The sequence below is a fragment of the Anomaloglossus baeobatrachus genome, chromosome 4, assembly GCF_048569485.1.
Source record: "Anomaloglossus baeobatrachus isolate aAnoBae1 chromosome 4, aAnoBae1.hap1, whole genome shotgun sequence".
Classification (NCBI taxonomy): domain Eukaryota; kingdom Metazoa; phylum Chordata; class Amphibia; order Anura; family Aromobatidae; genus Anomaloglossus; species Anomaloglossus baeobatrachus.
Window position 1 is genome coordinate 341,137,797 of NC_134356.1, and position 144,179 is coordinate 341,281,975.

At 44.1% G+C, this 144,179-nt stretch overlaps 1 protein-coding gene across 1 annotated transcript; it reads right to left on the bottom strand.

Annotated features, from left to right (window-relative positions):
* Positions 1–27,982: 27,982 nt before the first annotated feature.
* Positions 27,983–106,304, bottom strand: GPR37 (G protein-coupled receptor 37). The gene is made up of 2 exons (XM_075342541.1): positions 104,363–106,304; positions 27,983–29,201 (listed from the first exon to the last, which is right to left on the bottom strand). Exons 1-2 carry the CDS (start codon positions 105,356–105,358, stop codon positions 28,383–28,385), a joined length of 1,815 nt encoding a protein of 604 aa, XP_075198656.1. The 5' UTR covers positions 105,359–106,304; the 3' UTR covers positions 27,983–28,382.
* Between the last annotated feature and the right edge of the window lie 37,875 nt (positions 106,305–144,179).

Below are 144,179 nucleotides of genomic sequence, written 5' to 3' on the forward strand. Positions count from 1 at the left end.
ATATCCTGTTGAATACGCTCTCTTTCCTCTCAAGTGTGGGCTACTCCTCCTATCTTAATATCATCTGCACATTTTATGAGTCTCCCAAAAATTCTGTTGTCCAGATCATTTAGAAAAATATTAAACAGCCCTGGGCCCAGGACAGAGCCTTGCGGCACGCCGCTTTTCACTCTCCTCCAGTTTGATGTGTAGCCATTTAGTATTACTCTTTGTGCACAATAATTAAACCACTTGTGAATCCATCTAACTGATTTTCTGTCGATTCCGTACTTGGCCATTTTTTCAATGAGGATGTCATGTGATACTTTATCAAATGCCTTACTGAAGTCGAGGTATACTATATCCATAGTGTTACGGGGGGCTGTCTGATAATAAAACCTAAAGGAATGTCAGACAGTCAGGGTCCACCGTGCAAAGACTCTGCTGCAGACTATGGCAGAGGATAAGGGGTATATAAGTGTGCCACTGTAAATAATAATAGCACAAGTGCAGAGTGCAATACCTCTGTTAAACTCACAGAGGAATATAATTAGAAAATAAAGCAATTCCTCCCTTACTTGGAGGGTGTGTGGAATGGTCTCTGTTAAAGATCACAGAGACAAAAGCAGTGAGTGTGAAATGGCACCTACCTAGGTCCGTTCCTCTAGTGGTGCCAGGAGACGGACAGCAGCGTAAGCCGTACAAAGCTCCTACCTGCGTTCGCTCCACTAGTGTGCGAGGACATGAACCACTAGATATGGCACCTGCCTAGGTCCGCTCTTCTAGTGGTGCAAAAGAGACGGACAGTAGCATAAGCCGCACAAAGCTCCTACCTCTGTTTGCTCCCCTAGTGTGCGAGGATACGAACAACTGCCAGACGCAGTATAAGGAACGTTACCCTAGCGGCAACGTCCACCTACGAGTAGAATCACAAGGCCCAGCTGGACCATGTGCCTCAGACACCTGCCTATGTCCGCTCCACTAAGAGGTAAGGATACGGACTGCAGCCGAAGCTGTAAGGTATAAGAATGCTACCCTGCCGGTAGCGCTCACCTAACATAGACAGAGAGATGCCTAGAGGGACGTGCACAGGGCGTCTACTTTCATGCATGAACCAAGAGGACTGAGCGCCGGGCGGCGTGCGTCAGGGTCTTATATAGACTCTCTGCCTCATCCAAGATGGAGGACACCAGAGCCAATCCACTGCCAGAATTGTAGTAATGACGTCACGCTGGCCTATCACCGAGCAAAGCGTCACAAGCACATGACCAGCGACCAATCGGCATAGAAGGTGTCAGAGACATGTGACCACGTGTCACAAGTACATGACCAGTGGCCAATCAGCTTAGAAGGTGTCAGAGACATGTGACCTCGTGTCAGCGATGATGTCACCCGCACATGTGCAATGGCTCCAAGATAGGACTTAGTCTCCAGCGCTTGCACATGTGCAGTAGCAAGAAATCCGGACATAGTCTCCAGAGCCACAACAACCGTAACACATAGCATTCCCCTGGTCTAACCATTCAGTGACTTAGTTATAGAAGGAAATCAGGTTGGTCTGACAGAATTTTTTGGTCATAAAGCCGTGCTTGTTCTGGTTAATTAATGCCCTCACTAGAAGGAACCTAAGTAAATGTTCTTTGACAATTTGCTTGAAGATTTTTCCTGCAATAAAGGTCAGGCTTACTGGACTGTAATTCCCTGAATCCTCCTTTTTCCGCTTTTTGTAGATAGGAACCAGATTTGCCCTTTTCCAATCTAATGGGACCACTCTGGTTTCCCATGACTTATTGAAGATTATGGCAAGAGGTACTATTATTTCCTCAACTATCTCTTTCAGGACCCTAGGGTGGAAAGCATGGGTTCCCAACTCCAGTCCTCGAGGGCCGCCAACAGTGCATGTTTTCAGGATTTCCTTAGTATTGCACATGTGATAATTTAATCACCTGCACAGTTGATGATTCCAACACTCATGCAATGCTAAGGAAATCCTGAAAACATGCACTGTTGGCGGCCCTCAAGGACTGGAGTTGGGGAACCCTGGTGTAAAGCATCTGGACCTGGGGATATGGTTTCCTTTAAATTGGCTAAGTGTTCTAGTTTCAATTCTTTGCTTATTGTCAGCTTGGACTCCTCCTGACCATCATTTCTATCATGATTATCATTGATGCTTCCATTAGTGTTTTAGAAGAAGACAAATGTGTGAATAACACATATAGAACATGTGCGTGAAAAACAGACATTTGAACGGAGACTTACAAATAATTTTCCCATAACTAGTTCTATTTCACGGATTTTAATAAATCCTTTTAACCTTTGGCTGTTGATTAGTCCAGCTAAGAGAATGAAGGGACAACTATACATTTCATCTTCCAATTTCTCCGTAATTTTTCTGCTTTATTTGGAACCGATTATATTCGTGTCATCTTAAATACATCAGGCACAAATGGGTAAATATATGGCTTGCAAAAAGATCAAGTAGTAAAGTAGATTCACAATTAAAATTAGATCTCTAAATACATCATGCATAGTGGTTTAATCCTGACCTGACCTGAAAATGTGCTCTCAGCTAGTTAAAGGCTGAAGTCTTTTCATTACCTAAATGAAAATGATGTGAATTGCTGAATGCAATTAATATCAAACCCCATAGAAATACATAAAACAACTTACAGACTGAGTTTTGCAAGTGAGTATAATCCAGAACATACTAAATTGCTTTGAAAAGTTGCAAAATGTTGGCGCAACTCAGAGTTTTGCAACTTGTCTTGATTTTGCTCCAGTTTCTCCCAGCTCTCTCAAACTGGGAGGACTGTGGTGTGGTGAGAGCAAATGGGGTTCTGACTCTATGCCTCATCTAATTTAGGATGAGCTGTGGCATTCCACCAGAAATTGTCCACCAGTCTTGCACCTCTTGATAAATCGGGAGCATCTGACTTCACCACGCCCCTACATTAAGTCTGTCAAGAAAACTGCTGGTCTTGATGAATCAGGGCTTATGGTCCCAATTCATCCAAGAATTTACATCAGTTTCTAGCATGAAACACTTTGAAAAGTTGCTAACTTTTTGCTTAATGCTGAGTTGCACACCAATTTCAGGCAGCTCCACCAAAATGGGCCGAGCTGAGGAGGAGCCGAGGTGGGATCCATCAAATACATCCATAGTAATGGCTTGCACCAGACTGAAGTAGCATATTTGATAAGGCACATGCCTCTAAGAAGATGGGCTAAATTCATGGGCCTCTTAATCTTTATGGAACATCTTATTCCCTTCATTAAGCCTGACACACAAAATGCTACTCTTAATGAATTGGGGCCAATAGGTCTTGTTCGCACAGTGCAAGTGACATGAAGATTTTAATGCATTTCTTAGGTACAGAGTTTTTATAATACAGTAGGTTTCTCTTCAGTAATATAAAATCCACACATGATTATATCACAGTGATAGAGTCTAGTTATGACATCAAATTATAAACGTTTCACTTATGCAGGTTGGAGACAAACATTAACTGGAAAAGTTTGGCCAGGTATGTGCGATTTGACCCACTAAAGACCACCCCCCAGAAATGAGCTGTGTTTTCAGTAGACGCAGTAATATCTGTCTGTAATGACTAGTGTACATTTGATTTGATTATGTGAAGCATCCACAATCTCCAGATCCATATGTTAAACACATTACAAATATAATGCTCAGTTCCTCTAGCGCTCTGATGCATGCTCATTTATTTACATACACACATTACTCACATTCTGATATTTTTTTTCCCATACTGATTCTGGAATTAGAATTATTTCACCCTGGAGGTCTTTTTCTCTTGTACTCATTGTCTTTACCTACAGAGCAATGTAGGCTGTGTGGGAAATGACAACTTCTCTGCACATCTGCTCTGAAGAGTTTATCTTATCTTACTTATAAAGCACCTTTAATTCAACAGCGCCTTACAGACATGATCATCACTGTCCCCATTGGGGCTCACAATCTAAATTCCCTATCAGTATGTCTTTGGAGTGTGGGAGGATACTAGAGCACCATAAAAACTCCTTGCAGATGTTGTCCTTGGGATTTGAGCCCAAGACCCCATAAGGGCATACTTAAGGCCAGTTTCACACATCCGGCTTTTCTCCACTTTGTCGGATCCAGGGCTCCCGTACAGTGTATACAGTACAATGGCCGCGCAACAAGCTCCGGTAACATGCTGTCATGTGACCGGAGCATGTGACCAGGAAGTTGCAGCGCGGCGATTGTAATGTAAACACTGTACGAGAACGCGCCAGATCCGATAAAGTGGAGAAAAGCCGGATGTGTGAAACCAGCTCTCCAGTTACTCAGTGCTCCTGAAGTCTCGCGCATGCCCAGCAGCAGTATCGCGGGACTGAGCACAGTTCAAATTCCGACCGCCAATGATCGTATTGCGCAGGCGTGAGATTATGGGCGGGTACTTGAATGACGCTGATGTCATTCAAGTACCCCCCATAATCTCGTGCCTGCGCAATACGATCACCGGCGCTCTGAATTTGAACTGTGCTCAGTCCCGCGATAGTGCCAATGGGCATGCACGAGATTATGGGCGGCTACTTGGATGACGCTAGTGATGACATTGTCATCACCAGCGTCATCCAAGTAGCCGTCCATAATCTCGCGCATGCGCAGTGGCACTATCGCTGGACAGCACTGTTTCAAATCGCGAGCGACGATGATGTTATTGCGCATGCGCAAGATTATGGGCGGCAATTCGGATGACGCTGGTGATGACATTGTCATCACCAGCGTCATTCAAGTACCCACCCATAATCTCGCGCCTGCGCAATACGATCACAGTCGCTCACAATTTGAACTGTGCTCAGTCTTGCGATACTGCCACTAGGCATGCGCAAGACTTCAGGAGCACTGAGTAACAGGAGAGCAGCGGCATCATCTGTCAATCAACACTGGGGGACAGCGAACAGCGGCAGGAGGGGGGAATAACGGACGCAATACAGCCCGTCCCTGTGGCCACAAAAAATCATTAGCATACCAAAAGGTAAGATTTTATAAAGTGTTTATTTAGGTCTGAAAGGAAGGCCAGTAGGAAGATGAACCTTTCTAGAATGCAGCCCAGGAGCTGAAGAAGGAGATTCTTTTAGTTTAATAGCGAAATTTCAGGTGACAGGTTCCCTTTAACATTCAATAAACTGCATAGACTTCATGAAATGGTCTTCCTTTGGACTACAGTAGATTGGTTCCCTTTAAGTAAATGTATTTGGTGAAATTAGAAGCAATCAAATAACATGGACATTAGACACACAGACAGAGATTTTAGCATGAAATGCAATCAGATTTCACCCTGAAATTCACATCTACATTTCAAAGTCTGAACATCTTTAAATCTCATAAAGACGTATGAGTTGCTACCCTCCCCCTTCATTGTGTAGTTATGCCCCCTTCCTAGGCCACTTCCTGGTAAACATTTCCCCCATCCTGATATATATTTCCTACATTCTAGTATATTTGTTCCCATCATGGCCCCATCCTGGTAAATGTACCCCTTCCCGGCATATTACCCATCTTGGTAAATGTTCCTCATCCTGGTAAATGTTCCCCCATCCCGGCATGTACCCCATTCCTGGTAACTGTAGCCCATTCCTGGTAAATGTACCCCATCCTGGTAAATGTACCCCATTCTGGCATGTTTCCCACATCCTGCCATGTTTCCCCCATCCTGACAAATCTCTGCTATCCTGCCAAGTCTCTTCCATCCTGCCAAGCCTTTTTCACCCTGCCAAGTCTCCCCTATCCTGCCATGTCTCCCCTATCCTGCAATGTCTCCCCATCCTGTCATATTTATGTACCCCAATCCTGCCATGTCTCCCCATCCTGGCATGCTTATGTACCCCCATCCTGGCATGTTTCCCCATCCTGGCATGTTTCCACATCCTGCCATGTTTATGTACCCCCATCCTGGCATGTTTACCCCATCTTGGCATGTTTTCCCATCCTGGCATGTTTCCCCCATCTTAGCATGTTTCCCCCATGCTGTCATGTGTCCACATCCTGCCATGTTTCACCCATGCTGTCATGTTTCTTCCATGCTGTCATGTTTCCCCATCCTGCCATGTTTCCCCATGCTGTCATGTTTTCCCCCATTCTAGCATGTTTCCCCCATCCTTGCATGTTTCCCCCATGCTGCCATGCTTTCCCCCATCCTTGCATGTTTTCCCAATCCTTGCATGTTTCCCTCATGCTGCCATGTTTTCCCCATCCTTGCATGTTTCCCCATCCTTGCATATTTCCCCATCCTTGCATGTTTCCCCGATCCTTGCATGTTTCCCCCATACTGCCATGTTTTCCCCCATGCTGCCACGTTTTCCCCCATGCTGCCATGTTTTCCCCCATGCTGCCATGTGTTCCCCATCCTGCCATGTTTCCCCCATCCTTGCACGTTTCCCCCATCTTTGCATGTTTTCCCCATGCTGCTATGTTTCACCCATCCTTGCAAGTTTCCCCCATACTTCCATGTTTTCCCCCATCCTTGCATGTTTCCCTCACCCTTGCATGTTTCCCCCATGCTGGCATGTTTCCCCCATGCTTGCATGTTTACCCCATCCTTGCATGTTTCCCCCATGCTGGGATCTTTCCCCCATGCTGCTATGTTTCCCCCATGCTGCTATGTTTCCCCTATCCTTGCATGTTTCCCCCCATCCTTGCATGTTTCCCCCATTCTGCTATGTTTCCCCCATCCTTGCATGTTTCCCCATCCTTGCATGTTTAATCCATCCTTGCATGTTTCCCCCCATGCTGGCATCTTTTCCCCATGCTGCTATGTTTCCCCCATCCTTGCATGTTTCCTCCATCTTTGCATGTTTGCCCTCATCCTTGCATTTTTCCCCCATCCTGGCATGTTTGGTGCACAATATCGCTAACACCCATCATACGTACTTACCTTCCTAGCGACGTCGCTGTGGGCAGCGAACAACCTCTTCGTTAAGGGGGTTGGTTCGTGTGCCATCACAGCGACGTCACTCACTGGCCGACCAATAGAAGTGGAGAGGCGGAGAGCAGCCGCATTAACGCCCAACTCGTTGCCAGAGGACGCAGGTAAGCTGTTGTTCGTCGTTCCCGGGGTGTCACACGTAGCGATGTGTGCTGCCTCAGGAACGACGTACAACCTACGTCCACAACGACCAACGAGATTTTGAAAATGAACGACGTGTCAATGATCAACGATTAGGTGAGTATTTTTGATCATTAATACTCGCTCGTAGCTGTTACACGCAACGACGTCACTAATGACGCCGGATGTGCGTCACGTAATTTGTGACCCCGACAACATATCGTTAGATATGTCGTTGCGTGTAAAGCCCCCTTAAGGATGATGTGGTTTCTATAAAAATCCAAGTCACTAGTTCTGGTATCCCTAAATGAGTAAGCTTTGTGGGTCAAGCAGGTGATAGCTTGGATAAGTGACTTCCAACTTGAGAATTTGTTGAATCTGTGGGATCCAAGTTAGATATTAGAGGTTGTTGTATGAAGTGTAGACACCTGAGGGCAGATTTCAGAATCTGTGTCCTTCTATACTATTTCAAAGGTTTCCAGTAATCGTTCTTCGCTATATGACAGTTTTGGTCCTGAGAGCCATGTAGTGCTTTCTAACTGAATTGCATCAACTGCCCTAGTAGCGTGATCTACGGGATTCTAATCTATAGATACGTTTTGCCACTGCTTTGGATGAATGGATCTTCTACTTTACAGCACCCTTTTATTAATTTAGACCTATAACCACCTAGTTTTGTTGTGGATATAACTTAAAACCAGTTTAAGGCAGAAGAAATGCTACCACAGGCCTCCTATATCCATTGTTTCAGGTGCCCCACATCCTGCATCCTAGATCTGCAGTATTGCAGTATTGCTCTTGGTGTGTCAAAAGTGGGAGAAGAGAATCGCGTTGACAATTCAACACAATGGGCAGCACTTTGAGCCCATTCTTTAGTGGGTTACTGTCGTTGTTCATTGACACAAACGTGTCAATAACTCGATAATGAATAAAGCTACATTAAAAATGATCACACCATAGCTTTTCTTGTGCAATTCTCTATTTGTTTGATGTCTCTTATGACCCCCTTCCCATTGAAAAAATTAAAGTCGCTTTAAAGATGGCGGCTTTAAAGATAGCCGCCATGGGCGTCACACGGCCTCAAATGTTTGGCCTCTCCAATGTACTAATATGCCACAAACGGTAAAGTCATATCAGCAACCACTTCCATTTTATCATTGTGTATCACTTATGGCCCACCCTGTAGAATGCACAGGGGCGTATAGTCTTGGCTTGTTTAGATTCGACAGGGGTGCTAGAAAGTCCCTCCATCTCTCCCTGTGGATTCTCTTATCGGGTGGCAGAGGTGTATTTCAGTCAGTTGTTTCCCCAGTTAAGTTCCTTAATAAGGACTTGCCTTGTATTGTAATGGGAGCTGCCAACCTAAGGGATTGTACAAGCTGTTGATGGTAGATAGAATGCTTCTACTTGTGAAAAGTTTTTTTTCTTGGCTGTCTTTAAAGGTGAAAGGGTCCGATTTTAAATTCCAGAGAAGTGAGAGGCTGTGCTGCAACGGCACAGGGTCTGACAATAATTTCAAGTCTCTGACACTGATGGCAGTCTCATTTGAAGTCACGGTTTTCAAACATAAAGGTCTTTCTCTATTAATTATTTGACATCTGATCCTTATTCTGCTTCTTCTTCTTGAGTAGAACTTTTTAGTCCATAAATGGAAACTTCTAGAAAAGGACTGTTGTGTAGCGCCCCTGCGGCTCCAGTCGTCACAGAGTATTGCACCTCAATTAAGGTGCGGTATTCACCTCGGGTAAGCAAGGGGTTAATCACCGGTATTCCCCATTCACACATTACATACAGCTTGGGAGCCTTCTCACTGGGATGCTGGACTAGGGTAGGCAGGGGGGTTGGCCATCATGAAGCGTGGGACTTCCCGGTCACCAGGAAAACCACCTGTGGGGTGGGTTCCACTTGGGGTAAAAGTAGGAACAACCTTACAGAATCTTTAGCCAGTCTTCCCGGGACATCAGTTCTGGTGACATGACACCACCACTACCTTCTTTGTTATGATCTGGTAACTGTGGACGATCACAAAAAATCCTATTAATTAGGAAAAAACAAAACTCCAAGAGTAGTTGGAAACTGAGCTGATTGCAATCCCCTATCTATCATACAACACTAGAAGTAGCAATAGGATGTTCCTAACACACCTAGACACCTCGTCACTGCTTGATAATTTTGCTACACCTAAAAGATAAAAATGAGGAATCATAACCTGCTTTGGAGCAGTTCCCAAAGAAATTGCAAGTCCCCAACATGTAACAATTGTGATGTAAGAAAACACAATACACAGATAGAAAAAATAGACTAGCAAAGGTGAGGCCCAACCTACTAGATAGAACAGGACAGGACAGATAACTGATTGCGGCCAGCAAAAAATACCAATCTCCTGATAGGAAAAAGATCTGAGACCACACGGTCTGTCCCCCACTATATCATGTACTCTTGTGCCAGACACTTCAGACAGAACTGCAGATATAATGGGAAGGAACGAAATCACAGAACATATAATATTCAAGTGCAAATAATCCAAACATGAACAGGGAGCATGCTCCCTTTCTTTCTGGAGGAACTGCCCTGCTTACAGAAGCAGAAAGACAGATTCTCACATACAAGAAACCAAACACAGAACCAAATGGAATAAGCAGAATCAACCTTAAGGGCAATTATAGCAATTAAGCATAGAAACTAGCAACTTACCTGGAGTAGAGTCAGGCATAGAAGAAATGGTATAAACTGAATGGAAAACTCCCATACATCTTCAGAAGCAGGCAGGAAGTATTATCACCAGCAGCCCCCAGGCCAAAAATCCTGTCCTAAATACAGTAGGCTGATTTGCAATAGGAATTCCTGGTTCCCAATTAACTCCAACACCTGAGTGGGTCACAAATAATAATAATAATATTTATTCATTTATATAGCGCTGTTAATTCCACAGCGCTTTACCTACATTGTCAACACTGTCCCCATTGGGGCTCACAATCTAGGTTCCCTGTGAGTGTTTTTGGAGTGTGGGAGGAAACCGGAGTACCTGGAGGAAACCATGCAAACACGAGAACATACAAACTTCTTGTAGATGGTGTTCTTAGTGGGATTTGAACCCAGGACCCCAGCGCTGCAAGACTGCAGTGCTAACCACTGAGCCACCGTGCTTCAGCCTCAGCTTCATTACCATTCCTGGTCACCAGAGGGAGCTCCACACTAGCACCCACTCGGATGACATTCACAACACTTCTTCCTTTTTCTTCTTCAAGGGGCCTAAGCTTGGAGCAGAATGACAGCAGTGGCGGCTATTACCTGGCCGCGTACCGCAGGTGGCGTCACGACAAACAGCATCATTCCCAACCTCCTACCCCCCCATTTATTGTGGACACCTTGGGGCATGAAGCCGGTAAGGCCACCCGTGACATCCCCGGACTCGACATCACCCGGCCCGGCGACGAGTAAGGTTAACCCCCCACACCCTGGGTGCCACAGTTGCCAAATATATGCAAGTGTAGAAGATAGTCCAGCACTCTGTTCTTCTATAAAAGGAACATTATTCAAGATTCATAGAAATGCATTAAAATCCATCTTAGGCTACCATAGCCCCGCCTTACGCGTTTCGGACTAGGTCCTTACTCATACATATGAGTAAGGACTTAGTCCAAAACACGTAAAGTAGGACTATGAGCCTAAGAACATGTTTTTAAATGTACTATTATGCATCTTGAATATAGTTTATTTTGAAGAACAGAGTGCTAGACTATCCTCTACACTCGCATTTACCTGTGTGCTCCGGCCACTTTGGTCCGAGCACTTATGGATCCATTTATCATATTGGTGAGCCAATTTTTCCCCTTCCCGTTTCCCTGTTTTCTGCCAAAGATATGTACTCTAGTGAGACACTATGTGACGTCTTTAGAAGGATCGTTGTCTCTGTACCAGAGGAACCTTAACAAATTCCTGTCCCTTTCTCTTATGAGGAAGCAATGGAACATTTGTGGGATGTCAGCCATGAAGGCAATGAAATTCTTATGAAAGCACATAAGTAGTCCCAGCAGTTTGTTGGTGAGTTATGGACCTGTTAAAAGAACGTCGTTCAGAGAGAGATTCTTAAATGTAGCATTAGAATCAAACACCACTCTACTGTAATCTGCTCTGGTTTCTTTGTGTGCTATACTCTAAACTTGGGTAGGAACCAGGATTCTTTGGCGTTTCTGAGAGTGGGAGCTATCTCTGGAAGAGTGTTGTTGAAAATTTTTGCCCTGTAGTAGAAAAAGTGATCTTTCATCCCTGGTTTCCTTTGCAAATTGTGCTTGAGAGACGAGAAACATTTTAACTCTTGACCTCTGTTTTTTGCAGACATGGTCTGTGGGTTCTGAAGGGAAGAGGTGTGACCCAGCTGGTCTCATCTTTAACAAGTTCCTTGTCCATAAGCTCTAAGAACAACTTGTCTTCTAAACACATTGCCACCTAATTGTCTTGTTTTGTTCTGGCAGGATGCACACCTTAATTGATCCTCATAGCTGTTGGATACTATACTGCTGTCATGAGTAAAGTCTATTAAAGGGTTGGGTAATTGGACGCTGTGTGGCAGTTCATTGACATGAAATTCATTATTACAGGGTTGGAACAGAGTTGGATGACCATTCTCCAGCGTATTTTAAAGCATTGTTGTCACAGAACGGGGTGTGTGCATGCACCCCAGGTATACGTCTCCAATTGTGACCATCCTAGGCCAAGTCTTTGGGCATAGGGAGCAGTGCGAGGTACATAGATGTGATGTCTCACTTTATGAACTTGAAGGATATCTCTTCCCAGAGCAAGATTATATAGGTCTGATGGTCAAGTTCCACTAAAATGTGCGTTATATGTTTTAAGTGAGCGAGGTGGATTGCTACATCTGGCTTAGGAATTTCAGATCTGTAGTCAGGAATTTGGTTACATTTGATGATCATAGGTAGTGGTAATAAGTAAGTAGGTAGCAAGGACTCAATTTGGATGTCAGTAGCTTTCCTGCCTACTGTCGTCACAGTACCTGCACATGTTTAAGTGAGTAGGGGGTGCTTGGCCCTTTAATATCGAATATGTAAAAGAATGTTGATCTAGCTAAGTATCTGTTACTTTGGTCATTCAAGATAGCATAAAGTTTTAAAGCTTTGTCCTTTTGACCCTCTGGGTAGACTCTGAAAAGGCAGATTTTGAGCAGGACGTATTGTCTATTGTCCCTTTGCAAACTTCTGTACAATGTGAAGTGATCTCTGGTGTAGGCGTTGCTGTGTTCCTTTCCTCCCCGCCATGTTCCCTGTCCGTTATAGTGTTCTGTGCACTCCATGGAGCTGGGTCAGGATATAGTGCTGTGTTGTCATGTGTGGTGCTACATTCTTGACATTTTACACTGACCTTGCAGTCCTTGGTGGATGAGTTGTAGATGGCTAGCACTTGTAGCAGAACTGTTTTCTTTCAAGAAGCTCTTACAATCTTGCATACATTTCCTCTTTGAAGGCTCTGCATTTCGGGAGAGGATAAGGCTTCTGATGGAGGGAGCACTGCTTGCTGGGATCCTGTGCATTTGCCTCTACTTGAGATTAGCCAACAGACCTGCAAGACCTGGAGAATAAACATTAATCTTAAGTACTGCCACAGACATCTTCCGTGTATTGGAAGCTGGTGCCGCCATAGCATATGACAGTGTAGAGTCAAAGCTAGGGTAATTCCTAATCCTTATTTGTTGGTTTACAAATTCTACAAAAACAGAGAAGGGAGGGAATAGGACATTTAATTTGTATTTGTACATGGAACCATGTGTAAGCCACCTCTCCTGCAGATTGAAGAACTATTTTTGAACTATAGGATTAACCTCTGTGGCTGTGTCAAGGATCCCTACAAGTCCTCTTCACACTTAGCAAGCTGAACGTCCATAAGCAAGTCACTTAGTTCTCTGAGTTTCTGAAGGTGTTTTTTGGATATTTTAGGAAAGTTGCCACAATTCCTCTACACAGTGCATCTAGGGTGCAATTAGGGATTGTATGATGACTATGCTATCTGGGCATGCTGAGCTGTCAATGAGTTAAATGACAGCCCAGTCATCTATTCTGGTTCTGGTAAGTGCTGCATTGTTCAAATGTTACATCTTCCCAATGATTGCCCAGCTACTTAGCTGAGCAGTCTCTCCCTGAACTCTGCCAGTTGTACATTCTGTTAGAGTGGTGCTGTTGGCCTGTGTTCATGTATTCTGCCTGTTCTGATCACTACTATCTGACCCCTGACCATTGCCTTACTATTTCTCTGCAAGCTCCCTGTACCTGGCATGCTCTCCTGGTATTCTCACCCTGAACCTGACTACATCTCAGTTTATACCCTGAATCCAAGACGTGATCTCCTGGTATTTGGACCCCAAATTATTAACTGACTATGCCTCAATTTACACTTGAAATCCACAATGCTCTCTCCTGGTACTTGACTATCCTGCCCTCAGACCAGCATCACATTACGAATGACCCTACCTTTTACTCATCTGTGGATCCAGTGTGTTCTCTCTGTGATCAGATATTAAATCTGACCCAAATCGTTCAGGATCTGGCCTTGAAACATCAGAAATTAGAATCTTCACACTCCGATTTAGAGGGTCAGGTTTCTAGTACTTTGGGTGCTTTCCAGAGCCCACCACTACTGACTCTATTCTTGACTTCTGGACCATCTGACGTACAATTGGGCTTTCCCAAACCTATGGTAGCATTTGATTTCAATATCATCACTGGAATCTTCTGCTCCAAGTTTGCAAAGAAGTAAGAAAAGGGGACAGTAGAAGATTGGAAACGGGTGATTTGGAGCAGTGAGATAAAAGTCAATAGACTAGGCTCTGATGGGTGCAAATAAATCTGGAAGAAACAAGGAAAATGGGCTATCGGATTGGAAAATTTAAATAAGTGTCGTGTTCGGTGCAGGAAGCTTGATGATATGAGGTTGTTTCATAGCCAAAGGCATTGGATACTTGACTAGGATCAATGGTGGTCTCAATGCTGAGCTATATGTGAGTATCTTACAAGATTAATGACTTCATACATTGGAGTACTATGAATAATTGCAATTCAAATTTAGTTATGAGATAGCCAATATGATTGTCTATAACATTAAGGTAGTCTCACATTAAAAGATGTAGTGGATGATAAAATATGGAGCCTGAAAGTCAAAAGTTCAAAAAAATGTTAGCCTTTTGTTTGTCAGCATATATTGAATCAGCCAAACTGTTGACCCCAAGACAGGCCAGATGGTCTTTACTTTTTTATAGATTTAATTTTTCACATTCAGGCTGGGGTCAAGGATCTGAGGTCTAACACTTTGTCATGCAGCCTTGATTGCATGTCTGGTCCAGAACCTCCATCCTCCATTTGTCCTCAGGGTATTGTAGTTTCAATCTATGAAGCCCAATTTCTGGTTCCTCCATTACCCCAGGGTCCAAGTTATTTGTTCCTGTGCACCTGTTGAATTTCATGATTCTGTGTTGAGTGGTCACAACTACCCAGAACGCTATTGCTACACTCTTTTGATGGGCATCCATTCATAATGATATGAAAGATATTGTAAATGCTTGTGAAACTTGCGCAAGTGCTAAAGTCTGTTACAACAGGCCGGCTAGGGAATCGGCTCCATTGTCAATTCCAGAAACATCTTGGACTGACTTGTCTAAGGGTTTCATTACTAATTTGCCTATGTCTGGTTGGAAACGGTAATTTGGGTGGTGGTTGACTGATTTGGTAAACTACCATGTGTCATTCCATTATCAGGGTTACCTAAGGCCGGTTTCATATTTGTGTTGTTTTGACGAAAACAGAATCCAGCAAACATGCAGTACAGTTCATTTGTTTACATTGGAAGCGCGACACCATGTCGACACACGCGGTTGTGTATGAAGGACACAACCGCACGGTGTTGCGCTTCCACTGTAAATAAATTAACTGCAATAATATATAATAATAATAAGTTTTATTTCTATAGCGCCAACATATTCCGCAGCGCTTTATAACTCAGAAGGGACATATACAGACAATCTGAGACAATACAAAATAACAAAATTAAGATACCAAGAGGAGTGAGGGCCCTGCTCGTAAGCTTACAGTCTATGAGGGAATAGGGAAGGCACAAAAGGTGAATGGGGGGAGAAAAGCTTGTCATATATGGTCTATCCATCGATTTAATAGGGGATTCAAAACCAGCTGCGTGGACTGGTCGCCAGCCAGAATTTATACAGGTACAGAGTGTAAAAAAGTACATGAAGATTAAGGAACCAGAAGATACAGGGGACAAGAATTGGAAGTACATTTTATTCAGGGCAGAAAGGGACTAGATTAGATCAGGGTAGTGAGGTGATAGGCTAATCTAAAGAAATGCGTTTGTAGTGCCCGCTTAAAGGTGTGGATGTTGGGAATTAATCGGATAGTTCTTGGTAGTGTGTTTCAGAGCATAGGTGCAGCTCATTAGAAATCTTGAAGACGGGAGTGGGAGGTTCGAATTGTTGAGGATGTCAGTCTTAGGACATTAGCAGAACGGAGGGCACGGGTGGGTGATAGACAGAGATGAGGGAGGTGATTTAGGGCAGTGCGGAACCGTGGAGAGCTTTGTGACTGAGAGTGATAAGTTTATGTTGTATTCTGTAGCGGATAGGCAACCAGTGTAATAACTGGCACAGAGCAGAGGCATCAGTGAAGTGGTTGGAGAGGAAAATGATCCTGGCTGCGGCATTCAGAATGGATTGGAGAGGGTAGAGTTTAGTAACAGGGAGACCAATTAGTAAAGAATTACAATAATCCAGGCGAGAATGAATGAGAGCGACAGTTTTTGTAGAGTCAATGGTAAGAAAAGGACAAATTCTAGAGATGTTTTTGAGGTGGAATTGACATGAATGAGCGAGTGAATGAATATGGAGAGTGAAGGAGAGATTGGAGTCAAATATAACCCCAAGACAGTGGGCGTGCTGATGGGGTGTGATGGTAGAGCCACAAACAGAAATATTAATATTGGGTTTCGGAAGATTAGGAGAGGTAGGAAACAGGAGAAGTTTGTTTTTTGACAGGTTCAGTTTTAGATAGAGGGATTACATGATGTTGGAGACAGCGGACAGACAATCGGTAGTATTTTGTAATAATGCAGGGGTGATGTCAGGAGATGTGTACAGTTGGGTGTCTTCAGCATAGAGATGGTACTGGAAACCAAATTTGCTGATTGTCCAATAGGGGCAATGTATAGAGTGAAAATGAGGGGGTCTAGGACTGAACCCTGAGGAACCCCGACCATAAGGGGAAGAGGAGAGGAAGAGGAGCCGGCAAAAGATACAGTGAATGAGCGGTCAGAGAGGTAAGAGGAGAACCAGGAGAGAACAGTGTCCTTCAGCCTGATAGAGCGGACCATAGTGAGGAGGAGCTGATGATCCACAGTATTGAATGCAGCAGAGAGATCCAGGAGGATGAACAAGGAGTAGTGACCATTAAATTTACTGTAGCTGTTACTAGATCATTAGAGACTTTAGTAAGAGCAGTTTCAGTAGAATGTAAGGAACAGAAACCGGATTGTAGAGGGTCAAGGAGAGAGTTATCTGACAGATAGCGGATTAAATGAGAGTGGACCAGGCGTTCCAGGAGTTTGGAGATGAAGGGGAGATTAGAGACTAGTCAGGTCAATATGTCTACTGGAACCTCACCTTTCTTTTGCAATTATGGTTTTCATCCCCATTTTGGATTTTTTGTGTTACTTGTTTTTATATTACTCATTTTGTATGCACCTCTGGTCAAAGAAGAGACAAACATAATAGTGTTTTATCCGAGCATCTCAGGGAGGATTTGCTCACATGGGAGCGTTGTGTGAGACACAACTACTAAGATGGCATATTACATACCAGCTGTTGGAACCCGAAGACTGTGAAAATGCAAAAGTCCATGCATTAAAAATGTAGATTCTGGATTTGAAAGGGTTAAACACTGCGCTGCCGTTGTGAAGAAACGAAGACCTGAATTCTAGGCAAGTGATTTTTCACTCAATGCGTTTTAGAATGGATACTCCTTCAGGAAAATCACCTTCCTGAAGAAGGAGTATAAATAATTTACCTAGAATTCAAGTCTTTGTTTCTTCACAATGGCAGCACAGTGTTTAACCCTTTCAATTCCAGAATCTACATTTTGTATGCATGGACTTTTGCATTTTTTACAGTAGTGTTAATAAAGATATACTTTTTATAGCACATATACGCCATGATTTTCCTCCTCTTTATCATAGTTCATCAGTAAAGATGTTGCATTTTTGCCATAGAGTGGGGCTGTTTCTCTGATCTATTGGCATTGACCCCTTATGTTTACTGATATGGACCAGATGGATTTTGATTATTTTATGTTTTGTATCATGAATATAGTATTTGTACATATTTACAGATATAATTGGTCCGCCCAGTGGATCGAATAGAGGTTTATGGATTTCTGGTATAAGATAAAAAGCAGCTATACTGTACACGGATATCGGATATTTAAATATTGTGTTTCTTATTTAGAAATAATACCTTGATCTTTGCCTGTTTTATAAAAAAAATCTAGCTCTCTTTTGAAACCGTCCATCAAATCTTTTTTCAGTTTAGGCAGGTTTTTTTCATGCTTCATCCTAAATTATAGCCAGAGGAACATTTAATTGCCTTTTCCTTTATAGGCTTATGTTTTCATAGCAACACATGAAGTTGTTGAATGACTAACACATCATATTATACTTTACTGTATCTTTAGTATGAAATTAAATATAATGGATTTGGCTTAAAACAATTTATGTTATAGCTATTCAGGTCATTCTCCCATGCACTACGCCACTAACTCCGTGCCCCTATGGGGCAACTTACTCACACTTATAGGCAGGGCCAGCTCCAGGTTTTCTTGGAACCTGGGCAAAAGAGTCTCATCGGGCCCCATGCACAAACACATACGCACACATACAAGTATACGTACATATATATATATTTGAAGACAAATTCACAAAAATACATATAAACAGACATAAATATATACACAGTCATATACACTTACAAACATAGATATACACATCATTTATGCACACACAGACACATTAGAGATCATTTTAAAATAGGGAAGCCGGCAGCAGCCTCATTCACCTTCCCCGCTTATCTCTGTCCAGTAGTGATGAGCGAGTATGCTTGTCACTACTCGGTACTCGCACGAGTATCACTGTACTCGGGCTACGCGGCGGGTACCGAGTAATTTCGTGATACTCGTGCTGTACTCGTGGTCTTCATCCCTGCATGTTGGCGCTCTTTTGAGAGCCAGTCCTCATGCAGGGATTGGCTGGCAGACCACTGCAATGCCACAGCCCTGTTAGTTGTGGAATTGCAGTGATTGGCCGGCCTGCACAGCGTGACCGAGCCTTTATACCGGTGGGCGCGCTGTGCTCTGCACACAGCCATCTCATATTCCCTGCTTTCCCCGCCCACAGGCGCCTATGATTGGTTGCAGTGAGACACGCCCCCACGCTGAGTGACAGGTGTCTCACTGCACCCAATCACAGCAGCCGGTGGGCGTGTCTATACTGTGCAGTAAAATAAATAAATAAATAATTAAAAAAACCAGCGTGCGGTCCCCCCAGATAAAGCCATACAGCTGAAGGCTGGTATTCTCAGGATGGGGAGCCCCACGTTATGGGGAGCCCCCCAGCCTAACAATATCAGTCAGCAGCCGTCCAGAATTGCCGCATACATTATATGCGACAGTTCTGGGACTGTACCCGGCTCTTCCCGATTTACCCTAGTGCGTTGGCAAATCGGGGTAATAAGGAGTTAATGGCAGCCCATAGCTGCCACTAAATCCTAGATTAATCATGTCAGGCGTCTCCCCGAGATTCCTTCCATGATTAATCTGTAAATTACAGTTAAAAAACACACACACCCGAAAAATCCTTTATTAGAAATAAAAAACACTAACAAAGTCCCTCATCACCAATTTATTAACCCCGACAAACCCTCCATGTCCGGCGTACTCCACAGTCCTCCAGCGTCGCATCCAGCTGTGCTGCATGCAGGTGACAGGAGCTGCAGAATACACCGCCGCTCCTGTCAGCTTCACACAGCAACTGAAGACAGCCGCGCGATCAGCTGAGCTGTCACTGAGGTAACCTGGATCCAGCGGTGGCCGCGGGTAACAGTAACAGCTCAGCTAATCGCGCTACTCACCGCCGCTCCGGTCAGCTCCACAGGAGCTGACAGGAGCGGCGGTGTATTCTGCAGCTCCTGTCACCTGCATGCAGCACAGCTGGATGCGACGCTGGAGGACTGTGGAGTACGCCGGACATGGAGGGTTTGTCGGGGTTAATAAATTGGTGATGAGGGACTTTGTTAGTGTTTTTTATTTCTAATAAAGGATTTTTCAGGTGTGTGTGTTTTTTAACTGTAATTTACAGATTAATCATGGAAGGAATCTCGGGGAGACGCCTGACATGATTAATCTAGGATTTAGTGGCAGCTATGGGCTGCCATTAACTCCTTATTACTCCGATTTGCCAACGCACTAGGGTAAATCGGGAAGAGCCGGGTACAGTCCCAGAACTGTCGCATATAATGTATGCGGCAATTCTGGGCGGCTGATGACTGATATTGTTAGGCTGGGGGACTCCCCATAACGTGGAGCTCCCCATCCTGAGAATACCAGCCTTCAGCCGTATGGCTTTATCTGGCTGGTATTAAAATTGGGGGGACCGCACGCCTTTTTTTTTAATTATTTAATTATTTATTTCACTGCACAGTATACACACACACACCGGCTGCTGTGTTTGGGTGCAGTGAGACACCTGTCACTCAGCGTGGGGGCGTGTCTCACTGCAACCAATCATAGGCGCCGAAAAGCAGGAAAGCAGGGAATACGAGATTGATTAATGAGCGGCCGGCTTTTTCAAAAGAGGAAAAGCCGCCGGAATTTAGTGAACAGCTGTGCAGCGCCGCGACAGTGATCGGGGAACGGTAAGTAAGAGAGAGGGGGGAGAATGACCGACAGACTGTGAGAGGGGGACAGACAAGACAGAGAGAGACAGACAGAGCGAGACCGACCGACGGGAGATAGAATGAAAAAAAAAATGACCGACATCGCTAGTAAAAAGCACAAAACGTGCGTTTTGGACATCGGAGTGCCACACAATGTTTTTACGTAAAATCTTTCATGTAATAATCTCAAAAAGTAACACACACCAGCTCTATCTCACTATTGGGTATGTGCCCTTAACATTTCCGCCATGAAAATTCATTTTGGTGTCATTTTGGAAGGTTTTCTGGTGAGTCTGTAAAAATGGCGTAAAACTCGGACAAAATTGTTCACAGCTGTGACTTTTGAGTGATAAATGCTTCAAGGGGTCTTTCCCATGCTGTTGCCATGTCATTTGAGCACTCTTCTGAGACTTTTGTGACATTTTTAGGGTTTCTACATGCTGCTGGGGGTCATTTCAGAAAAATACTCGGGTCTCCCATAGGATAACATTGGGCTCGGTGCTCGGGCCGAGTACACGAGTATCTTGGGATGCTCGGCCCGAGCCTCGAGCACCCGAGCTTTTTGGTACTCGCTCATCACTACTGTCCAGCTCCTCCTGGGCATGTGGCTGTGCAGTTCTTGCTGCGTGATGGTCGTCACTAATAGACATGGCAGCGCACATTGCACAGTAACACTGCTCTATATGCATTATAGGAGACATGGGGGCTACAGTATATTCATCAAAGGACAGGCTGCGGGCTACAGTATATACATCACAGTAGGGACTAAGGGCTACAGTATATACATCACAGTTGGTGCTGGGGCCTACAGTATATACATCACAGGAGGTGCTGGGGGCTAGAGTATATACATCACAGGAGGGGCTGGGGGCTACAGTATATACATCACAGTAGGGACTAAGGGCTACAGTATATACATCACAGTTGGTGCTGGGGCCTACAGTATATACATCACAGGAGGTGCTGGGGGCTACAGTATATACATCACAGGAGGGGCTGGGGCTACAGTATATACATCACATGAGGGCCTGATGGCAACAGTATACACATCACAGGAGGGCCTGGGAGCAACAGTATATACATCACTGGAGGGGCTGGGGGCTATAGGATGTACATTAAAGGAGGGTCTGGGGCTACAGTATATACATCACAAGCGGGGCCAGGGGCTACAGTATATAAATCACAGGAGGGGCTGGGGACCACAGTATATAAATCAAAGGAGGGGCTGTAGACTATAGTATATACATCACAGGAGGGGCTGGGGTCTACAGTATATACATCACAGGAGGGGCTGGGGCATAGACATTACTGGGGGGACATACACATTACTGGGCGGGCATACAAATTACTGGGGAACATACAGGTTACTGAAGGGCATACACATTACTGGGGGGCATACACATTACTGAGGGGCATACATGTTACTAAGTGGCATACATGTTACTGAGGGGCATACATATTACTAACGGTATACACATTACTGGGGGTATAAATGTTACTGGGGGTCGCATACAGCTCTGGGGGGAATGCAAATGACTGGTGTGGGCGGTAAACAGCTCTGGGGAGTTGCACATACAGCTCTGGGGGGCCGCACATACAGCTCTGGGTGGATACATATACAACACTGGGCAGCTGCACATACAGCACTGGGGGGCTGCCCATACAGCTCTGTGGAGTTGCACATACAGCTCTGGAGGGGCCACACATACAGCTCGGGGAGACCGCACATATAACTCTGAGGGCTGAACATACAGCTCTGTAGGGCCCATACAGCTTTAGGGTGCTTATGCAGCTCAGGAGGCACCTACAGCTCAGGGGGGCACCTACAGCTCAGGTGGGCACCTACAGCAGGGAGGCAGATACAGATCAGCGGGGCCCATATGGTTCTAGGGGGTCCATACAGCTCTGTGGGGGGCTTACACAGCTCAGGGGGGGCCCATATAGCTCAGGGGGGCACCTACAGCTCTGGGGGGCCCGTACAGCTCTGGGGTGGCACATACAGCCCAGGGGGGTCCCATACAGCTTGGGGGACCATACAGATCAGGGGGAGCACATACAGCTCAGGAGGTGAGGCCATGCAACTCAGGGGGGCCCATACAGCTCAGGGGTAGGGAACATACAGCTTAGGTGGGGGGCCCATAAACCTGGCAGAGCATTCTGTTAGGGGACGCTGGCTGGTGCTACGGCTCCTCTTCATCTATGGGATGGGAGCACACTGCTCTCTAGCTGCGCCCACGGATGAACTTCAATGCACCTGCATGCAGCGTTCAGCAGTGAACACTGTGTGCAAGTGAGGATTTAAAGAGCTGGCAGCCAGTAAAGTGCGCCTGCCGACCCAAGCACTGTGATCACTGGAAATTTGTCCAGGGCCGAAAAACTAATGATGGTGAGTGACCCCTCCTAGCTGTCCAGGGCCGCTGCCCTGTTAATAGGAGCTGACTTGCAGTAAATAAACTCTTATAGATTAGGGTACAAATGTACAGGGATAGGTAATCCCAGAGGGTAATTTGCCAACAAAAATAACAGGTAGGGACAAAAACTGACCCTATTGGGCCCTAAGTCTGTCCCTACCTATGGATGAATGGAGGGTATGATGCCCTAGGGTTGTAGCGCCCCCATTCACCGACGGGAAGCCCTGATAGTCCCTGGTATACCCTACACTATACAAAACGTGCACCACACAAAAGAAATGTATTAAAAACAGATATGCAAAATGGCACCATGATTAATAAGTGACTCATCTGATTAGAGGATCCATCAGTCAGGGTCCTCAGCGGAAAAAGTCGTTTCTGTGGTGTTGAATTGGAATAATACTAAAAAAATGTCAGTTATTTACAATATTCATGCATTTCGCTTGTCTCATTTGGTGCTGAGGTTATTTCTTGTGACATTGAAGGCCCATTCCTTTCCTCGAGCACAATACTGGCAGTGTGCCAACTTCTTTTTGTACACTGGTATCCTAGAGACTTTGCGTGTCATGGGGTGGCCAGGTACAGGCCGATCAGGACGTATAGTGGTACAGGAGACAATGTCTGGACGATGGAGAGTGCCGACTGCTCATGTGCAGCCAGATGCCACAGTAATGGGGACAGTGTTGCCATTGTATGTAAAGCGCTGTGGAATTAATAGCGCTATATAAATGTATAAATATTATTATATATTATTATAATCCTATTATATCAGCACCTTACCCTTGTGCATAAATATCTGCACTGACGTCTAATAGTCATGCCCCCTGAGGAAGCACATGCGAAAATGCATGTTTGGAGATGCATCGCTTACCTGGCTGTGGACATCACACTGATATCTCAAGTGGTCATATATAATTCTGATATGTACAACTGTGAGATACAATGCCTTTAACTGTGATCAGGATTATAATATAATGTGGGAAATGGTGCTATGAGAACAAGTGATATCTAATATATTAAGCTGGTATATGTGTATGTGTGTGTGTGTGTGTGTGTGTGTGTGTGTGTGTGTGTGTGTGTGTGTGTGTATGTACAGTGCAGACCAAAAGTTTGGACACACCTTCTCATCTCTAGAACAACTGTTAAGAGGAGACTTTGTGCAGCAGGCCTTCATGGTAAAATAGCTGCTAGGAAACCAATGCTAAGGACAGGCAACAAGCAGAAGAGACTTGTTTGGGCTAAACAACACAAGGAATGGACATTAGACCAGTGGAAATCTGTGCTTTGGTCTGATAAGTCCAAATTTGAGATCTTTGGATCCAGCCACCGTGTCTTTGTAGAAAACGTGAACAGATTGACTCTACATGGCTGGTTCCCACCGTGAAGCATGGAGGAGGAGGTGTGATGGTGTGGGGGTGCTTTGCTGGTGACACTGTTGGGGATTTATTCAATATTGAAGGCATACAGAACCAGCATGCCTACCACAGCATCTTGCAGCGGCGTGCTATTCCATCCAGTTTGCGTTTAGTTGGACCATCATTTATTTTTCAACAGGACAATGACTCCAAACACACCTCCAGGCTGTGTAAGGGCTATTTGACTAAGAAGGAGAGTTATGGGGTGCTACGTCAGATGACCTGGTCTCCACAGTCACCAGATCTGAACCCAATCGAGATGGTTTGGGGTGAGCTGGACCACAGAGTGAAGGCAAAAGGGCCAACAAGTGCTAAGCATCTCTGGGAACTCCTTCAAGACTGTTGGAAAACCATATCCAGTGACTACCTCTTGAAGCTCATCAAGAGAATGCCAACAGTGTGCAAAGTAGTAATGAAAGCAAAAGCTGGCTACTTTGAAGAACCTAGAATATAAGACATATTTTCAGTTGTTTCACACATTAAGTATTTCATTCCATATGTTTTAATTCATAGCTTTGATGTTTTCAATGTGAATCTACAATTTTCAGAGTCATGAAAATAAAGAAAACTCAATGAATGAGAAGGTGTGTCCAAACTTTGTCTGTACTGTATATATATATATATATATATGTATATATATATATATATATATATATTATATTAATCCATAAAGATAACAACAACACTTTATATACTATTAGATTCATGTAAGTTGGTCTTCATTCTCGCAATATTCAGCTAATACATCTTGGATTGCATTGTATGAATAGAATATAATATGTTAGATATCCCTTCAAGGACCACAAGGTGTGGATTATTAACCTTTACTCTTGATACCCTGAAAACTTTTGGGCCACCTGTGTGTTTCTTTTTTTTGTCTTTTCTGAATACATCACTTAATTTATGTTAGACCCGCAACACACATCTGGTTTTTTTGTACGTGTGCAGTACGTATTTGCACGTACCGGAGACACGTACACACGCCGCTCCTGTCAGCTCCACGCAGCTAATGAAGGGAATAGCGTGATCAGCTGTATTCAGCGTTGGCCGCGAGTAACCTCAGTGACAGTTCAGCTGATCGCGCTATTCCCTTTATTATCTGCGTGGAGCTGACAGGAGCGGCGGTGTCTTCTGCAGCTCCAGTCACCTTCATGCAGCACAGCTGGAAGCGACGCTGGACCATCCTGGATTACGCCGGACATGGAGGGCTTTTTCGGGCTAATAAAATTGGTGAACAAGGCAATTTGTTAGTGTTTTTTTTTCTAATAAAGGATTGTTTGGGTGTGTGTGTTTATTTACTGTAATTTACAGATTAATCATGGATGGTATCTCGGGGAGACGCCTGACATGATTAATCTAGGACTTATTGGCAGCTATGGGCTGCCAAAATCTCCTTATTACCCCGAATGCCAATGAACCAGAGCAAATCGAGCCGGGTACAGTCCTAGAACTGTCGCATATAATGTATGCGGCAATTCTGGGTGGCTGCTGACTGATATTGTTAGGCTGGGGGGCTCCCCATAACGTGGGGCTCCCCATCCTGAGAATACCAGCCTTCAGCCGTATGGCTTTATCTGGCTGGTATTAAAATTGGGGGGGACCGCACGCCGGTTTTTTTAATTATTTATTTATTTATTTTACTGCACAGTATAGATACGCCCACCGGCTGCTGTGATTGGGTGCAGTGAGACACCTGTCACTCAGCGGGGGGGCGTGACTGACTGCAACCAATCACAGGTGTCTGTGGGTGGGGAAAGCAGGGAATACGAGATTGATTAATGAGCGGCTGGCATATTCAAAGTAATTGTTGCCGCGTATTCTATGCACAGCTGTTCCTCGCCGCGCTGGTGATTGGGGAGCGGTAAGTATGAGAGAGGGCTGCTCACTTCAGTCACTCGGGGGATTAGCGGTCACTGGTGAATCCTTCACAGGTGACCGCTAATCAGTACGCGGCACACAGACAGAGCCACGGCATGACAATGAAGTCGGGTGAAGTTCACCCGAGTTCATTCTCATCGCGTAACTCTGTCTGCTGTCAGCCGACATGTATCAACGACATTGTGCAACACACAAACGGATATTCCACACGGACATTCCACGTACACATACACGGGCATTTTACACACAAACACGGACATTTTACACGTACACACGGCTCGCATACGCCATCACTCGGATGCCATACGTACTGGAGAAACGCCCCAAAAAGACGGAACACGGACCCGAAAAACGGACCGTGTCACACGGACGTTTTTTATGCGGAAGTGTGTTTTAGGCCTAATGTGTATGGTTTGTCACTTTTTATTAATTTTATGCATAGGTATATAACTAAAAAAAAGTGGTCAAGGAAGGACAAGCAGTGACAGGGCTGTCTTATTCAGTCCTGCAGAACCCATATATTTATGATATTGGATCATTTTTCAAAATAAAAATTTTTTAAAAATATTTAATATTTTTGAATTGTGCGCTATTAGTCAGTGCCAGCGAGTGGTAAAAGCCACTGTTTTCTGAGCTGTGGTGTGGTGTTTGTAGCGGGCACGACTGAAAGTCTGCGGCTCCTGGGAGAAATTAAGTTAATGTTTCGCACTTTCATTACAGCAGCCAGGAACCTTCATAACAATATTAACCTGCATAACAATGCATCTGCAGAATAATTGTGTTATCCATTGTGACAGGTTTCCATTAAGTGAAAATCTTATGTAGTTTTAGGTCAACTTTAACCTTTTCATGACCGGCTGATTTTTCGCTTTCCATTTTTATTTCGCCATTCTTCCTTCTTCTGAGAGACGTAACTTTTTTTATTTTTTAGTCAATATGATCATGTGAGAGCTCATTTTTTGCGGAACGAGTTGTACTTTAAAATGAAACTATATGTTTTACTATATAGTGTACTGGAAAACAGCAAAAAATTTCCAAATGTGGAAAAATTGCACAAATAGTGCGATAGCACTATTGTTTCTGAGATATCTTATTCACTGTGTTCACTATATGGTAAAACTGATGTGTGGATGTGATGCCTCAGGTCAGTGTGAGTTCGTAGACACCAAAGATGTCTAAGTTTACTTTTATATAGTTAAAAAAAAAACTGAATTTGTCCGAAAAAAGTGGAACACGTTTTACGCCATATTCCGTGACCCGTAGCATTCTCATTTTTCGTGATTTATGGCTCAGTGATGGCTTTTTTTTTTTGCGTCTCGAGCTGACGTCTTTATCGGTACCATTTTTGTGCAGATGCTACGTTTCGATCGCCTGTTATTGCATTTTTAGCAAAATTTGTGGCGACCAAAAAACGTAATTTTGGCGTTAGGAATTTTTTTGCCGCTACGCCGTTTACTTATCAGATTAATTTATTTTATATTTTGATAGATCGGGCGTTTCTGAACACAGCGATACCACATGTGTGTATATTTTTAATTTTTTTAACACTTTAATTTTCAATGGGGCGAAAGGGAGGTGATTTGAACTTTTGTTTTTTTTTTGTTTTTTTTTTAATTTTTTAAAACTTTTCTTTTAACTTTTTTTTATTTTACTAGTCCCCCTAGGGGGCTATATGGATCAACAATCCGATCGCTCTGCCATATCTGCTGATCACAGCTATACAGCTATAAACAGCAGATATGCTCATTGTCTGCCTCACTCAGCTCCGGGCCGAGTGAAACCGAAAGTAATTCATGTGAGCTACAGGAGTCATCACATGACCCTGTGCTACCATGACAACCACCGGAAGTCACGTGATCACGTCACGTGACTTCCGGTATCGGGTTGTAAGTAAATGTTTACCAACGATGCCATTATAATGGTGCTGTCACATATTGATAGCGCCATTTAAGGGGTTAAACAGCATGGGCAGATAACGATTGTGCTCGTGCCTAGCAGGCACACATCTCCGCTGTGAAAATCAGCAGAGATGTGTGCTGATCGCGGCAGTAACACTATGACCGCTAGGACGTAATATTACTGCCCGTGTCGTAAAGGGGTTAAGAAGAAATATAGAAAATTCTGAAGGATTCTCAAACTTTCTAGCACTATTAGTGTTTACCATATAGAGAGGCTTGTGTCTGTAAGTATATAGATACAAAAACCCTTACAAGTATATTTCATAAAAACAAAATAAAATTTATTTAACAGCTAATTTGGAAATGTTAAAGTAAACAAAACATTACAATATTTCATTTCAGTGCAAACCACCTTGGAGTATAATCATTTTACCTAGTTTTATATATATATATGGAACATTTTAAAAAGTTACCAATTGCGATTATCAAAAAGGCTGACAACAATCTAATTAAGGTGCAGAAACGTGACTGTTAATAGGTGTTTTTTTTTTTTTTTTTAAACATACCCTGTTAGGAGACCTATAACATAATAAATATACAGAAAATACCAAAATTGTTCATACACAAGTTGGATATTTCATTAAAAAATCATGAACTAAAAATCATTTAAAATGTATATCACAGATTATTTACATGTAAAGTGAAAACTGACTTTCTGTTCAGCAGTGAGTTCCGACTGAAGCAAATGTGGACATTTCACGACGTATAGTACTGAAAGGGGAAAGTTCTAGCTCTGTGGTATATTCATTGTCATTATCATCGCTGGTTGCAGTTGAGGACTTCTGAATGCATTCATCACAACAGCAACAACAGCATTCCATGAAAGCTCGGCTAAACGGCTTGCAAAGGCAAAACAGAAGGACAGGGGTAACACATGATTTAAAAAACAAAAGAAACTGACTGATCAGATGAAGAAGATCCAAGGTCTGCCTGGAGACGCCGGTGGACATATAGGCTGTTACAATGTTACAGATATTTTCAGGGATTATACAAAAACCATACAAAATTGTTAGGGCGACTACGGTACAATTCATTTGGCTTTCAAGTTGAATCTGACGTTTGTTGCCTCTCGTACAGGCTTTCTCAGCTCTTCTGATTTTTCTTGCGGTCACCAAAGAACACGTAATTGTGAAAAGAGTGGGCAAACAAAAATAACAGCCAAAGTACCACCAGAGTCTAGCGCCGTCATAAGTAAGGGCTAAAACATAGATGGTATCAGGAAGATCTGTAGAAATCTTGACGACACAACGCTCACTGAAAGTGTTGACATTCAGCGCTGACTCATCCTTCGTTAACTGCCGTAGGACAACTTCAGGCAATGCTAAGAGGAGCGCACCCACCCATATTACAGCCAGCTTTGCAGTTGTGGATGTGCAGTTTTCAATCATCTCATAGTACATCTGTACGTTAGTGGCGGCACGGAATCGGTCAATGCATAGGGCGCACAATGTAAATGTAGTAACTCCAAGCGAGGCCACCTGAAAAACAAGGAAAGATAAATGTCAACTTACGCCCACTGTAAATAAAGAACATCTTAGATTTAAATAAGAAAAACAAAATCATCATATGTTAGTATAAGGAAAAAAAAGGACACCCACAGTTCTATCAATATGTATGCTTGATTGTGTATATTTTGGACATTCATAGTAATACAATTAAAGTAGTTGCCCCTTTCAGAAACATTTTTCCTATAAGCTCAGTTACTAGTAAAAAAGTAAAAAAACAAACTTGTTCTTCGTTTGCCCTCCCCAGATCCATCATTGACTCTCCACCACAGTTCCTGGTAACTATTATAACAGACAATCTGTGAACTCAGCGGCTCCGAGCTGCTAGTGCAATTCTCAGTTGACTGCAGTGCTGTTTACGTAATGTCAGCACTACAAATAAAAAATGCCAGGAGCAGAGATGGAGATTCCGCACTAGGTCTGGGCAGGGTAAGTGTTACGGTTGCTGCGAGCACTGGAGACTATGTCCATATTTCTTGCTACTGCACATGTGCGAGCGCTGGAGACTAAGTCCAGATTTCTTGCTACTGCACATGTGCGAGCGCCGGAGACTAAGTCCTATCTTGGAGCCATTGCACATGTTCGGGTGACATCATCGCTGACACGAGGTCACATGTCTCTGACACCTTCTATGCCGATTGGTCGCTGGTCATGTGCTTGTGACGCCTTGCTCGGTGATAGGCCAGCATGACGTCACTCCTGTCGTTCTGGCATTGGATTGGCTCTGGTGTCCTCCATCTTGGATGAGGCACAGAGTCTATATAAGACCCTGACACACGCCGCATGGCGCTCAGTCCTCTTGGTTCATGCATAAGAGTAGACGCTCTGTGCGCGTTCCTCTAGGCATTCCTCTGTCTATGCTAGGTGAGCGCTACCGGCAGGGTAGCGTTCTTATACCTTACAGCTTCGGCTGCTGTCCGTATCCTTACCTCTTAGGGGAGTGGACATAGGCAGGTGCCTGAGGCACATGGTCTGGCTGGGCCTTGTGATTCGACTCGTAGGTGGACGTTGCCGCTAGGGTAACGTTCCTTATACTGCGTCTGGCAGTTGTTCGTATCCTCACACACTAGGGGAGCGAACAGAGGTAGGAGCTTTGTGCGGCTTACGCTGCTGTTCGTCTCTTTTGCACCACTAGAAGAGCGGACCTAGGCAGGTGCCATATCTAGTGGTTCGTGTCCTCGCACACTAGTGGAGCGAACGCAGGTAGGAGCTTTGTGCGGCTTACGCTGCTGTTCGTCTCTTTTGCACCACTAGAAGAGCGGACCTAGGTAGGTGCCATTTCGCACACATTGCCTTTGTCTCTGTGATTATTAACAGAGATCACTCCACACACCCTCCAAGTAAGGGAGGAATTGCTTTACTTACTTATTATATCCTTCTGTGAGTTAACAGAGGTATTGCACTCTGCCATAGTCTGCAGCAGAGTCTTTGCACGGTGGACCCTGACTGTCTGATACTCCTTTAGGTTATTATCAGACAGCCCCCCGTAACATTAGGACTGAGCCAAGGGTCTGGCAGTTATGGCAGAATATCAGCAGGTACACCGTTACATGCAAGTACTTGAGTCACGGCTCAAGAGTATAGAGGATAAACCTCAGACCATGGTGACATCTGCACATGCTCCTCGACTTGCTCTGCCAAACAGATATTTTGGCGATGCCAGATCATGTCGTGGTTTCATTAGTCTGTGTCAGATACACCTAGAGGTCAACTCTTCTCGCTTCTCTACGGAGAGGTCCAGAGTAGGCTTTATCATCTCCTTACTTCAGGACAAAGCCTTAGAATGGGCGACTCCCCTATGGGAGCGCTCTGATGTGGTTACTCTGAGACATCAAGACTTTCTTGATGCTCTTAAGGCGGTATTCATGGGTCCGCAGGTTACCCATGATGCGGCCCTGAGACTGTTAGATCTATCTCAGGGTTCGTTATCCACTAGTTCTTATGCCATTGCTTTTAGAACTCTGGTGGCAGAACTAGATTGGCCAGAGAAGGTGTTGATTCCTATCTTCTGGAGAGGGTTGGCAGGCTATGTCAAGGATGCTCTTGCTACTCGTGAGGTCCCTGCTTCTCTGGAGGACTTGATCACAGTAGCAACGAGGATCGATGTACGCCATAAGGAACATAGACTCGAGGTCTCTTCCTCACGCCCTAAGCATCGGGCTATTCCAGTTGTTGAGGGTCCACTACTATCTTCCTCAGCATCTGAAACATCTCCCACTCCTATGGAGTTAGGTCATACGTCCTCCAGACTACGCAAGTCTGGTCCTCCTATATGTTACGTATGTCGTCAGGCTGGGCACTATGCCAACAAGTGTCCTAGTCGTCAGGGAAACTCCCTGGCCTAGTAACCATTAGAGGGGGGTTACTAGAGACGTCTTCTGCACCCTCTAAGTGTTGTATCCCAGGTCAGCTCTCGTTATCTGAGAATACATGGCCTATTATGGCTTTTGTGGATTCTGGAGCTGACGGGACTTTTGTGTCCTCAGGATTTGTAAAGGGACACAATATTCCCTCTATCATGTTAGAGGCGCCTATTCCTGTCCGTGTTGTTAATGGAACTATGTTGTCTGACTCCATTACATTGAGGACAGTTCCCTTGCGCCTTTCCCTGTCTCAGGGTCACATAGAGGAGATTTCTTTTCTTGTTTTGCCTGAGGGTATAGACGACGTCCTTCTGGGTCTTCCATGGCTTCGGACTCATGCTCCTAACATTGACTGGGAGTCTGACAGCATTATTAGTTGGGGTTCGAAATGTCAGTACCGATGTCTTCCGTTACCACCTAAGGTCATTGCAGTTGCATCTACTGATCTCTCTCCCATACCTACACCCTATCTGGATTTCGCTGACGTGTTCTCCAAACAGGGTGCTGAGGTTCTTCCACCCCATAGGCCGTATGACTGTGCCATAGACCTTATCCCAGGTTCGGTTCCACCTAAAGGCAGGGTTTACCCCTGTCGATACCTGAGTCGGAGGCCATGTCGACCTATATAAGAGAGAGTTTAGAGAAGGGGTTCATTCGTAAGTCTGTCTCTCCCGCGGGAGCTGGGTTTTTCTTTGTTCGGAAGAAAGAGGGTGATTTGCGTCCCTGCATAGATTACAGGGGTCTCAACGCAATCACAATAAAGAACAAATACCCATTACCTTTAATTTCGGAGCTCTTTGACAGACTGAGAGGAGCTCAAGTTTTTACGAAGTTGGATCTGCGGGGTGCGTATAACTTGGTACGAATTCGAAAGGGTGACGAATGGAAGACCGCTTTTAACACCCGAGACGGTCACTATGAATACCTCGTCATGCCTTTTGGGTTATGTAATGCACCCGCAGTATTTCAGGACTTCGTAAACGATGTGTTCAGGGATTTACTGTTATCCTCAGTAGTGGTGTATCTGGATGACATCCTGATTTTTTCTCCTGATCTGGAGACTCATCGTCAGGATGTCGTTCGTGTCCTTTCCCGTTTAAGGGAGCACTCATTGTTTGCTAAACTCGAGAAATGTGTATTCGAGCAGTCCTCATTGCCTTTTTTGTGTTACATTATCTCACAAGAGGGCCTGGCTATGGATCCTCCGAAGCTCTCTGCTGTCCTGCAATGGTCCGAACCTCATTCCTTGAAGGCGGTGCAACGCTTCTTAGGATTCATAAATTATTACAGGCAGTTCATACCCCATTTTTCTACTTTGGTGGCCCCTTTGGTGGCCTTGACTAAGAAAGGTGCTAATCCCAAAGCCTGGTCTACTGAGACATCTCAGGCTTTTGAGGCAGTAAAAAGACACTTTTCAACTGCTCACGTTCTTCAAAGACCCGATGAGAGTAAGCCCTTCCTCTTAGAGGTTGATGCCTCTTCAGTGGGTGCTGGTGCGGTCTTGTATCAAAAGAACGGTGCAGGTAGAAAAAGGCCGTGTTTCTTCTTTGCTAAAACCTTTTCACCGGCAGAGAGAAACTATACCATTGGGGATAGGGAACTGCTCGCCTTGAGATTAGCCTTGGAGGAGTGGCGTCACTTGCTGGAAGGAGCGAAACATCCTTTCCAGGTCTATACAGACCATAAGAATCTGACGTACTTACAAACCGCTCAGCGTCTGAATCCTCGCCAAGCCCGCTGGTCCTTGTTTTTCTCCTGCTTTCACTTCTCCATCAACTATCTGTCTGGGAGTAAGAATAACAAGGCAGACGCCCTGTCTCGCTCTATGCTTTCTACCCAGGAAGAGATTGATGAACCTCGTCTTATCCTTCCCTCCAGGGTTTTTCATACTCTCTCCCCTGTGACGTTAGACCAAATCCCACCGGGCAAGACCTTTGTTCCGCCTGATCGACAGAATGATATACTGTCATGGGCCCACACCTAAAAGGTGGGTGGGCATTTTGGTATTAGGCGGACACGAGAGTTACTGGAGAGGTGGTATTGGTGGCCACACTTAGCAAGCCACGTCAAGAGATATGTCGGTTCCTGCTACTCGTGTGCTCGCAACCGTCCATTACGGCAGAGACCGGCTGGGCTCTTGCATCCTTTACCAGTGCCAGATAGACCATGGGAGGTGGTAGGCATGGACTTTGTGGGTGATCTTCCATGTTCACAGGGACATAGATTTGTGTGGGTCATTACGGACCATTTCTCCCGGATGGTTCATCTCGTACCGTTATCGAGAATCCCATCTTCCAGGGTACTAGCCAAACTATTCCTCAAGCATGTCTTTAGGCTTCACGGGATGCCAGATCGTATCATTTGTGATAGAGGCCCGCAATTTGCTTCCCGTTTCTGGCGAGATCTTTGTAGCCTTCTGCAAATTGAGTTGAATCTATCTTCGGCATACCATCCGGAGACCAATGGTTTGGTTGAGCGTACCAATCAATCCATGATTATATACCTTCGACACTTTGTTGCTGAGAACCACGATAACTGGTCCTCCCTCCTACCCTGGGCAGAATTTGCCCTTAACAATTCGCTGGCTGAGGCCACTGGGCAGACACCGTTCGTACTCAATAATGGGCAACACCCTAGGGTACCGGTACCGTTTCCCGCTGCTGCACCTCCTCCTCTTGTGGCCGACTGGGCAACTAATGCCAGAGAGGTTTGGGATCGGACTCAAGAGTCAATCCAAGCAGCTAAGGACCGTATGAAGACGGTGTCCGATCGGTTTCGTCGCCCGGCTCCTGTCTTTTCTCCAGGGGACTTTGTGTGGCTCTCTGCAAAAAACGTGAAACTTAGAGTGAGCTCTGTCAAATTAGCTCCTCGCTTCCTGGGTCCTTATGAGGTTCTTCGACAGGTAAATCCTGTAGTCTACCAATTGAAGTTACCCGTCCATCTTAGGATCCATGACAAATTCCATGTTTCACTGCTAAAGCCGGCAATTTTACCTCACGCTCGTGAAGTGCACTCTCCTGCTTCTGATTCCTCTCACTCTAGCTATGAGGTACGAGCCATAGTTGGTTCTAAGATGGTTAGAGGGCGCAGGTTCTTCTTGATAGATTGGGAGGGCTACGGCCCGGAACATCGCTCTTGGGAGCCTGAGGAGGCTGTCCATGCTCCCGACTTAGTTGCCGATTACCTGCGTCGCCGGGAGGGGGGCCCTTGAGGGGGAGGTACTGTTACGGTTGCTGCGAGCACTGGAGACTATGTCCAGATTTCTTGCTACTGCACATGTGCGAGCGCTGGAGACTAAGTCCAGATTTCTTGCTACTGCACATGTGCGATCGCCGGAGACTAAGTCCTATCTTGGAGCCATTGCACATGTGCGGGTGACATCATCGCTGACACGAGGTCACATGTCTCTGACACCTTCTATGCCGATTAGTCGCTGGTCATGTGCTTGTGACGCCTTGCTCGGTGATAGGCCAGCATGACGTCACTCCTGTCGTTCTGGCAGCGGATTGGCTCTGGTGTCCTCCATCTTGGATGAGGCACAGAGTCTATATAAGACCCTGACACACGCCGCATGGCGCTCAGTCCTCTTGGTTCATGCATAAGAGTAGACGCTCTGTGCGCGTTCCTCTAGGCATTCCTCTGTCTATGCTAGGTGAGCGCTACCGGCAGGGTAGCGTTCTTATACCTTACAGCTTCGGCTGCTGTCCGTATCCTTACCTCTTAGGGGAACGGACATAGGCAGGTGCCTGAGGCACATGGTCTGGCTGGGCCTTGTGATTCGACTCGTAGGTGGACGTTGCCGCTAGGGTAACGTTCCTTATACTGCGTCTGGCAGTTGTTCGTATCCTTGCACACTAGGGGAGCGAACAGAGGTAGGAGCTTTGTGCGGCTTACGCTGCTGTTCGTCTCTTTTGCACCACTAGAAGAGCGGACCTAGGCAGGTGCCATATCTAGTGGTTCGTGTCCTCGCACACTAGTGGAGCGAACGCAGGTAGGAGCTTTGTGCGGCTTACGCTACTGTTCGTCTCTTTTGCACCACTAGAAGAGCGGACCTAGGTAGGTGCCATTTCGCACACATTGCCTTTGTCTCTGTGATTATTAACAGAGATCATTCCACACACCCTCCAAGTAAGGGAGGAATTGCTTTACTTACTTATTATATCCTTCTGTGAGTTAACAGAGGTATTGCACTCTGCCATAGTCTGCAGCAGAGTCTTTGCACGGTGGACCCTGACTGTCTGATACTCCTTTAGGTTATCAGACAGCCCCTCGTAACAGTAAGTAAGGTATACTTTGCTTGTTTTTTTGTCACTAACAAAATAGACCTTATAGGCAACCTGTCAGGTCTGAAAATGCTATTAACCTGCAAATATGAGATTAATCTTGAGGTTAATAGCGTAGTGAAGGTGCTACCGCCCAGTTATTGTCACTGCTCATAGCACTGAGAGTTGCGTCAGTAAACACGCCCCACCAATGATTGGCAGCTGGCTCATTAGTGCATCAGTGAAGACTGGGCTATCAGTCAGTATTGGGATGTACTTACTGCCACCGCTGTCAATAGTAACTGTAATTTTTCCGGGTGTGGTTGTATGACTGAAAGCTAGCGGCTCCTGGTAGAAAAAGAGTTCATTTTTGCCAGTGTTGTACTTTCAGTACTGAGGCCTGGTATTTTCATACGCTAATAACCTGCAGGATAACACTGTATCTGCGGGTTAATACCATTATTGGACATGACAAGTTTACCTTAAAAGAAAAACTTTTCTGAAAGAGGACAATCAATTTCAAGTACATATTGGAATATCAGGAAATGTTGAAAAATCTATTAAAGCTTATCAAATGTTAAATGAAACTCATTCATGAATTTCCAGAACATAACCTGCATGGTGGAACTTTTCACAGCATATCAATTTTTTGGGTGGATTTTACTCTTTGCATGCATAGGGTAAAATTCGCACCAAATCAGCAAATCATACTTGTTATTGTAGATTTTGTACCAGATCCACACAGATTTTGTCCATCAACGATGAGCATACCATAGCATACTATTGTAATTATCTGCACCATGTAAGTGAGGCTATGACAAAGTTAAAACTATTCGTGATAATAGTATTATGACCACAGGCGCTTAAAGGGAATCTGTCACCAGGTTTCTTCTGCACCATCTGAAAGCAGCATAATGTAGAGACAGAGACCCTGATTCCAGCGATATGTCACTTACTGAGCTGCTTGCTGTCATTTTGATGAAATCAATGTTTTTTCACTGCAAATCTAGCAGTTATACAGAGCTCATGAATATGCTGGACTACCTGGCAGCACACCAAGTAGTCCTGTAATGATAATTTACTGCTGATTAAATAGTGATTTTATCAAAACTACTACTGCCAAATAACAGTTGCCTCACTGTATGACTACTAAAAGAAATTAAAGGGGTTATCCACTACTTGGACAACCCCTTATTAAATGCCGTGTCCCTAGAGTAAAATAACAAAAGTTTATAGTCTCTTCCTACACTGATGTGGCTCAAGGGTCTCCCGATGCTTGTGTGGCATTATGTCACATGAGCGCTGCAGGCAATCAGCAGTCATTGAAAGTCATGACAAAGCCGGCTGGTGATTGGTCTCAGACTTAGCGGCAGAGACACGTATTCCCCATCCGTCTTTTTCAATGCATGTATACACTGAAACTCCACAGCCTTTCAGAGAACAATTTTCCCAGCTGCAATCATGCAGGCAGTATCAGATTCATGCTGTCTGAGGTTTGGACAGCTGAAAAAAAATTAAAGCATCCCTTTAAAGGGAATCTGTCAGCAAGTCTTTGCATGTAGTCTAAAGGCCCCTTTACACACTGCAACATCGCAAACGACATCGCTGTAACGTCACCGGTTTTGTGACGTAATAGCGACCTCCCCAGCGACATTGCGGTGTGTGAAACACATCAGCGACCTGGCCCCTGCTGTGAGGTCACTGATCACTACACATCTCTCAGGACCATTCTTTGGTCCTTTGTTTCCCGCTGTGCAGCATGATCGCTACTATAGAGCTGTGGAAAAAGAAGCGCAGATAGGGTATTACCCTAATAATGTGGGGTGAGGGGGGGGGAGTACTACTCACCAGATGAAGTTGTGCAAGTCACAACTCCTTTACTCGCATATAAAAATGTGATCAAGGCTGCAGCCCCCCGAAGGCAGATAACAGAGAATAGTAGAGAGGGGTGATAATGCCGCGCCAAAAATCACTGATGAAATTCAGATTAACGTGTCTTTATTATTGGCATAGGTCTACGCGTTTCAGGAGCTCTGCTCCCTTCTTCAGGACCGACAAGCATAAAAGAAACATCAAATCTACAATTGTGACAACAGACATACATTAAATAGCCGCATTGACGTCACAAGGACCATCCCACTTGGAAAAAAACGGGCGGGAAACAACGAAGCAATGCAGTACAATCATGATATCATGGATACATTTATAAAACTAAAAATAAAGATATAAAGACATATACATACAAAAAAATCACATGAAATAAATGAAATTTGTTAAAAAAAAAATGTGTATTTATTGTGATGCGTGTGAGCAAAAATATTTCAAAGAATGTGAATTATATATAAGATAGTATGTGTATAGGGACCAGAACCCACATATACTTGTAATTCATGTGGCACGTAAAAGATATGCAAGATAGAGAAGATCCAGTGCAGCCACCAAGGCATGTGTTCTTTTTCCATAAGGAAGAAACATAACCGAGAAGAACAGCTATGGAGCAGGGGGTGGAGCGACCTATAATAGAATGTAGTCTTCACCTCCACTTTTATTTTTATGTTTCACATTTGTTTTATGAGTCTTTAGTTGTTGACACACACTATATCTCTATTGTCGGGCAGCAGACTTGCGCCTTGTTTTTTTTCCCACGCTTATGAACTCCTTTAACCTGCTTGCCCCTGATACATATCCTCGGCGCAGGCGCGGTGGAGTTTTTTCCCACGCTATTGAACTTTGGTGAACCGCTGTCAGTGATGAGGATCTGTAGCGGTTTCACATACTTTCCCCACTATCCTCATTCCTGTTTCTTTCTAGTGAGATATATCCACATATATCTGCCCTATCTTTTTACATTCTATTATAGGTCGCTCCACCCCCTGCTCCATAGCTGTTCTTCTCGGTTATGTTTCTTCCTTATGGAAAAAGAACACATGCCTTGGTGGCTGCACTGGATCTTCTCTATCTTGCATATCTTTTACGTGCCACATGTGTGGCGCCCCTGACCTGGTCAGGCACCACTGAGTACTGCACCCATGCTGGGGACAGTACAATACAGGTAATCCAGATGGCTGACAGGGGTGTGGAACACAGGCGCATAGTGATCAGGTCTCACACATGTACCCATGAGAGGACCCCTGGGGATCCCAGGAGGGGGCAAAGCCTATACCTCCACTAGAATAGTGGCAGGGGGTTAAAAGCCTCCATCTCCTCTCAAGGGGTGTGGTGGAGAGTCTGGTTGCTAGGTGGCGTAGGCAAGAACAGGAGAGGAGGAGCAGTGAGTCAGTTAGAGCAGAGAACTCCAGAGGGCTCGGTGAGGAGCAGACCTGTGGGGCTGATGCTGTCTAACAGCGCCCGCGCAGTGACTACAGACGGGGGAGAACGGTCAACTAGGAGTGCTGCCTGAAAGCCAGCTTCAGCTAGAGAGTGCACGGAGTGGGAAGTAAGGAGACTTCTAGAGAGCACCAGGCCCAACCGGGCGGCAGATCCCGAAGCGAGGATAGATTTACCTTTCCCTGCTAAACCTGCCGGTGTGGGGCTCTTACAGCCCACACCACAACAACCAAAAGCCGCAGCCACGTAACCGCAAGTAGGGCCCATAGGTCACAGGAGGCAAGAGGCTGGAGTGGCCTGGCCCGGGGAACAAGCACACGGCAAAACAAGAAGGGGAGAGAGGCTTGGAGCATCTTCCCTGGGTGACCCCCATAGGGACTCAAAGTCGGGGTCACCCCAAACCACCAAGGGCTAAGGAAGGCGAGTTTGTAGTCACCCTCATACAGTCAGCCGGAAGGATACCTGGTTCCCACCTGGTTCATCCCAGCTACGCCCGGGTTACTCACCCTGCCACCTGAAGTGAGTAAAAACCCTGAAAGACACTCTGCCTGTGTGTGGTCATTCTGCGACTTGTGGTACTACAGCTTTACAAAGGGCTCTGGGGCTTGCCTCACTCTCAGGAGGCTACCACACCCGACTGCACCCACCATCAGCCCCAGGTGCCTCCTAATCTGCAGTGGCGGTCCCCTCTGACCGCAAATCTGAGAGTGGCGTCACGATCAAAACTGAAGATTCCCTACCTGTGACCAGCACCAGCTACGTGGAGTCCCTGAAGGTATGCACCGATACAACACCTGCGGGGCTTCACATCTGGCGTCACGAACAGGATAAGGACTAGACCTGTCCAGACAGGTGACCATGTGCCTGGGCGGTCCGCTTGGAAAATTGGAAGCGCCGCCATATTGCCACCATGAAAAGCGCGCTGAAAAACAACAGCAGCCCGCGCTGGGAGAAGTTACCGCCCACGAAGAGGTGTGGCTACCCAGAGATCCCCTGCAGAGTTCTGACCTTGCCAGCTATGAGAGTGGAAGCGTCGAGAGACGGCGGGAAGGAAAGGAAGCCACAAGTCTGCTGCTGGGAGAGGAGCTGCTGAAAGAGGCAGAGCAGAAGCTGGACAGCTTGTTACAGGAGGCAGCGAAGAGTCCACTGCTGGGAGACCGTGCAGAAGACGGCGCAGAAGAAATGGCGTCTGACCGCAGGAACCCAGAACCAGGCTCCGCTGCCTGGTGGTACCGAGAGCTGGCCCAGTTTTGCAACCGGCTGGAGACCCGGGTCGTGGAGCAGATTCGGGAGGAACGGATGGAACTGCAGGAGATGACCGCGGCGGTTCGGGCCTATGAAGGGAGAGCTGCGCGCCGGGTGTCAGGTGGGACGGCGACGACGCAGACCCCAGTGCTACCAACAACGGGTGAGTCGAATGATGCCCCGGCCCGCGCAAGTGCCCCGACCCCTGCTGCCACGTCCGCGGTCCCTGAAGAGGCGTCCGGTGCGGCGACGCTGAAGCAGGCCGCAGCCACGCCAGGTGCGGCCCTCCAAGCCCCAGCGGCTGCAGCGATGCCCTGCTCGGCCCACCAAGACCCAGTCCCTGCAGCGATGCCCTGCCCGGCCCGCCAGGACCAGGCCGCCGCCATCCTGGGCGCGGCCCGCCAAGACCAGGCCGCCGCCATACAGGGCGCGGCCCGCCAAGCCCAGACTGCTGCAGCGACGTCCAGCCCAGCCTGCACAGAGCCTCCTGCAACAGCGACACTGATCCAGGCCGCCGCCATCCCGGGCGCGGCCCGCCAAGACCAGGCCGCCGCCATACAGGGCGCGGCCCGCCAAGACCAGGCCGCCGCCATGCCAGGCGCGGCCCGCCAAGAAAAGGCTACCTCAGCATTTACCCCGGCCTGTAAGGCCAGAGCAGACACCGCTCCCCGGTCCACAGAGGTTCCTGATAGGCAGCCCACGGTGGGTGAAGACCCTGCATATTGGCAGATGAGGGCTGACCTGGAGGCCAAATTTCCACAATGGTTGGTGAGCCAGTACATACCCCCTCCGCATACCCCAAAGAGTCTCCTGCTAACTCCTGCAGCAGCTACACCAAGGAGTCCCTCACCTGGGCCGGCCGAAGAGCAGCCATCCCCGGCACTGCCACAGCTGGAGTGCCAGGAAGAACTAAGGGGGAGAGGAGGCCAGGAAGCAGAAGGGTTGACTCCGACTCCAGTGCCACCAGCAGCAGATGTGTATTCAGAGCCGGAAATGCTGCCATACTCCCGCTGGGACGAGGAGGACCTGACCCCCTCTGCAGAAGAAGAGCTGCCTAAGAGCTTCACCTGGGAGCCCACAGGCATGGATCCAGCCCGCAAGACACGGCGCAGAAGAACACAGTTTGCTCCAGCACCACAGTCTCCTGAACAGAGAGCAGTCACCGCCAGAGACCTAAAGGAGAAGCGTTTGTTGAGAGAGTCCAAAGCCCAGGCTAGAGGACCCCTGTGTTATGGCGTAGTGGAAGACTTTAATCTGAAAAGCGGCTATGGATTCATTGTAGCACCAGGAATAAAAGAAGGGATATTTGTAAACCGCAGAGATGTGAACGCTCATCTGCCAAGAGGACACCCTTGCAGAAATCTAAAGATGGGAGATTCCGTTCAGTTCACCCTGCATCAAGGTGAAAGAGGATTGTATGCTCTGGGCGTAACGCTATGTCCCAACAAACCTTATAGCCATCCCCTGCAACAAGAAAGACAAGAAAGACAAGAAAGACAAGAAAGACAAGAAAGACAAGAAAGACAAGAAAGACAAGAAAGACAAGACAGAGATAAAGAAACAGATACAGAAAAGGAATCAGATGCAGACCAAGAAAGGAAAGACACAGAACCTATAGATGAGGCAACCACAGATGAAGACAGAGACAAAGAGCAGGAAAGTCACAGGTGCCAGTGCCCAACGTGCCCTCGCCCTAGTGAAAAAGAGGAGTAAAAAGTAAAGTAAAGTAAGAAGTTACTGTTTTGACCAGTTTTGAAAAGTTTTGTTTGCAACGTTAAAGAAATGCGCCCACAAAAACTATTGTGAGAAAACCATAAACCTTAAGGCTATGAACTTGCTATAGCCACAAACTCTCGCAGTGTAAATAGTTACACCAGTGGCACCACCACCAGGGCCAGCCTGTTTAGGGGCTTGGCTCGTCTGCAACCAGGGGGGCCCGTCCGTAGAAAAGGGCCTTGGCTCACCTGCGACCAGAGAGCACGCCTGTTTATGGGGCCTTGGCTCACCACCACAAAGAGGGTACCTGGTCAGCACCAACTGTGGAGGCCGCCTCTGCATCCAGCCAGAAGAGGCTGACGGCGCGGATCCACCAGGCCAGGTATACCCTGAAACCACCAGCCCATGAAAGCCGCCTCTACATCCTGCCAGAAGTGGCTGAAGCCGCGGCCAACGGGAGAGGAAGATTGGAGGAAAGGTCTGGGGAAGTAGATGGCCCAGATCTGGTTACCAAAAGGACCGGTGACCTGCCTCCTGAGAGGGTTTTGGGTGGGTTAACGGACTTGTGGGTGGAGGGTGGTGATGTCTAATACCTGGTGCTTTTAAATGTTTTACATGTTTTAATGTTTTATGCATTTTAAAATGTTGTCTTGCAGCCCGAGGACGTGCTGGTGATAACTAAGGGGGAATGTGGCGCCCCTGACCTGGTCAGGCACCACTGAGTACTGCACCCATGCTGGGGACAGTACAATACAGGTAATCCAGATGGCTGACAGGGGTGTGGAACACAGGCGCATAGTGATCAGGTCTCACACATGTACCCATGAGAGGACCCCTGGGGATCCCAGGAGGGGGCAAAACCTATACCTCCACTAGAATAGTGGCAGGGGGTTAAAAGCCTCCATCTCCTCTCAAGGGGTGTGGTGGAGAGTCTGGTTGCTAGGTGGCGTAGGCAAGAACAGGAGAGGAGGAGCAGTGAGTCAGTTAGAGCAGAGAACTCCAGAGGGCTCGGTGAGGAGCAGACCTGTGGGGCTGATGCTGTCTAACAGCGCCCGCGCAGTGACTACAGACGGGGGAGAACGGTCAACTAGGAGTGCTGCCTGAAAGCCAGCTTCAGCTAGAGAGTGCACGGAGTGGGAAGTAAGGAGACTTCTAGAGAGCACCAGGCCCAACCGGGCGGCAGATCCCGAAGCGAGGATAGATTTACCTTTCCCTGCTAAACCTGCCGGTGTGGGGCTCTTACAGCCCACACCACAACAACCAAAAGCCGCAGCCACGTAACCGCAAGTAGGGCCCATAGGTCACAGGAGGCAAGAGGCTGGAGTGGCCTGGCCCGGGGAACAAGCACACGGCAAAACAAGAAGGGGAGAGAGGCTTGGAGCATCTTCCCTGGGTGACCCCCATAGGGACTCAAAGTCGGGGTCACCCCAAACCACCAAGGGCTAAGGAAGGCGAGTTTGTAGTCACCCTCATACAGTCAGCCGGAAGGATACCTGGTTCCCACCTGGTTCATCCCAGCTACGCCCGGGTTACTCACCCTGCCACCTGAAGTGAGTAAAAACCCTGAAAGACACTCTGCCTGTGTGTGGTCATTCTGCGACTTGTGGTACTACAGCTTTACAAAGGGCTCTGGGGCTTGCCTCACTCTCAGGAGGCTACCACACCCGACTGCACCCACCATCAGCCCCAGGTGCCTCCTAATCTGCAGTGGCGGTCCCCTCTGACCGCAAATCTGAGAGTGGCGTCACGATCAAAACTGAAGATTCCCTACCTGTGACCAGCACCAGCTACGTGGAGTCCCTGAAGGTATGCACCGATACAACACCTGCGGGGCTTCACACATGAATTACAAGTATATGTGGGTTCTGGTCCCTACACACACACTATCTTATATATAATTCACATTCTTTGAAATATTTTTGCTCACACGCATCACAATAAATACACATTTTTTGAACAAATGTCATTTATTTCATGTGATTTTTTTGTATGTATATGTCTTTATATCTTTATTTTTAGTTTTATAAATGTATCCATGATATCATGATTGTACTGCATTGCTTCGTTGTTTCCCGCCCGTTTTTTTCCAAGTGGGATGGTCCTTGTGACGTCAATGCGGCTATTTAATGTATGTCTGTTGTCACAATTGTAGATTTGATGTTTCTTTTATGCTTGTCGGTCCTGAAGAAGGGAGCAGAGCTCCTGAAACGCGTAGACCTATGCCAATAATAAAGACACGTTAATCTGAATTTCATCAGATTTTTGGCGCGGCATTATCACCCCTCTCTACTATTCTCTGTTATCAGCATGATCGCTAAAAAGTCTCAGTGTGTAAAGGGGCCTTTACAGCGACTTCGTTAGCGACTTCCCTTTCAAAAAGCTGCTTTACAACGTCCCCAATGACTAGCTAGGTCGTTCTGCAGGTCCATATCACTGTTGCGTGGTTTTCCAGGTTTGCCTGTTTGACAGCTCACCAGCGACTCACCAGAGACTTTATAGCGATCCCGGCCAGGTTGGGATCGCTGGTGGGATCGCTAGAAAGTCTCAGTGTGTAAAGGGGCCTTAAGAGCAGCATGATATAGGGGCAGAGACCCTGATTCCAGCAATGTGTCACTGGGCTGTGTATTGTTGTTTCAATAAAATCAGTGTTTTATCAGCAGGAGATTATCACTAGAGGATAGGTTGCCTTGTGCCATGTAGTCTTTCTGCTCTGTATATATATCCCTGCCTCCACTACTAATTAGCAGCTTTTTGCCGATGTACACAAATAGTTTTATTGCCCATTGATGTGGGCTATAAAGAGCTCAGCATTCATAAAACTGGTAGATTTGTAGCAGACCAGTAAGTGACACATCGCTGGAATCAGAGTCTGATCCTACATCATGCTAATAGATAACAGATTACCTTTAAACAAATTAAAGTTAAGAGAAGGCTTTGTCTGCAACAGTCACGCAATAATTGAGATAAAGAGAATATGTCCTATTTTTACCATAAGGCTTATGACCTATCAATAAGCTAGAGAGGAGGGCTACTATCAGCAGCAAGTCTTGCATTGGTGGGCTGCGAATGTGAAAAATGATATTACATTTACCACTCAGGTGCTGCCACAAATGACATGTCTGGCTGTCTATAGTTTCCCTTACTCCCTCCTAATACTGAGTTTCACTAAGATGTAGAGAGCTCCACCTAAATCTACCAGCTGATTCCTATAATGAGAGCCATATTAAATTGTCTATGACCGGTCAACGCCTTTTTCAATAAAAATATAATGCAACCTGTCACACTTTGTTCTCCGATAAATAAAATAGATATTTTTCTGTAAAAGTGTCAGCCTTTAAAATAACCTTATAAAGTGCACAAGTGAATGACAAAACACGCACAAGAACGTGCTTTTCCTCTCTCCATGTTTTGTCTGGCATCTCACATCCTGTCCTACTTAATACTGATAATTAACACCGTAAACATTAACATGGTAAGACATGCACTGTGAATTATTCTGCTACTATGGTGTGAGATGGTGAGTTTGGGTTTTTATAAAGTGTAACTGCTACTATCAGTTTAGAGGAGTGTCTACAGCACATAAAGTACATAGTACACTTCTTAAAGGGAACCTGTCAGGCAGGGTCGGACTGGGGTGTCTGGAGCCCACGAGGGGTATTGACTCCAGGGGCCCTCCCGACAGCTAAATATAAACACCCATTAGCGTTATCCCCATTATTGTGTTGTTTTGACTGTATACACAGCCGTCCTCTGCACATCTATATTGTGCACCATAATTGGGATGTACAATTACAGTAGTTTGCAGTAATGGGGTCTTTGGTGAAAACAAGTTATCACCAATCCACAGGTTAGGTAGGTGATAACTTATTGATCGGTGGAACCAGACCAGTGAAACCGCACAGATCGGAAGATTGGGGAACTTTCTGCAGCGGCAGATGGGGTGTGTGACCGCAGCTCCATTCATCCTCTGTGGGGTGGGATGTGTGACCACAGCTCCATTCATCCTCTATGGGGTGGGGTGTGTGACCGCAGCTCCATTCATCCTCTATGGGGTGAGGTGTGTGACCGCAGCTCCATTCATCCTCTGTGGGGTGGGATGTGTGACCGCAGCTCCATTCATCCTCTGTGGGGTGCGATGTGTGACCGCAGCTCCATTCATCCTCTGTGGGGTGGGATGTGTGACCGCAGCTCCATTCAAAACTTTGTGCAGCAGCCAGATAAAAACAAGCCCAGCGCTCGCAGCCACTGAGGGAATGAATAGATCAGGGGTCGAAACGGACACAAGCTCCAGTGTAATGGGGGATGAAAGTTGCACGATCGGTGCAGGTCCCAGCAATCGGACCCCACTGATGAATAAGTTATCACTTATCTTTAGGCCACGTTCACACTTTCAGCATTTGGTCAGTATCTTATATCAGTATTTGTAGCCAAAACCAGAAGTGGGTGAAAAATCCAGAAGTGGTGCTCGAGTTTCTATTACACGTTTTATTTGATTTTACCGGTCCTGGTTTTGGCTTCAAATACTGAGGTAAAAAACTCACTGAATACTCAGTGTGTGCACATTGCCTTAGTGAAGGTGATTACCTGTTTTCACTGGAGAACCTCTGTAAGTGCGTATTTACTGTAGTGTAATAGTCACAGGGCAGGGAGGAGTTAAATGTTTAAGTATTTAATTTATATTGGAAATAATCTCCTCCTTAGGCCTCCGACACACATCCGTGCCGCTGGTACGTGTTTGCCATTTTTTGCACGGAGACACGTTCAGCAATGCTACCCTATTGTAGCAGGCACACACACGTAAAACCACACGGAACGTGTGTCCGTGTGCGTTTGTACGTGTGTGCGTTTTTCTACACGCTGACATGTCAGTGTTTTCTCCGGCAGCACGGGTGTCACACGGCCCGCACCCATACCACACGGATGTAGTGTGGATGCGGTCCCGTGTGACACGCGACGGAGAAAACACACGTGTCAGTGAAAAAAAACAAAACATTTACTCACCTTCTCCAGCCCTCCTGTTTCTGCCGCTGCTGCCTCTTGCTGCCGACCGCCACTCATTATGCTCATTTAATATTCACTTCACTGCGGCCGGCAGCAGCGGGGAGACGGCAGGCCTGGAGACCGAAGATCAGCACCACGGACAGCAGCGCGGACCACGTGAGTATGCAAATTACCGGTTCTACGTGTGCTATCGCGGATAGCACACGTAGAACACACGTGGACCGCGCGGCACGTGCATGTTTTTAACGGAAGTGTGTTTCAGGCCTTATAGAGAGAAAAAGTGACCTCCAGACACAACACAATCCATTATACCAAAAACAATAATACCACATACAAGGGAGAAATACCGCTACACCGTGACCAGACCACATATTACCACCAAACAGTGACCAAATACAGCCCCATACAAGGGAGAAATACCACCACACCATGACCAGACAACAAAGTGACCGAATAATATAACATACAAGGGAGAAATACCGCAACACTATAACCAGATAACATACTACCAACACATAGTGATCAAAAGTAACTACATGCCAGAGAGTAATACTACCACACCATAATTAGAGCACATAGTAACCGAATATTACCACATACAAGGGAGAAATACCGCAACTCTATGACCAGAACACATAATGACCGAATATAACTACATACAAGAAAGTAACACCGCCACACCAAAATCAGACCACATAGTGACCGAATACAACCACACACAAGGGAGAAATACCATGACACTATAACCCCACCACATAATGACCAAATAATACCACGCATGAGACAAATATCAGTACACCATGACTAGAGAACATATTACTACCACACAAGGACATATAATACTACAATAATGATCATGAAAAAAAACTACAATGCTATTAACACTAATATTATCATCAGTGCCATAATACACAAGAGCTCTGTATATAGTGTATATGTAATACAGTGTTCACCATTGACATTATACACAGGAGCTCTGTATACAGTGTATAGTGTGTGTGTGTGTTCATTTAATACACTGACTTACCAGTGACGTCTCTAGCTGACTTTATTCATCTTCACATTTTTTCTTCACCCGGCGCTGACCGCCATCACGTCTTCCAGCCATGACGCGACTCTGCATAAAATAACAGTCACCTATAGCCGATCACTCCCAGAGCACATTCCTCACTATTTCCCCAATTTCTACACTATATCAGACTCTTGTTCCCCCATTGGAGACAGTATCCTCAAAATTAACTTATATTTCATCAGTAATAATGTCCCCTAATTTGCCCCTACAGTAATTATGCCCCACTTGCCACCATAAACTAATAATGCATGTCCCTCATTCTGGCCCCATATAGTAATTATGTCCCTCATCCTGACCCCTTTTATTTAATAATGTCTGGGGAAACAAGTGGAATGAGAAGGGGTTCTTAATTGCATCCTGCACAAAATATCATCCACACACTACTCCTCTCCAAAATAGCCCCACAAAGTGCCCCTTTCCAAAATGTCCCCCAAAAATGTGCCCTTTCTATAATATCTCCCCCAACTACATCCCTGTATAAATTCCCCCCCACTCCTTATTATATTATGCTGCCTTCCACAATCTGTGATGCCTCGTAATGTCTCCCATTGCCCTATAGTGTCCCAATTTCTTTCATAATGTCCCCCACTGACCTATAATGCCCCAATTTGCTTCATAATGTCCCCCGTTACCCTATAATGTCCCCCACTGCCCTATAATGTCCCCCACAGCCCTATTATGTTCCCCACTGCCCTATAATGTTCCCCCACTGCCCTATAATGTTCCCCCACTGCCCTATTATGTTCCCCACTTCCCTATTATGTTCCCAACTGCCCTATAATGTCCCCCACTGCCCTATAATGTCCCCCACAGCCCTATTATGTTCCCCACTTCCCTATTATGTTGCCAACTGCCCTATAATGTCCCCCACTGCCCTATTATGTTCCCTACTTCCCTATTATGTTCCCAACTGCCCTATAATGTCCCCCACTGCCCTATAATGTCCCCCACTACCCTATTATGTTCCTCACTGCCCTATAATGTCCCCCACTGCCCTATAATGTGCCCCACTGCCCTATAATGTCCCCCACTGCCTTATAATGTCCCCTACTGCCCTATTATGTTCCTCACTGCCCTATAATGTCTCCACTGCCCTATTATGTTCCCCACTGCCCTATAATGTCCCCCACTGCCTTACAATGTCCCCACTGCCTTATAATCTCCCCCACTGCCTTATAATGTCTTCCACTGCCCTATTATGTTCCCCACTGCCCTATAATGTCCCCCACTGCCTTATAATGTCTCCCACTGCCTTATAATGTCTCCTACTGCCTTATAATGTCCCCAACTGCCTTATAATGTCCCCCACTGCTCTATATTGTCCCCCACTGACCCATAATATGCTCCATAAACTCCACCGCCACTTCTTAATGCCCCTTGTAAAATAACACCGCCCCTCCCCCACCGCAGCCCCTCATGTAAAATTACTTGTCCTCTTCGGCTCCTGTGGAGCACTTACCTGTGCCTGCGCGTCCTCCTCTTCATCTCTGCAGCTGCGGCCCTGGTGATGACGGCATGTCAGTGCAGGACTGAGGCGTGCTCCTCTGCCTCAGTCCTGTAGCATCCTCCTCCTATGCAGCCCCGGCCCAGGTGATGACGTGGCGGTGCGGGGCTGAGCAGCACTGCTCTGCCTCCTGTCACCGGCTGCACTGTACAAATGTATGCGCGCCTGAAAGACATGCATACATTTGAATACCGGCGCGGTCTCCATGTCCTGTGTTACGGTTGCTGTGGCTCTGGAGACTATGTCCGGATTTCTTGCTACTGCACATGTGCAAGCGCTGGAGACTAAGTCCTATCTTGGAGCCATTGCACATGTGCGGGTGACATAATCGCTGACACAAGGTCACATGTCTCTGACACCTTCTAAGCTGATTGGCCACTGGACATGTGCTTGTGACACGTGGTCACATGTCTCTGACACCTTCTATGCCGATTGGTCGCTGGTCATGTGCTTGTGACGCTTTGCTCGGTGATAGGCCAGCGTGACGTCATTGCTTTCATTCTGGCAGCGGATTGGCTCTGGTGTCCTCCATCTTGGATGAGGCACAGAGTCTATATAAGACCCTGACGCACGCCGCCCGGCACTCAGTCCTCTTGGTTCATGCATGAGGGTAGATGCCCTGTGCACGTCCCTCTAGGCATCTCTCTGTCTATGTTAGGTGAGCGCTACCGGCAGGGTAGCGTTCTTATACCTTACAGCTTCGGCTGCAGTCCGTATCCTTACCTCTTAGTGGAGCGTACATAGGCAGGTGCCTGAGGCACATGGTCCGGCTGGGCCTTGTGATTCTACTTGTAGGTGGACGTTGCCGCTAGGGTAACGTTCCTTATACTGCGTCTGGCAGTTGTTCGTATCCTCGCACACTAGGGGAGCAAACAGAGGTAGGAGCTTTGTGCGGCTTATGCTGCTGTCCGTCTCTTTTGCACCACTAGAAGAGCGGACCTAGGCAGGTGCCATATCTAGTGGTTCGTGTCCTCGCACACTAGTGGAGCGAACGCAGGTAGGAGCTTTGTGCGGCTTAAGCTGCTGTCCGTCTCCTGGCACCACTAGAGGAACGGACCTAGGTAGGTGCCATTTCACACTCACTGCTTTTGTCTCTGTGATCTTTAACAGAGACCATTCCACACACCCTCCAAGTAAGGGAGGAATTGCTTTATTTTCTAATTATATTCCTCTGTGAGTTTAACAGAGGTATTGCACTCTGCACTTGTGCTATTATTTTTTACAGTGGCACACTTATATACCCCTTATCCCCTGCCATAGTCTGCAGCAGAGTCTTTGCACGGTGGACCCTGACTGTCTGACATTCCTTAAGGTTTTATTATCAGACAGCCACCGTAACATTCTGCACACCTCATCGGTGCAGGCCTGGGGACTCCCACAGTGCACCGTTAGGACCTTTGGTGAGTCACATGACACACGTGATGTCACAAAAGGTCCTGCAACTGCGGAAACTTCAGTGATCATACAAAACTTGTACGATCACTGAAGTTTACAATTGGAAGGCAGGGTGCCCCTCAGAGCGTGGGGGCCCTGGAGGAGCTGCTCAGTCTGCCCCCAATAATCAGCGGCCATGAGAAACAGGCGGTGCCGCGGCCCCACTGAGGGCCCGGGGCCTACCCGGGGATTTCCCGCTACACCGGTGGGCCAGACCGACCCTGCTGTCAGGTCCCATATGCATTCTGATCTACAAGCAGGCTGATGTGAGGCCTAGAAACCCATTCCTACCCATCCCTGTGTTGTAATATTGTGTAATATGATTTTATAAAAAAAGTTTTATAACTTATATGTTCCCTATGTAAATAGGAGAGGGTCTAGTGCCCTGGGCGTTGCATCACACTGTGGGCATTTGCATGCTTTCCGTGGTATCACACCCCTGTGGGCTTGATACCATGGATTTACATGAGTGATGTCACCGTCAGCTCCTGGAGATCCCGCGCGTGCCTCCCGAGGAAGCTTTTTTGCGAAACGCGTCGGGGCTTCCCCCTCCACTACCTGGACCTTTGATACGGCGTTCATATTGGCACCATGGTAAGCACTTGCTCCAACTTTAAATAATGGTATATGTCCCTTCTATTATATGTGCCCTGCTGGGCCTTTTTCATTGACTGTTTGGGCCATTCATTGTTACCTTTTAAATGTTGGAATTAATTTTCTTACACAATATGATGCCGTTGAGGTACTAGTATGGGACATCTCTGACTCTTCTGTAATCCTAACCATTGTCCGTATTTTATGTTGTTATTTTACATGACAGTGCCCTTATCTTTCTAATAAATATTTATATAACGATTGGGTGCGTGTCTGTTTTTGACTATGCAAGGCCTTACAAAACTCAATTTTTTCTCTTTTGCCCGCGCTTGCTATTAGGGCAGCCTTCATATCTGGGTGTTTACTTTAGACGCACACTTTGCATGGTTGGAACCGCAGGAGTCTTCTGATCATGCGCAGTGCGCTTGTGAAGCCGGCAAGTAAACACTCGGATATGACGGCTGCGTGAACGGCAAGTGCACATGCGCGGTATCTCCAGCGGCTGACCTGTAAATCCATGGTATCATGCCCACGTGGTATCACGCCCAAAAAAGCTCCTGGAGATCCTGCATGTGCGCGCTTGCCCTTTGTGCAGCCTTCATATCCGGGTGTTTACTTCTTGGCTTTCCAAGCGCACGTCGCTAATGTAATCCATAGTATCACGCCCACAGGGGCGAAAATAAACATACAGTTAAAAGTCCATGGATAACACCTTTTAGGTGTTATTCAAGAACTTTTAACTGTATGTTTATTTTTAACATGAAGATCCAATAAAGATTTTTCTATTTTTACACTATTTCCAGATGTTATCCTATTTGGTGCTGGAATCTACCTACAATTTTTGGTGTTGCTCTATCCTGGGAACCCCAATCCTGGTGTCATCTGTGCATCATACTGGACTCACATTACAGGCATTACGGTAGGCTGAAATTATTTTTTCTTTTCTTCCATTTCAGCAAACGGACTGTAGAGTTGGTCAGGATTATCAATGCTGAGGCACATACTGCCTCCTGTCAAGCAATACCCTCAGGGAGGCATGTGATTGGCTCCAATTTATTGTGCCACAGGACAAGGGTCCCAAGCCTACAGCCAATGTCATTAAGGAAAAGTAAAGAAGAACAAGCAGTCCTGAAAGTTATTTTATAGCCTCTAAAGAGCCCTGATCCCAACATTTCAACCTTATATAGACTGTCTAGAAATACATGAAAAGATAGGATTTGCGCAAGTTCATCCACAGAAGATCTGTTGTTAATTCTATAAGATATTTTTGAACAACTCCTTGCTGAGTTGCTTCAAAAACTTTGTACATCTGTACCTAAAAGCATAAGTGCAATTTTGAAAACAAAGGGTGGTCACATCAAGTATAGATTAGATTTAGCTTTCTCTTTCGTTCATTCACTTTGCATTTTATTAATTGTTAAAAATTATCTAGTAACACTTGATGATCCTAAAAGATGATCCTAAAATGCCCTTTAACCTTTTCAGGTGAAAGTAATGTGACCTTCTCTAAAATTTTGAATGCACACGTCCAAATGTTTAATGTTTCAGTAGTTTTTGCACTTTATGTTCTCTAACAACGTGCATAATGGCATAATTCTCAACAAGTGTTTGATCCATGAATCGCCCCAAAAAAAAAATCAGGATTCAATTAGAATTGGGATTTAAACAGTCCTCCTCATCATGCTATTGACATTTTAAAATCATGAGACCATGACGATCCTGGGTTACTGGGCTATGGAGAGCCTCACACACCATGCTGGATGGATAGTGTGTGAGGCGACCTGTCAGTGCTGCGAGTGCAGCACTGATAGATCTAATCCACTGTAGTGATAAAGCACTGCAGTGGATTATAGAACAATAACAATAATAAAATCTGCAAGGAAAAAAGAAGCAGCATGTGTCGCGGGCGAGGAGGACGCCGCCGCTGTGCTCGCTACTGCTCGGGTCCGGCGCTGCTGCGGCTGCTGCTCGGTGGCTCGAGCGGTGGGCTGGATCCGGGGACTCGAGCGGCGCTCCTCGCCCGTGAGTGAAAAGGGTGGTTGGTTTTGGGGGATTTAGTCCGTGACGCCACCCACGGGTTGTGGTGAAGATGGGCACCACCGCTGCTGGTGACGGGGATCCCGGGAGCGATGGTAGGGAGCAGCTGGGATGTTGTTTTGCCCCTCCATGGGTAGGGGTCGGTGGTCCCGGGGCAAGGTGGTGTGATGGGGAGGCAGGATTGGTGAGGTGCAGGTTTTCAGGGACAGCGCGGCGCGGTGCCGGATGGCACGGGTGTACTCACTCAGTAAGAGATGCACAGTCCTCGGTAAACCAAACGGCTGGATGGACGGGTCTCGCAGCCGGCTGCAGTGTCTCCTCCCCGGACAGGTGATGGCGGCTGTCTTTCCCTGCACCTTTGTGTACTTGTTTGACTACGATGGATCCCCAATGGTAGTCCGCTCCCCGGTGTATGGATGCCGGAGGAGCCCGTTTGCCCGCAGGCGCTGGCCCTTGGGTCTCTAGCCTTAGGCGGTAGCTGTATACCCTCACGTGTGGGCGGTTGCCTTCTAACGGGTCTTTGGCTGTTAGGAAACCCCTGGGATTCCTGTCACACTCGGATTTGACTGTTGACGGCGACTCCAAGCCTAGCCGGGGTCCGATGGCCCTGCCTGTGTGTGCTGGCTTCACTTCGCTCCCCGTTCGGTAGCGGCGGGCCAACGCCCGACCCCGGTCCTATGGTTCCGCGTTGATTCACCTCTCCTGCAGAAGGCCACCACCGTCTGCCAACCTTGTTGTCAGTGCCTGTGCCACAAACCCAGACACTCTCCACTTTACTCCTCTCACTTCAACCTCCTCCACTGTTGTCACTTTTCCCGCCTCCAGGCCTGTGAACTCCTCGGTGGGTGGGGCCAACCGCTTGGCTCCGCCCTACCTGGTGTGGACATCAGACCCTGGAGGGAGGCAACAAGGATTTTGTGTTTGGCTAATGTTACTGTCTAGTGGGGGTGGGGGTGTGTGTGTGTTACCTGTGACGACCTGGCTAGTCCAGGGCGCCACACATGTGCACAGCAAGTCAAGATTCTCAAAGACTTTGGTGGGATGCGTTTTATCCTGCAGTATTGATTAAAATCTGCAAGGAAAAATGCATGAAAAAGTAGGAAAAAAGCAACATGTGCACATGACCTAAGATCGTTCTGGTTTCCTATAGGTACTGGAGAAGTAACTGCCGCCTCATTTATGAAGATTGCCTCACAGTAAGATTGTTTTGGTTGCCTGTAGCAACTACAGTGCAGCTTTCAGCATTGAAGCTGCTGACATAGTTTTTGCAAGTGCGTCTTAAATATTTAAAGTAGTGTTGATCGAGTAGTTAACTACTCGTACTTGTTAAGCTGTTGGAGAGTACTGTCCACTACTCGCATATTCGTTATGAGTAGCTGGCACAATGTAAGTCAATGGGAAATACTCACTAAGTAGTGAGTAACCCGAAAGCTGTACTTTTCGTTTGAGTAGTGAATAGTACGGCTTTCGGGTTACTCGCTAGTTAGTAAAGTATTTCCCATTGACTTACATTGTGCCCGCTACTCATAACGAATATGCGAGTAGCGGACAGTACTCACTAACAGCATAGCGAGTACGAATAGTTAACTACTCGCTCAACACTAATTTAAAGCCATGGGGCCCAAAGAGTTGCTCTTAAAGGGACAGCAACTATATAGTCGCTAAGATGGGGCAACCTGGCAAGTTGCTCTAAAGTCTGTAATTATAGCAACGGCTGTCAACAACCAGTGCAGAAGTAACTAGGGCCTCATTTATGAGAATTGCCTCACAAAAAGTTTGTTCTGGTTTCTTATAGCCACTGCAGAAGTAACTGGGGCCTCATTTATGAAAATTGCCACACAGTAAGATTGTTCTAGTTGTCTATAGCAAAAAGAGTGCAGCTTTCAGCATTGAAGGTGCTGAGATAAAGTGAAAGCTAAGCTCTGATTGGTTGGTATGGACAAGTAGAACACTGACTGTGAGGCAGTTTTCATAACTGAGATTTGAGATCCTTCAGGATTTATATAGATAGATTCACCTATTTAATCTCTGATCAGTGAAGGATCATAATACTAAGTACTTTTTTTTAAAATACGGCCCAAAAAAAACTATCTATTGGGTAAGTTAATCCAATAGCTAAGAAAGCAAAACTGTCTCAGACAGCTGAGACAAGTGAACAACACAAGTCCCAGCTTGAAAGGAAACGGATGAGACAGGCTGTTGTTTGCCTCAGTGTTACAACAAATTTGTAAAAATAAACAACTGTTAACGCCAAAGTAACAAAAAAGAAGAGTTGAAAAAACAAATTTTAATTACTGAAGAGGTCAACTTCAGGGTGAAACTGAAAATGTAACCTTATCAAGCGTAATGTTTTATAGGGATATGTTATGTACTATTGTTAATTGGCTTATCAAGCGTAACCAACAAGTCAGCATATCATTTTCCGCGAGTGGTATTTTGCTAGTATGTTTTATTTCTCATAATAAGGGATGAAAATAAAAATTCCTCATAATAAGGTGAAAAATGCTAACACTTTTATTAGCAGGAGTGATTAGGGGAGCAGATAAGAGCAGCAGTAGACAAATTAGACTCTGGTATTTCATGACACCTATAGCGTGGAGAAGGGAACGGTTGTAGAAAAAGGAAGGTTTTTTGATTTTTTTTTTTAAAGACAAACTGTGTCTGTGATTTCAATACCCACAGATTAATATATCCTTCAAGGGAAGCTGATCCATGCTGCCCAAACCATGAGCCCTGTTATTGCAACTATGTTTTTTTCATTCTGTACCACATTTCAGAGAAAACATAACTTAAAATGTCAGCTACAGACAATACCACTAAAATTATTAATTCAAATAGACAGTTCTCAGTGACTTCTCATTGCTACACAACACAGGTCTCTGTGTGTGCAAAATGGTAGAGCTGACAGTCAAGGGATGGAGGGTGGGACAATTTAGGGTCTGTGCACACCGTGCATTTTAGCACATTTTTTTTTAGCATTTTTTAGTGCAGTTTTGTCACAAAACTGCAAGCAAATCCTTATGCCAGAAAAGTCAATCAGAATCTTTAAGTTTTGTGCACATGTTGCTTTTCTTTTCTCTTTCAGTGTTTTTGCAGCATTTTTCCATCCCAAAATGCATAAAAAATGCTTTGGAAAAAACGCATGCAAAAAATGCCCCTTAATTGAAGCATGGCAAAACCGCAGTGTTTTTGCTGCCAAAAGATGCAGAAATGGTGCAGAAATTTCTGCAACCAATAACACGGTGTGCGCACATAGCCTTAAAGTCTGTCTGTTCGGAAACAATGCAGAATTTCAAAGTGAATCATACTGTACAGGTTTGCAGTAATAGAGATGTGCTCTTATTCATGCTGTCCATGATTCAATCAGCATGAATTAGCTGACAAATACCCTTAAAGCACCACTCTCATGATTTTTTTTTCACAGCTGGAGTGGTGCTTTTAATGTAAGGCTCTTTTCCCTACTGTTATACTCACCCTTGGCATTTTCACCTTACATCGGTGTCACTCCAATAATATGGCCCACATGGGGGGTACTTAGCGTATAAGGTTAGTTCTCCTGCTGGTCCACTGGAGGTTTATAGAGCTGATACTGTCCCCCAATCACTGATCCTGATGCATTTCCCCTGCTAACTGAAAAGAGGGTTTATCAGGGGATTTTTGCAAACAGGCTGCAGGACAAGTGAAAGGTCCTTACAAGTAATGGCCATCTAGGTCAAGAAAAGCCATGGTTAAAACTGACAGAACCCCTTACTGCAGATGAATTACTCCCTGTAGGGCAACCTCCGTGGAAAGAATCTTGACTCCATGTACTCAGGGGTGAAGCACGTCGGGATCAGTGATTGAGGGACGTATCAGCGCTATAAACCTCCAGCGGACAAGCAGGAAGACTAAACTTAAACACCAAGTACCCCCCATGTGGGCCATTTTGCATACTATGTATGTTTAATCTATTTAAGTCAATGTTGGAAAGGTCTCCTTGTTCATAAATGGTTCTAGTATTTAAATATATAAATCTATTAGGGTAATTGATTAATGCCATATAGTGAATAGTTTAGTAATCTGTTTTATGGAGAATTTAGTTACCACTCTACAAGGACTATTCGACCATTAGGAGACTGCTACTCCGTTTCATTTGACTTTTATTATTCACCAAGCACTTTTGAGGTTTCCTGGTGTTGGGTATCCTTTACTGCGGTACGTAGGGGACTGGTGCTTTAACAATTCCTTGTTACAGTAATTTCTATAGAGTATAAGGAATCACACATGTTTTAAGTATACAAGTTTGTGTACTCAGGATCTGAATTTTGATCTAATCTCTGATCTACACGAGGGGCTGCTGATAAGTCTTTGGCTTTGTGATCTTTTTTTGTTTCTATTGTTACATCACATGAAAGCCTTATGTGTCTAATATACAGCACAGACCAAAAGTTTGGACACACCTTCTCATCTCTAGAACAACTATTAAGAGGAGACTTTGTGCAGCAGGTCTTCATGGTAAAATAACTGCTAGGAAGCCACTGCTAAGGACAGGCAACAAGCAGAAGAGACTTGTTTGGACTAAAGAACACAAGGAATGGACATTAGACCAGTGGAAATCTGTGCTTTGGTCTGATGAGTCCAAATTTGAGATCTTTGGATCCAACCACCGTGTCTTTGTAGAAAAGGTGAACGGATGGACTCTACATGCCTGGTTCCCACTGTGAAGCATAGAGGAGGTGTGACGATGTGGGGGTGCTTTGCTGGTGACACTGTTGGGGGATTTACTAAAAATTGAGGCATACTAAACCAGCATGGCTACCACAGCATCTTGCAGCGGCATGCTATTCCATCCGGTTTGCATTTAATTGGACCATCATTTATTTTTCAACAGGACAATGACCCCAAACACACATCCAGGCTGTGTAAGGGCTATTTGACTAAGAAGAAGAGTGATGGGATGCTACGCCAGATGACCTGGCCTCCACAGTCACCAGACCTGAACCCAATCGAGATGGTTTGGGGGTGAGCTGGACAGCAGAGTGAAGGCAAAAGGGACAACAAGTGGAAAGCATCTCTGGGAACTCCTTCAAACTGTTGGAAAACCATATCCGGTGACTACCTCTTGAAGCTCAAGAGAATGCCAAGAGTGTTTAAAGCAGTGATCAAAGCAAAAGGTGGCTACTTTGAAAAACCTAGAATATAAGACATATTTTTAGTTGTTTCACACTTTAAGTATTTCATTCCACATGTTTTTATGCATAGTTTTGATGTCTTCAATGTGAAGCTACAATTTTTAGAGTCATGAAAATAAAGAAAACTCTTTGAATAAGAAGGTGTGTCCAAACTTTTGGTCTGTACTGTATATTTTTTATATTTTGTATTTGTTTCTTATGGCAACAGTGTTCTATGCACACAGGAAAACAAAACGGCGGAGTCTAATGCGATATTCACAGCAACTGAGAGCAGAGGAGTGATAAAATTCTTGATTCTGCAAGGAAAGTCCGAAAAGGATATTCATGGTGATATGTCACAGACATTGGGGGATTAATGCCCTTCATATTCCATAGTTAAGAACTGAGTTGCCAAATTTAAAATGGGCCACTTCAGCACCAATGATGACCGAGAGTGGTTGTTGTTCCGGAGATTGTCGACAACCTCATACTGAAGAATCGATGAATTTCAGCTAAAGCAATAGCAGATATCATGGGGATTTCCCATGAACGTGTTTGTGTCATTATCCATGAACATTTGGTTGGACATGAGGAAGCTATCTGAATAGTGAGTTCCCAAATGTTTGACAACAGATCAGAGTAAGCATGTGAGTGAAAACTTCCCGGTCTATTTGTCAGTGTTTCCAGACAAATAAGAACTTCCTGGAACGACTGGTCACTATGGATGAGATCTGGATTTATTTGTATGACCTTGAAAACAAGGAGCAGTCAAAAGAGTAGAGGCACAGTGGTTCTCCTCATCCAAAGAAGTTCAGGGTGCAAAAATCACCCACTAAGGTGATGGCGTCTGTGTTCTGGAATAAGGAGGGCATGCTGCTTGTGGACTATCTTCAAAAGGGTTCCACGATCAATGCAAGGTATTACATTGAACTTGTGGACCAACTAAAGGCAGTTCTGAAGGCCAAAAGGTGCACCAAGCTGTCCAAAGGAACTTATTCCGTCAAGACATCTCCTCCGCTCACACTGCACAAGCTACAACAGCAAAACTGGCAGAGCTGGGCTTCGAGCTGGTTGACCACCCTCCTTATTCACCAGATCTAGCTAGCTCCCTCCAACTATCATCTGTTTCGAAACCTGAAGAAACACCTCAAGGGTACCAAATATCAACCCAATTCTGATGCTATGGCTGCTACAGATGCCTGGTTTGAAGCACAAGTGAAATCCTTCTTTTTGCTAGGCTTACAGTACTTAGAATACCGATGTAAGGAGTGTGCTGACATCAGTGGAAAGTATATGGAATAACTGTAAAGTTTCATTATCCTATCTCGTTTCTTTTTAGGTAAAGCCAAAGAGTTATCAGCAGCCCCTTGTACATGAACTGTATACATTTCAAAGTTGTTATTTTGCTATTTAAATTGCATAATATTAGAGAGACATGTTGCATAATTATGGACATGTTGAACACCATTGGAATGGGATGCAGTAAGGTAGACCGCCATTTAGGTCCGTTTCACACGTCAGTGAAAAACACAGACGTTCTTCACTGACGTGTAAAACACTCACATGTCCCTCTGTGTGCTGTGATTCACGGCACACGTGGGTTGTCTAAGTGCAATCCGGGCTCCGTTCTCCGTGGTCCGTGATTGCACATAGAGATTAACTCACCTGTGCCCGCTCCCGCTCTCCATGGTGCTGAACGCTCCCGCGGTGCAGCATCAGGCCGGTGCCGGTGCAGCAGCTGCTTCCGGGTCGGCTGTGTCGTGCATTCATGAATATGCATGACAGTAATGAGCCGGCTCAGAAGCAGCAGGCAGAACAGGCTGCAGAGATCGCGGCTGAAGCCGGGTGAGTAAAAATGATTTTTATTTAATATGCACGTTTTTTTCTGGCACATGTTTTACGGATCACACCACTGCGTGGTCCGTGGGACATCAGTGATGCCAGAAAAAAATGGACATGTCTCTGTGCGGCAATCACGGACACGCGGGTACGCCGCACGGAGACACGTGCAGTGAAAAATCACTGATGTGTGAGCAGACCCATTGATTATAATGGGTCTGCGTATGTCACTGATTCTGGTACGTAGAAAAAAAAGCACAAACGTCCCAGAATCACTGACGTGTGAAGGGGGCCTTAGACAGTTGGTTTGTAGCTAGGACCTGTCAGAGGAAGTTAAGATTGATAGACGATTGTAGGTAAGGGCAAGACATTCTGTCAAAATCTAATATGTAGAATCAAATTAAAAATGACCAGCCGAGTCAAAGCACTGACTAAACCTATAGTTCTTGGTTTGATGAAATTGCATATGGTAAAGATATGTTTGTTAATAAGCTCTGCCTACATAGAATATGTGGTATGCATATATCGGTGTATATGAGTGAAGGCATTTAGATTACAATTCCCTATGCAATTATCTCACTGTGCATGTGCAGACATAGCAATAGTGAGTAAAATATTTGCCTGCAAACCATCTAACTAGATTATCGTAAGTATCTGGCGAGCAGCACAAGGAATTACTACAAAGAACAAAATCTTTCATTTATTCCACACATACCACTACATATACATGTTATTAAGAAATATACTCCAGGCCTATTCATTCTGAATGCCAGTTTTTCCCTGAGTCATAGGTGGTGAATTAGTCATTGAGGCATAACATCTTGTAAGAACATTTGAACAAATATCATAAGACACATGAGAGTGGTCGGATTGAAGAGCCATTGCAATTATCTGTAAATTCTTCACAATCACAACATGGCCATATATTTCCAAACCAGAATTGATCAGCAACTCAGCTGAACTGTTGAATGTAAAACACTGCAATACATCATAATGACTAAAAATATTTGCCTAGTGTCAGCTGAAAAGCCGACACCTAATCCATCAGTGTGGGACGGAAAAAATAGAGAATGCAATCTTCACTCTCTCATGTCTAGACACAAATAAAAAAAGAAACCCCAAGTGAGAATCTGCAAATACAATTTTATGGTGGCTAAAACCCTTCCTGACCACATCAAATGGATCAGATCAGATTAATTCCCCGGATAACACTCTGCTAGAATTCTGAATGCTGTTACATTACCCCAGAGTTTGTCTTTTACTAAAAAAAAAAAGATTTTCTAATAGTGGGTAAAGGAAACACAGGTGACAATAAGTTTTACTGTGAATTTACAGACAGAATTTTGTTACACAGGTCATTTTGCCCGATGAAATTGCAATATAAGGCTATGTTTACATGTCCATTAGGTATTTCTGGATATGAACAGATCTCTTTAACAAAATTAAAAAAAGGGAGATGTGACAAATATATTCCCCACAAATCTCAATACTGACATGCCTCTATTTGCTAAGAAAAGACATATATACAGCACTTTAAAGGCCGCTTTACACGCTGCGATATCGTTAACGATATCGCTAGCATGCGTACCCGCCCCCATCGTTTGTGCAACATGGGCAAATCGCTGCCCGTGGCGCACAACATCGCTCAGACCCGTCACACTACTTACCTGCCTAGCGACGTTGCTGTGACCGGCAAACCGCCTTCCTTTCTAAGGGGGCGGTTCGTTTGGCATCACAGCAACGTCACTAAGCGGGCGCCCAATAGAAGCGGAGGGGCGGAGATGAGTGGTACGTAACATCCCGCCCACCTCCTTCCTTCCGCATTGCCGGCGGCCGCAGGTAAGGTGATGTTCCTCGTTCCTGCGGTGTCACACACAGCGATGTGTGCTGCCGCAGGAATGACGAACTACATCGTACCTGCAGCAGCAACGATAATTGGGAATACTAGGCCATGTCACCGATTAGCGATTTTGCACGTTTTTGCGACAATGCAAAATCGCTCATAAGTGTCACACGCAACGACATCGCTAAAGCGGCCGGATGTGCGTCACAAATTCCGTGACCCCAACGAGATCACTTGAGCGATGCCGTAGCACGTAAAGCGGCCTTAAACCCCTTTGAGCTCTTGCAAACGCCACCTTCAGCCTTATTCAGACATCCATGATTCCTCATGTATGCAATAAAAAAAATAGTATGAGTGTCATCAGTGTTTTTGGATATGGTGTTAATCAGATTTTGCCATCAGTATTTCATCACTGATTTTACATATGGGTAAATAAATACATTACTAAGTTTCTCCTACCCTTTGTAATGCTAATAACAGATATCACATGAACTGCACAGTGATGCCATCCATGTTTTGTCCATGATTTTCATGGACCCCTTGCATTGCTACTTTTAATTAATGATACTGATAAAAAATGCACACATCTCCTTGATTTCTTGCATGGACACATGTCCGGAAAAAAATCACAGGTATGTGAGCAGCCCCGTAGACTACAATGGGCAAGTCTTCTACCTGTGAATAACACAAATAAAACATTTACATGAAACATCTGAACAGGTCTTAGTAATGTCCAATACTATATCTGGCTTGAAGAAAATGGATGGTAAGCAGTGGTAACTAACAGCCATTTTAATATCACTGCAGTAATAAAACAAACTTACTAGGCTACTTACATTGTAAACACAGTGCAAAAATTATCCTGTTTGGTGACAGATGTTACGCCGTCGGCACTCCCAGTCCAGGAGTGCCGATGCTCTCCCCAGCTCACCTCCACTGCGCCTGCTGCCTCTGCCCGACCCCATGACCCTCAGGGCTCTCCTATCTTGTTGGCGCCTCTGCTCCCTGTGTGTCAGGGATTTCCCGCCATGTCCCTGCCTGCTCCTCGCTTCCTGCTCCATCTTCTGGCTCCTGAGGCCCATGCATGCGCAGTATGGCTGTCGGGAGGATGTTTAGGGCGCGGCCATGGTGTTCTCAATTTTCTTAAAGGGACCACGTGACCTTACCCAGAAGTGTTTCCCAGCCTCTGTAATTAGGCTCTGTGCTTATAAGGCATCCTCCCCCATTGGGAGGTGCCTGTTCAATGTGTCCCTATAGTTTTTCTGCCTGTACTAGTTGTCAGGTCCCCCGTGCTGCGCATCACTCCATATTTGTGTCTAATCCTGTCTCTGTTTACAACTAGTAGTGCCTGTTTTCCCACTTGTCCGTCTGGTTACCTCCAGTGCCTGCAAGTATCTTCTGCCTCCCTGTTACCACCAGTGTGAGCCAGTCTCAGACCACTCCAGCATCTGTCCCTGTTCCTAGTCTATGTCCTGTGACGCCAGCTGATGAGGTATTGGGATCCCCGGGGGTGCCTCCAGGCGGATGTGGCGTCCCTAAGTCTCCAGTCACCACAGAGTCACCTCAAGTAAGGAGGGGGTTAATCACCAGTGTTCCACATTCACACTTTACATACAGCTTAGGAACTTTCTCACAGGTGGAGGGGTGGCTCAGGGTAGATAGGGGGGTGGCCATCACAAGGCATGGGACTTTCCTGGTCACTAAAGTCAGCCACCTGGGGGATCGGGATCCACTTGGGGTAGAAGTAGGAGCAAACTCACACAATATTCAGTCAGTCTACCTGGGACACCAGTTCTGGAACTCAACACCATTACCACTTTCTTCTCTTCTCTTCACGGGGCTTGCGACTTTGAGCGGAGCGCTCGGCCCAGGTTCCTCACGGCTGGAAGGGCAACTCTGACAAAGGACTTTCTTCTTTCAAACACTAGTGACTGCTTCTAACTTATCAGAGGTAGACGGGGCACACCACAGCGGGTGACCAGTACTACCGGGGAGAGCTGCATAAAGAGTGAGTAAAGACACCTGGAACCACAGCATTTGACTTGGACTCTTATTACCGGCGCCGCCGCCCCATGCCTCGACGCCAAAGGCCATCGCCATCACTACTCCCCTCATCATCCTTCCCGGGGCCCGCTCTGCCTGTGAGGAGCAACACCATTTTTGGCTGCTATTACCATCCGCCCGGGAGGACAGCGACAGCAGCGTCGGGTAATCTCTGGCCGTGTACCACAAGTGGCATCACGACAAGCATTCTATTACAACCCCCATCATCCTCCCTCCTTATTGGTGTACACCTCGGGGCACAAAGCCAGGCAAGCCACTGCAACATCCCAGACTACCACACCGGCCCGGTGATGAGTAAAGCAGGTACGAGACCCATGCCTGACTACCCCTTGGGTGCTACGTTTTGGCTTTCATGCACAGGATCTCGTGCCAAGGCCAAAAACCTGGGTACCGTGCACCTTCCTGGACTGTGTTTAACATTTTTTGCTTAAAAAGGACAGTCGCCATTAGTCATTTTGCGCAGGAAAATAAGGGGCGCGTCGTCATGGGCAGTATCCGTAAAGAGCGCGAAAGCATGGGTGGAGCCCAAAAAGTGCACCAAAACGAGCCCCACTGCCAGCAGTTGACAGGAATCTTGAGACTGGCAGCGACATGTCCAGGGAGAAAAGAGACCAAACTGTTCCTATTACTGGACCTGCAGCATTGACCCCAGCTCCAGTGCTGCCATTTACTATGCCATATCTTCCCGGGGCAACGTTGCTCCCCCAGTATTCCAGGGAGGCATATACCCTATCTGATTTCAAGGAGAGACTTTACAGTTTATTCCAGGTTTACACTTTGACAGAGCACCAGAAGGCCAGTGTCATTATTGGTCAATTGACCAGGGCAGCCCGACGTGAAGTCAAATCTTGGCCGGAGACTGATAAAAGAGTGGCAAAGTACATTTTGACAAAACTCAAGGAAATCTTTGATACTATCACAGCAGCTGAGATAAAAATGCGATTCTACAGATGTAAGCAAAAGGTACAAGAAAGTATTCAGGACTATGCTTTAAATCTTAAGGAGGCAATGAGAGCAGTTCAGCAAATGGAACCAGAGGAGGTGAAAGATGAGAATCGCTTTCTGACTGATCAATTCATCAAGGGGCTTCTGTCCAATGCCCACTGGACCCAGATGCGCATTGTATCCATGAAAAGCTCTGATCTCAGCTTCGCAGAGTCTAAAGATCGGGCCATCTGAGCACTGCACGAACCAGATCGCGGCTGCGATCATCCTCCCTCTTTATTGGTGTACACCTCGGGGCACAAAGCCGGGCAGGCCACTGTGACATCCCAGACCACCACACTGGCCCGGTGACGAGTAAAGCAGGTATGAGACTTGTGCCTGACTATCCCCTGCCCCCTGGGTGCTCCACAGACACCTACCAGCATGTGTACCTGCTGCCACCTTTGGTGGTAGTAGTGAAGACTCAGTGGCCGCCCAGGTTTGCTCCTCCGGGTCAGTAAACAGTACCTTGGTTCAGTGGACCCACTTCCATCTCGTCACCCGGACGTGACAACAGATGCATGTCATGCTGGTGTTTATACAGAGGAGGAGCAAATGTAGATAGCCATGGCTTTTTCCTACACCTCCTCATGGTTCTGGGTACATATTGCACCTGACAGGTTCCTTTTAAACAATAACAAAGGGTTTTTATCAAGCCATACTCAAATTTTCCCTTTTTTAGGGAGGAGGAACAAGCTAATTATTTTTAAAATGGAGAAGAAACAAGGGAGCAGTGAGGGATATTGATCAAATGTCATTCTTTATAATATGAGAGTTAGAGACACCTGGTATGAAATGGTAAGAAATTATCCAAATAGACAATTTATAGAAAAGCCGTATCATATGCATTATTAAGTTCAATAAGTACACAAGTCTGCAAGTAAGGGTAACATTGTTTGAAAAGTAAAAGGAATTCTTTCCATACTTTTCTCAAGATGTTGTTCTAGTGTATCGCAGTGATGTTCTTGGAGTGATAGGAAAAATTTCACATAGAGTACAAAGTGAGCAAGTGGAGATTCTTTATTGATTCATCCAAAAAAATCTGAAAGCTGTGCTACTGCACAATGGCAGCAAGTATACGTCAGTGCCTGTAGGGCATTCTGTGCACTTGAGGGAAAACATTCTGTGCACTTGAGGGAAAACTATGAAAATGTAGATTTTATTCTCAAGAAACCTAACTACAAGGATCAAGGATGATCAGTATGTGGTGATCTGAAAGTTCTCTCTTTGCTCTTTGGGCAGCAAGGAGGATACTCGTTGTACCCATGCATATTGTGTGAACAGGACAGAAAGGATGCAACTCAACACTAGAGGAAAAAGAAAGTTGGCCAACAAGAACATCTTTCCTACCTAGACTCAACAACATAGTTATGGAAAGTTTAGTTGATCCCACTAAAGTTCTCCTGCCACCACTCCACATTAAGCTTGGACTGAAGAAGTTTGTGAAAGCTCTACCAAAAGAAGGAGAGATTTTTAAATACGAGTGTACCAAGTTTCAGGGACTGTATGAAGCAAAACTGAAGGAAGGTATTTTTGAGGGTCCAGATATTCAGAAACTCATGAAAGATAATTTGTTCAAAACAAAAATAAAACCTGTTGAGAAAAGGGCTTTGGATTATTTTAAAGAAGTTGTGAAAAAGTGTCTAGGTGACAAACAAAGATCTAAAATTTAATTCCATAGTTGACAACATGCTAAAACGTTTCAAAGCCTAGGTTTGTCTGATAAATTTCAAGTTACATTTTTTATATTCCCCTTTAGATTATTTTGATGAAAACCTTGGAGCTGTTAGCAAAGAGCAAGGAGAAAGATTTCATGAGGATATCAAGGAGATGGAACGATGACACCAAGATGGAACGTAAACATGAAGGGGGACGACTGCTGGATGCTTCACAGACAAGATCTGCAGACCTTCTATAAGAGAAAAGGTATCAAGAGAAGCTATGTCGACAAAAAGGGAAAGGCGCAAGAATTAATTTCCAATAAAGTTGCAGAATGAATCTTCAATAACAATGAAGTAGAGGGGCTGGGCTGGTGCCCATAGTCTCCAGACCTCAACCCAATCGAACACTTGTGGGTAGAGTTGAAGATAAAGCTGTATGCAACAACACTGGTAACATGTAGCATAGACCTGGCATCAGACTTCGGTTGAGGCATTCTTGAATCTAATCAAGAGCATGGCCAAAGGATTCAGACAGTGTTGAAAGCCAAAAGTGGATTTACAAAATACTAACAAAAATAAAAATGGCATTTTAGATTTTTTGGAGCAAAAATAGTAACAATGCAGTGACATGACAAGAATCTGCATAACTAATCATATGCTAAATAGTTGAAAGACAAATTCATGTATAAGATATCCAAGATGATTGTCTATAAAATGACGGTAGTCTCACATTTGAAACTATAGTTGATTATGAGATTTGGAGCCTGAAAGTCAAAAGTTCAAAACATTGTTACCTTTTTGCTTGTCAGTGTAATAGTAAAAAGTAAATAATATTCACCAGCTAAATCAACCCCAGTCTCCAGCATTACAACTGTGCTGATCTGATGGCCTGCAAAATAATGATATTCTAACTACCAGTTACTTACGGCCAATTAGTAGCTGAGTGATTAGTTGCCTGGAAGTCATGATTTCATCACTTCCGTCCAGCAGAGATGGTGAGAGCAGCACTTCTGGAGAAGGGGGAGGTATGTCTAACTTTATTTTTTTCTGTTAAAAAAAGGACTATTTCCATAAATTTTATAATAGAAAACCCATTTAATGAAGTTTGGGTACTATTTTGAAATCTAATTTAATAAAATTGATCAAAACAATATAAAGGATATAAGGCAAAACATGGTTACCATGGTGACTAGAAAATCATAACTTAGGGACTAGGTTGCATTCTATTCCCTATAGCCAGTTATAAGCCACTGATATGAAACTTACTGCCAACACATACCGACACTTGTGATCAAAAATAGGGCAACAGCCCACATTATATTTTTTTGTCAAGTGGTGCGCCAGTCAATCAAAGCCATGCCAATACTTGACATGGCTAAGATGGGGCTGGAAGTGTCCACACCGAAAAACCTTGCTAATTGGCTTTTATACAACCTTTATTCTGATGACAAACCAGAACTGAAACTGGACATACAGTAAAGGCCACGTCTCACTAAGCAACATCGCTAGCAACATTGCTGCTTAGGCACGACTTTTGTGACGCAACAGCGATGTTGCTAGCGATGTCGCTGTGTGTGACATCCAGCAACAACCTGGCCCCTGCTGTGAGGTCGCTGGTTGTTGCTGAATGTCCTGGACCATTTTTTAGTTGTTGCTCTCCCGCTGTGAAGCACACATCACTGTGTGTGACAGCAACAGAGCAACAACTAAATGTGCAGGGACCAGGGAGCCGGCTTCTGCGGACGCTGGTAACCAATGTAAATATCGGGTAACCAAGAAGCCCTTTCCTTGGTTACCCGATATTTACCTTCGTTACCAGCGTCCGCCGCTCTCACGCTGTCAATGCCGGCTCCCTGCACACATAGCCAGACTACACATCGGGTAATTAACCCGATGTGTACTCTGGCTAGGAATGCAGGGAGCCAGCGCTAAGCGGTGTGCGCTGGTAACCAAGGTAAATATCGGGTTGGTCACCCGATATTTACCTTAGTTACCAAGTGCAGCGTCGCTTCCACGCGTCGCTGCTGGCTGGGGGCTGGTCACTGGTTGCTGGTGAGATCTGCCTGTTTGACAGCTCACCAGCAACCCGTGTAGCGATGCTCCAGTGATCCCTGCCAGGCCAGGTTGCTGGTGGGATCGATGGAGCGTCGCTTAGTGTGACGGTACCTTTAGAAGTCCTTGTTAGGATCTGACACCAGGACACCCATTGTTTTGTACGAACCATGAACTTTATAGTTTGGGTTCGCTCATCCCTACTAGGGAAGAGTGAAATTACGGATGATTGCATGTAGTGACTGAATATGGTATTGACATATAAACTGAGCATTGTTTGATGGTAATAGACTCATTCAATATCTAATAAGGTATGAGTAGAGCAATTTCCTCTCACAGTCCGGACTGGTTGCAGACTTTGCTGTAGATGTGTTGTGAGGGGGGAGGGACACGTAAATTTGGCGCAGTCGAGAAGATATAAAAAAAAATTGAAAATATTAACGTTATAGATTGTTTAACATGCTATATGTTTGAATAGCAAAGATTTGCTGAAGGTTGATTTGCACACTTCAAGCATAAAAAGAGTAAAAACCTATTGTTAAAGATTTTAATAGCACTCGTATAAAAATATGTTCTGTGTCTTTACTAATAGAGCGTTTTTAAGGACATCTTCTTGCTATTAGAAGGCTTTCAGATATCTATATATGTTGCTGATTCTGCCTCAGAGATTTTTTTTTCTGGCAGATTATTTTCCTAATGAATTATAATTAATTTGCTCAGCAAAGGTTCTCATCCCCAAGGTTTATAATAATTTCCATAAACCATGAGTCCAAAATTAGATTTCACACAAATTATGTGCCCTCGTAATGCCCATTTTTCAAGGATACTATATATCCATACCGTTTGATTTACAATATCTGACCTTACATTAATATAACTTTACGTTTCACTCTGTATATTGTGGTTCATTGGATGAAGCTACAGTTGCAGGCAATGATGAAAAAGGGAGTACTCCAGTGATGCTCCATCCTCCATCATTCTCCCTTCATTAGGGATCACCGGCGGCGCAGCTGTACCATTGCTTCTGGGTCCACTCATTACATCTCATACACAATCACTGTTTCCCCCACCCACTTTCTGTGACAATGTCTGTGATTGGCTGCAGTCAGACTGTTGGTGTGCTGGCATCTCTGATTGGTTGCCTTCACAGAGGTTATCTATCTGCCTGAGTTAAATGTAAAAATAAATAAAGTAAAAAAAATTACGTAGAGTGCCCCGTATATAGATATCCAGCAGAGATAAAGCATACAATTACAAGCTGCAGTCCCTGGCTGTGCGCAATATCTTGGCTGTGTATCCAAATAAGAGGGATCCCATGTGGCTTTTTTAAATGATTTAAATAAATAATCTATAAAAATGGCATGCAGTCCCACCCAATTTTGATACCCAGCCAAGATAAAGTGGACCACTGGGGGCTGGTATTCTCAGGCGGGGGAGGCCCAGAGTTATTGGGCCCTGCCCAGTTCAAAAATAGCAGCCCGCAGCCACCCAGAATTGTTGCCACAATTAGATGCGACAATGCCGGCATTTTACCCAGCTCATCCTGATTCCTCTGGTGCGATGGCAATCGAGGTAGTATAAGGGTTATTGACAGCTGTGAGTTGTCAAAAATCAAAGTGGTGATCAAGCTCTAGATTAGTAATAGGAGGGGTCTATGAGACCCCCTATTACTGATGCTGTAAGTAAAAAGAAATAAAACACAAACACTGAAAAAATCCTTTATTTGAAATAAAATACACACACCCTCTTTTACGCCTTTATTAACCACCAAAACTCAATTGAAGATCTGACGTAATCCATACGAAGTCCCACGACAATCCCAGCACTGCTACACCTGGAGCCTGGAGAGAGGGGAAACATGTCTGCTCTCTACAGGCTCTAGGAAACACTGACAGCCAAGAGGGAGCCCAGCTGTGAGCAGTGACATCACTCAGTTCACCGGAGGTCATACCTTGGTTCCCATGGTATGAACTCCAGTGACCTGACTGCTAGACTGTTGGACTGCAGAACATGACTGTGACGTGACCCACAATCCAGCAGTGGCTCCAAAGTGAAAGTAAAAGTGCTGCTGGATTGTCGGAATGGGGGTCACGGCCGTTTCCCCCCACCTGACAGTCCAGCAGCAGCTTCAAAGTTAAAGTGAAAGTGCTACTGGTCAGACAATCCGGCAGCACTTTCACTTTCAAGCTGCTGCCAGACTGTTGGATTGTGGGTCATGGCTGTGACCCACAGTCCAACAATCCGGCAGCACTTTAATTTTCTATTTGAAGCTGCTGCTGGACGGTCGAATTGAAAGTCATCTCCTGGCAGAAAAACGTGGGGGGGTTTTGCCAGGAGATGCAGATTTGCTGCTGAAATTTGTATACCAAATACCTACACCAATTCTGCATCTCCTGGCAAAAAACATATCAAAATGCGATATGATTTTGATGCAGTTTTGATTAGTTTTTTTTGCCTTAGAGATGCAGATTTGGTGCAGGAATGTGTTAATCAGTTTTCTGCCAGGAGAGAACCCGCAATCTGACAATCCGGCAGCCTCTTCAAAGTAAAAGTGCTGTCAGATTGTCAGACTGTGGGACACAGCGTTGACCTGCAATACAACAGTCCGGGAGCGACTTTAAAGGGAAAGTGAACGTGGTGCTGGCCCGACAATGTGGAAGCACTTTAACTTTGAAGCCACTGCTGGACTGTTGGATTACGTGTGTTTTTTTTTGCCAGGAGATAAAGATTTGGTGCAGAAATTAATACACACAATTCCTGCACCAAATCTGCATTGTCTGGCAAAAAAATTAATCAAAACAGCATCAAACTTGCATTGAATTTCAGCACCAAGTTTGCATATCCTGGCAAAAAAATGTGGCTTTCTGCCAGGAGATGACCCGCAATACGACAGTCTGGCATCGTCTTGAAAGTGAAAATGTTGCCAGATTGTCGGACTGCAGGACACATCCATGGCCCACAATATGATAGTCTGGCAGCAGCTTTAAAGTGAAAGTGCTGCCAGATTGTTGGATTGCAGGACACGGCCGTGACCCACAATCTGACAATCCAGCAGCTTGAAAGTGAAAGTGGTGCTGGATTGTCGATCTGGCAGCACTTTCACTTTCAAGTTACTGCCAGACTGTCGGATTGCAGGTCACAGCCATGTCCAGCACTCCGGCAGTGCAAAAGGTAGGAACCCAGGTATGATCTCCAGTGAACTGAGTGATGTCACCTGCTCATAGCTGGGTCCACTTGCTTCTCTCAGTGTTTCCTTGAGCCTGTAGATAGCAGATGTGTTTTCGCTCTTTCTAGGCTACAGATGTAGAAGTGCCGGGATCATCGTGGAACCTCGTATGGATTTTGTCGGATCTTCAAGGGTGTTTTGGGGGTCAATAAAGGGGGGAAATAGGGCATGTGTACTTTGATTCAAATAAAGGATCTTTTGTTGCTTATGTTTTATTTCTTTTGACTTACAGGATCAGTAATGGGGGGGTCATATTGTAAATACGAAGCTTATTTTTGTGAAATCTCATCGGCAACCCATAATCACATCATGAGTGTGCCAATAGGCGCTTGGAATTATGCGCCCCCATGCTGGCATACGTTAAGTGCTGCTGTCAGAGATTGACAGCGTCATTCAGCATGTTAACAGCAGTTGTTAGAGGCAGATGATTGCAAAATAATTCAGCCATCATCTGTCATGGACACATCATATGACATATATGTATGTCATATGTTGTGAAGGGGTTGGAAATAAACTAACGAGTAAAAGAATAACAATATTTTGAACTTTTGATTTCCAGGTTCCATATCTCACTATCCACTTAAGCTTTGAATGTGCAACTACCTTGATTTTACAGATAATCACCTTGGATATCTCATACAGAAACTTGACATGTAACTATTTGGCATATGATTAGTTATGGAGATTCTTGTCATGTCATTGTACTGTTACTGTATTGCTCCTGGTGATGGAAAATTCTTTTTTTCCTGTATACTACAAATTACAACCTGTTCTCGCACTCTCTAATAGCTTAGTGTGTTAATAGGTTGATTTCCAAGCGAAAGGTTACTGGTTCAAATTGAGGAGCATCGTTGAAGATTTCCCAAGAAAAGAGAAACAGCAACACCCAGCTCATCAATAGCAGTCTCTCGACCAAAAAATTTGACAAACTGCATGTGAGTCCCATGACAGTTAAAAGAATACGAAATTAAGTCAATCCATCCATTCAGTCAACAACATGGCTCATCACAAGGTCTATCAGTTCTGTTGTGCCAAACACAGCAGTAGATGTAGTAGATGTAGCTTGTATGCTTCGTAATAGTGAGATCACAAACGTCCATGTAAGCACCATGTGATGCATATTACACAAGTCCAGAATGATGGCCTGGAAAAAGGGGAAGAAGCCTCAACTTCAATATCGTCATAAGAAGTTTGAGAAAAGTATAAAAACTGGACAGAAGGAGATTGGAAACGGGTGATTTGATGCGATGAGATGAAAGTTAATATGTTAGGCTCTTAAGGGGGAAAAGGGATAAGGAAGAAACAAAAGAAAAGGTACTAACAGATCGAGAAATCAAAACAACTGTCAAGTTCAGTGGAGGAAGCCTGATGGTATGGGGTGGTTTCACAGCCAAAGGCATTGGATACTTGACCAGGATCAATGTTGGTGTCAATGCTGAGCTATATGTGAGTATCCTACAAGATGAGTTACTTTGTACACTCGAGTGCTGTTCAATATGAAAAGGACAACATAGTGTTCCAGCATGACAACTACCCAATATATTTTGAGACTGGCAAAGAAATGGTTCAATGACAATGAAATACAATTGCTGGATTGGCCCCTACAGTCCCAAGACCTCAACCCAATCGAACTCTTGTGAGTAGATTTAAACAAAAAACGCTGGATAAATACCCAAGTGAGACGAACAGTTTGCACCAACACTGGGAAGTGTAGAAGAATCCTGGGATCAGATTTCGGTCGAGACAAGCTTAAATCTGATGGAGAGCATAACCAAAAGGATTCAAGCAGTGGTGAAAGCCACAGGTAAATTTACAAAATACTAACAAAATAATAAAAATGTATATTTAGATATTTTTTTAGGATAAAACCAGTAACAATGCAGTGACATGGCAAGAATCTGCTTAACTAATCATATGCTAAATAGTTGCAAGTCAAATTTATATATGAGATAGCCAAGATCATTGTCTGTGAAATTAAGGTAGTCGCATGTTTGAAGCTGTAGTGGATGGTGAGATAGGGAGCCTGAAAGTCAAAAGTTAAAAACATTGTTACCCCTTTGCTTGTCAGTGTATATGTATGTAGTAATAAATAAATAACATGGTTACTATGATATTTATCATAAATAATTCATTGATGTATACAGGGTTATCTTCCGAGTATTGGTTAGTGATTACATTTCTGAATGTCATTTGTATAAAACTATAATTATTTTAAAGCAATAAGTAATTTAGTGTCTCATAAAGGGGTGCTTGCAAATTTCAGAATATTTTAGACATTTCCATACTGGGCTGCAGTGTTCTCCCTGTATTATAAACAGGTACTATGTATCCCACATAAGCTGAATATTGTTTAGCACTTCATTGTACAAGCAAGGAAATTGTAGCAGTGAGTGTTATAAATGCTAGTTATGAGACTGCAACTCATTAAAATTCATGGGACAAATGCCACTGTGTAATGCATTATACTTTACTATGGCTTCTTATGCTTGGGCACAAATGCTGTATAAAAATTAGTTTAACGAACTTCATAAATAATGCAGAGTGGAGCATTTTGCTTGTGGTCAAAATGTGCATTTATTAATGAATTGTTATAATGAATGGCTCAACAAAAGACCTCTGTTTCACAACACTATGTCAATTAACAATGCGCTTTTTTACCAAACTGGTGGGAAAGTACACAAGCTTTGTCAAACCATTAATCTTTTAGAGACCTTGCAAAAACTAATTGTATGGGGATGTTTCTTATTTCTCTTGATCGTGTCGTACAGCATTTATTTTACAATCAGGCTAACATAATTATATTTCAGAATTGTACATAGGTTGGGTGGACTTAGGATCTGTCTAGATGGCATCTTACAGATAATGGTTTACCTTCATCGCTTTTAAGGCAGATGACACATCAGGAAAATGCTAGTGGTATTTTTCCTGAATCATGTTCTTTGCTGCCTTTCTTAGTTGTTTGTGTGGTGCTTTTTTATGTTTCATACATAATAGTGTAATGGTAAGGTCACTTATTTTAGCTGCTTTATTTCAAAGCCAGAAATGGTGTAAAGAAGTTACAAAATGGAACAAGTCATTTTGATATTTTACTGCATACAGTGCCTTCTATAGTATACTCTACCCTGTGAACTTGTCCACATTTTTTCTCATTACACCCACAAACTTAAATGCATTGTATTGGGATTTTATGTGATATACAATCACAAAGTAGCAAGTATTTGTAAAGTGTAAAGGAAATGATACATGGTTTTCTAAATATTTAAAAACATAAACCTGAAAATGATGATATACAATTGTATTCAGTTTCCCTGCAGTCTGATGCCCCTAATTAAAATCCTGAGTGACCAATTGCCAGACGTCATCTAATTAGTAAATTGAGCTCACCTTTGTATTTTATTCTTAGTATAACTACAGCTGTTTTTTGAAGGTCTCAGAGGTTTGTTTGAGAACATTAGGGACGAAACAGCATCATGAAAACCAAAGCTAAACACCAGACATGTCACCGATAAAGTTGTGGAGATTAACGTGGGGTTAGGCTATAAAAAAAATAGCCAAGATCTGAACATCTCACAGAACACTGTTCAATTCATTATCCAAAATGGAAGGAAAATGGCACAGCTGAAAACCTACCAATACATGGTGGTTTACCTAAACTGACATCCCAAGCACGAAGAACACTAATTATAGAAACAGTCAAGCGGCCCATGGTGATTCTGGAGGGACTGTAGGGATCCATTTGCAGTTTTCAAAAAGCCAGGTAAGGTACAAAGCTAGTATGTAGAAAAAGATTGTCTGGTTGGATGAGACAAGAGTTGAACATTTTGGGCTAAATGCAAAACACTATGTGTGGCCGAAAACTAGCAATTGCACATCACCCTGAAAACGTGCCCACTGTCAAACATAATCGTATAGTGGTTACACCGTTATCTCCCGCATCGACTACTGCAACATCCTCCTCTGTGGTCTCCCTGCTAACACACTCGCCCCTCTCCAGTCCATCCTTAACTCTGCTGCCCGACTGATCCACCTCTCTCCTCAATACCACCCCGCTTCTCCTCTCTGCAAGTCCCTCCACTGGCTCCCAATCTTCCACCGTATCCAATTCAAATTACTAACACTGACCTACAAAGCTATCCATAATCTGTCTCCTCCATATATCTCTGAACTAATCTCTCGCTACACTCCAAAACGTAACCTCCGGTCCTCCCAAGATCTCCTTCTATCCTCCTCTCTCATTCGCTCCTCATGCAACCGACTCCAAGACTTCTCCCGAGCATCCCCAGTCTCCTGGAACTCACTGCCTCAACACGTCAGACTATCTACTACACTTGCAAACTTCAAACGGACCCTGAAAACTCATCTGTTCAGAAATGCCTATAATCTACAATGACCTCACCGCCCCACCACCGTGCGGAGCTGCCGCCCCACCACCGTGCGGAGCTGCCGCCCCACCACCGTGCGGAGCTGCCGCCCCACCACCGTGCGGAGCTGCCGCCCCACCACCGTGCGGAGCTGCCGCCCCACCACCGTGCGGAGCTGCCGCCCCACCACCGTGCGGAGCTGCCGCCCCACCACCGTGCGGAGCTGCCGCCCCACCACCGTGCGGAGCTGCCGCCCAACCTACACCCCACCTACTGTCTCCTCCCCAAAATCCTTTAGGATGTAAGCCCGCAAGGGCAGGGCCCTCTTCCCCCTGTGCTAGTCTGTCTATTGTAACGTGTACATGTATTCTGTATGTAACCCCCTCATGTACAGCACCATGGAATCAATGGTGCTCTATAAATAAACAATAATAATAATAATAATAATAATAATCTTGTGGGGATAATTTCTTCAGCAGGCACAGGGAAGGTGAAAGAGTTGATCTGTAGATACATGGTACTAAATAGAGGGTAATCATTGAGAAAAAATTGTTAGAGACTGCAACAGGCTTGAGACAGGGGTGTAGATTCACCTTCCAGTAGGACAAAGACCGTAAACATAATGTCAGAGCTACAGTGCAATAGTTTATATTAAAGCATATTGATGTATTGACTGGCCCAATCAAAGTCCAGATCTAAATCCCACTGAGAATCTGTGGCAAGTTTTGAAAATTGCTGTTCACAGATGTTATCAATCAATCTTACAAAGCTAGAGCTATTTAGCGTAGAGGAATGGGCAAAAACAATTCAGCCTCAAGAGGTGCAAAACTGGTAGTGACATTCCCCAAACAACTTGCCGCAGTAATTGCAACAAAAGGAGGTCCCACAAAGTATTGACTTGGGGGGGCGGAGTAAAAAATGCATATAATTTTCAGATTTATATACTGATGAGCAAAAAGGTAACAATGTTTTGAACGTTTGACTTTCAAGCTCCATATGTCACCATTGACTAAAACTTTGAATGTGTGTCTATTTTCATTTAAAAGACAATCATCTTGGCTATCTCATATATAAATTTGACTTGTAACTATTTGGCATATGATTAGTTATGCAGATTATTGTCATGTCCCTGCATTGTTACTGTTTTGTTCCTAAAAATCTAAATTTTATTTTTATTATTTTGTTAGTACTTTGTAGTCCACCTTTGGTTTCTACAACTGCCTGAATCCTTCTGGGCATGTCCTCGATCAGATTCAAGCATGTCTCGATTGAAATCTAATCACAGGTCTCCTGTACACATTCCCAATGTTGGTGCATACTTTTATACTCACTTGGGTATGTACACAGCTTTTTCTTCAACTCTACCCACAAATGTTCGATTGGGTTGAGATCTGGGGACTGTGAACGCTAAGTCAGCACCTCTACTTCATTGTCATTGAACCATTTCTTTACCAATCTCTACGCATGCTTCAGATTGTTGTCCTGCTGAAAATCTATGTCATTCTTTTTATACCCATAGAACTCAAATGTACGAAGTAACTCATCTTGTAGGATACTCATATATAGCGGAGTATTAAGACTACCATCAATCCTGGTCACATAATATGCAACTTTTATGAGGCTACTACACAAGTACATCAATATGTCATGGAGTTCAAGATGTATGAGTGCTGCTGTTGACAGTTAAACCATTGTCCGACAAGTCTGTGTGTAGCCCCAGCCTCAGGCAAAATTTGGTACTTCATTAAAGGATAGCTAATGGATCCTTTATATAAGAAAACTTACAAGCATACTGTATACTTATAATTTGTGATTTAGACATTTTAGGACTTACAGATAAAATGAAGACCATTGTTTGGAATGACTGTGTACACTTAAAAGGTCAAGATAGCATGGCATACTAATGCAAGATAGAACCAGACTTGAAAAATGCTCTAGGGTGCGAAACATCTCATTGTATATATTCAGTGAATAAAGACTTTGCATTATCTTTATGCGGATGCTACAGCCTCACTTTTCTTGATTGCAGATGGAACATCTCTTCTCATACTTAGCATCCAATAGATATTTTTAATGGGTAATTTGTTGCCATCAGCTTAGTGTACGTCCAATCTATTTTCTGTTAATTTTTTTTATTATTGGTAGAATTTAATTAAACGTGATTATCAAACAATAATGAAACTATACAAGAAGAACTCCACATCTAACGCCTCACCTAACCAAACACTGGTTAGGGGAAAAAAAAGGAAGAAAGGCAAAAAAAAGTATTTAATGAGAATAGTTAGAATTTTCTCATGTACAATACATAAAATATGAATAAGAATGGGGCATACGTGCATAGCATTAAAGGGGTTGTCCTCTACTTGGACTACCCATTCTCAATCTAAGTGCTTGTCCCCGTTAACATAAAAACCTTTATACTCACCTCCAATTCCATCGCCGTTTTAGTGGTGTCGGCATTTGCACTCCCAGAGCTCATGTGAAGTGTAGTAGTGGACAGTCCCTTTAAAACTTAAAGAGAACCAACAACCAGTAATTTGTGATATGAACTAAAGGCAGTACCATACTGGCACTAAGATATTGATTTCAGGCACACCTGTTGTAAAAAGATCGGTTGCTTGATTAAATATTTTTAATCAAAGTTGCAGAAATGCACTGCACTTTGATTGACGGGTGCAATGGGGTGGGCCTTTGTGGGTTGGGTCCTCGGCGTCCTCTTGGCTTGCCCCCTTTTCTCTATTTGAATATCGCGCTGTGCCGTGCCCCCATTGCTGTTGTTGGCAGTACGTTGGCATTGCCACAGTTATTCTGTTTTCATTAAAGTGGCGCCGTAGTCCTCACATGCCCGATCTCTGGTGCCATTTTATTGAAGACACTGTGGTGAAGAATATGTGAGGCATCGGCGTGTGAGCAGATTTTTTTTTTACATCTGTGCATGCACCCTTGCCTCTCATACTCTTCACCGCAGGGACTTCAATAATATGGCGCCGCAGATTGCGGTACGTCCATGTGCAACATTTTAATGAAGACAGAATCACAATGGCAATGCGCATGCGCCACCAACAACAGTAATGGCGGCGCGGCACAATATTCAAATAAAGTAAAGGGGGCAAGCCTGGAGGATGCCAGAGGAGGAATAAACGCCGAGGACCCAAGCCACAACGGCACGTCCTGTTGCACCCGTCAATCAAACTGCAGTGCATTTCTGCAACTTGGAGTCAATATATTTCGTCAACCTAGCATCCCATCTTTCTACAACAGGTATGCCTGGATTCAGCATTTTACTGCCAGGATAGCACTGCCTTTATTCATATCACAAAATCCTGGTGGTTGGTTCTTATTAAGTGCAACTGGTGTAGAAGCTTTTTCACCATAGAAAACCCGTATCTGTTTAGTGAAGAAATCATTAGATGTGAACCATTAATTTTGTAGAAAATGTATTCATTATGATAAATATTAACTAGTATTCATAATGATACTAATGTTATACACAATTTTGTGGATGGACACTGCCTGAGATCGAGTCAAACCATACTAAAGAAAAACAAAACAGCGATCAATTACTGTAAGGCTGTGTGCTCACAATGAGTTTTTGGTAAGTTTTGGGCTGTGTATTTTTCCTGCGTCAAAAATGCAGTATCTTACAGTTCCAGCAAAGTGGATGGAATTTAAAGAGATCTCCTGTCCAACTTCTTCTGTGGGTACGCTGAGTTTTATGTGTAGATTTTCTCCACAAAATTGCATTAGATATAGAAAAATTTTAATGTGTTGCTGTAGTAGAAATGCACTAAAAATGCTTGTGATCTACACATGAGGCTTTGTCAAAACTAAATACCAGGAAGTATCAAAAATAAAGCAGCTTTATTTAAAGTATGACATATCAAGAAGAGACAAAAACCAAACCATCAAAAACATGATTCAAACATTTGGGGAAAAAACCAAACTCAAATATGCAATGAAAAAAAACAAATCACTTAATTTACTTAATAAGTGCAGAAATACTGCAACATCAAAAACTAACCGAAATGTAGCCTAAGGGTCGCTTTACACGCTGCGACATTGCTAGCAATTGCTAGCGATGTCACGTGCAATAGCACCTGCCCCCGTCATTGTAACGATATGTGGTGATCGCTGCCGTAGCGAACATTATCGCTCCGGCAGTGTCACACGCACATACCTGTGCAGCGACGTCGCTGTGACCGGCGAACCGCCTCCTTTCTAAGGGGGCGGTTCATTCAGCATCACAGCGACGTCACAGCAGCGTCACTGAACTGCCGCCCAATAGAAAAGGAGGGGAGGAGATGAGCGGCCGGAACATCCCGCCCATCTCCTTCCTTCCTCCTTTTCCGGTGGACGCAGGTAAGGAGATGTTTGTCGTTCCAGCGGCATCACACATAGCGATGTGTGCTGCCGCAGGAACGACAAACAACATCGTACCTGCAGCAGCAGCGATAATTGGGAATAGGGGGGCATGTCACCGATGAGCGATTTTGAATGTTTTTGCGACAATTCAAAATCGCTCCTATGAGTCACACAATGACATCGCTAAAGCGGCCAGATGTGCGTCACAAATTCCGTGACCCCAACAAGATCGCTTTAGCGATCTCGTAGAGTGTAAAGCCATCTTAAGAACATTATGACTACGGAACTCTCTGTACACAATGTTGAGATGTCTGAGGAAAAATTATCTTTATCGGCACTGCTACATAGTCAACACAGAATATATAGAAAGCAAAAATAATTAATAAATAGCACACAATGAATCTGATAATTTTCAGGTATTGACCAGTATATGTGGTGCTGAGGCAAAAAACATGTTCGATTTCATGCATGTAGAGCAGAAAAATATGCGGCACTCATCACTGGTTCTGTTTATTCAGATATCATGTGCAGAATGAGCAATAAAAGGAGTGACAGCTGTTTCGCCTGTCACCATGCTTCTTCAGGCTCACAAAAACATTTAAAATCTGCTTGTATAGTAGGTCTCTAATAAATACAACACAAGACAGGTGCAAATAATCAGAATAAGCATGCAGAAAAAATAGCATTACAAATAATCACATACATATATGTATAAACTGCTAAATAAAACAATCATAACACCATTACTCATATTTACAAGAGAAAATGACTTTCAATGGGCATTCGGTATGCTTTTGTACGCATATAATCATCAACAATGTCTACCTGAACATCCAAAAATTTTATTGATTTTAATGCTACTTTGCTGGTACATGTCATATGAACTATTATTGAGGTGGTTGACAAATGTATCAAATAATTGGGGTGTTCCTTCCCAGACGATACAAAATATCGCTTATGTAATGCAAAAAAGTAAATCCATGGTGTATGCAATTATATGTGAGTGCAAAAGATTTTCAATTGGAAAAATAATTTGTCCTCTGTATAAACGTTTTAGTGAACATGTTCGTTCTTTGACCTCAGGAAAAGGCTCGCCCAGATTAATTGAACATATGAAACAAGTACATGCTAGTAATCCAATCTGCATGCGTTTCATGAGCCTACTGCATGAACCGATATCTGCTACAGAGGAATCAACATTAGTCACTTCTTAAAAAATAATTCTTCTAATTAAAAAAATGGAATCTCTTGGAACGTTAGGATTGAATGAAAGTCATGATTATAGTCCTTTTCTTTTGTATATATGAGTAATGGTGTTATGACTTTTTTATTTTACAATTTAAACATAAATGTATGTGATTATTTGACATGGTATTTTTTTTTTTGCATGCATATTCTCTTTTTTTGCACCTGTGTTGTATTAGTTGAATACCTGCAGACTTCCTTTTAAATGCATTTGTGAGCCTGAAGAAGCATGGTGACATGTGAAACAGCTGTCACTCCTTTTATTCCACATTCTGCACATGATGTCTCAATAAAGTGCTATTTTGAAACAGACCAGTAGTGGGTGCCACATCTTTTTCTGCATGAAATTTTACAATACAGCGATGGTTAATTCACTAAACAAGTTCGGGAGGGCCTGAATACATTTTATAATATATTGCAGGTTATCTGAGTGCTACACTGATTGGCATATGTTGAGTCAGGAAGAAGTTCCTTTTTAAACCTTAAAACTATAAATCACCCCTTACCCTAAAAATTTATACTTGATAAAACAAGCTGACTTTCTATGTCAGAGAAACTACTACAGTAATCAGTGTAAATCTTTGTGTGCCAGAGTTGCTTTCAGATGTTTCTTCCTGACCATTATACAGTACATCAGCCAAAAACTAGGTTCAGACATACTGTATATTACATAGGCATAATAACCCACTTTATCTACCTACTCAGCCAAATGCAAATGCTATTTGAGTTACAACATCTCAATGCAGAAGCGCTTATCTCACTGATCTCATAAATGCATTTTTTTCCTATAGGTTATTTTGTGCTGACTTCCTTGTAAAATAAAATACTGGACATACAGGTGAAAACAGAAGTTTACATACACTAGCTAAAAAAACACATATGCATGTTTTTCTTACTATCAGAATAAACCTTTCCCATTTTAAGTCAATTAGGATTACTAAAATTATTTATATTTGCCAGAGTAATGAGAGAGAAAGAATGTTTAAGGCATTTTTATTACTTTCTGCAAAGTTAAAAGTTTACGTACACTAAAGGGGGCTTTACACGAGATGAGCTATCGTGCGATGCATTGTCGGGGTCACGGTTTTCGTGACGCACATCCGACATCGTTCACGACATCGTCTCGTGTAACACCTCCGAGTGACGCAGTATCGCTCACAAATCGTGAGTCGCGTACTCGTTGCTTGGTTTTAAAATATTGTTTATTTTACATGGCGCCGGTTGTTCATCGTACTCGGGGTAGCACACATTGCTCCGTGTGACACCCCGGGAACGATGAACACAGCTTACCTGCGTCCCGTGGCACCCGCCGGCTATGCGGAAGGCAGGAGGTGGGCGGGATGTTTACGTCCCGCTCATCTCCGCCCCTCCGCTTCTATTGCCACTTTGTGATGTCGCTGTGACGCCGAACATCCCTCCCCCTTCAGGAAGAGGATTTTCGCCGCCCACAGCAAAGTCGCACAGCAGGTAAGTACGTGTGACGGCGCTTTAACAACTTTGTGCGACACGGTCAACGATTTGCCCATGACGCACAAACGACGGGGGCGGGTACAATCGCACATGCAATCGCACGATAGATCGCATTGTGTAAAGCCCGCATAAAAGTATATTGCCTTTAAACAAAATGGGACAGTTCAAATGATAATGTAATGTCAAGCTTCTGTTAGGTTTATTGACATCTGAGTTTATTAGACACACATGTGGATGTATTTTAATGCACACTTGAAACACGCGGCTTCTTTGTGTAGCATCATGGGAAAATCAAAAGAAATCAGCCAAGATCTCAGGAAGAGAATTGTGACTTGCACAAGTCTGGTTTATCATTGGGTGCAATTTCCAGACACCTGAAGGTGTCTCATTTATCTGTACAAACAATCATACAACCAAGATTCCAGCCATACTAGCATTTGGCAAATAGAAATAATTTTGGTAATCCTAAATTACCTAAAACAGGAAAGATTTATTCTGATTTTATGTCAGATAGTGAGAAAAACATTCATACACACATGGTCAAAATTGTTGGTACCCTTCATTTAATGAAAGAAAAACCCACAATGGTCACAGAAATAACTTGAATCAAAAAGAAATAATAAATAAAAAAATCTATGAAAATGAACAAATGAAAGTCAGACATTGCTTTTGAATCATGCTTGCACAGAATGTTTTAAAAATAAAACTCATGAAATAGGACGGGACAGGAATGATGGTACCAATGAAAATAATGTACCAAAAGGGACATGTTAAATCAAGGTGTGTCCCCTAATTAGTATCACAGGTGTCTACAATCTTGTAATCAGTCAGTGGGCCTGTATATAGGGCTACAGATATGTGACGCCCGTGGACTATCAGGTCGTCACAGGGTACTGCACGCTCTTTTCTTTTAGTGCAGTATTCAAATCCCTCATGGTTCTGGGTCCCCATCTTGCAGTGCTGCCTCCAAGAGCAAATCAAATCCTAGGAACACCCTGCACCACACCCACCAAACACACCAGTGGGTGCCTTCAGCGGAATAGGGTCGCCCGCCTAGGGGTCAGGAAGGGAAGGTCGGTAGAGTGTCAGTGAAGTGGAGTGAAGTGGAGTGGAGTGGAGGAAGCAGGGAGCGGCGACTCCCAAGAGTAGCTGTCTAGGTTGCAGGCGGTGGTCTGGACATAGAGGAGTCGGACCCCCAGTTGCAGGGGATTGAGGCAAGGTGCCTGGACCTGTTAAAGTGGACGGTCAGCAGCCTGGTCCTATCACCGGTCCGTGACAAAAGGCAAGCCAGGGTGCACGGACCCTAGGTCGGGGAGAAGTTTCAGGCAGCCCGGCAATTAACCTGTGGAGAGCGGAGCCTTTATGGACTGTTCCCACCAGCTCCAGAATCGGGGCACTAGCGCAAAGTGGGGGATAGGGCCTTCCATTTAAGCAGCCCACTAAAATCCCAAGCATAAGCCCTGAGAACATGCTCCCACACTTAGCTACAGTGGGGAGAGGGGCCCGGCAAGTTCCAGACTACCGGGTCACTACAGTGAATCTAAACTTTGTGCCAGGAGGCAGGTCACGGATCACCAGGCAGCACTGCAGGGGACGGGACCCGGCCAAGCTCCCCTTGAGAGGCAGCAGCACCTAGAGACTTGGTTTACCCGGTTTTCAGCATCTGCTTACTGGCTGAGTAAGTACATGAGTGATCTCCCCGTCACGGCACCCAGTATCATCTTCCAGAGCCTCGGGGCATACCCCTACCCGTGAAGGGCAATGTCACCTTACTGCTCCATTCCATCGTCCCGAGTACTCCCAACAGCAGGGGCAGTACTCCCATTTACCGCACACCACGGGTGGTGTCATGAACTATAATCCCCCTGTAAATATCCCCGTGGCCGGAGACCCTCGAGCCACAAACAGACACTGCCCACGGATCCAAGTGGTTCGATCCGCTGCTGCTGGGGCGCCACAGATACTCACTGTACTGTTCGGTGACATGGTGTGTTCCACACTCAACATGGACCAGAGGAAGCAAAGGAAAGAGTTGTCTCAGGAGATTGAAAAAAAAAATTATAGACAAGCATATTAAAGGTAAAGGCTATAAGACCATCTCCAAGCAGCTTGATGTTACTGTGACTACAGTTGCACATATTATTCAGAAATGTAACATCCATGGGACTGTAGTCAACCTCCCTGGATGTGGATACAGGAGGAAAATTGATGACAAATCAAACAGATAGATAATACGAATGGTAACAAAAGAGTCCAGAAAAACCTCTAAAGAGATTAAAGGTGAACTTCAAGCAGCTCAAGGAACATCAGTGTCAGATCACACCACCCGTCATTGTTTGAGCCAAAGTGGACTGTATGGGAGATGACCAAGGAGGACACCATTGTTGAAAAAAAATATTATAAAAAGCCAGTCTGGAATTTGCCAAAGTACATGTTGACAAGCCACAAAGCTTCTGGGAGAATGTCCTATGGACAGATGAGACAAAAATGGAACTTTTTGACAAGGTACATCAAATCTATGTTCACAGACTGAAAAATGAAGCATATCAAGAAAAGAACACTGTCCCTACTGTGAAACATGGAGGAGGCTCTATTATGTTCTTGGGCTGCTTTGATGCATCTGGCACAGGGTGGCTTGAATCTGTGCAGGGTACAATGAAATCTCAAGACTAACAAGGGATTCTAGAGAGAAATGTGCTGCCCAGTGCAGAAAGCTTGGTCTCATTCGCAGGTCATGGGTCTTGCAACGGGATAATGACCCAAAGCACACAGCTAAAAACACCCAAGAATGGCTACGAGGAAAACATTGGACAATTCTGAAGTGGCCTTCTATCAGCCCTGACCTAAATCCTATCGAGCATCTTTGGAAACAGCTGAAACATGCCGTCTGGAAAAGGCAACCTTCAAACATGACACAACCGGAACAGTTTGCTCTTGAGGAGTGGGCCAAAATACCTGTTGAGAAGTGGAGAAGTCTCATTGACAGTTACAGGAATTGTTTGCAGTGATTGTCTCAAAAGGTTGTGCCACACAATATTAAGTTAAGGGTACCATAATTTCTGTCCAGGCCTATTTCATGAGTTTTATTTTTTAAAAAAATTATGTGGAAGCTGAAAAGCAATGTCTGACTATCATTTGTTCATTTTCATAGATTTTTTATTTATTACTTTTGTCAGATTAAAGTTATTTCTGTGACCATTGTGGGCTTTTCTTTTATTTAACGAGGGGTACCAACAATTTTGACCACGTGTGTATGTCTTTTTAGATGTATGTAAGCTTCTGGTTTCAACTGTATATCTGAAACATGGTAGACCTAGTTATTATATTCACAAAATATGTATATATGAACTTTAGATTTCTGATCCAAAACTATAATATTAAAACTGTAAACAACATATAGTGTTGCTTGAAAGTTTATGAAACTCCCCTTATTTTCCATAATTCTGCATGTATTTTTCCTAAAATTATATCAGATTTTCAAATAAAACAAATGAGTCTAAAATATTAACCTGTCATTTTTCAATTGAGTAAAATGTAATAATATCACATGTCTGAGAGCAGCAAAAGTATGTGAACCTTTTCTTTCAGTATCTGGTGTGACCAGTATGTGTAGCAATAACTACAGCTAAATGTTTCTGATAATTATTCATAAGTCCTATACATTGGCTTAGATTAATTTTAGCCATTTCCTCACTACAAATAGCTTAAACCTTATGTTGGTGGGCTTTCCACAATAAGGCTATGTGCGCACGTCGCGTAAAAACATGCAGTTACGCTGCGCTTTGTAGCGCAGCGTAACTGCATGCGTCCTGCGTCCCGTGCACAGTCTATGGAGACTGTGCAGGGGCCGTGCGCACGTGGCGTTTAAGAGCGCAGCGCTTCGGCTACTGCCGAAGCGCTGCGCAAAAAGAAGTGACATGTCACTTCTTTCCTGCGCTTTGCCGGCAGCTCCTGCTCTGTCTATGGCAGGAGCTGCAGGCAGAGCGCATGGAATCGGCGCTCACTACGGACATTTCTGCAGCGATCTAAAGCGCACATGTGCTCTTCAGATCGCTGCAGAAATTTCTGCAGGGCTTGTACGCAACGTGCGCACATAGCCTTAGCTGTGCTCCCTTCAGGGCCTTCCACAACAATTCTATAAGGTTAAAGAGTAGGTGTGAAGAAAAATTACCTTTCCATTTTTATTTTACCTATATTACAGATAAAAAATAAAGCAAATTCTAAATATAAGTAAGTAAAAATGTATTAAGAAAAGGGCTTCTAATTCTATGGGAAAACATTAACATATTTTTCGCTTTGTAAGATGTACTTTTTTTCCCCCAAAACTGGGGGTAATATGGGGGTGCGTCTTACAAAACAGATATGGTTTATTGGGGCGGCAGTGGTTGAGCGGGGTCAAAGGACGCACTCGGGGGTGTCTCGGCGGCGGGCGGCATTGATCTGTGGGTGGGCTGCAAGGGTGTCTTGGCGGCGGGTGCATTGATCGGTGGGAATCGGGTGGGCTGCGAGGGTATCTCGGCGGCGGGTGCAATGAGCTGACTACTGGCTCAATGGAATCACTCGCGGTTCATGTCATAAACTTCAAGAAAATGGCCGCGGAGTCGTATCTGTATATGCGCAGCCTCTGCGGTCATTTTCTTGAAGTCTATTTCATCAATCGCGGGCAATTCAATGAAGCTGGCAGTAAGCTCAACGCACCTTATGCCGAGACACATCTGCAGACCGCCCACCGATCAATGGCGGCCGCCGTGACACCCCCGAGTGCGTCTTGAGACCCTGCCTCCTATGACCCTGCTCCACCACCATTGCCCAGGTAAGCTATACCTGAAGGATTCAAATGCGCTCGTCGCTACACCTCTCAGTTGCAGCATTGCTGACCCTCCTGAGCCACAACACCACCTTCTCTGAGCCCGCAGCATCGCCTTCCTGGCCTCCTGTGACCTCCCTGAGCCACTCCACCATCGCCGCTATCCCTGGTGAGCATTAGGATTGAGACGCACTAGGATTATAAGACGGACCCTCTTTAACATTAAAAATTATTTTTTCCCATCTTCCTCCTCTAAATTTGGGGTGCATCTTATAATCTTGTGCGTCTTATAAAACTAAAAATATGGTGTGTAAATGATAAGCTAGTATGACTATGATAATAGCTGATCAGTAAAAAGTCACCACCATTTCCTTACATACCTAGTTAGTGGTGCTATGTCGCTCCACATCATGGAAGTGACATACAGTTAGGGCCAGAAATTTTTAGACAGTGACAGAATCTTCGTGATTTCTTTTCTGCATGCTACTATTTTTTTTATTTAAAATGAAACAACTAAGATGCAATTAAAATGTAGACATTCACATTTATCCTGCGCTCTACGCTGAGCACTTACAACGGGTTTACATGTAAATCTCCGAAATATAGGAATCAGATGAAACTTACAATGTAACATTCACTAGAATAAGTCAGATGGAGGCACTATGGACTCTCTCTGGCCTATAATCCAGCGGTATTTGTCATTTTAAGCGTCATAAGAGCTTGGTCGGCCACAGTTTTGTGTTGTTCTGAAAAGACAGACACTGCTGAAAAGTGACCAAATGGAGTGCAGAGCAACTCTTTTGCCTCAATATAATCCCTCAGGGGTGTCATCTGAATCATGTAATTCAGAGATTTAGATGTAAATCCCAAAGTAAGTGCTCAGTGTACAGCAAAAGGTTAAAGGTGAACCAAAATTTAATGTAAAATGTTCCCAATAAAAGCTTCAATTCATTCAACACAAATTAAAAAAACAAGTCCCCACTCAGACCTGTCATCTGTCAATGAAAATAAAGGGGACTTCCACATAACCCAAAGGTTCTAGAAAAGTGTATGGCTTCAATCAAAAAGAAATCCATCAAAATCTGCAATCCAAATGCCCCACTCTCTTCTGAGCCACAGAATGTGCCTAAGCCACATCTAGTGTCCACATGTTTAGCATTTTTGTAGTGAGGAAATCCCACTCAATTTACCATGTGCATATCTCCAGAAGCACGAACTGGGCATAGTCTATGGGCACTACAATGTATGTAACTCAAAAATATTTCCAGAATCCGCCCTTTCCTCAATTCTCAATCTACAAAAATGCTAGTGCATGCTCTCATAATCTCCCGCCTCGACTACTGCAACATCCTCCTCTGTGGTCTCCCTGCTTACACACTCGCCCCTCTCCAGTCCATCCTTAATTCTGCTGCCCAAATGATCCACCTCTCTCCTCAATACCACCCCGCTTCTCCTCTCTGCAAATCCCTCCATCGGCTCCCAATCTTCCATCGTATCCAATTCAAACTACTAACACTGACCTACAAAGCCATCCATAATCTGTCTCCTCCGTATATCTCTGAACTAATCTCTCGCTACACTCCAAAACGTAATCTCCGGTCCTCCCAAGATCTCCTTCTCTCCTCACGCAACCGACTCCAAGACTTCTCCCGAGCATCCCCAGTCTCCTGGAACTTGCTGCCTCAACACGTCAGACTATCTACTACACTCGCAAGCTTCAAACGGAACCTGAAAACTCCTCTGTTCAGAAATGCCTATAATCCTACAATGATCTCACAGCTTCACCACCGTACGGAGCTGCCGCCCCACCACTGTGCGGAGCTACCGCCCCACCACCGTGCGGAGCTGCCACCCAACCACCATGCGGAGCTGCCGCCCCACCACCGTGCGTACCTGCCGCCCAACCTATACCCCACCTACTGTCTCCTCCCCAAAATCCTTTAGAATGTAGGGCCCTCTTCCCTCTGTGCTAGTCTATCTATTGAAACTTGTATATGTATTCTGTATGTAACCCCCTTCTCATATACAGCACCATGGAATCAATGGTGCTCTATAAATAAATAATAATAATAATGTTCATGAAAATGGCAGATTTTCATTTTTCACTTGGTAACAGCCATTGCTGCTTGTTTCTGGAAAACACCAATGGAGTCAAAATAGTTACTACACTTTTGGATAAATTCACAGATGGGTTTCATTTCTAAACTGGGGACAATTGAGGGGGATTCTGTTCTTTTGGCACTTGGGAGTTCTGTAAATGTAGACTCGAAACTATTCTATGAAAATCTGTGCTCCAAAGGTCAAATAGTGCCCCTTCCCTTACGTCCAAGTCTCGCTGTGTGGCTAAGCAGTACTGTACAGCTACATATGAGGTATTGCCACCCTCAGCAGAAATTGTTTGACACATTTTGGTGCCATTGTTATCCATTGTCATGTATGCAAATCTCAGATCTGGGGCTTAAACTTTTTTTGTGGTAAAAGTGTAATTATTTTTTCTTCACCGTCCTATGGTATAAAGTTTAATGACACACCTGTGGTGTCAATATGATCACTACACCCCTAGATAACTTCATTGAGATGTATATTGTAAAATGAGGTCACTTAGGGTGGTGCTGCTGTTATGGTAGCTCAGGGGCTCTGCCAATATGACATGGCAGCCAAAAACATTACAAAAAATTCTGCGCTGCAATATGGTGCTCCTTACCATCTGAGCTTCCACTATGCCTGAAAAGTAGTTCCCAATTACATGTAAAGTATTGGTGCATTCAGGAGAAATTGCATAACAGACTGTGTGGTCCATTTTTACCTATTAGAGACTATAAAAATTAAAAATCTAGGGCTAAAAACATTTTAGTGATGAAGTAATTATTATTTTTCACCACCCAATAGTATATAAAATTCTGTAAGGTACATGTGGTATCAACATGCTCACTGCCCCCCTTCATGAATTCATTAAGGGATGTAGTTTGTAAAATGGGGTCACTTCTGGTGGTCTGCTTTTCTCGCATATCAGGGACTCTGCCAAAGTGAAAAGACATCCTCAAACCATTGAAGCAAAATTTGCACGACTCTATCCCTTCTGAGCTTTGCACTCAAAAGTAGTTTTTGACCACATATGGGGTATTGGCAAATTTAAGAAAAATTGTGTAACAAATTGTAGTTAGTTTTCTCCTATTATCCACTTGAAAATTAAAGACTTGACACCAAAGCAACACTGTAATGGAAAAAAATGGAAATTTTCATTACTCAGCCCAATGTTACACAACTGTGAATGATCTATGGGTGAAAAATGCTCACTACATGCCTACATAAATTCCTCGAGAGGTGTAGTTTCCAAAATGGGCTCATTTATGGAGCACCTTTGTTGTTTTATGTCAGGAGCTCTTCAAATGTAACATGGCATCTGCAATCTATTCCAGCCAAAAAGGTGCTCTAAAATACATATAGCGCTCTTTCCCTTCTGAATCCTGTTGTGGGCCCAAAAAGTAGGTTTCAACCATATATGGGGTATTGACATACAGTACTCAGGAGAAATTGCACAACAAATTGTATAGTCCATTTTCTTCTGTTACTCTTATAAAAATTAAATATTTGGGGCAAAAGCAACAGATCTGTGGGAAAAATATATTTTTTCATTTTCGCAGATTAACGTTAAAATTTTTTATGAAGCACCTGTCGGTTCATGGTGCTCACCACACATCTAAATACATTTCTTAAGGGGTATAGTTTCCATAATAGGATCACTTGTGGGGGGTTTCCCTTGTTTAGGCTCATCAATGGCTCGGCAATTCAGCCAATTCTGTGCCCCAAAAGTCAAATGGTGCTCCTTGTCTTCAGAGTCCTGCCATACGCCCAAGCAGTAGTTTTCAACCAGAAACAAGGCATCAGTGTATAAAACCAAAGAAACAAGTTCTCCCAAACTGTGGAATCACCACCAATAAACCAGAGAGAAACCAAAGAATTAGAGGACCAGAAAATATGATGAAAAAGTGAACATACTTTATTGTAACCAATAACAAAGTGAGACAAACGACAAGCAGTGAGGATGGAAAAGATGACAAAAACCACCCAGAGGCAAAAAGAGTATAAAATGACCAGCACCTGAACCACACTAGACTGCACACGAAGATACATATGTGATAAACAATGCACTAAAGACCAAGGGCAGAGACACAGAAGAACTGATGGTATACATAAATAATAAATAACACACAAATAGTCCCCAGACTACAGATGGTTATACCATTCCATTGACAATAAGTAGCCAATCACTAAGTCTGTGTGGACAGCAACATTCGGTATAATAATATTCATTTATTTGTATAGCGCTATTAATTACACTGCGCTTTACATATATTGGCAGCACTGTCCCCATTGGGGCTCACAATCTAGAGTCCCTAACTGTATGTCTTTGGAGTGTGGGAGGAAACCCACACAAACACGGGGGGAACATACAAACTCCTTGCAGATGTTGTCCTTGGTGGGATTTGAACCCAGGACCTCAGCGCTGCAACACTGCAGTGCTAACCACTGAGCTACCATGCCACCCACATAATGACTGCTGTAAGTATGAGTAACAAAAAAAAACCGCTGTGTCATCTGCTAATTACCTTGGGACATGATGACAACCAGTGCAGCCTGGAGGTATCGGGTAGCTGAACGCGTCTCAACACGTTTCACCATGACAGCCTCCTGACAAAGCAGTTTTTTTTGTTACTCCTGCTGGATAGCACACTGCCAATACGGCATACACTACAGGTCCCAGTTACAGTACTATTTTTGGCTGGACAGAGGCTGAGCCACACAGACCTTTTGGTGACAGAAGAGTCTCCTGACCAAAGACTGCAGAGTTCACCTGAAAGATTTACAGGACCCAAGTATAGCAGTTTTGACAGTAATCTATGGCCACAGGACCAGAGTACTGTGAACTTCTAACTATCTGTGGCATCCTGGGCATCGCTTCTAAATAGTAGGCCTCAGTGAAGTCATACAAATGTCACACCACAGTGTAATAATGTTGGATTGGCCTAATTATCAGAATAGGCACAATGGCTCAGTGGTTAGCACTGCAGTCTTGCAGCGCTGGGGTCCTAAGTTCAGGTCCCACCAAGGACAACATCTGCAAGGAGTTTGTGTGTTCTCCCTGTGTGTGTGGGGTGCGGGGTTTCCTCCAGGTTCTACAGTTTCCTCCCATATGCCAAAGATATACTAATAAGGATTTTAGATTGTGAGCCCCAATAGGGACAATAATGATCACATATGTAAAGCACTGTGGAATTAATAGCGCTATATAAGTGAGTAAAGTAAATAAATAAGAGGCACTGGGTTGCAGTGCTATGGTGTGGCAGCCACCGATTGCCAATGTGGTCTCTGAATCAGCATCCTGTAAATTTTATTTTCAGCTCTCAAAGACTGACACGATTCACCCATCACCAGAGTGTTCTTGACTTCATGAGTAACCATTATTCTAGCTATTTTTCCATAAATTAATAGTACAAAGAAAAGAAACACTTTGTGATAAATCTAACTATAAAAAAAATATTCCTGGACTAATCATTCCCTCTGAATTCTAAGGTAAAATTTTCCTGGAGAATCAGCTAAGAGTTACTGCTCAAAAACGTTTATGGAGAAAGATATGGGGAGAGGAGAAGGGTGAACCTAGGGAGAGATAAAGGCAGACACAGTGAGCCTAAGGGGTACTTTTGTAAAGCACTAAGGGGTGCTTTACACGCTGCGACATCGCTAGCAATTGCTAGCGATGTCGAGCACAATTGCACCCGACCCCATCGCACGGCCGATATGTGGTGATCGCTGCCGTAGCGAACATTATCGCTACGGCAGCGTCACACGCACATACCTGTGCAGCGACGTCTCTGTGACCGGTGAACCGCCTCCTTTCTACGGGGGCGGTTCGTTCAGCATCACAGCGACGTCACAGCAGCGTCACTGAACCGCCACCCAATAGAAAAGGAGGGAGGGCGATGAGCGGCCGGAACATGCCGCCCACCTCCTTCCTTCCTCCTTTTCCGGTGGACGCAGGTAAGGAGATGTTTGTCGTTCCAGCGGCATCACACACAGCGATGTATGCTGCCGCAGGAACAACAAACAACATCGTTACTGCAGCAGCAACAATAATTGGGAATAGGGAGTGATGTCACGATGAGCGATTTTGAACGTATTTGCGACGATTCAAAATCGCTCATAGGGGTCACACACAACGACATCGCTAAGCGGCCGGATGTGCGTCACAAATTCCGTGACTCCGAGATCGCTTTAGCGATATCGTAGCGTGCAAAGCCACCCTAAGTTGACAAGCACTAGAGTTCATGTCCGCTTACTCTCTGGAGAGGCTATTTGAATACTGTATTTAAGTTTCCATGGAAGCATTGCAATGCCTATAAGACTCTTGGTGCTCTCCCCCCCCCGTAGAATCTTTACACCTTAGACTCCCTGTCAAAGGCCTCTAATCGAGCCAACCAGTTCTCCAGCTTTTCACTGACAAGGGGCAACAACCTTGTCACAATGGAATTTCTGGTTTGCCTTCTTATACTAAATCATGTAACAGGACCCTTTAAAGGGTGAATATTGAATTTTAGAATTGATACCTCCAAATATTTAGCACTAAAGTTCCTATCCTCTTCCTTTCTGAAAAGCCCATCTGCACAGTGGCAGACACGGACATGCTGCAGCAAGCTCACCTGAAACAACAGCTACACTTTCACATGTATTTTTTTTTGTGATCATTCAGATTAGTTGTCTTTCAGACATTTGGATGTTGTTGAGCTCACAAGTTCTCTTCTACTGTTTACAAATGTAAAAATTGTTAATTTGTCCACTCCTAAAAAGAGACAAGCAAACCCGAACTGTAAAGTTCAGGCGTCATACTGAACACAAACTTTTAAACAAATCAGTGACTGAGTTTGAAGTTTGGGTGCTTTATGTATGCTAACCAATCGATCGAGCATTGGGGCACTCAGGTATGCTCGAGGCTCGGCCCAGTGAGAGCCACTTACAGTTTCTGAATGGTTCTCACTGGGGGTAAAACAATGTTTTCGAATGTAGTGTGTACAAAAAAAAAAATATAAATAAAATGTGGGTAGAGAGCTAAACTGCCTAATCAGTGACTTCCAATGGGGTTCAGCTCAAGTCCAGATCCCACACATCTCTACCTCTAAAAGCTTCTATTGCTTCTGATTGCCTTTTTTTAAGTCAACTGATGGCTTCCTTCACATGTATTGACACCTCTTTGAAATACATATTGAAAATTCTCCTTAACAGCAACAAAATGCAAAATCAACACTTACAGGTTTATACATTAAGACTACTTCGAACATACCAGTCTTAATAAAGGATTCGCTGAAGTACGATGTGCCGAATTTATATGCCTACCACTTAATGAATTCGGAGCATCTTATCCATGACATGTGACGCGCCCACATTGTCGGGGGTTACTCGTTGCCAGGCCGCGGTGCTTCTCCTGGGACACAGCAGTGGCCTTGCCCAGTTCCATGACCCCGGGGTGTCAATAAAAGACTGGAGATGGGGATGATAGTGTTAAGCGGGCTTTACACGCTGTGATCTCGCTAGCAGGATCGCAAGCGATTGTACCTGCCCCCGTCGGTTGTGCGACACGGGCAAATCGCTGCCCGTCGGGCACAACCTCGCTTACCCCCGTCACACGGACTTACCTGCCCTGCGACGTCGCTCTGGCCGGCGACCCGCCTCCTTTCTAAGGGGGCGATTCGTTCGGCATCACAGCGACGTCACACGGCAGCCGTCCAATAGAAGTGGAGGGGCGGAGATGAGTGGGACGTAACATTCCACCCACCTCCTTCCTTCCTCATTGCTGGTGGACGCAGGTAAGGAGATGTTCGTCGTTCCTGTGGTGTCACACACAGCGATGTGTGCTGCCGCAGGAATGACGAACAACATCGCTAATGAGGGGTAAACGATTTTTTGTTTTAGGACGACCTCTCTGTGGCAAACGATTTTTGTCGCTTTTGCGATCGTTTTAGGTCGCACATAACTGTTACACGCCAAGATATCGTTAATGACGCCGGATGTGCGTCACAAACAATGTGACCCCGACGATAATTTATTAACGATATCGTAGCGTGTAAAGCCCCCTTTAGTTGTTTGTGATGCCACCAGTGGTGCGCGGCCAATATTAGCTGCTGCTGCGGGAATTCTCTGCTGGGGCGGATGACAACGCAGCTTAGATGGTTCAGCTTTCCAAAGGCTGTAACGGGATGACACAGGCAGTGCAGTTTAAGGTCTTTTACTCACTGGTCACACACAGCCGTTGGAACACCGGACTACGCTATGATGGGCTTCAGCCGATCCCGGATACTTTAGAGGTTGAGGCCGGTGTTTTTTCCTTCTGTGTGTCACCTTTTGACGGTTTCCCTCCACCCCAGCTCCTGCACTCCCCATGAACCCTGGGATCCCCTTTCTTTCCTAAGAACCCGGGTCGAGCCTCTGGCTCCAGACCATGGGCCCTGAACTGTTCGTGTCTGTGATGGTTCCTAATTGCATCCTCACTCAGACACTGTCCGGTGCTAACTGCCTATTGTGTGTTGTATGGCTCCTAACTTCCTCTTGTAGATGCCCCGCCTCCTGGGTCCCTGAACTAGTGGGCATGAGGTCCCATACCTCGTGATGGCCACCCCAGCACCTACTCTAGCCCGGTCCCAGTGACAGAACCCCGTGTTATGTGTTGATTGAGTGTAGTTGTGGTTGTTACCGGCAACGACCTCCTCCGGATCCGAGGCGAACACTGCACCTTAAGTGAGGTGCAGTACCCTGTGGCGCCTGAAGCCGCAGGGGCGCCACATACACTTTGCCAGAAATGGCTACTCAAATCAGCAACTAGAATAGCATTTCTGGAGTACGAAATTTGCTGAATATCTGAATATAATGAAAGAAGAATAGTTACTCCTCGTCCTGCCCTGGCTCCTCTGCAGCACAACCCTTTTTGTCGAACTGCTACAAGTTGATGTAAATACACAAAAAGCCACAACTTTTTGAGCAACTTCCCATTGTACAACAATTTAGAAATGTAAAACATGTTGTGACAGTTTTCTGGAATAAAAGCTTTCATAAATCAAGACCATACAATTAACTGCAGGCCTTTTTCTCTCTAAATTGCAGTGAAATTATGGGGTAAAAGGCCACACCAGGCAATGAAACTATTTAGTCTTTAACCAAATTGATTGTAAAACTGTAAAAATGATGGAGCGATGTAAAAAATGACTACAATTTCAAAACTGTTATTGCAATATTTTCATAAAACCCTTTGAATTAAATCTTCGATCACATCTTTTTTCTTTCAATTCCATTGTATTGGTTTATAGAATATGCAACTTGACTCAATGCCCAAATACCTCTGTTCCAATAATGTTGGCACTGTGTCTGTCGCCTCACTCTTTCCGCCTTTGCAAAAATCGCTTACAACCACAGGAAGTGATCGTGGTGCTCTCTCACTTCCTCTGGATGTATGTGATTTGTCCGACGGCGGGGATAGTGAAGCGTCTGCTGTATAACTTCAGGACTCCAGTGATGTAACATTGGTACGCGTTCCCAGGATAGACTGTGCCAACATCAATGGAACAGAGTCAGAGGTGAGTAAGTATTATTATTTTAAAAGGAAGAATCATAAAGATTGAGAAGGGGTTGTCCGAGTAGTGGACAACCCCTTTAAATGAAAACACGCTTCCTGAGCTTCAGTAAGTTGGCAATTCTAGTAAATCCACAATTTCATTGAGATATTCAAGAAAGTTGTGTATGGGAGGATATAGGTCTGCTGTAGGATATGCCCCATGCAAGGAAACTCCAGTATTACAATACGATTTCATACCTTTATGTCTTCCCTAACAGTGGGTCACTCACCTTTATGGTTTTTGGGCTATGTAGTTTGTAACTCCAGCCCAACATTATGATGAATAATTAAATCAGTTATCCACTATGGACAACCCTTGCTAATAAATTCAGGGCACCATAGAAAATAAAAACAATGTATAGTCGCTTCCCATAGTGGCGCCATTCTAGCAATTTCAGCCCTGCTGCTCCTAGGTGATGATGTGACAGTATTGTGTCACGTGTCTGCCGCAGCCAATTAGCGACAGCCTTTACTATTTTGTCCGAGAATATGTCCATTCTGATTTAATATTAATGAGTTGCAGTCAATTAGTGGCACTGATAGGCTGTAGCGGTTACGTGACACAAATAAAGTCCGGACAACAGCAGCGCCAACATCACCGGAATTGTATTGCTGGGAGAGGAATTGTTTTTATTTTCTATGGTGTCCTGATCTAATTCAGTAGTGGTCAACCCCTTGAAAATCTCACTTTCTCTAATGTTTGAATGGCAGTTCGGCCAGAAGCATGACCTTTATAGGACTTGTAACTAGTGATGAGTGACTAGTAACTATTCGTGTTTGGATTATTCGTAAACTATTCTGGTCTTCGTCACGAATAATGCACCCAATACAAGTCAATGGGGAAATGGAGCATTTTTTTGGGATGTCTTCCAGAGAACTGCTTGGATTCACCATCGAACTTGCATTAGGTTCATTATTCGTAACGCATACTGGAATAGTACTCAGTATTTGATAATGATAATATGAACATGAAAATTTCACTATTCGCCCATCTCTACTCCTAACCTAAAAGCATTCCAGCACTGGTATAAAAACAGCCTTGTCTCAGCAGCAGAGTAAGCACTCAATCAGATGTCCATGAATATTGGTCTGATCTTGGACCACAAAGGCCGTGAGTCTCCCAACGGGAGCATGCCAACTTTGTATATTTCTATGAGGCTGTCATGCAGGGGTCAGAAGAGCCAAGACCAGTCTGTGCATTGCGACCAGAGATCTGACCGATATGTAGGGACATCTGAATGAGCTCCAAGTGCTGTGATTGCAACAATTAGCTTTGGTAAGCAACAATCTCCTTTATAGGTGGACTGTGAGAAGAACTATTGAACTGCTTGTGAGCAACTGTACATGCCCAAAAAACATCTTAAGGCCTCTTTCACACGTCAGTGTCTCCGGTACGTGTTTGGTCCTTTTCCCCACGTACTGGAGACACGGGCACATGTAGATCCATTAAAATCAATGGGCCTGCGCTCACGTGTGTGTTCTGCCACGGACCGTGTGTACGTGTGGAGCATACGCGTGTCCGTGTGCTCCACTCGTCAACATGTCCGTTTTTCTCCGGCATCACGGGTGTCACACAGAATGCAAATGAACCACACGGAGGTGTTCCGTGTGACACGCGCTGGAGAAAACACACGTGTTTGAGAAACAAAAAAACTTTACTCAGCCCTCCTGTCTCTGCTGTCACTTGCTTCCGACCGCCGCTCATTGCATATTCACTTCACTGCGGCCGGAAGCAGCAGCAGCGGGGAGTCGGCAGGACCGGAGACCGAAGATCAGCACCACGGACAGCGAAGCCAAGGACAGGTGAGCAGAAAGTTCCTGTTCTCTGTGTGTTATCATGGATAACACACGGAGAACACACGTGTGCCATAAACACGGCTCACGCAGGTCAATACGCACCTTTGACACGCCCGTGAAAAACATGCGTGATTTTCACGAACGTGTGAAAGAGGCCTAAAGCAGTGTATGGGGCTGAATAGTGGTGGTTTATTGCCTGTCTTGCCATGGCTCCTAGACCTGCAGCAATGGTTGGTCTCCTTAGTTTATGAGATGAAAACAATGAAACAAAAAGCCAAAAATCTTGAGTGTTAGAAAATGTATCCATAGAGAGATTTAGAAAATTGCTTCTTTTCACAATTATTACCTATAGACCTATATAAAACCATTGTAATAATCTTTTACCCTTCCAACTCTTAACAGAGGATCTTAAAATTAACAATTCAATTACTTCAGATCCACAGGGATGTTGGCACTACGCGATTTGTTGACCTAGTCCACTATAAATACAGACATTACCGAGTCACTATCACCCTAGACCACCAGGGATGCAGATGATACCTTCACTGTGCTATAGCAGGATGTTCTCTACCTGGATGTTTTGTGGCCTTTTTGGCTATATTAAGCCTCAGGCAGACACTGTATTTTTTTGGGTGCCGTTTTAGTACCAAAACTGCATGCATTTCCTTCCCCAGCAAAGTCTATAAGATTTCCCTTTTTCTGTCCACAAGTTGCAGCCTTTTTGGCTGTATCTTTATGGTGACCACAAAGATGCAGCATGTCAATTCTTTCTGCATTTTCTCCAGCGTTTTTGAGCCCTCCATGCAATAGATTTCACTTAAAAACATATTGGAAAAAAAAGTGTCAAAAATGCATGCGCTTTTTGAATGCATTTTTGCCTCGGATGCGTTTTTTGCACCAAAAACATGCATCTTTGTCATCACCACAAAGATGCAATGTGCAAACATGCCCTTATAGCTAATTATTAGGGCATTGTGCATCAATATTAATTTGATTCGCTTTTGTATTAACTGGCAGAGGGAACAGTGCCCAGGTGTGTACCTGTCCTTTGTAATATCTGAAATTGCTTAGAGTGATATATAAACTGTAGTTATTGACTATTCTGCAGATACTCGATTAATAGAAATCTTTAAAAGCAAACTTTCTTCAATGTGTGATTACTGACTACAGCATTCATTGAGATAGAAACAAGTTGAAGCAGGATGTAGAATTTTGCATTCCATCATCCCATAGATCAGACCAGAGAAACTAGAGAAAGTCAGAATAGAAATACTGTCATTTGTGTAATTATGTTTTAGAAAAAAATATCATACACATATATTTCTAATTGAAGAAAAACACTGATGGCAGATTTGGCCGTTGATTTCTTTTCTTCCAAATCATGCACAATGTGAGTGATAATGGACTATAGCCAGTTAGCTGTGAGCTTGGCAGGGATACAAGCTGAATGGCACAAAACTGGCACCGATGTTAAGCTGGTCACTTTTAAATAAGGAACAAATATGCATGGCAATTGGAGACAGGCAAAACAGCTTTAGGAGACCATATTTTTTTTCCAAAGCAGAGACAAAAACTTGGCACACACTCTCTCCTGCTCATCTTTTGCTAGATATTGTGCCAGTTGGTACTTGTCAAGAGAGACTCTAGAATAGGGAATACATGTTATTCACACATACACAGAAAAGTATCTTATATTGTAAAAAAACAAAACAAAAAAAAACCCTTCAGAAATCATTCAGGTTCCAGTGAAATAATTTAACAAATCCAATTTCCTATACTGGTTGTCCTACATTAAGAAAAATAATAGGTCTTCTCTTTTTCCACCTGAAACAGTGACACATCTGTTCACTTTTGAATAGCCCATGGACAAAGTATAATATGGTTTCTTGGGGAGAAAGAACTTTTTGGGGGTAAGATGAAACATCACTTAAACATTAGCAAAATCCTCACCAAATGGTGCAGATTCCACTTTGGACATGGTGCTGATAGAGCACAAGTTGTAGCCTTTGCATCGCATAGCGTGAAATTAACAACATAAAGTAACATGGGTTGTAAATAAGCAGCGCCACTCAGTTTTCAGAATTATAGATGAGATTTCATAAAACTCCAATCCTACTACAGTAATATGCTGCAGATTTCCTGTCCTGAAAATCCAGACAGTCTGCTGTGTATATGCCCAATGTGCACCTAACTAGGGATGAACGAGCTCTACCATGCTTGGGTGATCCGTACTCGTAACAAGCAGTTGGATGGTCAGATGGACGCAACTCGAGTACCCAAGTATAATGGAAGTCAATGGGGAACTCAAGCATATTTCCAGGAAATCTTTCCCATTGACTTATATATTCTCAGGTACCCGAGTTGCGTCCATATGTGCATCCAACTGCTCGTTACGAGTACCGAACACCAGAGCATTATAGTGCTCACTCATCTCTATACATAACCTATCTAATCTTGGAAAATTCCTTTAAGGTCCCTTTCACACGTCAGTGATTCCGGTCCGTTTGGGCTTTTTTTAAAACGTACCAGAATCACTGACATACGCAGGCCCATTATAATCAATGGGTCTGCTCACACATCAGTGATTTTTCACTGAACGTGTCTCCGTGCAGCATACACCCGTGGCCGTGATTCTGCACGGAGACAAGTCAGTTTTTGTCTGACATCACTGATTACCCACGGACCACACTATGGTGTGATCCGTGTGTGATCAGTGAAACACGTACCAGAAAATCACGGACATATTAAATATTAAAAATTTTCAACTTACCTTGCCTGCGATTCGCTCTGGAGCCTCCGCTCTCGGCAGTTTCTGCCTGGCTCATGAATATTCATGAGAGCAGGAAAACCCGACCAGGAAGTAGGTGCTGAAAGCGGTGGGCGGACGCTGGAGACCCGAGGAGATCAGCACCATGGACAGCAGCAGTGAAGGCAGGTGCGTAATGTCCATATGCAATCACGGATCACGGATTTGACATGGACAACCCACGTGTGCCGTGAATCACGGAACACGGAGGGACATGTGCGTGTTTTACACGTCAGTGAAGAACGTCTGTGTTTTTCACTGACGTGTGAAACGGGCCTAAGTGTGTGTAAAAAAAGTACTCAACAGTCTTAAAAATATCAAATAAGGATGATGTAACTATTATACATTTATATTAAATTCGTTATGAGAAAAACACAAGTAACAGTAAACGTAAAAGGAAATGCTTAATAAAACTAATAATGGTATACTCATGGATTTGATAGTAGCCAGTAAAGGGCCATCGTACCTACTGATTGATTGGTGTGAGATGTACCAGGAACCAAGCCATGAAAAAGCATCACTTCCCACCTGCTGACTGCTAGAGGGGATTTCCTAACTAACTTCATTACATGGTGAAGGTAATGTTCCCCCCTACATTCGGGAATAAAGACCCCGATTCACTAAGGTGGTTACATCAGAATTCTAGTGTAAAACACCATGGAAAATTGGCAAAATTTTGACAGGAAATAGGGCTGTGGAAGAAATTTGCGAGATTTGGCGTTTTTGTGGCAGTTTGGGACTGCTCCACCTAAGTGGGAGGAGCTGGGGTGGGATGATGATGTGGCAATGCCCACTTGTCTAACTCATGATCAGTTGTGGCACCTTATACCAGAAATGTTACACCAGTACCTGTCTGGAGTAAAATTTTCTGCAAGACACACAGACACACATCACTTCTAAGATACACCAAATTCATTAAGTTGCATGCAGCACTTAATGAATCAAACGGCTCTTACTCCATCAAGGCCCTCACAAAGATTGGTGCGTACAATGACAGTTTTAATAAAATGGGGCCTCAATGTCCAATTATTTGGTAAAATTGTATCCAGTGCCATAACATTATTTGTGCATTTAAAAGGCAGCGCTATAATATATAGGTCTTGAAACAGAGTGAAATGGAACATTACAGCAAACAATATATGATATAGAAGCCCTCATTGGCAAAACACTACTACAAGTAACCTGGTGGAAACCATGCACAGTGAAATATTACCACCAGTAACAAACTTATTAAACACAATTATGAAAACTTACCTCAATATAAGGAATGATTTTGCAAGAGAAATCCTCCAGCAGCCACTTTTTGGTCAGTTCGTGAAATATTACCAATGGGAGGCAGAAGAAAATGATCAAAAAATCCCAGAAGGCCAAATTGGCCAAAAGTGAGTTGGATATGCTTCTCATGTAATAGTTATGGCAAACTATGCACATTACGGCCATGTTACCCATAATCCCAATAACGAATATAATTATGGATAAGCACATGACTGCGTATGCGCCATACGAATCTTCTGTTAAAGGGTAAAATGGATTCTTAATGTGCAGTTTTTTATTTGTTGCATTTTTTGGTACTAAAGCTTGATTAGCTTCCATATTATCAGAGAACACTTTCAAATCATTGGTAGCATATGGTACTGATCCATTTAAGGACAATGCATGAGGTTCTGTCTCTTTTCCCACATTGGAACTCTGAAAAGTTTCATTCAAATCCACTAAGAGTTTTTTTTCACTGTTGGTTTTATTTGAGTTGTCATTTCCCTTCTTCCACTGACGTTCATATGCTTCCCTTTTGTGTCTTGCCCTGGTATATGCCATGGCCATATGATCCTTAGGATGCTGCTCAGGTGTTTCAGGTTCATGCCTGGTTTCCATGGCTGTGTTGCTCAGTTTTCTTCGCTCCCCGGGAATGGTTTCAGATTGCATATTTGGTGCAGGTGTTCTCTGTCCTTGCTTGCCATTTTGCTGATGTGAATTCTGCTCAATCAATGCAGAGCCTATAGGCTTGCTTAAGCTTTTGTGTAAAAATTTGCAAATAATGTTTCTTAAACCACCGTCTTGGGTAGACTTTTTATCAACAGTTTGACTCATTGTCCTTTTAGAATGAACTTTGCCCAGAAAAGGCGACAGATCTTGGCACCAGGTTGTGCCATCTTCGTATTCCACCCTGTTTAGATCATCCTGCAGTTCATGATTGCTCACTATTGATGCTCCAAAAAATAAAAAAGATATAATGTAAATTGGTAACTGCATGTTTAAAAAGCAAGGAGGAAATCGCTGGTTCTGTGCATGTCACTTGATTCCACGGTGCCAGACAAAGCAGTGAGAACAGAGAAATAATAGGGTGTAAATAAATTACGCACTCCTTGGAGTAAAGTTTCACCTCTGAAACATATTGTAAATGACACCGCAATTCAATGAGTGGAAGTCATTCCGGCATCACTGCACAAGCTGTCAGTAGAAAAAGTTCAGGTTGCCAATGCTGTACATTCATACAAATACCAGGGCTCCACCCTTTTTGTGCCACCGTCTTTGTAAGAACTGTTAGCTGCTCATTTAAATGTTCTTTCAGTGCTTCATTGCAAAGACATCAAGGGACGGCTCTTCCTGTTCCTAATAATCAGAAATGAAAATAATCCCTCCTAGGCTCAGAGTAAACAGGTTGCAGAGATGTCATCAGATCAGATTAAAGGCTGGACAGAAAAAAAGACAACAGGCTTCCATGGCCGGAAAGAGAGCAGACTTGACAATTTCCTTGAATATTCCTTTGTCTGACTTCTACAGAGTGTAGGTGAGGAGAAAAAGAAGAAGCCCTGTTGGCCCTCAAGGTGCAGAAGAAGAAGAACCTCTGTTTCTGAAGGCTTCTCCCTGGTCGTACTGCTGCTGTCAGTGGAGAGAGCCCCGCCTGTAGGGTTTCCAAGCCTATTCTCTGCGCCTGTGTATGGCTGTAAACGAGACAACCCCTCTCCTCCCTTCTCTACACTATCTCTCCATCTAATGTCACTCTGAACAATTATCACACCTTGCTGTGTGCCCTCACACACATCTGCTTGCATCTCCCACAAGAAGGTTGGCTACTTAAGACTCCGACTGGCATTTTAAAGGCAGTATTTACATGCCCTATCGGATTTTCCAAACAAAGAGAAGAAAATCCTTTACCTCAGTACATTGTAGTAGCACTTGAGGCAGCAGTGCCATTCTCTGTCTGGGCAAAGCATAGCCAGTTCTTTCAGCACTGAAGCTTACACAAAGGCTGTGCAGGAGGGGGAGTGGGGGAATGAACAGAAGCTGTTAATGCTGCAAGTAAGATCTAGAAGCAGCTGGCTGAATTCTTTCTGAGTAATGCCGAATATCTGCATTGAAAACCAAAATGGTGATACCTGTAACTGGAAAAACTAGAGGATTACAATGATATTAGTTCTATATTTGTACATAAAGTTTGACAGTAGGATATCATAAACTATCACATAACATAAAAGATTAAAATTCTGATGTAACAAGAAAATGTTTTCTTTAAAAAAAAATAAATAATTAACCGCCGGACAGGAATATTAATTACTGGGTGGAAACAAAACCGCAATTACTACAGGAGGAGCTAAAATGGAAACTTTACATAGCCTGCAGGAAAAGTCATACAATTCTTTCTCAGGTCTACAGAAGTGAAAATAGGCTGTGCACGTCACATCCAGCGGGATATATGAGCAAAACTGACTTGGGAGGGGAATACATTGCACTTAATTTAAAGAGGTCCTGGATTTTAAAACTGAGTACCTCCTCCATTAGTCGCTATTCCACTGATCTGGAACAGTTTTTCTTTTTTTTTTCTATGCCCTCCATTCCAGAGTTATGTCCCTCGGTAATAACGATGACAATTTTCCCTTCCACCAAATGGGTGTATAACACAAAAGTTCTCTGAGTGTGTTTGCTTTATCTCCTTTACGACAGAAGTTCTGTGACATACGCCAAGTTGATTAAAGAAAAAAATTTCATCTTTGTTATTGGAGGCCATAACTATAGAACACAAAAGAAAAAGAAAAGCTGTTTCAGAATCAGTAAAAATGTGGAAATTTGTGGAGATACTCAGTGAAAGGTCCTCTTTAATACTCCAAGCCTGGCAGAACTTGGCTTCAAAATATCAATTGTAAACATATTATGTGAAAGATAAAAAATAAGTATATAATATATAATGTATTGCATATTAAGAATAACATAGTATAATGTATGCATTTGTGTGTAAAAGCATTACATTACACACATTATTTGAGTAATTGAGAAGTATAGGTAGCACCATATTCTGCATAATTCAATCAGATTTTCAGAGGCTCAAATTTTTATTACCGGTTTGTTGTTTTAAAAACTAACAACGATCGACTGACAATGCTGTTTTGCTAAAAGAATATCTATCAATACATGATAGATATATATTACACATGGAAGGATATCTATAGAAGATAAAGAGCCAGCAAGCATGGATAGACACCGCACATGCATCAGGTCAGATGAGGTATACTGGCTGATCCCAAGAAGCAGGCTTGCACACGTTACACAAGTGATTATGGTGCGTAGGCAAATAGTATGACAAGGTACATCTATAAAGACAACAAATAGACAATGAAGATCCTTGATGCAATAATATTAAGCATTTTTTATTTCCCAGTACATTTCCACACCAGATAAATGACTTTTTCAAGTTTAAAAACCAACTGTTCAGTTAATTTTTACACTTTAAAAAGATGCTAGTCCGGCGTAGGAATGCGTTGTGGAATAAAAAATATTTCTTAATATTATTGTATCAAAAATCTTTATTTCAGGTTATGAAGCCCAAAATCTTTCAAAACCTTTCCTTTTTCCTTTAAGCATTCTGGTGAAGTTCATCTTCCAGTCACAGGCAGCAGCAACCATTATAGACCTTTCATAGGAGTTTTGCCTACACAACTTGTGTTTATAGGTTTAAGATCAAGTTCATGAAGAATAGACAGCAAGAATATGTAATCTGGCAAGCGTTTAAAGTCCTGACAAAGTCCATAAAGTGGTGCCTGAGAGATTGTGAACCCTTCAAAATTTTCCATATCTTTTTATGCATTTGGACTAAAACTATACAATATATTCACACAAGTTCTGCAAGTAGAAAAAGAGAACCAAAATCAAACATATGAATAAAAAAATATTAGAGTTTTTACTTTCTTTTAGGAAAATTATTCAATATTACATGTCTGTGAGTGGCAATAGTATGAACCGCTAGGATAAGCACATAATCTCTGGGGTTTTCATTTAATTGGCCAAAAGGTTTACGTATTTTATTTTAGTTACATAGATCCACCAAAGTCTGATCTTCACAATGCATGTTTGCGAAAGTGCATGATGACATGAACAAAGAAGATCTCTGAGGACTTCAGAAGAAGACTTGTTGATGTTCATCAGCCTGGAAAAGGGTACAAAACAGACAGATTTGTACAAATGAAGGAATTGAAAAGCCAATATTACCCTCACCATTAGTAGTAAACCAACAAAGATCACTCCAAAAGCAAGGCATACGATAGTTGGCGAGGTCACAACTCAATGTAAGCTAATGTTAATATTCACAAGTCCATCCTCAGGAGGACACTGAACAACAATGTTGAGCATGGAAGGATTGTAAAGAAATATCTCTTACTCTCTAAACTTAACACTGCATTCCAGCAAAAATATCCCAGAAAAACATGCCATAAACATTTTGATAGTATCATGGTTTGGCTCTGTTTTGTTGCATCTAAACCTGGATGGCTTGTAATCACTGACTCAGGACACCTGTCTATGAGCTGAATCTCAAGAGAACATGGGTCATGCAGCAAAACAATGTCCTAAAGCTCACGTCATTCTACAAAAGAATGGTTAAAGAATAAAGAAATATTATGCTGTCAAGGTGTCACTGCAGGTGTCCCGACTGGTCATGTGAGGACTCCCGTGACACAGCGGGTACATCAGGGTAGTGTCAATCCCAGCGGAGGGGAGCACCCCCTGCAATGGACACGACACCCAGAGTACACCAGGAAAACAATCAAAATGGTAGGCCTTCATGCTAGGGTGGGTGGGTCCTAGCACTCACCTAAGGCTGAACCCTGCACTCCCTAACATCCCTAAATGGGTCTTTCCCTCTCCGTGTGTTGATCACATGCGTAGGCCCTTGCTGACCCTTAACTCACTCTGGCTAGTGAAGGCCAGTAAGATGTTAGTCTCAATACTACAATAAGACAACACAAGGTAGGTAAGCCAAATGGTTGGGGAAAGACAAAACAAAAGCACTCCAAGATTTCTTCAATCAATAAAAAACTTTGGAGCTGCAATTGAAATGACACCACAGCTCTGCAGCATCTAGCTCCTTCAACATGATTATCATAAGTTTGAGCTATAGCCGGTATAGAGAAGAGTGAGGAGCTGATATTTATAGAAGAAGGGAGTGGCTGCAGCTACGGTTACAACTACCTGTTAAATCATGGCAGGATAGAAATGAAGCTTTAACCCCTTCAGTACTGGATGTAACTATTATATGATCCAACTCAGGGTAAATAGTGTGTGGGCAGTAAAGCGGATCTGCGATCAACAATATACTGTGACCTTTTGATCCCAGATCCCCCCGAGATCACATCAGGCCACGCTACACTACACTGTGTGCAGAATTATTAGGCAAATGAGTATTTTGATCACATGATACTTTTTATACATATTGTCCTACTCAAAGCTGTATAGGCTTGAGAGCCAACTACCAATTAAGTAAATCAGGTGATGTGCATCTCTGTAATAAGGAGGGGTGTGGTGTATGACATCAACACCCTATATAAGGTGTGCTTAATTATTAGGCAAGTTCCTTTCCTTTGGCAAAATGGGTCAGAAGAGAGATTTTACGGGCTCTGAAAAGTCCAAACTTGTGAGATGTTTTGCAGAGGGATGCAGCAGTCTTGAAATTGACAAACTTTTGAAACGTGATCACCGAACAATCAAGCATTTCATGGAAACTAGCCAACAGGGTTGCAAGAAGCATGTTAGGCAAAAAAGGCGCAAAATAACTGCCCATGAATTGAGGAATATCAAGCGAGAAGCTGCCAAGATGCCATTTGCTACCAGTTTGGCCATATTTCAGAGCTGCAACGTTACTGGAGTATCAAAAAGCACAGGGGGTGCCATACTCAGAGACATGGCCAAGGTAAGGAAGGTTGAAAAATGACCAACTTTAAACAAGAAACATAAGATAAAACGTCAAGACTGGGCCAAGAAATATCTTAACACTGATTTTTTAAAGGTTTTATGGATTGCTGAAATTAGAGTGACTCTTGTTGGGCCAGATGGATGGGCCAGAGGCTGGATCAGTAAAGGGCACAGAGCTCCACTCCAACTCAGACGCCAGCAAGGTGGAGGTGGGGTACTGGTATGGGCTGGTATCATCAAAGTTGAACTTGTAGGACCTTTTTGGGTTGAGGATGGAGTGAAGCTCAACTCCCAGACCTACTGCCAGTTTCTGGAAGACAACTTCTTCAAGCAGTGGTATAAGAAGAAGTCAGTATCGTTCAAGAAAAACATGATGTTCATACAGGACAATGCTCCATCACATGCATCCAACTACTTCACAGCGTGGCTGGCCAGTAAAAGTCTAAAAGATGAAAAAATAATGACATGGCCCCCTTATTCACCTGATCTGAACCCCATAGAGAACCTGTGGTCCCTCATAAAATGTGAGATCTACAGGGAGGGAAAACAGTACACCTCTCGAAACAGTGTCTGGGAAGCTGTGGTGGCTGCTGCATGCAATGTTGATCGTAAACAAATCAAGCAACTGACAGAATCTATGGATGGTAGGCTTTTGAGTGTCATCATAAAGAAAGGTGGCTATATTGGTCACTAATTTTTGGGGGTTTTGTTTTTGCATGTCAGAAATGTTTATTTCTAAATTTTGTGCAGTTATATTGGTTTACCTGGTGAAAATATACAAGTGAGATTGGTATATATTTTGTTTTTATTAAGTTGCCTAATAATTCTGCACAGTAATAGTTACCTGTACAAACAGATATCCTCCTAAGATAGCTAAATTTAAAAAAACCCCACTCTAACTTCCAAAAATATTAAGTTTTGATATTTATGAGTCTTTTGGGTTGATTGAGAACATACCGTATTTTTTGGACCATAAGACGCACTTTCCCCCCCCCAAATGTTGGGGGTAGTTGGGGATGCATCTTATGGTCTCAATATAGGGCTGCAGCCGGGAATGAGGGTGCTGCGGTGGAGCGGGTCATCGGCGGCACGAGCAGGCTGCGGAAGCGCCTGCCGTGACCACGTGGACCCGCTCATTACATATGCACGTCCATCATCCCGACCATCATCTCTCAGCGCTGAAGCCAGCGCTGACAGGTGGGCGGATTGATGGGCGGGGGGTGCGCGCATAATTAACAGTCGGCCGTGATCACCCCTGTCAACTACAGCCTGGAGTGATCATGTGCGGCTGTATTCACTGCCCCCATGCGCATCATCATCAGCGCGGGGGGCAGCGAATCAGTGCGGTACACTCACCCGTCACCGTTCCCCTGCAGCACCGCGATCTCCTCCTGTCTGTCAGCGAGCTGATCTGTGTAGCGAGCGGTAAGCACAGAGATGATGTCATCCCTGTGTGCGCTCTCCACACACATCAGCTGGCAGACAGGAGGACATTGCGATGCTGCAGGGGAACAGCTCCACACAGGTCAGCGCCGGGGGCAGGAAATTAGTATACTCACCCATCAGCGTTCCCCTGCAGCACCGCGATCTCCTCCTGTCTGCCGGCCAGCTGATCTGTGTTGCGAGCGGTGAGCACAGCGATGACGTCATTGCTGTGCGCGCCGCTAGTTACGCAGGTCAGCTGACCGGCAGACAGCAAGACGAGCGATGCTGCAGGGAACAGTGACGGCTCCACACAGGTCAGCAGTGCTTTGCCGCCACAGACAGGGGGAGGAGCGATGCTGCATGGAGCGAGGAAAGGTGAGTATAAACGTTTATTTTTTATGTGATACAGGATACATGCCATATAGCAGGATGGGGCGACATAGCAGGATGGATGGGGGTATATAGCAGGATGGATGTGGGTATACAGCAGGATAAGGGCATATAGCAGGATGGCAGTATATAGCAGGATGGGGGTATATAGCAGGATAAGGGCATATACCAGGATTGCAGTATATATCAGGATGGGGAGCATATAGCAGGATGGCAGTATATAGCAGGATGGGGGTATATAGCAGGATGGGGGGTATATAGCAGGATGCTAGTATATAGCAGGTTAAGGGCATATACCAGGATGGGGTACATATACAAGGCAGGAGGATCATTACCAGGATGGGGTACCTTAGCAGAGAATTTGGGGACATTACCCCCATAACAGTGTAGGCAGCAGATCCTCGCCCCATAACAGTGTGTCATGACCACATTTTTTGCTTAAAATTTTATTTTCCTATTTTCCTCCTCTAAAACCAGGGTGTGCCTTATGGTCCGGTGCGTCTAATAGTCCGAAAAATACGGTAGTTGTTGATCAATAATAAAAAAAATCCTCTAGTACAACTTGCTTAATACTTCTGCACACGGTGTAGTGACATTTGCAATGGCCAAGTCAAAGTACCGACAATAATAATATACAAATGTTGTGGAAAGTCCTGAAGTAAGCAATCCATTAGAAAAATAAACACCAAAATAAACTGTTTTGTAAGGAAGAAATAGGTTAAAACTCCTTCAAGCTGATGTATACGACTAGGCACCAATTATCATCTGTTAGTGATGCACAAGGGGTCACACCAGAAAATGAAACTTACAGACATGTGAAATTGGATCATTCCCATCAATAAAAAAAAATGACAGTCTAATATTTTTGACTCATTTGTTTGATTTGGTTCTCTTTAGCTACTTTTAGCACTTGTGGAGAAATCTGATATACTTTTAGTTAAAATTTATGCAGAAATATGGAAAATTATGAAGGGTTCCCAAACTTTTAGGGATTCCTACATGTGCTTGGCATTGAAATGTTAAAATAAAAAAGACATGGATACATGAGACCAAAGGCAGAGTTTGGATGCAACGGTCACATCATTCATTGGTTGAACATAATCAACAGTACTATGGATTACTATGGACTAGAGTTGTACACATGAAAGAACTGTTTCCAAAAACTCTACCTTTGAGATTGAAACAATGGCCAAGCAACTTAACTATGCCCGAAAGTATAGGAACTGGAATGCAGAAAAATGACAGCAGGTGCTATGGACTGGTATTATTAATGGTGGTGGTGGGGGGGGGGCACCTATCAGACACCCCATTACTAATCCAGTCGAAATAAAAAAAAAAAAAATTGAACAAACACCCCCCCTGACTGGAGCCCTTGTTCACCAATTTAATACATGTAAAAATTGAGATACTTAGCACACTAAATTGTACAGATTTTATGTGAGCCCTACAGCCAGTGGCAAGGCAACCTAATTTTTGTTGGGTCCCTATAAAACTTGTGCCTCTTTTTGGGTTAAAAAAACCCTGCAATTTATGGGCACACAGGAACCTGCAAGTGGAGAATTAAAATCGCCTGAGGCAGAGGAGCAGGCGTGCTCAATCATAACCCTGTAATCTAAGAAAAAGACTGCTGGCACATCCTATCTTTCTAATGTGAACAGGTGCAAACTGAATATGAAACATAGTAACAAAAAGGAGAAAGTTGCACACTGTACTGCTAAGATATGTGGAACAATTAATATGGGAATATAGACTTGTATTACTGCTAGCACACAAAATTGGCCAGATTTTATGTGAGCCCAACAGCCAGTGTGCTGAGTATCGCAATTTTAAAATGTTTTTTCATAACAGTAATTCGTGAGAAAAAGCACATTAAATTGTGAGGTTCACTTTCACCATTTAAAAGAGTTTTCCGACATTTATCTATGCAGCCTCTTTGTTTACATGCAGCTCAAGCAAACTTGACTTGTTGCTATCCTTGGTTGCCAAACCTCAGTCAGAGCTGGCATCGCCCGACCTCACTGTCCAGCCCTGCCCTCTGCCCAGCCATTGGCTGTCAATATTCTGCTCAGCTTAGACCTCTAGGACAGCACAATATGGGCACATATAATGTAGTAATATGCCCATCCTTGTGCTCATCGTATAGTAATGCCCCCAACCTGTAATGTGTCCCATCCTTGTGCCCATGCCATAGTACTGTGCCCCATCTTTGTGCCCATGCTATAGTACTGTGCCCCATCCTTGTGCACATGCTATAGTACTGTGCGCCATCCTTGTGCACATCCTACTCCTCTTCCGTCATGTAGTAGTACCCCCTATTCTGCCATACTTCACACACGCAAAAAACAAAGACAAATCCTTCTCACCTGTTCTCGTTCCCTCGGTGTCTTGCTTCTGACAACGCTTTATATCAGAGGACAGATTCCCAGGCACTGTGCAGAACAAGTACTCTATGTAGCTTCTCCAGTGATCAGTAGCTGCCTCTGATTGGCCGGGGGCTGATCATTGCATTAGCCGTATACAGAGCTCCCATCTGACCAGCGTCGGGGAATTGATCCTCTGATATAAAGCACTGTAAGCTGCAACCCCCTTGATGAACGCTGCCGGTGCAGAGGCCGCAGCTGACAGAGGACAGATTCATGGGCACTGCTCAGACGCGAGCTCTGTCTGCAGCTCTTCAGCTTCCTCAGATGCATCAGCTGCTACCTCTGATATGTGGGAGGGTGCGGGGAAGGGGGGGCGGGGACTCGACGCACAGTACCCACCCAGGAGGGCGGCAACATACAGTGACTGTTTTGCATGTCAACATGGTCCTGCCCCTGTTGACATGAAATCACAGGAAGCAGCAAAATCACGGCAGGAGTGGTCACATGACAGCTCTGAGCCAGGGGAGAGGGGCTGACAGCAGGGCAGGTAAGCAGTCACTATCTACTTATCTGCTCCAATGTAGCCCCATGGTGAAATTACAAAAAAAGGCAAAATAAGCCGGATAACCCTTTAACTCTAGTGTAATTGAGAATTTTGCAGATAATAAAAAAAATTACATTTTGACTACTGAAATGATATATTTTCATGTCCCAATATTATAAAATTCTGTGAGGCCCATGTGGGTTCAAAATACATACTACACCCCTAGATGAATTCTTTACTCAGTGACTCTAGCGCCCGAACCTGGTCCCAGCACGGCGCCCACACACCCATCCCCGGCAGCGGTGCCGCTCTCCTCAACCGCCCATCCATGTGCTCTTCTCCTGCTCCGGGGTCTGACGTGGCCTGCTCCTGCTTCTAGGCCACGTACAGGCCTTCTGTGAGCGCCCGTAGGGTGCGTGTGCGGCTACGCCCCTTTCTTAAAGGGCCGGTGTCTCATTAACTGTTTCCTGAGGTCACACATTACTCTGAATGTATTTAAGTCTGCCTCCCCTTAGAGGAGGCGCCTGGGCAACGTTGCTAGTTCTCAGGTACCATTACACTACTGTGTCTAGTTCTGCTTATTATGTCCAGCTTATAGTACCAGTCTCGTGTTCCTAACCTGTGTCTCGTCCTAGAGCCTGCTCACTACTACCACCTTAATGCGCCACGACTGAGCCACCACCTCCATACTGCCATGTCTGAGCCACGTCCTCTGTGCTGCCCATATGAGCCATCACCTTTGTGCTGCCATGTCTCAGCCACCATCTCCATGCAGCCACATCCGAGCACACCAGCACCGGAAATTGAGAGACTTTTCCAGTCTGTAAGAGCCGACCTCCACTGGTTCCTAGCAGTCGTGCAATTAGGCCTCCTGAGGCTGCGCCAGACAATCCCTGTATAGGGGTTCACTACTGGTTAGCTCCACCAGGGTAGACCAGTGTACGGCCCAGTGGGTCCACTCCAAGATGCTCACCACCCCTCTGTGACCGTAACGGTTTGCTCCTGCCATGGACTCTGCCGGGACCAAGCCTAACCACCTGGCAGACATGCAGCAGGAGCTCACCCACAAACATGACACCCAGGCAAAACTAGTAGCACACATGAAGAGTCAAAGAGGGTGTATACCTGAGGCTATGATCCACCACTGCTATGCCGACATCAGGACCCTAACGTGTTTCGGCGTGTAGTTTTCATCAGGGGGGTGTGGATCATGGCCTCAGGTATACACTCTTTTTGAATCTAGACATTGTCTCTCTTAACATACATTGTGGTGTTCTGCCTAATTGTTATACTCTGCCATGTCTACTTTATAAGCAGCTTATATACTGTATTTCTGGCTGCCCCCATATATTGTGGCCTGGGAGTTTTTGATTGAGACTCTTGTTTGTTCACGCAGAACTTTTTGACTAGGTGTGTGGTATCACTGTGCTTATTAAAAAATGGGTAACAAACAGTGGGGTCCATGTTTTGGCATTACCTCTTGTAAAATTGAGAAATTTGATGCTAAGTCAACATTTTTGTTAAAATAATTAAAATTTTCAATATGATGACATAATGTCAAATTCTGTGAAACACCTGTGAGTTCAAAATGCTCACTATACCTCTGGATAAAATCCTTAATCTATGCGAGCAGAGTGATGTTCTGGGCAATATTCTGTTGGGATCTCGAATACTGGCATTTATACGAATGCTCATAACTGAAATCTCCAAGGTTATTTAAGAAAAAATTTAAATGGGTGTCAAGGAAATATAGTTTAAGAGATATATTGTATCTCAATTCTTTGTAGCATTATAAGAATTCAGTCACAAGATGTCTATAGTTTGGTGCTTTATGGTTGTCAAGGAAGTTCACCATTACATTTTTTTAATTTCTCCCACGCCCGTGCTTGAGTCTCGCTTAGTTTGTCAAAATTAGTGTCTTTCATAATTTCCCTTATTTGTGGACCCACAAAAATTTCTCCCTTGTTCTTGACCTCGATGATTTGTGGAAACTTGTTTTTGAGGTATTCAAAACCCTCTCCATCACAACCCAACGTCTTGACAAAGTTATTCATCAGCCCAAATTTTATATGAAGTGGCGGATGGAAAACTTTCTGGAGCTACCAGATGCTGAATTAGAATATTCTGTCTTCCAGGAGTCAAACTGTTTCTTGCTGGCCACTGTTTTTTGTGAAATATTTTTTGCGGGCTCTACTGTCCCATTCACAAAAAAAACAACAAATCTTTGTATAGGCCAAGCTGCAACCTAAGCACCAAGGCAATGACCACAAATATTCAACTTGCAGTTTTTGTAACAGTTTTTTGACAGCAGAAGGCACATATTTTCATATGTTTTGTTCAGACTTGCCACATAAACAAGAGGAACAGATACATTTTTGCTGCCATTATGCAGAAGTACCGCTTTTAAACAGTTTTTATGAAGTATATGAAAAGCATCCATTCTTGAATCTGTGCCCTTGTCCCATTGCAGAGAGTTTGCATCATTACAGTAAACTAGGTCCCCTTCCATTGAAAGTAAGTGTTCAAGCTCCCACTGCCTATGGGAAAAAAACATATTTTGGGCCCCTGCTACAGCAAATGCCAGACTTTGAGCCTTGAACCTAAAAGCTCTGCCTGACTTTTTGATAGGTTCAGATCACAAATAGTGATGAGCAAGCGGTGCTTGGCGTTCGTAATGGGCAGTTAAATGCTCAGATGTGCATGACTCGAGTATCCAAGTATCGTGGAAGTCAAAGTTGGACTAAAGCATCTGTTTGTTACCAAAGTATGAAAACAGACTGCATAAGAACAGTACAAAGTTATAACAAGCGAAGCACTTAAAAAGCAAAAGTAATTTATGAAAGGGCAATATAGGCTACATTTTTTGAAGAAAAAAAACAAACAAAAAAACAAACAAAATTATGGAAAATTGGTACCAGATAGGAAAATTTTGATTTCAGATCCTCAATCGGCACACAAAAATGCTTTACAAACAACCAACTGTACTCATTTAGCAAATTCTTTGTTGATCAGTGTTATCCCATGACAAAGACACCTGTTGAGAGATAGGATATGTTAGGCAACAAACTGAGCAATAATGTCTTAAAGCAAATTGGATTTGTGTCATAGCGATTTTTCTTTTTTTTTTTCTCAATGAAACTCATTGATGGTATTGTGTCTCAGGGTTCTTTGTATCACTGAAGTCAATCAGATACCTATGATAATTAGTTTGCCAGATGAGCCCAATAAAAGGAAAACTGGATGTTCCACAATATTAAGAAGGCCACAGTTTTCAAGTAACATTGGAAAAAAAAGGATCTCTCTGCTGCCGAAAAGCATCAAATAGTGCAATGCCTTGGACAAGGGATGAAAACATTAGATATTTCACGAAAACTTAAAGGGGTTATCTGGCTTATTTTGAGTTTTTTTCATTATTACCCTATTGGGCTACATTGGGGCAGGTAAGTAGATAGAGATCACTTACCTGCCCTGCTGTCAGCCCCTCTCCCCCGGCTCAGAGTGGTCATGTGACTGCTCCTGCCGCGATTTTGCTGCTTCCGGTCATTTCATGTCAACATGGGCAGGGCCATGTTGACATGCGAATCTGGAACAGCATATTGCCGCCCTGCTGGGCGGGTACAGTGCGTGGAGTTCCCGCCCCCCTTCCCTGCACCCTCCCACACATTCCCCCGCACCACATACTCTGCCCACAACCTCCCCCTGCACTTCTGTGGGGTCCGTGACCTGGGGGAGGGGCCTGGCGGCGGCTGCCGTGGTGTTACCGCCAGCACCGGACCCCCTGCTCAGGATCACACATTCAAATATACCGGCATCGCAGATCACAGATGCCGGTATATTTGAAAGCGCTGATGAGAAGGAGCGTTGCGCTTCTCATCACTGTCCCTCCCGCTGTCTGTACTCTCTTCAGCACAGCGGTGACGTCACTACTGTGCTGATATGGCCACAGCACAGACAGCGTGCGAACGTGCAGGAGCGGCGGGGACCGAGGACGGGTGAGTATGTACTCCCTACATGTGTTCCCTATTGGGGGGTCGGTGCAGAGCGCAGTGTGTGTATGCAGTGCAGAGAGCCATGTGTGTATGCAGTGCAGAGCCTGATGTGTGTATGCGGTGCAGAGCCTGATGTGTGTATGCGGTGCAGAGCCTGATGTGTGTGTGCGGTGCAGAGCCTGATGTGTGCATGCGGTGCAGAGCCCGATGTGTGTATGCGGTGCAGAGCCCGATGTGTGTATGCGGTGCAGAGCCCGATGTGTGTATGCGGTGCAGAGCCCGATGTGTGTATGCGGTGCAGAGCCCGATGTGTGTATGCGGTGCAGAGCCCGATGTATATATGCGGTGCAGAGCCAGATGTGTGTATGCGGTGCAGAGCCCGATGTGTGTATGCGGTGCAGAGCCCGATGTGTGTATGCGGTGCAGAGCCCGATGTGTGTATGCGGTGCAGAGCCTGATGTGGTGTGGGGTGCAGAGCCATATGTGGGGCTGTTATTTGCAATGCTGTAGCGATAACAGGTCAGGTGCTGGGGCAGATTATACTGACAAGGAATGTGTGTGCAGGGGGCGGGCAGAGGGTGGGGCTGGACAGTGAGGCTGGACAGTGATGCCGGGCGGTGCCAGCTGTGACTGGGAGGTTCAGCACAGGAAGTGGTCAGTTTGCTGGAGCTGAATGTAAACAAGGAGCTGCAGAGAATGAAGGGTGAATTCAAGAGGAACAAAAGTTAGAAAACAAAAAATAACAATGTAGGGGTGTTTTATATGACAATATAGCACAGATTAGCTTAAACAAAAAAATTTTGTTGTCGGACAACCCCTTTGATTTGTGGCTGATTTAGAGCACAGACATGTTCGTGCTGATAAAAGCAAAATGAGGAAGGTTTCTGCCAGGCAAGTCCATCAGATTAAGAGAGTAGCTGCTAAAAAGCCATTACAAACCAGCAAACAGATAATTGAAGCTGCTGGTGCCTCTGGAGTCCCTCGAACCTCAAGGTGTAGGATCCTTCAAAAGCATGCTGTGGTGCATAAACCTACTATTTGGCCACCCCTAACCAGTGCTCACAAGCAGAAACGGTTGCAGTGGGCCCAGACATACATAAAGAGTAATTTTCAAACAGTCTTGTTTACTGATGAGTGTCGAGCAACCCTGGATGGTCCAGATGGATGGAGTAGTGGAAGGTTGGTGGATGGCCACCGTGTTCCAACAAAGCTGCGACGTCATCAAGGAGGTGGAGGAGTCATGTTTTGGGCTGGAATCATGGGGAAACATCTGGTAGGCCCCTTTAGGTTTCCGGAAGGTGCGAAAATGACCTCTGCAAAGAATATAGAGTTTCTGACTGACAACTTTCTTCCATGGTACAAAAAGCAGAAACGTGCCTTCAAGAGCAAAATCATCTTCATGCATGACAATGCACCATCTCATGTTTCAAAGAATACTTCTGTGTCATTGGCTGCTATGGGCACAAAAAGGAGATAAACTCATGGTGTGGCCACCATCTTCCCCTGACCTCAACCCTATAGAGAACTTTTGGAGTATCATCAAGCAAAAGATTTATGAGGGTGGGAGGCAGTTCACATCAAAACAGCAGCTCTGGGAGGCTATTCTGACATCATGAAATAAATTCAAGCAGAAACTCTCTAAAAGCTCACAAGTTCAATGGATGCAAGAATTGTGAAGGTGATATCAAAGAAGGGTTCCTATGTCAACGTGTAACTTGGCCTGTTAAGATGTTTTGGATTTAAATAGCTTTTAATTTCAGTGAATGTGAACCTCCTAATGCTGCAAATTCCACAAATAAGTATTTTTAGTTCTTTAAAACATATAAAATGTTTAGAAACTCTACCGTGCCTATTAATTAGGAACAGTGTATTTTGAGTTTTTTTTAATTTTGAAGATTATACTGTTTTCATTGGGAGGTTTCTTCAATAAATTTTGATGTATACTCTAACAGGTGATGAATTTTATTAGACTGAGTGTCATTTGCACCGACCATTTAGGAAAATCAGAGAAAAATATAATTTGCATAATAATTAGGAACATGGTGTATAAGGATATTATCAATTGTGACAAGGGCAAAATAAGGTTGACTAGACAACCAGGTTATAAAATCTCTAAAATGGTAAATCTTGTAGGGTATTCATGGACTATAACTTAATGATGAGCGAGCATTAAACCGCTCAGGTGCCTGGTACTCGCATCAGCAGGTCGGAAGCTCAGACGATCTTGACTCGAGTAATGAGCATATTGAAAGTCAATGAGAAACTAGAACATTTTTACAGAATCTTGTAACAGGATTTGCCTCTCTATACTGGAAAAATGAGAGAGAAACTGTAGGCTGGGAAATCGAGCACCACACAATACTCGATCGAGTACCAAGCATCCTAATACTTGATCGAGTCTTGAGCAGTGCCTTGCTCATCACTACTATAGTTCTTTATATTTAACCAAAGAAGTTCCACGCATGGACAACTGGCAAACCGGAAGTACTGTCCTTGCTGTCCAAGACATATCAATTTGTGTGGAAAGAAGTGGCTACCCCAAATGATCTGGTGTAATTGAAAGCTACATTTTGTGGGAGTCCGAGTTTCTTACCTGAAGAAATGTAATCACTGAGATGCATTATGAAAAAAAGTCCAAGCAATCAAAACAGAGTGATGTTCTGGGCAATATTTTGAGATATTGCGTCCTGACATTCATGTAAATGCTACTTTGAAGTATACCACCTGCATTCTCACTTCTGGTCTCATGCATAACTTGTCCATGATTCATTTCTATAGACTCCTTACTAGGATCCATGGAAGGTTTTGTTCCATCACAAATCTTCCATGCTTAATTGGTCTTACTCTTCCATTTTCTCTTTTCAGTCACAAAACAAACAATAGTCCATGCCTGGAACAATAAGCACATCCCATTCCTGTAATTTTTAGCCCATGTAGATAACATTAGGCCAATTAACAACTTTCAAGTATACTGAATGGCACTTCAGCAACATTTTTTAAGGTCTGGGACTGTTGGAATGATATTGCCCATTTGCAGTTGTCAGGTGCTAGTCTATAAATTGGCTATATGCGTAACATTGTACTTCGTAGTCTTATCTGCTCTGGTTCTACTTTTACATATGCTCCCAACCTCTTACCTCTTCCTTCAGATCTTACATACCACAGGACAGTTTTACAGGTCTTGTGGATCAAAACTGTTTTGTCAGTGTGGATTGAATCTTCATAGTTGAGCAAATGGTTTTACTGGTATGACTGGCAGATATATATTTTTCAGTATTTGGGATACAGCTATGATTTTGAAGCAGTATTATTTTCCTGCTTTAAATTGCTTTTTAAACTCAGTCTTGCTTGGCATTAAAGGGGTTATCTACTAATTGGACAACCTCTTTTCAATCTGAGTGTTTGCCTCCAGTTAAAATAAAAACATATACTCCCTTCAATGCTGGTGCACTTCCAGTGGTGTCAGCACTCGCTCTCCTGGGGCTCACATGTCGTTAGTGCGTCATATGAGCACTGAGGCCAATCAGCTGTCTCACTGTCCCTGGCTTTGGACGAATTAAACATCAAGAATGAGTCAGATCTGCATTGGCTGTTCACCCACTATTGATGTTTGATATATCTGAAGGCAGAGACAGTGAAGCCAGCGCTGATTGGGCTCAGGACTTGCGTGATCTAACAATGTCACATGAGCTCCAGGAGAACGAGTGCCAACATTACTAGAATGGCGCCAGTACCAGAGATGAGTATAAAGCTATGTGCGCACGTTACGTTTTTTCTTGCATTTTGGTTGCGTTTTAAACTGCACCGTGTCAATGACAAAATGCATGCGTTTTGCTTCCTCAGCAAAGTCTAGAAGTCAAAATTTCCATCCGCACCTTGGTTTTTAAGGCAGCGTTTTGTTTGACAAATGTTTGTCAAAATTGTTGCATAAATAAAAAGCAGCATGTCACTTCTTCATTGCGTTTTGTAAACATTTTCCACCCATTGAAATTAATGAGTTGTGTCAAAACGCAACCAAAACGTTTAGCTGTGCATTTGCACTGCATTTTGCATCCGTTCTTGTCAACAAAAACGCAGGTCTGTAGGTCTCTCTCTCTCTCTGTCGGTCTCTCCCTTTCCCCCCCTCTCTCCCTCCTTCATACTCACCTATCACCGGCGCGGCTGTCACACTGCTCCCATGGCTTCTCCTGCTTCTGAAAGTGCTGGCCGCTCATTAAGCTCATCTCATATTCACTGTTTCCCTGCCTACTGGCGCCCATGATTTGTTGAAGACAGATGCGCCCCCACGCTGAGTGACAGCTGTTTCACTGCAACCAATCACACTCACCGGTGGGTGGGTTTATATCGTGCAGTAAAACAAATAAATAATTAAAAAAAAACAAAAAAAATATGTGCGGTCCCACCCCAATTGATACCCAGCCAAGATAAAACTTCACAGCTTCTGGCTGGTATTCTCAGACTGGGGAGGCCTATCGTTTTTAGGCTGCCACCAGCCTAAAAATATCAGCCAGTAGTCGCCCGGAATTGCCACATCCATTAGATGCGACAGTCCTGGGACCTTACCCGGCTCATCTTGATTACCCTGATGCGGTGGCAATCAGGGTAATAAAGAGTTAATGCCAGCCCATAGCTGCCACTAAGTCCTAGGTTAATCATGGCAGGCGTCTATGAAACACCCCTATGATTAATCTGTAAGTGAAAGTAAATAAACACATACACCCAAAAAATCCTTTATTTGGAATAAAAGACAAAAAAACACCCTCTTTCACCACTTTATTAACCCCCAAACACCCTTCCAAGTCCGACGTAATCCGCACGAGGTCCCATGATGCTTCCAGCTCTGCTACATCGGAAGCTCACAGCGAATGGCCATAGAGCATGACCGCTCACTGTAAACTCCACGCAGCCACTGAAGTGAGTCGCGCTATGAGCGGTGACGTCACTCAGATTACCCGTGGCCACAGGTGGAGTCCTCCACCTGGGACAGCAAGTCGCCCGAGGAACTGAAGTGAGCCGTGCGATCAGCGGGACGTCACTCAGGTGATTTGCGGTCGCTAGTGAGTCCTTCACCTGTGACCGCAAATCAAACTGCAACACAGACAGAGCCGTACAATGAGAATGAACTCGGGTGAAGCTCTGACGTCACAGCTGCAGGCCACGCACTACTGCCTGTGTTACAGCACTGACCTCAGAGGTTCATCAGAGTTCATTCTCATTGCATGGCTCTCTGTCTGCTGTCAGCGGGCAGTCATGTTATCTATTCTTTCTAGCTATTTTTCTATCTATCCCTCTATGTATTCTAGCTATCTATCAAATCCTATCCTTTGATATTTTATTTCTCCTTTAAAAATGCACTGTCCAAACGCATCGAAAACGCATACATTTTTACCGCGTTTTTTTTGTCAAACGCGGTGTTTACATTTGTCAAGAGTCTGCCAGAGGGTGCATTTTTGTTGTCAAACCAGAACGCAGCGTGCAGACATAGCCTAACTGTTTGTATTTTAACGGGAACACTCAGATTGAGGAGGGGTTGTTCAAGTAGTGGACAACAATTTTAAGTATACTTAATTCCCTAATGTGAACTGCAAAGTCCTTCTTTGATGTTTTCCTGTTCAAAAGTATTAATGTATCAACATGAAATTTTAGCTGCCATCTAACTAACCATTTTGTAGGTGTGGTTTGGCAACATATACTGAACAAAAAAATAAACGCATCACTTTTGTCATGAGATGAACTCAAAGATCTAAGACTTTTTTATGTATACAAAAGGCTATTTTCTCTCAAATGTAGTTCACAAATTTGGCCAAATCTGTGTTAGGCTGCTTTCACACATCCGGTTTTTGCAGTGCGGCTCAATCCGGCTCAAAAACCTATGCAACGGATGCGGCGAAAAAAACGGATCCGTTGCATAAGTTTTTCCATGCGGCCCGTCCGTTTTTTGACGCATGCGGCTTGATACTGAGCATGCGCAGTGCAAAAACCACATCCGGCGTCCGGATGCGGTTTTTGCCGCAGGACGCCGCATCCGGCGTCCATAGGCTTGCATTCTAACTTGCCGCACAAATAAAACGTCCCAAGCAATGTTCCATCCTGCCACCGCATGGGCTAAATATGCCGCATCCGGCAAAAAACGGACACAACACAAGGCCATGCGGCACAATACGGCGCTAAAGCAAGTCTATGCGGAAAAAACGCAACCGGCGGCAGAAAAAAAACGGTTGTGCTTATTCTGCAATGCGCCGTATTGTGCCGCTCAGCAAAAACCGGATGTGTGAAAGAAGCCTTAGTGAGAACTTCTCATTTGCTGAGAAAATCCATCCATCTCACAGGTGTGGCACATCAAGATGCTGATTAGACAGTACAATTATTGCACAGGCGTGCCTTTGGTTGGCCACAATAAAAGGGCACTCTAAAATGTGCAATTTAATCACACAGCACAATGCCATCAACATATAGACAACATAATTATTGCACAGGTGTGCCTTAGGTTGGCCACAATAAAAGGGCAGTCTAAAATGTGCAATTCACACAGCACAATGCTACAGACGTATAGAAAGCATAATTATTGCACAGGTGTGCCTTTGGTTGGTAACAATAAAAGGCAACTCTATATTATGCAGATTTACAGTATTAGAGGGTTATCTGGGGGTCAGAAAACAAGTTCGTATCTGGTGAGAAGTGCTCACTAACACAGATGTAGACAAATGTGTGAACAATATACAATATTTGAGAGAATAAGGTCTTTTCTATACATAGAAAAAGTCTTAAACCTTTGAGTTCAGCTCATGAAAAATGGGAACATTTATATTTTTATTCAGTATATTTATTATTTCACTATAAAGTAGAGTTTGAGGCCTCCCAAAAATATCACATTGAAAAAATTCTATATACACCCCATTATTATAAAAAAAATAAAATAATTTCAAAATGACCAGGACTGAATAAGGATCTTTATGATATACATCCGCAAGAACATAATCTACGATGAAAACTAAAACATCCTACTCTTTCACAACAAGCTCACTAGAAAATACCAATGATACTGTCCATGAAAAAAATTTCAGACATCCTAAAAAGCACACCAGTACAAGATGATGTCTATGGAATACAGTATGAAGAGCACATAAAAAAAAAGTATAAAGTTAGTGTAAAAAATAAAATAATGAACGTAACCAAAATGGAAACATAAACCTTCCATTTGACAGATCTGAACACATAAACAAGCCGTGATAATTCCCCAACAGTGTTTTTACCCTACAATGTCTTCAGGCGTTCGACACAAGCGACAGCTGAGCTTAACAAGCACAGTTCTGAGCTGATTGAAGTGGACAGTGAAGAAGCCAGAATACGTGGATGTTTCACAGAAAGAGTATACACCTGCAGCAATAAGGATAGCAGTGGGTGAAAGGGAAAAGATCAAATATGTTTTGCTTAATTCAAGCAGTCATTTAGAGTGCATGCAGAACAGCTCATGAGATGGAAAAAAAAGACAAAAGGGAATGTGAAACTACTTAAGATAGAGAATTTTAGTCTACCGAGTTAGATTATCTTCCTCACAAAAATCTCAAATAATAAAGACTAAAATATACAGTTTATAAACAGTGAGTATGATGTATCCCACTCCATTTACAACAGCTGCAGCATCAGCGTGAAAAGGAATCTGGAGATCCCCACTCTGGAAATAAGTACAGGTCGCATACATGGTCGGACCTGCTTCTGTAGAGCCCTTATAGCATATCCTGTTAATAGGTCATAGATATTTAAATATGAGAATACCCCTTTCACTAGCCTCTATTGAACATGGAATTTAAGATGCATGCTAATCTAAATTGCTGTCACGCCGATGATTTGCACTGGTTGTAAGCACTGCCCCGCTTGTCCCAGCTTTGGGTTGTCTCGTTGAGCTGCCCTTCTGTAGTCTTTCCAACTCTCCTGTATCCTGCTGTTGCTGATGAGTTCCACCTGGCTGTAGGAAGGTGCGGCTTGACTCTGACTATCTCCTCTGGCCAATCCCGTAGCAGCTAGGGCTTTATTAGGCAGCTCCCCCACCGTTCCACGCCTGACCTATTTTCTAGTTCATGTTCCGTCTAGATTCCTACAAAGTGCTCTCTGTATTATCTCACCCGTTTTCTGATTTGGCTTACTTACTCGATTATCCCGTCCTCTCTGCTCTTAACCTCGGATGTCCTGACCTCGCCTTTTGCCTAAGTGCACCTGTAGCTCGTGCATGTATCCTTGTATCTCTGACCCTCTTGTCAGCTACTGCATTCCTGGGGACTGCCCTGGAGTGGTACCTGGTGACTACTGGTGGCTCAGCCCATCCTCACCATGAGAGGCTCTAGTCAACACCCAATAGTCAGTTAGTCATACCTCTCAAGGGAAAGCTCGGCAAATAGCACTGAGAGTTCACATCCCCCAGCGTTACAATTAGATAAGGATATGAACCCCACTGACAAATCAGAACCTGTGGACCTCAAATCTAACATACAAATGCTGTACAAGAAGATTTGCTCCCAGTGTGGGCTTAAGGACCAGCTTATGCAAGCCATTCATGTGGCCGCAGCCCAGTTGCAAGATCTATCCCTGCAATGTGCACCCTGCCCCCTGCCTTTACGATATCTGGCCAAATCTCCCCATGACTATCAGTCTCTGAGAGAATTGCCTTATGCTCTAGTCTATGGTGGATCTGCTAATCACAAATACAAATCAGATTGTAAAGCTCATCATAGATCCGGTATGGAGAAGATCTTTGCCCATGGATTCTGTCAAACAGTTTGGAGATCAAAGGCACGGAATACTAGTTTATATGGTGATATTTTTCACGCCCGTGATAGTCTGTGCAGGGACGTAGGAAGCTATCCTTCTTAAACACAAAGAAGACGCTGCAGTCAGACAAGAGGATTTACTGATCAATCTTTTAACCAAGTTTTCCTGAATATATTCGGATATGTCTGCTTCCTCTGGTGTAGCAGCAGCTGATTCTTCCTTTCGTGGCTTTCTTCAAATCTGGCTGCAAACTCAGTCCTTTCTCCTAAAGGCTGTGTCTCAGTTGAAGATTCATGTGGACAAAAAGGAAGGTTTGCTGCCTTAGTGTCGTCCAGGAAATGTGGTCTGGTTGTCATCGTGTAATATTAGCTTGAAGGTGCCTTCATACAAGTATGCTCCTTAGTACTTTGGAACATTATGATTCTCAGGCAGATCAATCCAGTGAATTTTAAGCTTCAGCTGCCGTCCAATCTTTGGATCTTTAATTATTTGCATGTCTCGCTTTTAAAGCCAGTAGTTATTAACCGTTTCTCCAAAACTACATCTGTCTTGTGCCTGTTCCTAAGGGTTCATCGGATGTTTGAGTTATGGACATCTTTGACTCTAAGATGGTCAAGGGAAAGACCTTCTATTTGATCGATTGAAAGTGTTTTGGTACAAGGAATGGTCTTTGGAGCCTGCTGGGAACATTTGCGCCCTTGCCATTCATTCCCTAAAGGTTCCTTTGACAGTCTGGCCAAAATATGAGGGAGCAAAAATGGGGTATTGTCACGCTGGTGACTAGCACTGCTGGTAAGCACCGCCCTACTCACTGTGGTCATATCTGCTTATCCCAGCCTTGCTTTGTCTCTCTCAGCTGCCTTCTGTAGCCTTTCCAACTCTGCTGCATGCTCCTGCTACTAGTGAGTTCTACCTGGCTGTGGGGAGTTGCGACCTTACTCTGCAGGAATTTAACCCTCAGGCAGAATTTAGCTCCTCCGACCAATTCCCTAGCAGCTAGAGCCTTATTAAGCTGCACCACCCACCACTCCTCACCTGATCTAGGTTCTAGTTAATCTTTAGCATAGATTCCTGCAAGTTAAGGCCCCTTTACACACTGAGCCTTTCTAGCGATCCCACCAGCGATCCCAACCTGGCCGGATCGCTACAAAGTCTCTGGTGAGTCGCTGGTGATCTGTCAAACAGGCAAACCTGGCCAACGACGCAACAGCGATATGGACCTGCAGAACGAATTAGCTAGTCATTGGGGACGTTGTAAAGCAGCTTTTTGAAAGGGAAGTCGCTAACGAAGTCGCTGTAAAGGCCCCTTTACACACAGACTTTCTAGCGATCATGCTGCACAGCGGGAAACAAAGGACCAAAGAATGGTCCTGAGAGATGTGTCGCGATCAGCAACCTCACAGCAGGGGCCAGGTCGCTGATGTGTTTCACACACTGCAATGTCGCTGGGGAGGTCGCTATTACGTCACAAATCCGGTGACGTCACAGCGATGTAGTTTGCGATGTTGCAGTGTGTAAAGCCACCTTTTCTCTCTGTATTGTCTCACCCCTTTCTGACCCTGCTTGCCTACTCCATAATCCAGTCCTCTCTGCTCCTGACCTCGGATTGCCTGACCTTGACTTTTTCATAGATCCACCTGTACATTGTGCCCATGTCTCTGACCGTATGATCACTTACTGCAGTTCCAGGGAATGTCCTGGAGTAGTACTTGGTGACTACCAGTGTCTAGCCTATTTATCAGAGGCTCTAGTAAACAACTGGTTGTCACTTAATCATAACCATCCAGTGGAAGCCTGGCCTGAGGCACAGTGGTTCCACCCCACCAGCGTTACAATTGCTTTGCATATTGTTTGCTCACTAACAGGTTTTTTTTATACCTACTTATTAATAACCTGGTAATGAAAACATGAACAAGTTTACAAAACCCATTGGTATCAGGACTTATTCTACCAAGAACCACCTCTTATATTTCATCTGCACTACTTAATTTATTGTTCAGCTAGCCAGCATCCTAGATATGGAGCATTTCTGTTAGGCTATGTGCACATAGTGCGTTTTTCTCGGCATTTTTGCGCGTTTTTCGGGTGCGTTTTTGGCCTCAAAACTGCATGACTTTGCTTCCCCAGCAAAGTCTATGAGTTTTCATTTTTGCTGTCCCCACACAGCGTTTTTTTTCAGCTGCGTTTTTGTGGTGACCACAAAAGCGCAGCATGTCAATTATTCCCGCGTTTTTCACTGCGCTTTTCATCCATTGAGTTCAATGGGATGTTGAAAGACGCAATGAGAAACGCAAATAGCTGCGTTTTGGTGCGTTTCTAAGACCAAAAACGCAGCTATAAACGCAGGAGGTGGGTAGTAAAGTGACGTGTACAGGAAGAGGATTCCTTCTGTCAGTATATACAGAAGCGTGAATCCTCCCGGTACCGTCACCGTCGCTTCCATCTCCCGTCCTGTGCATGTATGCTGCCGTGCGGCGCCATGTCTGGGCGGGAGGTGGAAGCGGCTGCGAAAACAAAAGTTAACAGTAGAAAAAAAAAAAAAGTTATACTCACCTGTCTGCAGATTCCCAGTGCCATGCCCGCTCCCATCTCCTCTCACGGTATCGCCACCCCCGCTCCGGCTGTGTGCAGACGGCCGGGAAAGCTCCGATGGATGCAGGACCTGGCGATGGATCACCTGATGCAGTCACCTGACGCATCAGGTGATCGTAAGTATCGCGGTGACGCGGGCGCCCGGCCGGTATCAGCGGATGCGTCTGGAGACTTCATCCCTGATTACCGGCAGCTGCTGCAGCGATCGGACAGGATCAGACTCCCGCTCCATCGCTGCAGGAGCTGCCGGTAATCAGCACATAAGTGAGTATTATTTATTTTTTTTTTTTTTTGCACCGATGCATCAGCTGATTGTATAAACGGCTTTTATACAATCAGCTGATGTGTGATGGGATTCAGGCACTTGATCCTGACACATCATATGATCGCTTTGTCTTCCAGCAAACCGATCAGATGATATTGGATCCGGATTGGACGGCGCGGGACCCTGACCCAGGATTACTGCGGAGGGGGGTTTTTTATTTCAATAAAGATGGAGTCACTAATTGTGTTGTGTTTTATTTCTAATAAAAATATTTTTCTGTGTGTTGTGTTTTTTTTTTATCTTTACTAGAAATTCATGGTGGCGATGTCTAATATTGGCGTGACACCATGAATTTCGGGCTTAGGGCCAGCTATACAGCTAGCCCTAACCTCATTATTACCCGGCGAGCCACCCGGCATCAGGGCAGCTGGAAGAGTTGGATACAGCGCCAGAAGATGGCGCTTCTATGAAAGCGCCATTTTCTGGGGTGGCTGCGGGACTGCAATTCACAGCGGGGGTGCCCAGAAAGCTTGGGCACCCTGCACTGTGGATTCCAATCCCCAGCTGCCGAGTTGTACCCGGCTGGACTCAAAAATTGGGCGAAGCTCACGTCATTTTTTTTTTAAAATTATTTCATGAAATTCATGAAATAATTTAAAAAAAAAGGGCTTCCCTATATTTTTGGTTCCCAGCCGGGTACAAATAGGCAGCTGTGGGTTGGGGGCAGCCCGTACCTGCCTGCTGTACCCGGCTAGCATACAAAAATATGGCGAAGCCCACGTCATTTTTTTTGTTTGGGGGGGCAAAGAAATCCTGCATACAGTCCTGGAAGGAGGATGCTGAGCCTTGTAGTTCGACAGCTGCTGTCTGCTCTCCTGCATACACTATTGGATGGAGGATGCTGAGCCTTGTAGTTCTGCAACTGTCTGCTCTTCTGCATACACTAGTGGAGAATGAAGAACACATTGAAGAAGGAAATGACACCAGACCTTTTTTTTTGTCCACTGATAAACGCATAAAGACGCAGTGAGCAAAAACGCAGCAAAACGCAACAAAAAAACGCACCAAATCGAAAACCGTTTTTTGCCGCGTTTTTTCGACGCAGGTGCGTTTTTAGCGGCCAAAAACGCACAAAAACGCAGCGTCAGAAAGACGCACTGTGTGCACATAGCCTAAAAGGGACTCAGCAACAAAAAACGTCCCTCCGTTTCTTTTATTTAAAATTAAACAGTAATTATCATTAATGGATAAGTGTTTTGTTCTGCATTTTAAAGATATATTAATATTTAAACACACTGTACAAGAACACTTTCTCTTGCTTTGAGTAGAATATTTGTCCAGGCCATATGTACTTAAATGTATGTGTAAACGTCAGGAAACATCTTAAGAGCGCATCATGTCTTTCAGGCTGAATAGGCAATGCCCTCTAATGTGTCAATATTACAAGCTATGCAATGAATAATGGCAGAATTGTTATCACTCATACAATTGAAAATGGACAATGCATCTACAAGCAACATCCTCAAGATACGTCACTATTACTGGGTGAATAGTTGCATTCATACAACATACTGTAGAGAATAGAAAGACATGAAAATTCTTGTGAATTAAACATATTAACAAAAGCGTGCATATTTTTACGGAGTAATACGCCTCTAATTCCAAAAATGTGATTACAGTTTTCATTAATGTCAGCACTAAATACATTATCTTCTTTAGAATACATATGACTTGTCATATCAAACAACTTTATATAGGTATGAAAGATAGATAACTGAGGGAAAATAAAACCACTATAGTTAGGTCCAGAAATATTTGGACAGTGACAATCTTTGTTATTTAGGATCTGCATAGAACTATTTTTCAATGGAAATTAAACAACTGTGTTGGAATAAAAGTGTAAATTTTCAGGTTTAATTAATGTCCACATGTATGGCATTGTCGTAGTGAGGAGAGCCTGCTTAATAAACGAGATGTGTGCCTTCAGAAACATGAGTTGTGCACAATTTACAGGCACTACAATGAACAGGGCATTACAATTGTACAATTTGCAATGTTTAATTCTGCACCATTCACTGCATTTGCCTCCATAGGTGTTTTCTAGTGATAAGCGAGCACTAAAATGCTTTGTGCTTTGTACTCAAATTGAGCAAATCTGAATGCTCGGGTGCTCATCTCATGTTAGGCTAGGTGCGCAAGTGTGCGCTCTGCACCGCACCTAAAAGGTGCGCTTCAGAGCGCAGCTGAAAAGCTCCGTTCTGAAGCGCATGGTGCCGGCGAGAACGTGCGCTCTGCCTGCAGCTCCTGCCATAGACAGAGCAGGGGCTGCCAGCAAAGCGCACGGAAGAAGTGACATGTCACTTCTTAGAACGCGCGTTTCGGGCAGCAGCCGAAGCGCTGCGCTCTAAGACGCCACGTGCGCACGGCCCCTGCACAATCTCCATAGATTGTGCAGGTGACGCAGGACGCATGCAGTTACGCTGCGCTACAAAGCGCAGCGTAACTGCATGAATTACGCACACGTGCACACATAGCCTAACGAATATAATGGAAGTCAATGGGAAATTCAAGCATTTTTCCGTCAGACTCTCCTGGTAGGTCCTTAGGGCAGTAAAATCACTGAAATGGAAGGAAAAAGTGCTCATATTGAATGGGAAAAGCATGGAGAAGATGCTTGGACACATCCCGGACAACACTGTTATCAGAAACGACTTAGGAGTCAAAGTATTACGCTACTTTTATGGACTGACAATAAAACATCCCAAACGAAAGATAACATGGATTTTACAAGAAAAAATGTTATGCAACATTCCTGTATAATGACTTGTATATAAGGCAAAAGTAAAAAACATTTCCTCCAAGCATTAGACTATGTTCACACGTAACATTTTTGTTGCATTTTTGAACTCTCATTGCTTTCAATTGTGAAAAAAACACTGCAAAAATGCTGAAAGAATTGACATGCTCCTTTAACCCCTTCAGCCCCCGGGCACTTTCCGTTTTTGCGGTTTTGTTTTTTGCTCCCCTTCTTCCGAGAGCCGTAATTTTTTTATTTTTCCGTCAATCTTGCCATATGAGGGCTTGTTTTTTTGCGGGACAAGTTGCACTTTTAAATGAAACCATAAGTTTTACCATATAGTGTACTGGAAAACAGCAACAAAATTCCAAGTGTGGAAAAATTGCAAATAAAGTGTGATCACACAATAGTTTTTGGGATATTCTATTCACGGTGTTCACTATATGGTAAAACTGATGTGTCATTGTGATGCCTGAGGTCGGTGCGAGTTTGTAGACACCAAAAATGTGTAGGTTTACTTGTATCTAAAGGGTTAAAAAAATCACAAGTTTGTCCAATAAAAGTGGCGTACGTTTTGCGCCATTTTCAGAAACCCGTAGCGTTCTCATTTTTTTGGATCTATGGCTCAGTGATGGCTTATTTTTTGTGTCTCGATCTGACGTTTCTAATGGTACCATTTTTTCCGCAGATGCTATGTTTTGATCGCCTGTTATTGCATTTTGCGCAAAATTTGCGGCGACCAAAAAATGTAATTTTGGAGTTTGGAATTTTTTTGCCGCTACGCCGTTTACTGATCAGATTAATTGATTTTATATTTTGATAGATATAGGGCGCTTCTGAACGCGGCGATACCAAATATGTATATATTTTTTATTTTTTTAACCCTTTAATTTTCAATGGGGCGAAAGGGGGGTGATTTGAACTTTTAGGGGTATTTTTTAAGCTTTTTTTTACTTTTTTTTAAATTTTACTAGTCCCCCTAGGGGGCTATAGCGATCAGCAATCCGATCGCTCTGCACTATCTGCAGATCTTAGCTACAGAGCTGAGAACTGCAGATAATGTGCTTTACTTTCAATGCCGGCTGTATTCCGGCATTGAGAGGAAGTGAGTCATGTTAGCTACAGGCATCATCACATGACACTGTGCTATCATGGCAACCACCGAAAGTCACGTGATCACGCACGTGACTTCCGGTGGGGGCGGCGGTAAGTGAAAATCATGGCCGTGCGCATATACATCTCACTGCCAGACATTGGCAGCGAGATGTAAGGGGTTATATGTTCCAGGTGGAATGCGATTCCACTCGGAACATGCAGGCACACGTCAGCTGTTAAAAACAGCTGATATGTGTGCGGATCGCCGCATCCTGCCGGCGGCAGGGGGCGGGGCTTAACCTCACACGCTCCATGACGGATTCATCAAAGAAGATTCATCAAAGGTCGTGAAGGGGTTAAAAAAAATGCAACATTTTTCCAGTTTAGTCAGAAGAAACAAAGAAAAAAAAGAATTGCGTGCAATTTTTTCCCCATTTAGAAGGAGTGGGACTCTTAGAATGGTAAAGGATATGCACTATGTGCAAGGGCTTCCAGAAATTAGAAGCAGGGCCTCATTACACCCTCGAACACACAGAGTAGGGCCTCAGGAAACATTTACATTTAATGGGAACCCGTCACCATTTTTTTCCATATTAAACCAAAAATATCACCTTCAGCAGCTCCTGGGCTGCATTCTATGAAGGTGCACCTTGTTGCTGTCCCCCCTTGCAGGCCCCTAAAAGAACTTTATAAAATCTTACAGTTTCCTATGCAAATTAGTTTGGTTGGCCAGATGGGCGGGCTCTAATTCATCTCCTGTCCCCACTCCTGCTGCTGTTCGCTGTCCCCCAGGAGCTACAGGAGGTAATATTTTTGGTTTATTAGGGAAAAAACTGGTGACAGGTTCCCTTTAAAAGGAGTGGGACTTCTTTGGTGAATAACAAGGCATCCCAGATTCGAGGCCACTATTCAGGCTATAAGTGGCACAACAAGGGCCTACAGGCATCTGACTCGATTTTGCGCCAGCTAAGGTGGGCGGCAGTTCCTACCTGTGTTGGCACAGTGCATCAGTTAGCCCCAAGGCTTCAAATAGATTAAAGCACCATTTCCAAACTTTTTATTTCATTTCCTTGGAAACGTTTGCCAAAGAAAATTAATGAACCATGTGGGGGGAACTTCTTCAAAACATCCTGGGGAAAGAACACAAGTCCTTTTTCTATTTATTCACACAAGAGGTGCATTTGGGCCTTTCTCCCATTGTAAGAATGCATCTTTATTTTTTTTTTTTTTACACAGTCAAGACAAATCTGAGGCTCGCAGGCCGCCGTTATTTTTCCCTACCTGCTTAAGTTGATTATGTGGGTTTTTAGTGCCACCTGGGGTATACAGTCATATGAAAAAGTTTGGGCACCCCTATTAATGTTAACCTTTTTTCTTTATAACAATTTGGGCTTTTACAACAGCTATTTCAGTTTCATATATCTAATAACTGATGGACTCAGTAATATTTCTGGATTGAAATGAGGTTTATTGTACTAATAGAAAATGTGCAATCCGCATTTAAACAAAATTTGATAGGTGCATAAGTATGGGCACCTCAACATAAAAGTGACATTAATATTTTGTAGATCCTCCTTTTGCAAATATCACAGCCTATAGTCACTTCCTGTAGCTTTTAATGAGTTCATGGATCCTGGATGAAGGTATATTTGACCATTCCTGTTTACAAAACAATTCCAGTTCAGTTAAGTTTGATGGTCGCGGAGCATGGACAGCACGCTTCAAATCATCCCACAGATGTTCAATGATATTCAGGTCTGGGGACTGGGATGGCCATTCCAGAACATTGTAATTGTTCCTCTGCATGAATGCCTGAGTAGATTTGGAGCGGTGTTTTGGATCATTGTCTTGCTGAAATATCCATCCCCTGCGTAACTTCAACTTCGTCACTAATTCTTGCACATTATTGTCAAGAATCTGCTGATACTGAGTTGAATCCATGCGACCCTCAACTTTACCAAGATTCCCGGTGTCGGCATTGGCCACACAACCCCAAAGCATGATGGAACCTCCACCAAATTTTACTGTGGATAGCAAGTGCTTTTCTTGGAATGCCGTGTTTTTTTGCCTCCATGCATAACGCCTTTTTGTATGACCAAACAACTCAATCTTTGTTTCATCAGTCCACAGGACCATCTTCCAAAATGTAACTGGCTTGTCCAAATGTGCTTTTGCATACCTCAGGCGACTCTGTTTGTGGCGTGCTTGCAGAAACGGCTTCTTTCGCATCACTCTCCCATACAGCTTCTCCTTGTGCAACATGCGCTGTATTGTTGACCGATGCACATTGACACCATCTGCATTAAGATGAAGCTGCAGGTCTTTGGAGGTGGTCTGTGGATTGTCCTTGACTGTTCTCACCATTCTTCTTCTCTGCCTTTCTGATATTTTTCTTGGCCTGCCACTTCTGGGCTTAACAAGAACTGTACCTGTGTTCTTCCATTTCCTTACTATGTTCCTCACAGTGGAAACTGACAGTTTAAATCTCTGAGACAACTTTTTGTATCCTTCCCCTGAACAACTATGTTGAATAATCTTTGTTTTCAGATCATTTGAGAGTTGTTTTGAGGAGCCCATGATGCCACTCTTCATAGGAGATTGAAATAGGAGAACAACTTGCAAGTGGCCACCTTAAATACCTTTTCTCATGATTGGATACACCTGCCTATGAAGTTCAAAGCTCAATGAGGTTACAAAACCAATTTAGTGCTTCAGTAAGTCAGTAAAAAGTAGTTAGGAGTGTTCAAATCAAGAAATTGATAAGGGTGCTCATACTTCGCCACCTGTCAAATTTTGTTTAAATGCGGATTGCACATTTTCTGTTAGTACAATAAACCTCATTTCAATCCAGAAATATTACCGAGTCCATCATTTATTAGATATATGAAACTGAAATAGCTGTTGCAAAAACCCAAATTGTTAAAGAAAAAAAGGTTAACATTAATAGGGGTGCCCAAACTTTTTCATATGACTGTAATAACTAATAGGCACATGCACCTATCAACTGACAATGCTGACTGTTCTCAAAATGAACAAGACCTGGATTGGCTCCAACTTCTCAACCCCAGTGGTCGACATTAGCGGAACATAAAGCAAATTCAAATGGTGTATTCCATGCACCTCTTCAAACCCAAAAAAGGGTATATGGTGCATGATTTAAAATTTTTCTAATCCTCTACCACCATATCCACAGAGTCATCATCCGGCACTTGTTCAAAATTTTTAGATGCCTAGTAGCCGGTCCTCACTCATAATATTTAGAGGGCCAGCAGGTGGTCCTCACTCAAAATATTTAGAGGGCCAGCAGGTGGCCCTCACTCAATTTTGAGAGGGCCAGAGGGAGAAGGTAGGTAACTGTTCTCAAGAGCACGCACACACAGACATTTTGATACCAAGGGTTCAGTGTTCCCCAGTATGGAGCTTTTTTTAAAGAAAGTGTGGCAGATAAAAGAACAGTCATTTGCAACCTGTGCCATACAAAGATCAGCAGGGTCCTGACCACTAACAGCCTAAGCAGCAACATGTCAAAGCACCTGACTATGTGGGCCAAATGCTAGGGTCCACAATCAATGCCTCTTCCCCTGTGCTACATGCTTGCCATTCCCCTGTCCAAGGTATCGGCACAAATGCCTCCTGCCATGCACCTATCGTTACGTATTCTCAAGCACCATCAGCAACGTTCTCTGATTCTTTGTCCCAGAGCAGCATTCAGCTGTCCTTATTCCAGGCCTTAGAGCGCAATCAAATACCCAGACACCCACATATTCACAGGCCCAAACAATAAATGGCACATTTCCAGACTGCTTTACATGGAAATGTTTTCTTAAGGCTTGTGGACACTGAGGTTTTCTGCAACCTTCTGGTGCTGGCAGTTCCCCACTATTTTTCCAGGTGGGCCATTGCCATCTTACATGAGCACGTGTCATATAACATCACCCATTGCCCTCACCAATGCAGTTATTGGGAATGTCCACTTAACGACTGAGACGTGGACAAGTGCTTGTGGACAGGGATGCTACATTTGACTGACGGCACACTGGATAAACCATGTGGAGGCCAGGACAGAGACTGACTGTGCAAAGGAGCACGCTACAAATGCCGAGAATTGCGGGCTTTAGATCCATCTGCACCCCTTCCTCCTCCATCTCCAAATTGTCATCTCTGAGCACATCGTCCATATCAGTTTCAAGCTTTAATCACTGCAGCACTACCTCGGTGAAGTGGCAACAGGCTATGGTGAAAATAATTTCTTAAGGCGACATACTGCACACTGTCACACAGCTGTTGAAAGGTATAACAGACCAGACAAATCTGTGGCTTTTGCTGCTTAATCTACCATCAAGCATTGTCATGTGTGATAAAAGACGTAACCTGGTGGCGGCTCTGAAGTTGCCAAGTTCGCACACGTACCAGGCCTTGGCAAGATGCTCAACTTCGTAGTTCAGCGCTTTCTGAAAACCTATCCAAATTTGTCTGAGCTACTTGTAAAAGTATGCTGCGTGTGTGAACATTTATGTCACACAGCCTTTCCTGTGAACCTCACGTTATACACATTTTGGCCTACATTACTGGTTGTTCACCCTTCTCGAGCCACACTACAAGGAGAACTTTCTATCTCTCCTTCCGGAGGTAGACAGGACTAGTAAAATGGTGCAATACCAAAAGGCTCTAGTTGAACAATAAGTACGTACAAAAATTCCCCATCTAACAACGCTGCAGGCAGAGATCATAGGATAGATGAGGGAGACATACATTAGAGCTCCAACAGAGGCAGGTGAACACTATCAAAGCTCTGGGACAGTTTAATTAGACCTTCCCAGTGCCCAGGCCCTGATGTATGGGGTAACAAAAAGTAGACAGTTGCACTCTGTATTGCTAAGATATGTGGAGCAATGAATGTAGGAATATAGACATGTATTCCTGCTATAAAAAAAAATATATAAGAATTGAGATACTTAGCACACAAAAAAGGCCAGGCGACCTCTTTTTGTTGGGTCACTATCAAACTAATGCCTCTGTTTGGGTATAAAAACCCTACAATTTATGGACAGACAGGAACCTGCAAATGGAGAATTAACATAGCTGAAGACTGAAGAGCAGGAGTGCTCAATCAGAAGGCATGACCCTGTAATCTGCGCCTGCTGGAAGAAAACCGCATTAAAACCTCTTCACATTCTTGGTGAGTTTTTCTGCCAGGAGATGCAAATTTTCTGCAACCAAATACTCAAAGTATTCACATAGCATTAGCTGGTAATCCAACATTGAGTTCCTTGAGTTCACCAGAGGTCACAGCTGAGGTACTGTGGGAAACCCCAGCTGTGACCTCAGATGAACTCACGGACGTCACCGCTCTCACAGCTGCGGCTCCAACAGTGTGTCCCAGAGGCCACAATGATCAGTCACATTTTTTAATTTGACCGAGCACTGTGACCTCAGGATGTAGCAGAGCTGAGATTGTTCTGGGATATTGTGCCTATGGATTATGTCGGATCTGCAGGGGTTTTTGCTGGGGTTAATAAACTGGAAATAGAGGGTGGGTTTTTTTAAATAAAGGATTTTTCTTTGTGTTTTGTGCTTATTCCTTTTATTAAATTGGAGCAAGAGGGTGTTTTTTTCTTTAAATAAAAAGATTTTTTTCTCTGTTTTGTGTTTATTACTTTTTACTTACACGATTGGCAATGGGGGGGTCTCCTAGAACCCTCCACATTAACCCCTTAACGACCGCGGGCAGTAATATTACGACCTAGCGGTCATAATGTTACTGCCTGCGGTCTGCCGGCGGCAGCATGCCGCGATCGACACACATTTCAGCTGATTTTCACAGCTGAGATGTGTGCCTGCTAGTCACGAGCAGAATCGTTATCTGCTCGTACCAGTTAACCCCTGTAATAGTGCTGTCAATATGTGACAGCGCCATTATAATTGCGATCGCGGTAAACTTTTACTTACCGCCCGATACCGTAAGTCACGTGACGTCCGGTGGTTGTCATGGTAGCACAGGGTCATGCGATGACTCCTGCACTAGAAATGAACTACTTTCAGTTTCACTTAGCTCGGAGCCGAGTGAAGCAGAAAGTGACCGTATCTGCCGTTTACAGCTGTATAGCTGTGATCAGCAGATAGGGCAGGGCGATCGGATTGCTGATCGCTATAGCCCCCTAGGGGGACGTAAAATAAAAAAAAAAGTAAAAAGAAAAAGTAAAAAAAAAATTAAAAAAACCCCCAATAACCTAAAAGTTCAAATCACCCCCTTTTCGCCCCATTGAAAATTAATTAAAGGGTTAAAAAAGTAAAAAATATACACACATTTGGTATCGCCGCGTTCAGAAACTCCCAATCTATCAAAATATAAAATCAATTAATATGATCAGTAAAAGGTGTAGCAGCAAAAAAATTCCAAACGCCAAAATGACGTTTGTCGCTACAACTTTTGCGCAAAATGCAATAACAGGCGATCAAAACATAGCATCTGCGCATAAATGGTACCGTTATTAACGTCAGCTCAATACGCAAAAAATGAGCTGTCACTGAGCCATAGATCCCAAAAATGAGAACGCTACGGGTCACGGAATATGGCGTAAAACGTGCGCCACTGTTTTCAGACAAACTTCCGATTTTTTTAACCCCTTATATAAAAGTAAACCTATACTGATCATCACACCCACACATCAGTTTTACCATATAGGGAACACAGTGAATAAAATATCTCAAAACAATAGTGCTATTGCACTTTTTTTGCAATTTTTCTGCATTTGGAATTTTTTTGCTGTTTTCCAGTACACTATATGGTAACACTTATGGTTTCATTTAAAAGTACAGTACGTTACGCAAAAAATGAGTCCTCACATGACCATATTGACTGAAAAATAAAAAAGTTACGTCTCTCAGAAGAAGAATGGCGAAAAAGAAACGGAAAGCGAAAAATCAGCCGGTCGTGAAGGGATTAATAGCCTTAGGCTTGATGACAGCTGTGTGTACTTGGAGTCTCCACATTTCCAAAAATAAAGGTCAGACAACAGGAAAAGTGGCAACAATTGGCATAGACTACAAATAGTCGAACGCTCCAACATGGATGCATGGGACCAGCCCTGCAACAAGATCTGAACCAGGATTTCAACCTTCACCAGAGACAGCAAGATGACAGACAGGCACAGGGCTCATGCTTACAGACCCTGGCATTACACCATCACCTATACAAGGATAAGGCTGCACATCAAACTTAGATAATGGTATAATGCCTCAAGCATATGGAAAAATATTGGAAGATACAATGAAAAATGCTACTTGCTAACTTGAACATGTGAATAATGAATTGCATACCTGCCATGAATATTAGGAAAAAGGAGATATTTAGCAATCGCATTGATCAATGTAACTGAGCCCCAAAAACCTCGTCAAGGTATATCTCTATATTGGGATCCCTAGCTCTGTGACCCTAACTGTGTGTCATCTCATTGCAATTAAAAACTTCTGTGGGTGGAGAGGGGTAAACAAGGACTGTCTTATATAGGAGATGGAAAAAACATGGCCGAAAGGGGCGGAGCTGTGTTCACATTCAGAAAAAAAAACTACATATAACTGAATAGGATAACTGAAGTGATCACTAATATATATATTCTGAGTGCAAGCCAAAAAAAATTCATACTATACAAGGATAAGGCTGCACATCAAACTTAGATAATGGTATAATGCCTCAAGCATATGGAAAAATATTGGAAGATACAATGAAAAATGCTACTTGCTAACTTGAACATGTGAATAATGAATTGCATACCTGCCATGAATATTAGGAAAAAGGAGATATTTAGCAATCGCATTGATCAATGTAACTGAGCCCCAAAACTTCGTCAAGCAGTTTTTAATTGCAATGAGATGACACACAGTTAGGGTCACAGAGCTAGGGACACCAATATAGAGATATACCTTGACGAGGTTTTGGGGCTCAGTTACATTGATCAATGCGATTGCTAAATATCTCCTTTTTCCTAATATTCATGGCAGGTATGCAATTCATTATTCACATGTTCAAGTTAGCAAGTAGCATTTTTCATTGTATCTTCCAATATTTTTCCATATGCTTGAGGCATTATACTATTATCTAAGTTTGATGTGCAGCCTTATCCTTGTATAGTATGTATTTTTTTGGCTTGCACTCAGAATATATATATTAGTGCTCACTTCAGTTATCCTATTCAGTTACACCATGACCTAGTCTGCACAGATTGGCAAATTCATTGGACATCTACGACTTGTTCATCTTTTTGAAAGTTAGGTGGTCTACTTTCGGGGGACAGCTGGATGCGCTTATCCATCGGTAGACCACCAACAGCGCTGAAGACACGTTCTGTGAGAACACTGGCTGATGGGCAGGCCCAAACTTCCAAGGAGTGACTGGCGAGCTCAGGCCACTCTTCCATTTTTGAAGACCAAAATGTAAAAAGGTTCAATCTCCCCCTTATGGCATCGATATTGAGCTCTAGATACTCCTGCACCATCCTCTCCAGTCATTCCCTATGTGTCAGATTTCAACTCTGTTCTGCTGGTGCTACTGGTGCATGTGATGGTCTAAAAAAATGTGTGCCAAACCTCACAGAAAATGTGTCTGCCACTTTAACTGCTGCTGCTAATGTTTCAGCGATGATGACAATGGAATTCTAGAACTGCAATGCACACTGTGTGCCTCACTGCTGTCTTGTGGAAAACTACTGTTATGATGGTCTACTAGCTTGCTTCGATACTCCAGCATTCGCACATCCCTTTCTGGGGGGAAGAAGCATCTTGCTAAATTTACTCTTATACTTTGGATCTAAGAGTGGCAACCCAGTAGTCAGCACTGATTCTAATCCTAACAATACGGACATCATTTGCAAAGGGTGCAGCAACAAGGTGCTCATGTGTCGGACGCTTCCATGAGGTCCAAGTTAATTTTGTGTTAGTGGCAGGGTAGCACTCAAGCTTGCCACCTCCATCCCCTCCCACCAAGAATGGACAACAGAAATGGGATCAATATCTTTTTCATCTCCTGAGTTTTCTGCACCCTTCACCTCTTCCTCCTCCATTTGTTCTTGAACTCCTGCACCTTCACTACCAGTCGGTCTGTTACCATGAACCTGCCTCGATCAATGGACTCCATTGTCCCGCGACACCCGCCTGTGCGACGACTGTCCAGACCTTACAGGAAATGGTATCCATTACTCATCCTCTTCTGTTTCCTCCTTTTCCTTTGGGACAACCACCTCCCGCATACTATTCAAAGTGTGCTCCAACATGCAGATGAGCGGAATAGTCATGCTGAAAACAGCATAGTCAGTGCTAACCATCTTTTGTAGCCATTTTGAAACTGTGCAGGCGGGTTCAGAGGTCTTTATCTATGCGCACTCCGCCCACTGTATCGGCTCATCGCATGTCAACCGATTAACAGGTAGGCCAAAAGACCTTTGTAGCGATGCAAGTTGATTAGCCGTGGGGTGCGAACAGCAGAAGTGAGCACACAGCAACCATGCCTTCTGCAGCAGCACATCCAAGCCAGAATAGTGGGCTAGAAATTGCTGTACAACCAGGTTGAGGACGTGAGCCATGCAAAGCACATGTGTGATGTCACCCAGGCGTAGTGCTCCACCAGGTTTCAACCGTTATTGCACACAGCCTTCCCTGGCTCCATGGTCA

What these genes read in the sequence shown, in the direction of transcription:
- GPR37 (XM_075342541.1), bottom strand. Translation starts at nt 105,358, where the DNA reads ATGCAGTTACCAATTTACATTATATCTTTTTTATTTTTTGGAGCATCA. An exon ending in AAATCATTCCTTATATTGAG is followed by an intron (nt 29,202 to 104,362) that starts GTAAGTTTTCAT and finishes CTTGTTTTTCAG; the next exon opens with GTGGCCTCGCTTGGAGTTAC.